At 39.8% G+C, this 144,179-nt stretch overlaps 1 protein-coding gene and 2 pseudogenes across 1 annotated transcript; 2 read left to right on the forward strand and 1 right to left on the reverse strand.

Annotated features, from left to right (window-relative positions):
- Positions 1 to 29,837: 29,837 nt before the first annotated feature.
- Positions 29,838 to 91,916, reverse strand: MSN (moesin). The gene is made up of 13 exons (XM_016126702.2): positions 91,687 to 91,916; positions 53,609 to 53,692; positions 44,514 to 44,609; positions 43,072 to 43,346; positions 41,603 to 41,686; positions 40,799 to 40,945; positions 39,647 to 39,743; positions 37,807 to 37,970; positions 34,906 to 35,036; positions 34,490 to 34,650; positions 33,138 to 33,230; positions 32,565 to 32,789; positions 29,838 to 32,050 (listed from the first exon to the last, which is right to left on the reverse strand). Exons 1-13 carry the CDS (start codon positions 91,696 to 91,698, stop codon positions 31,886 to 31,888), a joined length of 1,734 nt encoding a protein of 577 aa, XP_015982188.1. The 5' UTR covers positions 91,699 to 91,916; the 3' UTR covers positions 29,838 to 31,885.
- On the forward strand, positions 65,099 to 65,227 carry LOC118608107 (annotated as a pseudogene).
- On the forward strand, positions 71,007 to 71,648 carry LOC107500964 (annotated as a pseudogene).
- Positions 91,917 to 144,179: the final 52,263 nt, after the last annotated feature.

A 144,179-nucleotide genomic window follows, 5' to 3' on the forward strand; every position in this document is an offset into this window, starting at 1 on the left:
GACTCTAAGGAACAAAAAGAACAAACTAATCAAAAACAGACTCACAAATATAGTGGACAATGTGGTGACAGACAGAGAGGAAGGCGTTTGCGGGGCTGGGAGAATGGGGCGAAGCGTTAAAGCAGTACAAATTAATAGTTGATAGATGGTCACTGGGGTTAAGAGCATGGCATAGGGAATGCAGTTACATTAATATATTGGGTAAGTGGACAACCAGAAGAAAGAAGGAGCAATTAGGGGGATCATTTTATAAACTATATAAATGTCTAACCAATGTACTATACACTTGAAACTAATTAAGATTTTTAAAAAATGAAGAAAAAAGTAAGACCTAATTATATTCTTTCCACAAGGAGCCCACTTAAAGATTAAGACACAAGTAAGTTGACTTAGTCTGTTGGGGCTGCTATAACAGAACTAGAGCTATGAAACATATAAACCAAAACTTGATGAACCATAAAGGAGAAATAGACACATATATAATTATATTTGTTATCTTCAATGCCTCTCTGTTCATAATTAGTAGTACAAGCAGATAGAATATCCTTAAGGATATAGAAGACTTGAATACCACTATCAACCAGAATTTATTTAATTCACATTTATAGAACACTCCACACAACAACAAACATATATTCTCTTCAAGTGAACAGATAACATTTTCCAAAATGGACCATATTTCAGGCCATAAACAAGTTTAGTAAGTATAAAAATTTTTAATTATCGAAAGTATGCTATCTGACAACAGAATTAATTTTGAAATTGTAAGAGAAAAATATCAGAAAAATCTCCAAATATTTGGAAACATTTTGAAATATTTGGAAACTGTTTACTACTTCAAAATAAGTCTTGAATGAAAGAGAAAATAAAAACATAAATTTGAAGGTATTTTGAACTGAGAGAAAATAAAAACATAACATATCAAAACTTGTGAAATGCAGAAATTGTGCTCAGAGGGGAATTTTTATCACTAACTAACACTATTAGAAAAAAAAAAGAACTCAAATCAATAACATAAGTTTCTAACTTAAAAGGATAAACAAGGGGGAAAAAGCAAGGGTCAACTGTATCTTCAACCCGCTGTTGGTAATCAGTAGTTAGTTATATGAGGATTTTTGTCTGTGCTGGAGTCAGCACTAATAACCCCTGTGTTGTTCAAGGATCAACTGTAAATTCAATTATAAATATAAGGGCAAAATCAATAAAATTAAAAACAAAAAAATAGATAAAATTATTGAAACCAAATACATCAATATCTTTGGTAAACTTGTAGTAAGATTCAAGAAAAAGAAAGAGAAGACACAAATTACCAATATTAGGAATGAAAGAGAGGGCGGCACTACAAATCCCAAAAACATACAATGAAACACTACTCAGACATTAAAAAAAAGATGAAATATTACTTTTTGTCAATATGGATGGAACTTGAGGGTATTACGCTAAATGAAATAAGTGAGATGGAAAAGGACAAAACCTGGATGATTTCATTCATATGCAGAATATAAAACAAAAAATAAACAAATGAACAAACAAAATAAAAACACACTCATTGATACAGGCAATAGATTGGTAGTTACCAGAGGGGAAGGGTGCAGGGAGAGGAGAAAATGGGTAAAGTGTGTATATTATATGGTTATGGATAGAAACAAGACTTTTAGTTGTGAGCACACTACAGTGTACACAGATATTGAATTATAATATTGTACACCTGAAAAAATATGTTAATAACCAATGTTACTTCAATAAAAATAAATTAATTTTTAAAACTAGAAAACAATATTATGAACGACTTTTTGCCCTTAAAAGAAATGGACAAATTTTTTGAGAGACACAAACTACCAAGTTTACTCAGGAAGAAATACATAACATGCATAAGTCTGTATCTATTAAAGAAAATGAATTAGTAGCTAAAACCCTTTTAACAAAGAAAGCTTCTGTCCTAGATTTCTTCACAGGTGAATTCTACTAAAATTTAAGGAAAGGTTAATACTAATTCTACCCTACCACTTCCATATTATAGAAGAGGAAGAAATGCTTCCCAAATCATTTTATGAAGCCAGCATTGCCCTGGTACCAAAACCAGACAAAGGTGTTACAAAAGAAGGAGGACAGGAGGATGAGGAAGAGGAAGAGGAAAAGGAAACAGCAGTAACTACAGACATATTTTGTGAACACGGAAACAAAAATTTCCTGAAGAAATAATAGCAAAATGAATACAGCCATACATTAAAATGATAATATATCTTGACTATGTATGGTTTATCCCCAAAATGCAAGTCTGATTTAAAATTTAAAAACATTAGTGTGCCTGGTAACTTTATGTGTTTACTTGGTCATTCATGTGTGTGTGTGTGTGTGTGTGTCTGTGTGTATGTCTGTGTGTGTTGTGTGTGTGAGAGAGAGATAGAAAGCTTCTCATTGTTCTTAAAATTTGTTTTTGTAATTTTTTTTAGGTTTGATCAAAATGCTATTCTTTCAAAGAATATTTGTATTTGCTACTGTCAGGTGCCAGGGACTCAATTATTCCGTGACCACTATAAAATAAATTCACAGCTTGCACTTTTTTGTCTTTCTTAGGTAATGTAAATTTGGTTTACAAATCTATGTGAAAGTGAGCTTTGGTTACAACTTATTATGAACACCTCTTCTCTCTATACAAAGTCTCTAGTTTCCTAAGAGTGGGGTATAAATTAGATTCATTTCTGGTTCACCCTCAGTATAATAGGAGTATAATATCATTAGAGGGACTCCTGTTAGACCCTTCACCTTTTATAGTTCCCAGGTTATATCTTCCATCCCCGGTTTCTCATACCAGGAGCTGTGAAAGTCAACACTCAAGGTTTGGCATGTACCATCAGGTCAAAAGCAGCTTTAGAGTTGTTTGTGTCCCATCTTGAGTTACATTTTTGGCCTAATAAACTGATACCATCATGTCTGCTTTTCAAGATTTTTAAAGAAACATTTTTGAAAGCATTTTTATGGTTTTAGAAGAGTCAACTATTTTACTGACAACAAAAATCTCCATTTCTTCATTCTTTTATTTGTGCCAACTTTGTAGTCTTAAGTGGCAAAACAGTTGATGAGGCAGAACTACTATTTATTCTTTTTAACACTTATCCAGCTTTGTATTGTTTGAAACATTAATGTCTTACTTCTTTGAGTCACTCAATATTTTGGTTGTAGTTCTTCATTTAGTAATTGGGTATTTGATAACTATGTCAAAACAAACTACTTTCTTTTTTATCTTTGGTCATCTCTTGATGCCTATGACTGCCTTTCCAAAAAAATGTTTGTTTATTTCTTATTCTCTTACTCTCTCTTACCCCCTCCAACTCTCCTTTTTCTTTTCTTTTATGTCTCTACTTCCTCCCTCACATGGTAGAGAATTTCAAGGAAAGATTGGGCTTGAGTTAGCCATGTTCCCAAGCTTAGTAGATTGCTGTGAGAGTTGAAGATGGAGAAAGTTCCTAAGATTAGATAAAGCAGATTCAACTGCATTTCTGCTTCCCAGATACCTAGGAGAAACGAGGCTCTCCTACAGATGTGACAAAACTAAGACCCTTAATTCTTCCACCACTTACCAGGGAAACCCACCTCCCAATCAGTGAATTCTCAAATAGGTGAAGTCGATCTCCACTGAACCTCAGGAAATAAGAGCCAATATTGCAATAATAATAATTACTTACAAAAATAATATTAATGTAAGCATTTACTGCATTTCAGATGCTTTCTGTGCACTAATCTTTATAACAATCCTCTGAAGTAGATATTTTCTCCATTTTACAGTTAGGTTTAAAGAAGAGGAGGAGCACGAGTTCAACAAGATTGCAGGATTAAAGATCAATATACAAAAACCAATTGTATTTTTATGTACCATAGCAATAAATAATAAAAAAATTAAATTAGGAAAACAATTCCATTTATAATAACATAAAAAACTTAGAATAAAACTTTAAGAAAGGCAAACTTGTACGCTAAAAACTACAAAAAATTATTGAAAAATATTAAAGACTACATAAATAGAAAGATATCCATGTTCATAGATCAGAAGATGTAATATCAAGATGACAATACTCCTCAAATTGATCTACGGATTTGATTCAATTCCTATCAAATCCCAGAAGACTTCTTTGCAAAAGTTGACAAGTTTATCAATTCTAAAATTTATAAGGATATGCAAAGGAACCAGAGTAGCCAAAACAATCTTGAAAAAGAAGAATAAAGTTGAAGAAATCGCACATCTAGATTTCAAAACTTATTACAGAACTACAGTAAGATTGTGTGACATTGACATTAAAATAAACATATGTATCAGTTGAATGAGATTGAGTCCAAAAATAAACATTTATAATCAACTGATGTTCAACAATAGTGTTAAGACAATGCAATGTGGGAAAGTGTCTTTTCAACAAAGGGTGCTGGTAAAACTGAACATCTACATGCAAAAGAATGATGTTAGACCCCTATCTCACAACATATACAAAAACTAACTGAAAGCGGACCAAAGACTTAAATGTAAGAGCTAACGCTATAAAATTCTTAGAAGAAAACTTAAAGGTAAATATTGATGACCTTAGCTTAGGCAATATTTTCTCAGATATAACATAAAAAGCACAATTGGCAAAATTAAAAATAGATAACTTGAACTTCATCAAACTTAAAAACGTTTGTGCTTCAAAGGACACCAAAAAATTGAAAAGAAAAAAATGCTTAATGGGAGAAAATATTCGCAAATCAGATATTAGATCTAGGTACTCCTTGTATCTAGAATATACTTAAAAACTCATAACTAGACAATAAAACACAATTATTCAATTTAAAAATGAGCAAAGGATATGAATAGACACCTCCCCAAAAGAGATAGATAAATGGCCAGTAAGCACATGAAAAGATTTGTAAAATTAGCTTGTAAATTATTAATAAAAAGTCTTCTCATAAAAATAACTCAGGGCCAGATGTTTTCACTGGTAAATTCTAACAAACATTTAAAGAAGAATTAATGAATCAAAGCCACAATTAGATATCACTTCACATACATTTGATTGGCTATAATGGGAGGAAAAAATACAGAAAACAACAAGTGATGGTGAAGATGTTGAGAATTTGAAACCCACTTACGTTTTTGATGGGAATATAAAATGGTACATCTATTTTAAAAAACTGTTTAGCAGTTTCTCAATAAGTAAAACATAGAGTATTATATAACCCAGAAATTCTACTCTTAGTCATATACCCAAGATAATTGAAAACATTTGTTTGTACAAGAACTTGTACAAGAGTGTTCATATCAGTATTATTCATAATAGCCTAATGGAAGGGAAGAAAATCCAATGTTCAACTGATTAATGAATAAATAAAATGTGATATATTCATGCAATAAAATATTATTAATTAATAAAAAAATTAAGTACCAATACATACTATAGCATGGATGAAACTTGACAATATTATGCTAAGTGAAAGAAGCCAAACACACAAAAAAGTCACACATTGTATAGTTTTACTTTTATTAAATATCCAAGATAGACAAATCTATAGTGACAGAAAATAGATTGGTGGTTTTCGGAGGCTATGGGGGGAGGGGCGCAGGATTGGGAGTAATGTCTATGGGTTTCTTTCTGAAGTGATGAAAATGTTCTCAAATTAGACAGTGGTGATGGTACCACAATTCTGTTACCATACTAAAAACCACTGAACTATATGCTTTGGAAAATAAATCTGATTAAAAAAATAAATTTTAAAAATTCTTAACATTTATGTAAAAGTTGGAAATTTGAACACTGGAACATTGATTTCATAAAAAATTTGTTTTCATTTTTCAGGGTGATAATAGCATTATGGTTGTTTTTGAAAAGATTCCTTATATTTTAGAGATACACACTGAAATATTTTAAACAATTTAAGTATTTACAGATTAAAAGAAAACTGAAATTTATTTCAAAAAATATTGAAAGAGAAATGAGTGGAAGTGGTGGGGCTGGATCGAATGTGGGTTGGTGATAGTTGAGTCTTGGTTATAGGTATATAAGGGGGGTTTTAAAACTTATTTTCTATTCTGTCTACTCTTGTATGTCTTCTGGATCTCTTTCTACAATAATCTTATGACAAAATAAAAACTCATTTTCTTAAATTACTACACTATACAGTGTGAGAGGGAGATGAAAATTAGAATGTCAGTGCTTCCTAACAGAAATCAGAAATATAGGCACTCAAGCCAGCAGGTCCTCTTAAATCTATAAATTGCTACAGGGAACTCCAAAGTCTAAGAGGAAAGGAAGAAAATCTGTAGCTCCAATAGTTAGATGACAACAGTTTTCTTACTCTTTTGGCCTTTGGGAAATCTGGAGAATACACCTCTAAGGGGAATTTGCTGTGTCTCTTGGTCTCACTTAGGTCTTTCCTGGCTGCCATCTTCAGATCTTCTAATTCATGCCCTCAAGCTCTCTCTCTCTCTCTCCTCCTTCCTCCCCATCCCCCTCAACTCATTTATTGAGGTCCACTATATCATGAAGTTTTCTGCAACTTTCATTTTTCCGCCTAATAATATGTCTTATGCATCCTGGACATCATTTTCTTTGTACATTAACTCTTTGCCATATATTAAGGAAACCTCTTTTCTGGTTAAGGAGCCTGAGCTGGAAGGAGAGGATGACCAAATCCTAAGTGTTTCAAATGACCTCTTCATGGGATTCAGCAAGCACTTCAAGGTAGAGCAGTATGTTCTGGGATAGGAGCCACATCACCAGAAAGATGCACACCCCTTCACCTTCAAATTTCATCTGCCTCTTCGCATCACTAGAACAAAACACAAAATCTAAGTCAAACTGGTATTATGCTAAGTTAGATAAGTCAGATATAGAAGTGCAAATATTGTGCAATACCACTAATATGTGAAATCTGAAAAGCTAAACCAGTAAAAGCAGAGAGTAAAATAAAATGATGATTCCCAGGAGGAGTGAGGAGAATAGGAAAGATATTGTTGAAAAAGGATAAACTTACAATAAATAATAAATAAGTCTCAGAGATCTAATGTACAATATAGTGTCTACAAACCACAATATTGTATTATTATTATCAAACTTGCCAAGAGACTAAATCTTAGTTGTTCTAACCACCACAAAGAAATGGTAATTATGTGACATGATAGAAGTGCTAACTAATGCTACAATGGAATTATGTTACAATATATAAATATATCAAATTAGCATGTTGTAGAGCTTACATTTATACAATGTTATATGTCAAATATATTTCAATTAGAATTTTAATAATTAATTTAAAATTTTAAAAAGCTGAAAGCCAGTGTACTTGCTTATGCAAATGTAGCCTCACGATAAGTCCTCAGCCCATGACCCTTCTGACTAGATCGCTGCTTTTTAGTCTCTTTTATAATGGAAATTCTAAAGCCACCAATAAAATAGGTTAGGTGTGCTGAAGAATTATGATCACAATTATCTAGGAGTCACACTAACCTAATCTCCAACACCTATGACCATATTACACCATTTTCCAACAGCCATACCTTACACAAATTGTCAATTGGTGACCTTACAGCTTATTATTTATTAACTGATTTCCAATTAATATATCAACAAGTTTCTCACTAATACAGTTAAATTATCCTCACATATTTCCTGAGTATAAAATTATTCTCAACTATTGTGTTTTTCTGCTTTAACAAGGAAGTTATTTTCAAGAAAATTACTATGGCTCTTAATTAGTCATGGAATTAGATTTTGTTCATACATTAGTGATTTTAATACAAAGCCTTTCTCAGAACACCAGCGTGATTTTATTAATATCCATGTATTTAGTTTCCATAGATGCAAAATATATGCTCAATAAATGTTATTATGACCTTCAACTAGTAATAGAATCATTATTTTTGTTTGTTTTGCAAAGCCATAGTAATAAAATTTACTCACAACAATTCTAGAGTCTCAGTATGTTCTTTAAGCATGTTGTACATAATAAACATAATCACAGAATGCCTGTAAGCAAATCCACATTACTCTCAGGAAAAGTCTGTCCATATAGGAACCAGGCTTTTTGACAAAATGATTGGCAAAATCAAGCTGAGAATCATGGATTAAAACTGAGAGGTGGTTTAACCTGGCCTGGAAAAAGCAAGACCAACTTCAAGTCTACTGTCTTTGTCTTTGTCAAGAGATCCCACAAAGATATGGGATCTTAGAACTTCACCCTAAAGTCAGATGGAATCTATTGGGTTAGAGCAGAAACAAATGACTCTAACGCTGCACCATCTCTCCAAATTAATGCCCAATCCCAGCTCAGGATGAGAGGATAGTTAATCTAACTATCTAATTTAAAGTTAATCTAACCAAGTCATACCCAAGTCTTCCATATCACAACAAAACACATGCATATGAAGGTTCACATGATGATATGGCTCTAGGTGGATATGCATTCATTGGTGCACATATAAGAATAGATCACTGTTAAAGATGGAAAATAGTAAAGGTCTATATTTATGGATGTATGAGATAGAGTATGAGATAGTTAACAGGATATGAACTCTGGAATCAAACTGTCTGTGATCAAATCCTAGCTCTTTTACTTACTAATTGAGTGACTATGGACAAGTAAATTAACTTTATGTGCCTTGTTTTCATAAAATAAGGCTAATAAAACTACCTACTTTTTGGGTTTCTGTAACACGTGGATGAATTAATAGATGTAATAGAAAGCATTTCAAATGATCTTGCATGTAATAAGCACTGAAAACTATTATGTATTACTATCACTACTATTTCTATTACTATTTGGATGAATGTAAAAGTTCAAATGTTCACAGAATCTCAGAGCAGGAAGGAACCATGAAGACCATTTAATCCAAAACCCAACCCAATATCTGCATTCCCTCTGCAACACAACTACAAAGAGATGTTGGAAGGAAATGATAGGCCCTAATGAATATGATAACCTAGTGAATACAAACACAGGTTCTGGAGTCAAAAGCCTGAGTTTGAAACCTAGTTCTCATTCAATCTCATGACCTAAAATGTAATAGTATACTGGCTTCATCTGGTCACTTAAGTCCCAACTCAAAAGTCATGTCCTTAGAGAGGTCTTCCATGGATCACCATACCAAGGAGGTCCCAACTCTTCCCTCAAGATACTCTCAATCACATTCCTTATAGTATTTATGACTATTAAATAGTTACTTGTTTATTGTCTGTCTCTTTCACTAAAATATAAATTCTATAAGGTCGGAGTCCTCGTGGCAGTTTTAAAACACGGCTCCTTCTATTGAGAGATGGGATCTATGTCCCTTCTCCTTGAATCTGGGCTTTGTGACTGCGTATCAGAATAGCAAAACTGAAACTGTTCCGGTTTGAGGGCTCAGACACCAAGAAGTAAGCAGTTTCCACTTCCTTTACCTTGTGATAAAAAGAGGGGAAAAATCCAATTGTCCATTGATAAAAAAAAAAGGATAAACAAAATGTGGTATATTTATATAATGAAATGTTACTCATTCATAAAAAGTAGTGAAGTACTGATACATGCTATAACATGAATAAACTTTGAAAACATTATGCTAAGTGAAAGAAGCAAGCCTGATACAAAAGGTCACATAGTATGCGATTTTATCTATATGAAATATACAGAGTAGGTGACTCAGTAGAGATAGAAAAAGATTGATGGTTTCAAGAGGCTGAGGGGAAGAAGCAAAAGGAAGTGGCTGCTTAATGGGTACCTAATAATTTTAATGATTATAAAAATAAAATTAAACATAATGAAGAGGATCAAAAAAGCCAAAAGTTGGTTCTTTGAATCCACTGATAAAATACACAGACTTCTAGCAAGACTGACCAAGATAAATGAGAAACCACAAATAAATATTATTATAAAGTAAAAGAGGGATAACCGCAGATAAAGTAGAGATTCAAAAATCAGATTTGAATGAGCAATTTATGCCAATAAATTTGAAGCACCTTTTCCTAGAAAAAAAATAATAAAAAAACTCAATAATAAATAGGAAACATAAATGTAACTATAGCCATCAAAGAAATTGAATCGATTGTTAAAAGTTTAGCTTGCACACATAAATAGTTTTGCAAATGAATTCTACTAAACTGTCAAAGAACATATTCTGTCATATACATACTTTTCAAGAAAAGTGAGATCATATGAATGAATCCTAATTTATCTCATGATGCTGATAGTATAATTCTGGAAAAACCAGGCAAAGACATAATGAGAAAGAAAATTTACAGGTCATTTTAAGCTATGAACTAGATATTAGACTCCAAAACCAAATATTAACAAATAAAATCCTTTAATATTTTTCTTAATAGTTTGTTAATAAATAGTAACAAATTTAGAATGTTTCCCATAAATGTATGATGATTTAAGTTGTTAACTTATAAAGTAATTCACATCAGTAGATTAAAGGTGTGTTGTATGTTGTGTGTGTGTGCATCCGTTTAAATTGATAAAAGCATTCTATCAAATTTTACACCCATTCATGATCAAAATTCTTAGTAAACTGGGGACAGGAGAAAACTTTCTTAATCATATAAATTATACCTACTAAAATTCTACAGCAGACTTCATATGTAATGATGAAATAGTAGAGGCATTTCCTATAAAATCATAATTTAGGATGATAGCACCACTAGTCATGATTATACTAGAGAAAAAGAAATTATAACATAGCAGTGAAAGAAAGCACATCGAAGGACATATACATTGTGATAAAATGTAACATTTAAATTTTATGCACAATAAAGTAAAAATAAAAGCAATGGAATTATAAACTCAAATTCAGCTGTAAGGGATTCATTTTCAAAGACCGTGATATTGCCTCAAGGGGGCAAAGAATTATTTGAGGGGAGGTGAAAATATTTTAATCTGGTAGGTAACTTTAAATATTTTTCACCCTATTTTGTTGGTAACTTGACCCTGTGATACAGCTCTAACCAATGAGCTCTAAATAGATATCATCTAGAAGAGAGAGGTATCCTATGAAGCTTTTTCTGTGCTAATTAAAGGATATAGACTTAGCTGGCCTCACTCTTGACCTTTTGCTTCTTTTCTGGAACTAAAAACATGATGGCCTCTTATGATCATGAGGCAACAGTGCAACATGTGAAGGATGGAGTAGCAGAAATATAGAAAAGACCTGGATCCCTAATGGTATCATTGAGCAGCAACCATCTCCCTTTAGATTCCTTAAGTGGAAAAAAAATCAGTCTTCTACTTTAAGCTGCTGTTTGTAAGGCATTCTGTAATTTTCAGGAAAATGCACTATTTGTCACTGGTTATTTGGGGAAATTCATAACTATAAGAAACTTGAAAATACAAAATACAAAGAACTTTCATATAACCTTCACCCAGTTTCCCAAAAGATTAATACTTTACCATATTTGCATTCTCATTCTCATTCTCTCTCTCCCTTCCTCACTCCATCTCTCTCTCCCCATCATATGAAAGTATATCCATATACAAATATATTTTTATGTAATTTATGTTTTTTCTAGAACAAAGAACATTCTCATATAACCACAGTATAATCAAGAAATTTACATGATAGAATACTATTATCTAATGTCTGTGGGCAAAATGCCTGTTTTTGTAAGTAAAGTTTTATTGAAAAACAGCCCAGACCATTTATTTATGTCTTATCTATGGCTGCTTTTGCACTATAATTACAGAATTGGGTAGTTCTAACAGAAATTGTATGGCCCTCAAAACCTAAAATATTTAGTATCTGGCACTTGAATAAAATGTTTGATGACTCCACCCAATAATCTTATTTAAACCTTATTTAAATCTTATCAACTATCCCAAATATTTTTTACAACAAAGGAAAAAAAAAGATTTTTTTTTTTCAGGTGCAAGATACAATCCATTGACATACATTAAATTTAATTGTCCTGTCTCTTTAGTGTCTTGTGATCCGGAATAGTTCCTTTATCTTTATCTTTTGTTACCTTAATATTTTGAAATGTATAGGCCAATAATTCTGTAGATTATAACTCAATCTATGTTTGCCTTTTGTTTCCTTCTAATTAGATTGATTGCATTTTGGCAGGAATATTAAAGATATGATGCTGTGTTCTTCTCAGTATATCATATAAGGAGGTAAAACATTTTTCATTAATCATGATATTAAATTTCAATACTTGTCTATTGCCATGCTACCCTGAACAACCTTGATTCCATCTGATCTCGGAAGCTAAGCAGGGTCTGGCCTGGTTAGTACTTGGATGAGAGACTGGCCTTCTAGGAAGACCAGGTGCTGTAGGTGTAAAAAGCAAATAAATAAATAAATAAATAAATAAATAAATAAATAAATAAATAGAATGTGTTGTGAGCTGATAAAGTCCTTGCAATCTGTGAGGTCAACCAAAGGTTGTCTCATCTAAAAAAAAAAAGATTTCAACACTTGGTTAAGTTGATGTCTGCCAGATTTTTCCACTGTTATGTTAGTGTGTTTTCTATTATAATTTATAAGTATCTTATGGGAAGATAACTTGAGACTATGTAAATTTCCATTTTCTCATCACATATTCACCCACTGCTTTTATTATTCATTAATGCTTTCTTGAAGTAATTATTACTAAAATAATAATTATTATAAAGATGACCAAGTTTTAATTTTTCCAAATAAATCTTTCCTTTTACATTTAATAGCTGCAATTCTTTGGGGTTTTTTAAGACCATTTTATTGTTATACGATTGACAGGTAAAACTTTGTACATATTTAATGTATACAACTCAGTAAGTTTGAGAATAAGTACAAACCCATGTAACCATGACCAGCATCAAGGTCATAGACATATCCATCACCTCCCAAAGTTTCCTCCTGCTTCCTTTATTATTATTTTTGTGTGCATCATAAAAACATAATAGCTACAATTCTATTGCAAAGCTCTTTCACTTCTCCACTATTTATTTACTTAATTGTTTATCAAAGTATAGACTCATGGATTTCTATTTTATTCTGTGGCTTACAATCTATTACTACAATTATTTTTATGCTCAAAATATCCCATATATTGCCAGTAAGAGCCCTTCCTTTCACCTTAGCTCCTTTGTCTTCTTGGCATATACTTATCATTTTTTGAAAATCCCTTGTTTTTTTTTTGCTAGAACAAAAAGATGTTCTAGGTTCATCTTGTATTTTCCCTGTTTCAGCATTGGAATCAATCCTTTCCCTAGGAGCCCTGATTTCATGTAGTAGAGAACAGCACATAAAAGCCATGATCAGGGTTCTAGACCATTCTATTCCACTGAGATATCAATGCTTCTAGATACTCTCAATGGGCAGACCTATCTCTCTCTCTCTCTCTCTCTCTCTCTCTCACACACACACACACACACACACACACACACACACACCATATCTGTGTTTGTGTGTGCGTGCATGCGTATTTCATAAACCAGTAGGAGTTGAGCAGAGAGGAAAAAATAGATGCATGTGTTCAATATTCCATCTTTACCTGAAAGCTGCTTCCTATTTCAGTCTCATTTTCTGACTTTTCATACTTTAATCTTTAAATGGAGTTATTTGGAGCTGGGTGCTGGCATTTTTTCTAGGTTATCTCATCCATTTCTGTGGCTTTATATATCATTTATGTATTCATAACACCCAAAATTCTATTTCTAACATAAACCTCCAACAAAGAAGCTCATATAATATATTGATAGGTAATGTTATATTGTGTTAACAATGTCAGGGCTCATACACATGTTAATAGGGATCCCTTGGAGGTAATACCTCAATTTAAAAGGAAAACAATGGTAGTAAAATAGAGGAGACTGATAAGTTATAGTAGTTCAAGATATTATAATACAACACAAGCGCTGAGTAGGCTTTTAATTTTTGTCGAATAAGTGAAAGAGTATGGGCTATAGGTGAGTGCAATAGTATAGAAAAGGCTATGTTGCATAACCGGGAAGTCATACATTGTACTTCCACACACACTGTATTGGTTATAACAAGCTACATAAACCCAACCTAATTACAAGGGAGGCTGAGAAACATATATTTGGCAATTTTTGCTTTGTTGGGGAAAGTGAACTAAGTACTATGAGAGTACAGAAGAGGCAAAAACTCGCTTTGGCTGAGCAATCTTGTCAGGAAAGGATCCAAGTTGGACTTTAGCAGGTAGTCCAGATTTGGATAGATAGTGGTCAGAATTAAAGTGCTCTAAGTAGTAGAAAAAGCGTATCAAGCATAGATGAGGATGTTCATTGCATGTTCATTCTGTGTAAAATGTCGGGAAGGGACTGTAGAGTTAACTTAGAACATAGCCCCTCCACATGCTCGGAAGACTGATAGCTGCCTGACTAGCAGCACATAAAGAGCACATAAAGAGCTTTCCGGCAATGCCTACTCCCAAGGACATTTCCTGCTGTTTCCATGGACTTTATCTGCTCCTGTAACCAAGAAGCACATCTTGCTCCCGTCTGTTTGAAAAGGCGGCAGCTCCCCTAATGGGATAACTCCTCCCTCTGCTTGTGTGCATAAAAAAAATTCTGCTTATTCTTGGTCAGCAGCAGCTTTTCTTCCTGCAACTCCAACTAGCCACTGCTGAAGCTTACCTATCTTGTGAGTAATAAATGGCATTTCTCCCCTTTCTGGTCCTGAGGGTGGTTTTGACAGAACATCCAAACTCAGGTGCAAGTTCCAGCCTGGGGCTCCTGTGTTACAATTGGTGTGGCCAGCAGGTTATTCCTGAAAGTACCTGAAGGAGCTGCAGGCCATAGCAGCAGCAGTGGGCTGGCCCCTTTTTCATGTGCTGCATGAGGCAACTGCTAAGCAATTCAGGCTGAGGAAAGAGTGAAGAAAATAGAAGAGGAAATAAGGCTAGAAAGAAACCAGCGAGTCACACAGGCTAATAGCAAAAATATTTTGAGATGACTGTTAGAACAGATTAGTGAACAGCTGCAGGACCTATCCTGCTGCTTTGCAAAAGTTTGGAGGTGAAAGCTAATGAGAGCTCTCCTACGCACAGTAATTGCACAGTCCAAATGGAACCCAAGTAAGTGGGATCCCACAGCAGAAAATGCGTCTGAGTCAGATGAAGGAATAGAGATGTCACTCCCAGAGGAAGCCACATATGTGTCTCAGGCCTGCCTGGTAGTTGTTCAGAAACTAAAGACTCAACAATAATGCCTTGAGGGGCAAAATCCAAGGAACCTGCCTCCTCCCCTTAAATATCTACACACCTCCTCATAGCCATATACATCGGTGGAGTCGGTAAAGCTGGCCCCAAGTTGTGCCAGAAAGGATCAGAGTCCATTGCAGGGTAGCTAATTTGCCTCTGGTACATCTGTGCAGATGGCATAATACTGACTGGGAATGAATTGACCCAGATAGCCTCCATCACCACCCACCCTTCCTTGCATCAACATATACATGGGATAATCCAATATGCAGAAAACACATCACTGCTGAATTATCTCATGGTAGGTTGCTCCATGACTTGGCCAAATGAAGGTGATTCGCCGATGGTCCAGCAATGGGGTGTCTCCATAGCACCACTATTTGCCATGATTTTGTGGCTAAGGATTGGACTGGCTGGGCTAAACCCTCCACCATTCAATTGTACCGTTATATTGATGATGCCATGCTAACTTCTGATTCTCTTTCAGATTTACAGCAAGCCATACCCTGCCCCTGCCTTTTCCCAGCCTCTGTAGAACTGCCAGGGGCAAATGAAATTCTTCCAGAGATTACAAAATATATTCATTAATTTGCCAGTCTAAAGGATGTTAATTGCTTACTTTCTGTCATTAGAAATTGAGGTCTCTGAGAGTTAAGAATTCCTATTACAATTGAAAGAGAAATATATGTGTTTAGTAACAGAAGGTATAAGATATAGAGGTTTATTTTAAAGGAGATTATAGGAAAGTAATTTGTCCTAAAGTTACTTAGTTCTAAGTGAGCAAGAAGAGGCAAACTAATGGGATGAAGAAAGTTGCAGAAGGTCTGTGAAGAGAAATCTTGAAAAAGGAAAGTTAATATATGGTGAAGCTAAATAAGATGGGAAATAAATTTAAATGTTAAAAGCAAGCTACTACTATAATATCAAAGTTGTATTTTCTCTCTCTGCTAAATAAGAGAGAGTTTCTGGGGCTAATGAACTGTTACTAATATTATGGAAAAGGTTTCTGCCTGAAAAAAAAAAACAACAAAGATTCTGTGTTTTATCAGAATAATTTTTCATGTTTTATATTGTCTTAATTGGGCCATAGGCTACTTAAGGAAGCTGAATTTCCATAATATTAAGAACTAAGTTTTGGTAATAATTATGAAGAGTTGGAGTGTTTCTTTTCCTCCTTACTTACCTCTCTGAAATCCAAACACTTTTTATGAGTAAGTATTCTTACTTTCATGGCAATGTGATTATTTGTATAAGTTCAATAAGAATCTGTTCTCTGTATAATAGGACATGATTGGAAACTAATTTTTTATTACCAAGCCTCTGCCTGAAATGTCTTATTTGAGAGAAATACAGAGACTCGGATATGAGCAAAAAAAATAATAATAAGGAATTAAGATTGACTTATGAAAGCCAATAAAAGCCTTTGAAAAATTGGCCTGGTACCTTGCTCTCATGTGTCCCAGCAGCCTTCCCACATGAGTAGAGTGTAACTTCTTGGCAGGAACCTCTAGATATTTTGGAGATCTCAAGAAGAGAGGAACTCACCGGAAACATATAGGTATTGCAGACATCCACTGAAGGCAAGTCCTTACTTTGGCTTTTTTGCCTTGTGTGTCCTTTTAAGTTCAATCTGAAGATTCCATGTAAAATTCCAGTAAACTAGAATTAAAAGTGTTTATCTAATTAATATTATTGCGGAGCTTATGCAAATGATCAGGCCAATTTATTGAAATGACTTATTTCTCAAATGAATGAGTTTTAATTTGGCTATCTTTAGTAAAAATAGGGTAATTGGAGAAGAAAGAAAAAAACGTGTTTCAGGGATGAGAAAAAATGTTGTAGACGACAGAGGTTTTGACTTTATTTCCCCAACTACCTCCCCTCTTCTTCCTCTCCCCTACCCTTTGGTAACCACTAGTCTCTCATCATATCCATGAGTCTGTTTGTTTGTCCTGTTCATTTGTTGCTTTTAAATTTATATCCCACATATAAATGACATCATGTGATTTTTAACTTTGTCTGACTTATTTTGCTTATCATGATTATCTCGAGGTTCATCCATGTTGTCATAAATAACAGTATTTCATCTCTTCTTATGACTGAATAATATTCCATTGTATATATGTACCACCACTTCTTCAGCCAATCATCTATCATAGGACACTTCGATTGCTTCCATGTCCTGACCACCATGAATAAGGCCGCAATGAACATCGGTGTGCAAATGTCTTTTCTGGTACATGTTTTCAAGTCTTCGGAGTAAATACCCAGTAGAAGGACTGAGGGATCATATGGAAGATCAATTCTTAGATTTTTGAGGAACCTCCATACAGTTTTCCATAGTGGCTGCACAAATTTGCAGTCTCACTAGCAGTGTATGAGGGTCCATTTTTCTCTATGTCCTCTCCAATATTTGTTATTACTTGTCCTGTTTACTATAGCTATTCTAACAAGTGTGAGATGGTGTCTCGTGGTTTTGATTTCCATTTCCCTAATAGCTAGTGATGTTGAGCATCTTTTCATATATTTGCTGACCACTTGTATTTCCTCTAGGGAGAAGTGTCTGTTCAGGTCCTCTTCTCATCTTTTGATTGGATTGTTTTTTTTTATTGTTGTTGTTTTTGTTGTTGCTGTTGTTGAGTTGTAGGAGTTTTGTATATTTTGGATGTTAGGCCCTTATCAGAGGTGTTGCTTGAAAACATAGTTTCCTATTCAGATGGTTGTCTCTTTACCTTGTTGACAGTTTCTTTTGCTGAGCAGAAGCTTTTTAGTTTGATGTAGTCTCATCATATATTTTATCTTTTACTTCCCTTGTCTTTGAGGTCAAATTCATAAAACCCTCTTTAAGTCCAAGGTCCTTGAGTTTAGTTCCTATGTTTTATATGCATTTTATTGTTTCAAGTCTTATATTAAAGTCCTTAATCCATTTTGACTTAATTTTGGTCAGTGGTGATAGACAACAATCTAGTTTCATTCCTTAGCAGCTGGTTTTCCAGTTTTCCCAGCACCATTTATTGAAGAGGCTCTTCTTTCCCCACTGTATGTTTTAGGCATTTTTGTCAAAAATTATTTGCCCATATAAACATGGGTTTCCATCTAGACTCTCGATTCTGTTCCACTGGTCCATGAGTCTGTTTTGCTGCCAATACCATGCTATTTTGATTACTGTCACTTTTTTTGAAGTATAATTTGAAGTCGGGCAGAGTGATGCCTCCAGGCTCGTGGGGTTTTTTTGGTCTTTTTTTTGGGGGGGGTCCCCCCCCCCAGAATGGCTTTGTCAATTCGGCGTCTTTTGTGCTTCCATACAAATCTGATGATTTTTTTGTTCTATTTCTTTAAAAAATGCCAATGGGATTTTGATGGGGATTGCATTAAATCTGTGTAATGCTTTAGATAATAAGGTGATTTTAACTATGTTGATTCTTCCAATCTAAGAACACAGAATATCCTTCCATTTTTTTGTATCTTCGATATCTTTAACAATGTCTTGTAGTTTTCATTATATAGGTCCTTCGCATGTTTTGTTGGATTTATTCCTAGGTATTCTTTTTGTTGAAATTGCAAAAGAAATTTTTTTCCACTTCTTTTTCTGACACTTCATTATTAAAGAAATACTATGGATTTTTGAACATTGATTTTGTATTCAGAAACTTTATTGTATCTGCTTATTGTTTCTAGTAATGTTCTTGTGGAGTTGTTAGGATTTTCTATATAGAAAATGATGTCATCTGCAAATAGTGACAGTTTGACTTCTTTGTTTCCTATTTGGATGCCTTTTATATCTTTCTCTTGCTTGATTGCACTTGCTAGGACCTACAATGCTATATTGAATAACGGTGGTGACAGTGGACAGCCTTGCCTTGTTCCTGATCTTAGAGGCTTTTAATTTTTCACCATTAAGTATAATGGTGGCTGAGTGCTTGTCATATATGGCCCATATCATATAAAGGTATGGATTTTGTTAATTGTTTTGATCAAAAATGGGTGCTGTATCTTGTCGAAGGCTTTTTCTGCATCTATTGATGTGATCATACGTCTTATTTTTTAATTTTAATTTTTTAATTTTTAATTATTTTTAATTAATTACTAATTATTTGGTTAGCTAATTATTTAATTATTTTTTAATTAATCGATTTGCATATGTTGAACCATCCTTGTGCTTCTGGGATAAAGCTCACTTAATCGTGGTGTATAATCTTTTCAATATATTGTTGTATTTGGTTTGGTAGTATCATATTTAGAATTTTTACATCTGTATTCATGAGAGATATTGGTCTGTAGTTTTCTTTTTTTGTATTATCTTTACCAGGTTTTGGGATCAGGGTGATATTGCCCTCATAAAATGAATTGGGAAATGTTGCCTCCTTTTTGATTTTTTGAAAGAGGTTGAGAATAGGTATTAAATCTTCTTTGAATGTTTGGTAGAATTCACTGATGAAGCCATCTGGTCCTGGAGTTTTACTTTTTGGTACGTTTTTAATGATCGTTTCAATTTCCATACTGCTGATCAGACCATTTAGATTTTCTAGTTCCTCTTGATTCAGTCTAGGAAGGTTGTATTTTTCAAAGTACTGGTCCAATTTCCTAGATTGTTAAATTTGGTGTTATATATTTTTTCATGGTATTCTTGTATGAACTTTAGTATTTCTGCAGTGTCTGTCGCAATTTTCTCTCATTAGTCTTTTCTCTTTTTTCTTTATTGAGTCTAGCCAGGGGTTTGTCAATTTTATTAACATTCTCAAAGAACCAGCACTTTGTTGCATTTATTTTTTCTATTTTATTGTTTTTACTTTCATTTATTTCTGCTCTAATTTTGATTAGTTCTTTTCTTCTGCTGACTTTAGGCTTCATTTGTTCTTCCTTTTCTAGTTCTTTTAAAAGATGAAGTGTTAGGTTGTTTATTTGGTCTCATTCTTGTTTTTGGAGGTAGGCCTGTAATAATATGAACTTTCTTATGACCACTTTTGCTGTGTCCCAAAAGTTTTGATATGTTGTACTATCATTATCATTCATTTCTATGTATTTCTTGATCTCACTTTTTATTTCTTCTTTGACCCAGTTATTCTTCAGTATTATGTTGTTTAATCTCCATGTATTTGTGGTTCTTTCTGCTTTCTTTTTTACACTGATCTCTAGTTTCAAAGTATTATGATCAGAGAATATGGTTGATATGATTTCAAACCTCTTATATTTGTTGAGGCTATCTCTGTGTCCTAGTATGTGATCAGTCCTTGAGAATGTTCCATGTGCACTAGAGAAGAATATATAAGCAGCTGTTTTGGGATGAAAGGCTCTGTCAATTTCAAATTATGTCCTGTTGGTGTAATGTGTCATTTAAGGATGTTATTTCCTTATTGATTTTCTGTTTGGATGATGAGTCCACATCTGACAGTGGGATATTTAGGTCCCCTACTATGATAGTGTTTTGCTCTGTTTCTCCCTTTAGTTCTGTTAGCAATTGCTTTATATATTTTGGAGAACCCTAATTGGGAGTATAGATATTAATAAGTCTTATATCTTCTTTGTGCATGATTTCATTTATCGTTATGAAGTGTCCCTCAGTATCTTTCTTTACCTTTTTCATTTTAACTCTATTTTGTCTGATATTAGTACTGCTGCTCTCACTTTTCTCTGGGTTTTGTTTTTTGATCCAATCCACAACTCTGTGTGTTTTTGCTGGTGAGTTCAGTCCATTTACATTTAGTATGATTATTGAAATATGAGGTCTTCTTATAGCCATTTTATCATTTGCTTTCTGTTAGCTCGGTGTTTCCACTGCTTTCTTGTTTTTGTGTTTATGTTTTCTTTATTTGGTTGGCTTTTGTGGGTTTTTTATCTGGTTCCTCTCTATTTTTTTGTTATATACCTCAGTTCTGAATCTTTGTTGTGTGGTTACCATTATGAATATGAATGGAGATATATATATATATATGTATATCTTCTGCCCATACTTTATCTCCATTCTCCTTTGCGAAGTTGGATCTTTGAATCCTCCCTGTTTCAGTTATTGTTGCCTCAATTTATCACTATGTATTCTAAACATTCATTACTATCTTGCTATAGCAAATCTCTTCTTATTTTTAAGCTTAAATGCCCTGTTTCTAGTAAGAGTGGCATTCCTCTGCTTCTATCGGCCTGCTAGTCACCTCACTCCTAATTATGTATTTTTTCTTTCATTTTGTTTTAGGTGAGTTTACCCCTTTCAGTACTTCCTGTAGTGCAGGCCTTGTAATGGAGAATTCCCTCAATTTTTGTATGTCTGGAAAGGTCTTTATTTCTCTTTCATATCTAAAGAAGAACTTATCAGAATATATTATTCTTGACTGGTAGTTCCTTTCATTTAATAGTTTTAATATTTGATTCCACTCCTTTCTGGCTTGTAAGGTTAGTGCTGAGAAGTCTGACGATAATCAAATGGTTCTTCCTTTACATGTTACCATCTTTTTTCCCTGGTTGCCCTGAGAATGCTCTTTGTCATTGATTTTTGATATTTTAGTACAATGTGTCTTGATGAAGGCCTTTTTGGTTGAAATAATTGGGTGTTCTATTGACTTCTTTAATTTTAACTCCAGCTCATTTCTTTGATTTGGGAAATTCTCGTCAACTCTTTGTCTGAAAATGCTTTCTAATCCCTGCTCCTTTTCCTTCCCCTCAAGAATTCTCAGTATTCTTATGTTCCCTCTTCTGATATCATCAGGTAGTTCTTGTACTCCTCTTTCATTATTTTTTGTTGTTAGCCTTCTCTCTTCTTCCTTCTGATTTATTTCTAGATTTCTGTCTTCAATATCACTGATCCTTTCCTCCATTTGGTCAACTCTATTTCCCAAGTTTGCTATTTCATTTTTCAAGTTTTGCAGTATGTTTTTTATCTCCAAAATTTCTATCTGGTTCTTTTTGAGGGTTTCAGTCTCATTTCTAAAGAATTCATTCTGCTCATTCAGTTTTTTTTTTCAGTTCCTAAAATTGTTGAGATGATTCATTTTGTATCTCATTGAGTTTATTCAGAAGTACCATCTTGAATTCTCTGGCATTTAAGTCACATATTTCCATGTCTGTAATTTTATTTTTTGGAGATTTTTCTCTTGTTTTCTGAGATGCCTTGTCACCTTCATTGTTCATGGTGTTTAATGAACTATTTCTCTGCCTGGGTATTAATGGAAGTGTATTCTTATTTTTTTTTCCAGAAATATTTATTATATAATGGTCCATAGCTTGTTGCAAAGGTATTTTTCTTTTGTTTTCTAGTAGGCGGTGTCTAAGCTTCTTGGATCTCTGCTTTATATAAAGTCTTAATAATGTCTTTTTTTTTCTTCTAGATATTTAATCATGCTCACTACCTTCCATCTCAGTTCTTATCAGTGTTAGCAACAGTTTCAGTAGTGTTTGCTAAGAATCCCCTGGGGCTTCACCTGCATTCCATCTTGGAGAATATGAGGGGAGGAGCCCTCTGGGTTGGGGGTTGAGGGCTGCAGCTCAGCCTTTGTTTTGCAACCCCAGCTGGTAATAGTCGACTGTTGTTTCTCTGCCTTCTGCCCTGATGACTGGGTACTGCCACCAGCCACATGGAGTTCACAGCACTCCCAGGCAGGGCTGTTCAGGGAACTTGCCACACCTTCTCCCCCCATCCACCTCCTCCTACAGGCAGCTCTGGCAGCTGTGAGAGGCAGTTTCTTTATTTCTGCCAGCTCAATGCCCAACACCCAGTTTTCTTACCTATGGTAGCTCTTATGCATAGATCCCATGCTCAGATGTGCTGGTGTGCTGTTTGGGTATTTTTTTTGAGTTTTAAATGTTCAGCTTATTGTCATTTCAAGGGGAGAGATCTGGGGATGTCTCTCATTCCGCCATGTTTCTGACATCACTTCAAGTTATACAAATTTCTAATCACTATGCTGTACAACTGAAATTAATATATTGTTGTATGCCAACTACAATTGAAAAAACACTCATTGAATCATACAATGTAAATATAAGCAACTAATTGTCTATCATACTTCAATGAAGCTGGGAAAAATGAATGAAGAATGACGATAACTAAATATTTATCGACAATTATGTCAAATGAAAAAGAATTAAATGCCCCAAACAAAAAACAGTGGGCTGAATGTATGAGAAAACAGGACCCTTACATATGCTGCCTATGAGAGACACAGTTTAGATTAAAACACACACATAGGCTGACATTAAATAGATGGAAAAAGATATTTTATGATCAACATAGAGGGTATTGTGTTGAGTGGAGTATATGTCAACTACATGCCAACTATAAAAATAAAAAATATATATTATTTCAAAAAAGAAATATTAAGAAATTTCTCCATGCTAAAAGAAAATTACTCTAGACAGTCATTGGAATCCACACATAGAAACGAAAAGCACTTGTAAAGTTAATTATGTACTAGAAGATAGTGCAAAACCATATTTCTTCTACTTTACCCTCTTAACTGATTTCAAAGGCAACCATGTAAATCAATATATAATTTTATTGTTGGTTATATAATATATAGCTATGTAATATATTTGGCATTGTATTTTCAACCAAAAGGATGTTGAATAGGAGTTAAACTGTATTAAAATAAAGAACAGATGATAATTTGAATGCATATGAACAAATCAAGACTTTAGGGAGCTATCTAAATTTTAGATAATTTATCACAGGCCTATTTCTATATGGGAAAGATTAAATTCTGCCACTGATAACAAGTCCCCTACCTTCTCTCCTCCTCAGGAATACAGACTTGTGGTGAACATTTTTTTTATTTGCCTAAAAGTGGCAAGTTAAGTGGCAGTTCAACTGTTCTTCTGCCAAGTTTTTCTATTTACATAGACCTAAAACCCATCAAAGATATCCCAGGAACAAAGCGGGCAAGGTAGAAACTTCAGATAATGGAGAGAGACAAGGCTAGGTGCTCAGGTTAAGCTACAAGTTTCCCTGGAGATGTCAAGGAATATAGGAAAAGAGTAGATGAAAGTGACACTTCTTAAATGCCTCTGGCAATATCCAAACCAAAGGATGAAGAAATATTATGTTATCTTTAGATTAGGAGACTTTCTGCTATGGACGGGAGTACTGGCCGGGAAACAGAAAATAAAAGGTAAGAATAATAATGTCTTTTGACAGTAAATGCTACCAGAGCATTTACATTTACGGAGCACGAATCTCTAATTTTTCATGCTTCGAAGAGCCAAGTAATATATTTAATAAAATTGAGTTGCTAATTCATACAGCAAGTATTTATGTAACACCTATGTACTGAGCTTAGTCTGGCAGTGGGAGATTCCAAAATAGGAAAGGCATGGACCCTATCTGGAGGAATTGTACAATCAGGTTGGAAAGACACAAAACAGATACACATATGAACAAGGGACACTAAGAGTCAGTGAAGAAGTAGCCAGTATGGAACATGGGTGAGGAGGGGAGGGCAGGCAGGAGGCTTCCGAGGGAAAGTGAGACTGAAGCTGGTTCTTGAAGATTAGGTGTTGGAATTGCAGAGGTTCAGGACATGCTACGCCAAAATATGACACCTTGGCATATTAGATATCTTAAACTGAAGGAACTTTTTTAAGTGGCAGATGCAGAAAGATCACTCTGACTTCCTCTTCTCCCCATCTTCCTTGAAAGAAATCATAAAACTGCCAAGTAAAAGGTACCTTCCTTGTACCAGGAGGAAAGAAGATATCCTTAAAACTAGAGATGGGGAATTTGGGGCCCAGAAATCTGTATAAACAAACATTGTTAAACTACCCCTCACCTTCCTTATTACTTCTTCGCAATTTACTACCCCTAGCCTTTGTCTTGTCAATTCTTCACAGATTTACTGTTTCTTTGTATAAAAGATATAAAAGTTTCTTTTTCTGGTCACTTCTTTGAGTCCTCACTCTCTTGAAAAGGCTCCCATGTACATATAAAAATTAATAAATTGGTATGACTTTCTCCTGTTATTATGTCTGTCAGTTTAATTTTTAGAACCATCCAGGAACCTAACAGGGTTGGGTAAAAGTTTTTCTGCCCTTCTAGGATTCAGAAGAAAAAAGGAGATCATCCCAAGTAGGGAAAACCACACATTCTCAGGGAGGAGCTTTATAGTTATTCGACATACATTGAAACTCTAATTGAAAAATAAAAGCTAAAAAAGAATAAACAAATAAAAGAGAAAACAAACATCGAGTACTTATTATGCGCCAGGAAATGTCAGGATACAGCTGTGAATAAAAGTCTCTGCCTTTGTGAAGCTCATATTCTAGTTGGACAAGACAGGTAACAAACTAATCATTAAGAAATAGATGAGATCATTTCAGTTAGCAAAAAATGCTGTAAAAAGATAAAACAAGATAAATAAAATAGAGAATGGGTTCAAATCATAGCTTAGCTTATTAGATGTACAACTTAAAAGTTGCTTAATTTCTCTGTGCCTTAGTTTCCTTCCTCATGTATAATATGGGATAGTAGCAGTATTTACCTCCTAGAGGTATAGAGGATGATTTAATATATAAAATGCTAACAGTATCTGGCACATAAAAAGCCGTAAGTGTTAGTTATTATAGGCAGGGACTACTTTAGATAGGGTGATAAGGAAAAGCCTCTGTGAGTTGGAACCTGAATGATGAGGAGCCAGCCATTGGAAGTTCTCCAGGAAGACCATTCCAGACAGTGGGATAGTTAAGGATTCTGATAGTAGAATGAAGACAGAAATAAGAACAGAAATAAGGACCAGGACCAACCTGGTAGGAAAAGCTGAGCAAATAAAATGAAAAGGGGGTAAGGGTTTCTAGCAGGTGACTGGCAGCAGAGGGTAGACTGACCAGCAATCTAGTAAGGAGGACATATTAATGGTCTCGGCAGCAGAAGAGGAATAAGTATATGTGGCATTAAGAAGCTATTTAGGGAGCATAACAGAAGGCAGGATGATTAGGAACAAGGACAGGTCGAGGAGAGGAAATCGCCAAGGAAAAATATCAAGGTTCTTACTTTGGGAAAATGAGTGCCACAATGTGAGAGGGAGACATAGGAGGATGGGCAGAATGGAGTGAGAAAATAAAGAATATATTTGCTTTTTAGACTTTCCAAGTCTGAGGTGCTAAGAAACATTCAAATCTAACTTCTGTCACCATAAGCTGTGTGACCTCGGGCAAGTTATTTATCTCTTCTGTTCCTTGGTTTCCTCATCTGTAATTGCTTTTGCCTCAGAGATGTTGTAAAGATAACATGAGGTAATAACTGTAAAGCATACTGCACAGTGTTAATTATAAGTAGGTATGAGCAAGTCTGAGATGTTGAGGGGTTGGTGAGGGTCTACTATGCTTGGAACGTAAAGTGCTGGGGGAAGATAGAAGGTGATGAATAGTGAAAGATAAGTCAAATCGTGAGGAGCCATGAATGTTCTTTAGGTTAAAGAAGAAAATGAATGCTCTCAGAGAGAAACAGGCTTGGAGCCCTTTGTTTTATATCTAAAAAAGAATCTAGAAGTAATGTGGTCTGTTTCCTTAGAATTTTAATTAAAAGCTTCAAGAACTACCACCTGTGCACAGATATGTAAATGGTGAGAGTAGAGTTTTCTTTAGGAAGAGTATTGGAAGCAATCTAGTTGAGACACTAAGGATGTCCCATGGTATACTATGTACAGGTCTGTGGCAGAGGCAGGAAATAGTTCAAGGCCCAGTCCTGTCACTGTGACTATAGACAAGCACCTTTGATTCTTGGGTCTGTTTCTCACTCTATGAAACTGGGAGAAAGGATTGGATCCAGGAATCTCTCTGGTCCCTTCTTGCCCAGGCCTCATAATTAATATAAGAAAGGAGGCAATGAAGCACTGCTCTTGAATGGCAGAAAAGGCCTGACCAAGGCCTTGAGGGTCCATGGAAGAACCAGGAAGGAAGTTCTAGGTCCATATGCCCAACTGCTTATATGACTTTAGACAAACACAAGTCCCTCCTCTCTCTAAGACTCCATCTGTACCAGGAAAGTATTGGTCTAGTTTAGACTCTAGAGCAGTGGCTTTCCAAGTGTGGTCTCTGGAACAGCAATATAACCACCCCCACCCACTGGGAATTTGTTAGAAATACAAATTCTCAGGCTCCACTTCAGGCCTACTGAATCAGAGACTATGAAAATGGAGCCCAGTAATCTGTTTAAGAAGACTGTAGTGATTCAGATATACACTAAAATATGAGAACCATTGTTCTAGGTATTTTCAAACTTTTGCAGTGAGGAAGTCACCCTTTTTTCCCCTTTTTAATTGAGTCGTAATTTACATATAACTTGACAAATTTCCATGTTTATACCCTATAACTATCCCTTAAACCAAGAATATTTCTATAACCCCAGGTTTTCTTGTGCCCCTTTTCCAGTCAATTCCTCCCATCCCAGCTCCAGACAACCATGCCTGCTTTAGAACTTTATATATCTGGAATTATACAATATATTCTGTTTTGTATCTGCCCTTTTTTTGTACAACATAATGCCTATGAGATTCATCTGTATTGTTGTAGTATGCATCAGTAGTTAATTTCTATTGCTGAGCAATATACCATTCTATGAATATACTGTAGTTTTATCCATTTTCTAGTTGATGGATATTTCAGTGGTTTCCAGATAAGAGCTATTGCCAATAGTATTGCTATATCTTTGATATGCGTCCAGGAGAATACCCCTTTTCTTATTTTTTAAATATTGAGATCACTGTAGATGCACATGAACTTACAAAGAGATCACATGTACCCTTTACTCAGTTTCCCCCAATAGTAACATCTTGTGAACTATAGTACAATATCACAACCAAGATATTGACTTTGATGTAGTCAAGATAGAGAACCAACGCAAGGATCCCACATGTTTCTCCCTTATAACCGCACTACTCACACATCACCCCTTTCCTTAACTGCTGGTAACCTGATATGTTCTCCATATCTGCAACATTGTCATTCCAAAAATGGGAAATTTTGAGAAGTTGATAACAATGTTAATTGTGGCTTAAAATAACACAGATATATTACCTTACAATTCTAGATGTCAGAGGTACAAAATGGGTTTCGTTTGGTCTTAAACAAAAGTGTTGTAAGTGCTGTGTTCCTTCTGTAGGTTCTGTTTCCTTGCCTTTCCTAGTTTGTAATGGCCACCTGCAATCCTTGGTTTGTGGCCTCTTCCTCCATCTTCAAAGCCACCAGCATAGCACATTCAACTCTGACTCTGATCCTCTTCTATCTTTTAAGGACCCTCATGATTACATGGGATCTGCCTGCATAATGCAGTATATCATCTAGCTTAAAATCCTTAACTTAATCATATCCCCAGGTCCCTTTTAACACATAAAGTAGTACATTCATAGGTTCCATGAATTAGAACATGGACGTCATCAAGGAGCCATTATCTATATCCATGTTCCTGAAAGCAGAAAGTCCACCTATCTTCCCCTTTAAAAAAATTAATTACACATACACAGCCTAATATACAAAGCATACAAAAGAAGACATCCTCTGGTTGAGGTTGGAGGCAACCTAGACCTCCTTCATTCCCCTAGGCAACAAAAGTTGAAATTATCATTGGCAGAAATTTCTAATCCCCTTTCCTACATTAATGTCCTAGGGCCCTAGAATTCTATTTTCTACCTTAGAATTGAAGCTGGGTAAGCATATCCTCTTCCCAGTACCTGCTTGTCCTCCCCATCCCCTGGTGGGAATAGTATGGAGAAAGTTAAGAGCAAAGGCTCATGAACTAGATTGTCTGTATTCATGTCCTGGTTCTACTACTTCTAATATCTGTGACCTTGAACAAATTAATTCATCTCATGGACCTCAGTATCTCCATTGTAAAATGAGATAAAATCATATGTCCTCAGAGTAATGGATCCCAAATTTGTCTGCACAGTGTAATCATCAAATACTATACTGATGTCTGTGTCCCACTAATAGAGATTATAATATGATTTGAGGATGTGATCTGGGTTTTGGAATCTTTAAGATTGTAATGTGCAGACAGGTTTGGGAGCCAGTGCCTCAAAGTGTTGTCATAAGAATTTAAAGTTCATAGAATATGTAATCTATTTTCTTTGCAAGTATTTGCTTACCAAGAAAAGAGCTGGTGGGAGAGTGTGCCAGGTTCAAAACAGACTGGAAGGCTTATCTAAATCTCAGTTTCTTCATTTGTAAAATTGAGATAACCATATCTAGGGTACAAAATTGACATGTTTTATTACCATGAATGCTGCCCTGCAGTTTTTGTATGTGTGTACACTCTCCACCCTCTCTTTACAGTTTTTTTCTCTACCACCTTTTGCAACAGTAATTAAGGTAATTTATCTGATCTTCATTAGCACAGCAATAAATGAGTGTAGTGGGAGGTGGGCAAGCCTGGAGGTCTTCCTGAAAAGTAAGCAGAACAGCGCTTGACTACCGCAGGAGTCCAAAGACACAAACCACCACTCACAAGTAGCCCCAAGGCCCCAATGCCATTTGAGCTCAGAAGCATCACATGGTTAATGCAGAGCCCGCCAACAGTAGAAAAGTTGGCTTGGAGCCATGGAAAGGGCATAGGCTATTCAATCGAACATTCCTGTGTCTTAGGCAGTTATTCTACTTTTTTGGGTTCATTCCCTTCTCTATAAAGTGAGGATGAAGTAAGACCAGGAATGGGAGGGTAAAAATTACAGTGAAGTATCTTACAGCCATCCATGCATACCTCAAAGAAAGATCAAGTCACAGTGAAGTCTTCCTAAATTTTATTGGCACTGAAATAGAACATGGGTTGAGCATAATCCCCTCCAAAACAAAACAAAACAAAACAAAAAACAAATTTTAAAAACCCAAAAAAACACACACAAAGAAACCTGAATACAAAATCTAACTTTTCTCCCCAGCCTCCTGGGGGTGGGTTACTTCTCTTAAGGCAGCTAGATTGCCCACAATTCCAGGTTTGAATTTAGCCAATATAGGGAATATCACCAAGAATATCAATGTAATTCACAGCAATGCACATAAAACTCCCCAAGGTCAGGAGTGGGGTAAAGGAGAAGAGGGAGGGATAGATGCCATGGTCTCTGGGCTATGGGTACTGCAGGGACAGTATAGCCCCCTGGAGACTGAACTCTGGGGAGAAGGCAATAAAGAAATAAAACCAAATACCAAGTACTTTAAGAATGGATTGTATGACCTATAGTGACAGGTGACATCACTAACACTGAAAGCTTCTTACATCAATGTTCTGGCAAAATTTTCTCTTATCATCTAGTATATACTTCCTAGGTGTAGGGGTGGTAAGGGAATGAGGTCAAAATGATTCTGCTCCAAGACTAATATGTTCTAAGGGTGCATTAGCAGGAAATGTGGAAATCAATATTGAGTTAGATGCCACTAAAATATATAATACTGGTAAAAGAAAAAAAAAGAGCACACATGCAACAGAGGAGGAAGAGGCTGTTCCTGGGTTGAGAGCAGGGGTGGGGCTGTAGAAGGGACCAGGCCAGAGCCTCCAACAGTTCTCTGATTTACAGCTCAAAGGGACAGTACAGCTGGTGACAAGACCTGGGTTAGAGGTTTGTCAAATAGAGGCAGGGCCCAGTCACCACCTTGGATGGGGGTAATGGGAAGGGATTATTAGGTACATGAGGGAGTCAAGTAAACTGTGCGATCCAGGCCATGGGCTTCTCTCACAACACTCAGCTTCTATCCATTCACTAAATCAGCCAATTGGCATCAAGCTCCAGGGCTCACCATACCAAAGCATGGATGACCCTGAAGCTGGAGCTGTGGCTCAAGTGGCTCTGATGAGAGAAGTGGCCTAGGACCCTTGGCAGGGGAAATACTGAAGCCAGATGTGAACATTTCCTCCCTTTGGCAAGAGTCCTGGATAGGGCTGGCTGAGTTTCTGGGTAACAATCTCTACTGTTACAACAGGAGGGGATTTGGGGATTGTAATGGGGAGGGATAAATCCCAAGAAGGGAGGAGGAACCCAGAATAATAAGAGAGACTTCTGCCCATAGAGCTCACTTGAAACAGGCCTAAGTTCCCATAAAGCATTGAGGGAAGGATCTTATACCCAGTATAGCCTGCATAGAAGGGTGAATAAACTTTTAGGATGTTAGTGAAGCCTCTTGAAGGCACAGTCTCCCCCATCTCAACTTGGGGAGAAACTAAGTCCCTAAAGTCAGGGACAAAGCTTATTGGGACTGAGTTTATAACAGGCCCAATCTGGGAGGTAGAGAGAATAATTGAACATCTTTTCAGCCTCCAATCATTATAAAGCCTAAATACCTCTAGAAGGAATGGGCACTGGGAGGCCTAATCCTAGGTCAGTTGACATCTTAGAGCATATAGCCAGGGCCCTTCCTTAATCCCTGTGATGCTCCAGTTCTTCAAATCACAGGACCCTGAGACTAAGGCAGTGGTGGGGGCTGGTTTTCAACCTACTCTACACTTGACTTCTGCAGAACAACAACAGTAAATGTGGGGATGTTTCTCTAATCAAGTGGGAAGTACATCTGAGCTGGGGAAGCGGTCTCTTTTAGCAAACTAGATTGAATGGGACAGAGAGGGAAGAGGGTCCCATTGGCACCAAAGTGAGCTATTTCTCTGCCCAGGGAAGTGAGTGAGAGCTGAGGGGTCAGATTTGGTCCCATGGCTACACTGAACACTTGGCATGACTCCAGGGATGCTCTAGTTAGTAGCTCTAGCACAGTGTAAGTTAGGCAAGAATACAGGAGTACAGGGGCAAGGAAGAAGGGAAGAGGGGTTCCTAGAGGCTGGGTGCACATTACATTGACTCAAACTCATCGATGCGCTGCTTGGTATTGCCCTGCCGGATCTGGCGCAGGGTCTTGTATTTGTCTCGGCCCAGTCGCATGTTCTCAGCATGGATCATGTCATTGGCAGTCTTCTTGGACTCATCACGGGCATTGGCCAGTTCGGAAGTGAGGGCCTGTGAAGGTGCAAGGAGATGAGGGATTAATGGCTTCCTTGCATTTTACCTCCCCTTATTTAACCAGGTTTTTTCCTTCTCTCTCCCCTCTCCCCCTTTCTATACAAATACACACACAGATTTGTGAGAGCTTTTTCCAGTCCTGTTAGAACTGCAGGGGGGTAAGAACAAAACAAAAAACACAGACTTAGGGGATCAACTGATGACAAGTATTCTCTGAGAGTAGAACAATGTACCAAACATTCAGGTAGGAATTGTCAGCTAAGTACTTCCTAAACATAAAAGGTAAAATGAGTATGGGTGGAGGATGGGAGAAAAAAAAGGAAGAGGTGGCTCAGGGTCTGATTAATAAGTAAGGAATACCTATTGTTAAAGTGATCACTTGAGAAAGGCTCAGGCTCCCATATGGCACTGAGACAGGATCCTCCACTTATCCTCTCATGATGATAGAGAAGACCATGGGCTACTAAGTCAATCCCATGGTCTCCTTGAATCTTTGGCCCTGCCTAGATACCTTCAGGTGCTTCTGCACACGCTCATTCTTCTCTGCTTCAGTGGTGCGTTCCTCCTCGCTTCGGTCCTTGGCCATGGCGTCAGCCTGCAGGTCAGCACTGGCCTCTGCCCCATTCTCATCCTGCTCATCCTGTTCATTTTCGGCAGGTTCTGCCACATGAGAAGTACTCATGGCAGTCTTCAGCTCAGCACGAGTTTTCTCCAAGTCTTCTTGTACCATCTGAGCCTGTACAGTAACAGAGGGAGAGAAAGACCAACAGTCAGACCAGGCTAACTTGCAACATCCTACATGTGCCTAGAACAGCCCTGCAAGAGGCAAGCACCAGGTAGGCCAAGTTACTTCGTCTGCCCAATCCTTAGTTTCCTCAGCTGTATAACAGGAACAATTGTACCAATTTCCCTAGAATGTTAGAGAATTCTGGGAAGTTATTCGAGAAAGCCTTGAGTTCCTTCTCCCATGATGCCCACTGTCAAGGAAGGGGGAAGGAACCCAAACTTAAGGAATCTAAGGAACTGGAACTTATCCAGGTGGTACCCCTTCCCATGACATTTTGCTCTGGGCACTGTGTCTTACCTTCTGCTGCCATTCTACAGCCTCACTCTCTTTCTTCTGTCGAGCCATCTCTAACTGGGAGATCCGAGCTGTCAACTCCGCCATTTCCAATGCCTATGGATAAATTAGAAGCTTGTGAAAGCTGGGCCTTCTGGTCTTCGGGACCCAAGTGTCTTCAACTCCAGTTCCCCCGGAGAACCAATAGGAACCTGCTGATCCAATTTCTTGCAGTCTTGGAGCTCTTTATACCATATCTCCTCCAGGAAGCCGAAAGGACACTCATATTCTCAGATCTACTATAGTACCCTATTAACTCCAAACCATTTCTTTATAAGTCAGAGCTCCCTACCTAGACTATAGACCTCCTGAAGACAAACAGCACACCATCTCTGTCTCTTCCTCACCTCTCACATTCTTCCCCTCCATCCTCAGTACTGCCCACTGAACAGTGCATAGTTAGGGCTTTAGAAATCACTGTATCACTGCCTGAAGTGGCAGACTCTTCCCTGTTATCCTAGAATGCTCAGGGCTCCACTAAGACTCTTCCCAAAACAAGTATAAGAAAGACACTCAACTGTCACAGGTGATCTGAAAAAAGGAAAAAAGCTTATGCACACCCTCACACCTTGGACAAATCGCCCAGAGGAAGCTTTCCCCTGAGTAGTAGATCTTAGTACCCTGCACTCCCACTTCAAATAATATAGGAAAGAACATATTTAAAAAGGGATTTGGGCCATAGATTCTTAATTTCTGAGTCACAGAACCCTTGCAAATTATAATTAAAGTGTGGATGCTCACGCCTCCACACACATACCGAAAAATGTATACGCACATAGTTTTATATATAATTTTAGGGAGAAAACCCATCAAAGGCAGAAATGGGTTCTCATCTTTACTCAGCCACAACTGTGTGACCTTTGGCAAATCTCTTAAACCTTTCCAAGACCTAACTTCCTTATCTGGGCATTTTACCCATATGAGTTAATCCCATAAGGTTATATGGAAGAGGAATAAGAAAGTAAGGGAAAGGGAAAAGTTGCTAGCATAGCTTATAGTACACAGTAGGTAGTTAATCGAGTGTGAATCCCTTCACTTCTTTCTTCCCTCCCTTTCCTTTGTCAGGTTATCAGCTCAGATTCCCAAAGGCTAATAAAACAGAATTAAAGTAAGGGTTAGGTAAAACTGTTTGCGAAGGTTTCTGGGCCACACCAGTGACTTCTCAGTTTGCTTCTGAATGAACTATCTGCAGGAGGTCTGTAGAGTAGTACCCTGCTGGAAAGAGCCAGCCCTGCAGGCATAAATAGCTGTGAATAGGTAGGCAGAAAGGGGAGAAAACTCAGATACCACAATTCCATCCCATTTTGTAGCCTTACCAGTTGTTCCTGGGTCTTCTTCTGGTCCCGGGAGGCTTGCAGCAGAGCCTTCTTGGCCTCTTCAGCTTCTTGACGCTCTTTGGCCAGTTTTTCAGCCTCACTTTGGGCCCGCTTCCGCTCCTGTTCAAGTTCCAGAGCCCTACGGGTCTGTTCTTCCAGTTCTGGGATGATAAGGTGGAGAAAAGGTGAATAACTCAGAGATGAAAAAGAGATACCTAGCTTCCTTCCTGGAAAAGTTTCACCCCAGGGCACAATTGACAGAAAGCTCTGGGTACTCTTCCTCTTGCCCCATCCTTCATCTATCCTGTAGCCACATCTGGGTTATGGAGGTGGAGTCTAAAGATCAGGCAGAAGGGTCTCCAGCTCATAGAGTCAGTCAGGCTATATTCAGTCTCCGAAGTGACTCTAAGGCTCACCTTGCTGAGCCTTCTTAGTCTGTTCCTCAATTTGCTTCAGCTTCTCCATCAGTTCCTCCTTCTCTCGTTCAATCTTCTCCTTCTCCTTTTCTGCCAACTCACGCTTCTTCTTCTCATTTTCCAGCAAAGCACTAGGAAAAGAGGAAAAAAGGAATGAAACAAGATAACAAAGGCCTGACCCTGGACTCTCAGCCTCCATCCATCTAATACACCCAGGGTTCGTGTGTTGGGACCACTGTTCCTTATCCCCACATCCTTGCCCTCATGTTATAGTCTCACATATGCTGGCACATTCAAGGCCCTGCCAGTTTGTCCTGGAGTCAAGAGATCCAACCTGGATTTCCAGCTCTGCCACTAAACAGTGGCTAATCAGTAGATGACCTTATCTATGTTACTTCTTTGCACCTATTCTCAGTAGCCCCATCTCTAAAATGATCTGACAAGTCTTGCCTTCACAATCTATTGGAGTTATAAGGAAACAAGTTTTGGCTCTGTGCTGGGATACTGTGCTTCAAGTCTGATGACCTCTATGACTAGGGCATCAGTCCTTAGGCTTAACTCTGCCAAGCCTCTGAAGCCCAATTCTAGGTTCTTTTTCCCTTGAATTTGTTGCAAATCTAGAATAAGTATTTTATTTTCATTTTCTTGCCCCAGCACCAATTCCAGGAGAACTTCTTTTCTCCCTTAGCTATATGTCTTTTCTCTCTCTGAGCCCTCAGAACACTTTGGCCATCCTTTCCCCCATCCTTCCTCCCTGTTATCTTTCTCCGAAGAACTTCTTGCTGTGAAAATTAATAAACAGAAACCTCATTCAAAATGGAGTCAAGAGGCCAGAAGAGAGAACTCTCACATACATATCACTCAACGCACACTACTGACCCCAACAGAAAGAGACATACCTAGCATCTCCAACAGGAAGTGATACTACTTTACTACCTCAACAAGAAGATTCCTCTTTGCCCAGTAACAGCTCAGTCAATGGGAGACTGCCATAACTCAGCCAATGAAAACTCATTATATTTCAAACTTTCAGTTTCCCCCAATAGACTCTGTTTACAACAGCACCTCTTAAGTCCATAAAAGAGTGTTCCTCCTCTTTGTTTCTCTGGACTTGCTTGTGCTTTACCATTAGATTGCATGTCTTGAATTGCAATTCTTTGCTGTTCCCAAATAAACCCATTTTTCTGGAGAAATATCTGGTTGTCTGTTTAAGGTCACCATTGTCATGTCACATACGTATAATTATTCTTTTGTCTGTCTCTTCCTACAAAATGACAGCTTCATGAGAACATTCTGCTTTTCTCACTGCTCAATAAATATTTATTGAGTGAATGAATGACACCACATTGTACCTTGAACAGTTAGGTATATACTGCTTTTCCTTTTTCTCCTACTAGACTGTGAGGTCTTTGAGAGAAGATTCCTATCAGACTCAGCTCTGTAAACTGGCCTCAATCTTATAAAATTTTTTCCTGAATAAATGTGAACATTGGTGTCTAACCTCTCATATATGATGTCATTTTCCGTTTAGAAGCCCCTTGAAGTTCCAAGCTCTTTATGACATGCATAGGAATCACTTAGGATTTTGTTTTTTAAATAACTTATTGAGATGAAATTCACATAATATGAAAATTAACCATTTTAAAGCAAACGATTCAGTGGCATTTAGGACATTCACAATGCTGTGTAACTACCATCTCTATCTAGTTCCAAAACATTTTCATTATTCCAAAGTAAAACCCCATATTCATTAAGTAGTTTCTCCCCATCTCCCCTCTCCAAGCCCCTAGAACCACCAATTGCATTCTGTCACTATAGATTTAACTATTCTGAATATTTCATATAAATGGAATCATATATTAAGTGATCTTTTCTGTTTGGTTTCTTTCACTTAGCATGTTTTAGAGGTTCATCCACATTGTATCAGTACTTCATATCTTTTTATGGCTGAATAATACTCCATTGCACGGATACACTATTTATCCATTCAACCGTGGTGGACATTTGGGCTGTTTCCACATTGCTATGAACACAAGTGCACATGTACTTGTTTGAACACCTGTTTTCTATGCTTAACTTATTGAAGAACCACCAATCTTTCACAGCAACTGAACCATTTTACATTTCCACTAGCAACGTACATGAGTTCCAATTTCTCCACATTCTGCCAACAGCTATTATTTTCTGTTTTTATTTATTATATCCATATTAATGAGTATTGAATTGGTACCTCATTATGGTTTTGATTTGCATTTCCTTAATGACTAGAGCTTTGTATTTCCCTAATGACTAAAGATGTTTTCATGTGCCTGTTGGCCATTTGCATATCTTCTTTGGAGAAGTGATTACCTAGAACCTAAATATGCAGATTCTGAATCAATAGGTCTGGAATAGGGTCTTGGATCCTGCCTTTATAACAAGTCCCAAGTTGATGCTAATGCTGCTGAGCTCTGTTGCACTTTGAGTAACAAGGGCCTCCAGTGTATAGGGGCTTTGTAGTGAAAATTCTGGTGGCTCTGCTCAATTTCACTAAAAAAAAAAAACCCAAAATATAGAGTCCAAGTTTAAAAGTGCATGGAGCCTTCTGCTACTATCACTATACTGGTCAGATAGCCTGGAGCAACTCAGAGTTTGCCTAGAAGAACAATGGCATGAGGGTCATAGACAATGGTGAACTATAAAGTTCCCTCCCTTTTAAGAGCATCTGAAATCCTAGGCTTCTGATGCCTGTTTCCTGGAGTGGGAGTTATTGCTGTGCAGCTCTCTCTCTCTCCCATCCCCACCCCTCTCCCCACCTCTTAGACCCAAAATGGCTTCATGTCCCACTTTCAGCTAGCTTGCTACCTTTGAAAAGTTTCCTAGCCCTGGCCCTGGTCCCCACTGCAGCTCCACAGCACCTACCGCTCCATTTGCTTCTGGTGCTTTTCCTCCCGGGCCTGTGCCTTCATCTGCTGCACTTCAATGGTATCAGGCTTGCGACGGCGCATGTATAGCTCATGGTTTCCCATGCACAGGGCCAAGATCCGCTTGTTAATCCGCAGCCGTGGAGCATAGAAGACAAAGTCCTAGTGGGAAACCAGAAATCCGAAAAAGTTTGGAGGGACTACCGCATTATGAAAAGCTAAGTCCAAAAAAAAAAAACACTAGAAAGATTATTTAGCTTAGTTTTCTATTACCGATAAAAAGATTAATTATCCAAGTGGTGAAGTGAATTGGCCAGGGTCAAACAGCAGGTTAGCGGCAAATCCAGGACAAGAACCCATGCTTCTTACTCTGAAACCAGTGCTCTTTCCACCAAACCATAATTTCTTTCAATCTTAGCATCCTGAAATATCCTTAATCTAGTACAAAGATTGGGACTTCATTTTATCTGGTACCTAGGGATCCTTCTGGGTCTTAGGGGCCTCTTTTTGAGGCCCAAAAATCCCTAAGTAATACCCTGGTGCAATATGGGTGGATAGACTGTTTCTATAATCTTCTAAAAGCATATCCTATACCCAGCCCCTTAAATCCTTTTGGAATAAGGCAGGTTGTAAATATATACATGAATATATAAATCTCCTGAACATCAAATGTCTTAATGGTTATTGATTTTTAAATAAGCCTTTGATCTTAGCTGGCTTTGTTACTTACCTTTTTCTGGTTATAGTTGAACACAGCAGCAGTAAAAACACATGCACACACACATACACATGAAAATCCAGTGAATTTGAGTTTATTATTATAAATACCACTGGACCAAGGTCACTGGCTAATGGGCTAACCACTAGGTCTTCTGCCACTGAACCCAAATTGCTACCATCTCATATAGCTTGGGGTACAGTGGGAGGAGAACAAGCTCTAGGTCAAGTGACCTACATATAAATCTCAGCTCTACTATTTTTAGCTATGTGATCTTGGGCCAATCATTACATCTCTCTGAATTCATTTCATCCATTATAAAATGGGTATGCTACTACCTACCTGACAATGTTGTTGAGGTTTTAAGGAGACGACATATATAAAGTGCTTAGTAGGGGAAGTTCAGAGACCTCCGGGAAAGAATGGATAAGAATGGTTGAGGGAGGCCTCATGAGAAGGGTCTGGCTCAATATGGCCACTGGCCCTTGTTAAACATGGGATACACCAGGAAAGGAGACCTTCATTTCAATTTCCTATACTACTCCCACTTACCAGCTGTCCAGTCTTGTCAGCCACAGGCAACTGAGTGGGTGAAGTGTGACAAGTACTTGCCAAGCATGTTAGAGTAATGACTGGACCTAAAGTATATTATTCTTCTTGGGTTGCTCTTGAGAGGACAGCAGAGAAATTATACCAAAACACAAAATTTGGAGGATCATCTTTGGACCTGGATTTTTCCTGGCTATGTCCTCTTTCCGTAATTAAATATAAATCAAGTATATGAACAGTTTCAACTTTCTGGAGCCTAGAGGCTTTAAAAGATAAGATGCACTCTCTGTTTCTACCCCAGAGCAGAAGACAGTCACTAAGAGGCAGCACTTAGACTGTCTATGACTCTCATCCATGCTTCTCCTGGGACATAGGTAGCAGGATGACATCAGGCACAGGATGCCTCCTAGCCATTTCTTGGCATCGACATCCCTTTCCATCACCAATCTCCTTTTGTGCCTCCTGTACACAAACACACACATGCACATGCATCAGGAAAAGAAGAGAAAAACACAATGACATGATTACTCCTAGCATTATTCAGGCCTTGCCAGTGGGAGGAATCACTTACCGGGGCTTTTTTGTCAATAGGCTTGATGACAAATTTCTTGTCATTGAAAGAGATGTTCCTGATTTCACTCCAAGGGAAGCCTATCTTGGGAGTCAGTCTATAGAAATGGAGACCAAGAACATTAGGACAAGAGCAAAACAAGAAGTAGATAGAGGGTTGGTGACTTGCCCAACCCCTGCTAACCAACTTCTCCACCAAGGAGGTAGATTCTTTGTCAGCTCAGTTTGTGTCATCATGTGCCATCAGGTCAGCTGCCAGCAGTGAGGATACAAAAAAGACCTCCTTATACCACAACCAACACGTTACTCCTTGTCCAAATCTCTGAGGTATGTTTTATTATATTTTTTTTGTTGCAGCGCAGACCTTATAACAATCTCTCACAGAGCCCTATTTACCAGGGACTCTTCCACACCAGCCTTATTTAACTGGGACTCTTCCAACCAAGATTTTAAAATGGGGGAGATGGTAAATAATGAGCTCCAAAATTCAGAAGTTATACAAAACAATAACCTATTGATCTTCATCTTCGCCAAGAACAGAACAAGGGGCAGGGGGAGGGGGAATAAGCAAGAGACATAGTAAAAAGGATTATAGGCCAAAAGGCATTTAATCATCATACAGGAGTGGAATTACAAATTCCGAAAAAGTAGGTTCTAGGCCAGTGCTGTCCATTAGAAATATGAGAGTCACACATGTAATTTTAAATTTTCTAGTAGCCATATGAAAATAAATAAAAAGAAATAGGTGGAATGCACTGTTATAACACTTCATTTAACCCCATATATCCAAAGTACTATCATTTATACAAATTATTTCAAAAAATATTAACAAGACATTTTACATTCTGTTTTTTTTTATATTAAATCTTCAAAGTCTGGTGTGTACTTTTATACTTGTAGCACATCTCAATTCAGAGTAGCCACATTTCAAGTGATCAATAGCCACATGTGGCCAGTGCTACCATAGTGAATAGTGCAAGTCTAGTCAATGCACGATTTAGAGACCTGAGGTAAGTTGTGCAATTATTTGGGATGATCTAAACTAGGTAGAAAAAGAAATACCCTGGTGGAACCCAGGAGGTACATTCCTACTCTGTGGTGAGTCTTAAATGTCAGAGTGGTCCAAATAAACTAAAAGAGCTCTGAGCTATACCTGTCATTCTGCTCATAGATGTTGAGACCCAGGGCATCCACTCCCAGCCATAGCTCTGAGCCTTTCTTGTTCTTGATGCTGAAGTAGTTTACACCATACATCTCCAGGTCCTGGGCAATCTTCAGATACTCCAGGACAGCATCCTCCCTAAACGACAGAGTTGGGGGTGGTTATAGAGGGGATCCTGTGAATCAGACCTAGGGAGATAGAAAGCATATCTGCAGTGTTCTTCTGGCAAGTATCTTGACTTTAGGGGTGGGAAAGGGGAAGGAGGATAAGTGGATGATGGTGAACAGAGTACAACATGGAGCCTGAGGTCTGAAATTCTCAAGGGGAATAAGGGCAGGCTGACTCTTGTTGGCCTTTAGCATGTTAGCTGCCTTAGAAGCCTCTTATATAGGCACATTCTTAGCAGATTCCGGATGAGGTGATGATAGAAAAATAAGCTTTGTTCCTCAACTAGATAGCTCCCAAATAGTCTACCATGTTTAGAAAGCTCATTTCCATTTCTTTCTTGGAGAGGAGCCTCTGGTAGTCCAGAAGCTCCCTAGGGATCCCTAGGACCCCTAAATTTCTTATTGTAAAAACTTTTTGGGCTATCAGTTACCATCATTTACAAAAATACAGCTTTATAATGGTTCTGATTAGCCTTCTATCTCTACATGGCCCTGTACACCGCATTCCTGTCTCTTTCTCTCTAATATCCTCCAATGTTCCCGGTCCTCTGCCTCTTATACCCCCAGAACCAACTCTCATTCTCCCTGGAAGGGCAGTGGAAGCCCATAGTTACTGGGGCAGGCTTACCTGAGCATGCCCCGGTGTTCCTCATGCCACACCTGGATCCGCTCCTCCCACTGGTCTTTGTTGAGTTTGTGCTGCTCCAGGACCCTGGAAAGACAATGGATAGTGAGTATTTTAAAGCACAAAGCCCAATTGGCAGGGGTTAAGGAAAATTCACTTAGCTCTCTAAGGGATTGATACAAAGAAGTTGTGGAATCAGCCCACTGAGGTCACACTGGAAGCAGACTGAAATTGCAGCAGGAGATATTAATTAGACATAGGGAACTGCCTGAGAGGTAAGAGAAATACAAGAATGAGTGACCAATAAAAACAATGGAAACACTTTTCTTTGTATCTTTAACCAGAAAATCCAACAATGTGCTGTAGTCCCCAAACAGAATAATAATATATTAAGAATCCGTACTGATTTGTGCTACTGAGTAGGGATGGACCTCACAGAGACATACATACTCTCTACTAGACCCTTGTGTGACCAACAGTTTGTGTGTATGAGAATATTGCTCACAGATGAGATTATAGCCTATAGCTACAGAACAAAGAACTGAGCCCAAAATGCTTTGGGAGAAACTAACGGGCTCAACCTCTTAGATCTACTAGATCATAAATAAGACTTGCTTCAAATATACCATCTCTGACATCATGGCAGCAACTCAGGTGGATTCCCAGGGCACAACCACTATCCCTAATAACTTTGGGTGAGTTGTACATATGCTACAGCTCCATGGAACTGAGTCTCGTCTCCCAGAATGAAGTAGTGTTTTCCTTCCACTCCAAAAGCCTATAAAAATTGCCATTGGATACAGTGGGAAAAAAACTCCATGTTAAAAAATTAAGAGACAAGGGTTCCAGGTCTGGCTGTGCCTCAAATGACTTGCGGAATATAGGAGAAAGTCAGAGTGAACACTTCTGCCCCTCTATTTCCTTAGTCAGGAAATAAGGATAGCGTCTGCCTTATTTATTTATGCATTGTTGTGATGCTAAAACAAAAATAACTAGTGTTTAAGAGCATTCAACTTTGAAGTTTACAAAAGCAAAAAATTTCTATATACTGGTTATCAATATTAAAAGACTATTTGAGCTCCCCATATCTCTGGCTTACACATTTCTCTCCTCTGTGAATTTGTGATATAAAAGGTCTAAATCAGTGAAAAGAATTGAGAAAATTGGAACCAGGGAGGAGGGAAAATCAATTCCTCTCTTGTTCTCTATATAAGAACCTCTTTCCAGAGTAATGAAGTTCTATAGTCAGGCAAACAGAAGGGGATAAAAGCTTTTATATTTTGAGAAGCCGAGAAACAACAATGGAGTATGGTGTTATATGCAAATGTGTTTCTCTGACTTGCATAATATCATGGTCTTCAGACAGACCCTAGTGGGGAGGAACAGATATGGCAACCCCTGTATAATAGAAATTGGTCAACCTTGGGCCACAGCCACCTCTGGCCAGAGCAGAGAGCCAGGCACCACCTCACCTCTGTGGAAGCAACTTGTCCCCAGCCAAGTAGCCAGACTTGTGGACTTCCTTATTGAAGTCGCCATACTTGGACTGGACGGCATAGGAGGCCAGCAGCACGGCAGTCTCAGGCGGGCAATAAATATCATCATTGAGAATGCCCTCCTTCACTTGAAGGAAGAACAGGCGTTGTGTGATGTCCTGGATCAATTCCTCGGATACATCCTCAGGGTAGAACTTGGCCCGGAACTTGAAAAGCAGAGGGCTTTCCTTCCGCACATCTTGGGCAGTCACCTGGGAGCAGCAAGGAGTTATGAGCTCTCAAAAAACAGACTTTGAGGTGAGGGAGTAGGGTGGGGAGAAGACACTGAAAGGTCATCAATTTGGTTAATCCCCCCAAAATAGGTGGCAACTCTCCTGGTAATTCAGAAAATAGACATTACTTTCATTGGGGACCCAATCCCATGTCTACAATTGCTTTCTGTTAGGGATTTCTTCCTGAAATAAAGATGATCATAAGCCCCCAAGCTACCATCATCTAATAATATATACAACTGCCCACAAATTCTAAGAGGAAATTAAAGAAAGCTCCTCTTTCAAGGCTCCTCCAACTCCACAAATTAGCCAAGTAAAAACCAGGATATATAACTGAAGCCTGGAAATTGGGTAGGTAAGAGAACTAGATTGTCTTTGAAAGCCTAAAATTGGTTCCTAACAGTTCCATATTTGTTCAGCAAAAGTCTCTACTTTTTGGGAAAACAAAACTCTGCCATCAGAAGGTGAGGTACCCATGCTCTAGATGCAATCAAGAAAACAAGTCTCAGGACAGAATAGAGACCTCTAGGGACAAAGTCAGCCAGTTTGAGGATATTGAGATTAAGGATTTCCATGTTCCTGCAGAGATGCTGCTTGGAGGTGGAGAGCTTGAATGGACCTATACCCAGTTTATCCCATTTGGAGATCAACTGAGATAGAAAATCAGGAAAGAAGATCTGTATGTGATTCAGGCATCAGTTGACAGGTTGAGGAAGAGACAAAATAAGGTTATGAGACCTCTGAGATTCCAATTCAAAAGTTCGCGACTCTCTTTTTTTTTAACAAATTTCCCAAACCCCTTGAGTTTGGGAGGGAAAAAAAAAAGATACCCATTTCCTCCTGAAGAACTGCTAATGGCTGCAGTCTAAAACAATTCAAAGTTCAAGAAAATGCTCCTAGTGGGAAGGAAAAGATCCTCCTTGGATCTTGGCCATTCTTACTATGAGAAGTCAAAGTAGAGCCAGAGTAAGAGCTTTGCCTTGGCTGAGTCCTCTGCCCTTATTCTGATCCAGTGATCAACAGGCTACCCAGTGAAAAACACAGCCATAGATACACTGGATTTGCCAGCTAGCACATATTACCCTGCCCTGAGCAAGACATGATGGAAGAACAATTTCCAAACCCAAGAGTAGGGTAAGCAGTTACCTTCTTATTGAGTTTCAGCCAAGTGGAGAAACCCTTAGTGTCCTGGTATTGCAGACCAAAGAACCAAACTTCCCTCAGGCCAATAGTTTTCACCACCTGGAAGAGAAAACACAAAACAACCACTAATTGAATGCCTACCCTATGCCAGACACAGAGGACACAAAAATGGAGGCAACTTGGCATTTGACCTTAAAGGACAAAAGGTATCCAAGACCTGGCAAAAAAAACACTTGGGCAGCGGTCAAGAAGTAATGTCAGCATCTCTCTGCACAAAGTGCTTCTGCTGAGGTAGGGAATGGATCTATTACTTATGAGCACTACTACACCCCAAAACTTGATATCCATTATCTCCTTTAATTTTCACTATACCCATATGATATAAACACAATTAGGTCCATTTTTCAAATAGTGAAATTAAGGTTTAGAGAAGTGAAAGTTTAGTTAGTGAGTAGCAGAGTCAGCTCTGTTTGACTCCAAACTTATTCAAATCCAGTGCTTTCTGTCACTTCCCTCCCTCTATTATGCCATGCAGCTTCCCATTCCCAGGATGGATTAAAGGTTGGAGGTAGAGGTGATTGGTTTAACTCCTGCATCTTGTCCTCCTGGGTTGCTCTTCTATCTTTATCAACTAGAAATAATGCCCATATCCTTCAGCAGACTGAATCCCATTTACAGTGCCCCAAGAAACAATGTTTGAGGAGACAGAGCAAGGATGGTATTATCTATACACTCAAAAGCTGTGCTGTGCCTGAGGGCTGAGATGCTTCCTTCCACCCCCGATTTGAGTCCAGTCATGATTTCTGTTACTACTCATATAAGCTAAGAGTGGAAATGAGGGTGGAAACAGGGTGAGTACCTCAGTAGTAGCTGAGGGGTCCCCTGATGTTCTGGGCCTCTTGGCTGAGCAGTGGGAAGAAAAAGGAGTCCAGTCAGGGAAACAGACAGAATCTGTTTTCCAGTCCCTGTCAATAGCATGTTAATGGTTCTGGCTGGCAGCTCAACCCCAGCATGCCTACCCTACCATGGGGGATGGAGGCAATGAAGCTGAGACACATCCTAATGAAGTCATGCTGGCACCAGGCAGTCTTTTTTATCTTTTCTTTTTTTTAGGGGGAGGGTGTGGAGATGGGAGGGTGAAGTGAAGGAATTTACCTGGAGATAGAAACAAGGAACAAGGACACAATGTTGCTGGCATCCTTTCCTGTGAATAAATCACTATCTCCCCTCAAAACACATACACACCCTTCAAAACACACACACACACACATGCACACACTACATACACCTCCACTGTATCCACAAATTTTCTACTATGCATCTAAGCCAAGCCCCGTGTCACTATCAGAGTTTATAATTTAGAGCTTCAGAGGCCCCAAGAAAAAGTAGTTCATATGTATTAAGTACTGAACATTGAATGACCCTGAAACAGCTCTTATTTCCATTTTATAAATGAGGAAACTGAGGCTTAGAGAGGCAATCTTTCTAAAACCACAGAGCCTAGACTAGAATCTTTATGTGTATGACTCCACACATCTTTCTTCTCTAGCATGCTATCTCCTAATGCCAAAGGCTGTTAAGAGCTTAGGAGCCCTAGGGAGCTCAAGTGACTAACTGCTTTGTCTCTCTTTTAGCCCATATATCCCAGCCAAATAATGAACTTTGACCACCTTTGCATCTAGATATAGTTTTTGGCTTTCCCACTAGGCTCAGTCAAAAACCACTTTGGAGAGAAGCCATAATCCTAAGTTGAAACCTTCACTGTTCACTGGCGCATGCATGGTAGTCACCCTTCCCTTTTGTATCTTAAATTGGGCATCGAGAAACCTGAAAGTCTCACTTCTGTCTCCAACTTGCTATGTGATCTCAAGGCAGCACTTTTCCCTCTCTGGGCCTCAGCTTCCCCATCTACTATAAGTGGTGTGGCTTAAATGGTCTCCTTCTCTCAAGTTCTAACATTATATTAAATGACTAAGAGATCCCATTTCCCACCTCCTTCTTGCTGACTTGAGTAACTAGGAATGTGTTTAGAAAAGATAGTTTGGAGTCAGTATGGAAAGTTCAAAAGACTTCCAGGAATCAATGGCAAGGTGAGTCCCTGATTTAAGTCAATAGGCAATAAGAATTGCCAGCAAGTTTTAAATGGAGAATACAAAATGCTTGTGTTGAGATGTGATATTTTCTTTTTTTCTTTTTTCTTTTTTTTGCAAAGGACAGAGAGGGAAAGTATGAACAGGAAAGATTGTTAAAGGGAAGATAGTTAATAATATTACAATAACTATGTATAGTGCCAGGTGAGTATTACACTAATTAGGTGGATCACTTCATAAATTATATAAATGTCTAACCATTCTGCTGTACATCTGAAACTAATATAAAATACTGAATATCAACTCTAATTAAAAAGTAAAAAGTAAAAAAAAGGGAAAGAAAAAAGTACCTCTTATCTTATCCTAGATGTCAGATAGGGCCCAATTAACAGTTCCAATGGTTTTCCAGAGGGTTGAAGAAGAATAGTGTCCAGATGCAATTGGTGGGAAAAAGTAAGTTCCAAGAAACAATTCAGCCCCAGGAGAGAAAGAGAGCTACTGAAGATGCTGAAAATGGACAATTGGGACTAGGATGCTAGGTCAAGGTGGGACAGACTGAAAACAGAACTGGTAGAGCAGCAACTGGCCTTTGCCTATACCAATAGCCCAGTTGTAGAGGCTCAGAGACCCAAGACCTAAAAGAGAGTGAGACAGGCACAGACTATACAACCAGTCCCAGAGGTCCAAGGAGCGAGCTCTTTAGCCTCTTTTTGCACCAGTTTGCCTGGTTCACTAGTGGGTTGGGCAGAAATGTGATGACAAGAGGCTCATAGGAGCCAAAATAGTTCTAGAATTGAGTATCTCTGAGGAAAAGATGGACAAAGTAATAACAAAGTACTATGAAAAAAATTCAGTATCATTAGGGAATTTTAATCTCTCTGAGTATTGTCTCTTCCATTATGAACATAGAGAAATCAGGTGCATATAAATTTTCTACTTCCTTAGGCTCCAGTGCCTGGAAATGAACAATGTATCTCAGCTTAAACTGAAGTCCCAAAGTGAGGAAGTGAGGGTGTGTGGGGAAGGAAATATGCTATGAAATCAGATTGAGACTGAAAAAAGAACAAAAGATAAAACAGATGACTCCTGGGCCCCAAGCTACAAGGAAATATCAAGACTTGGAAATGAGGCCAAGCTTTATTTATTTCTGGCTTTGCTTTTAGGTGGGACCTCCACTTGAGAGGAAAGAGAAACCTCATTTTCTAGGAGAGAATATCCAGGAACAACATTTGTGGATCCAATGACTATGATCCTACTCTTCTACTCTGAAATGGCTCCATCCCTGAGGAAAAAAACAATCTTTCTTGACTTCCTTTTACCCCAGAAAGCCAGCTCATCTGGCCTGAGCTAGTATTTCTGAAAGCTGCCATGGTAAAAATCCTTAAGCAGCAGAAAATAATGAATGCATATACCCAGGGGCCACAAGGAGAGAGCAAGGGTGGGGCGATATACAAGTAGAGGGCTGCAAACCAGAATTTCTTTGAAGCCTCAGGTTTAGTCTTAATCATTTGTGCAAATTTTACATTCTATTTCTTAAATCTGTATGTTTTAATAATGAAATAGATAACATCTAAAAGTAAAATTGATGCTCCAAGATACTAAACATTCATCCCACAACTCTGTGTACCTCCTAGAACCTGCCACATATACCTAGAAGGACTAGGTCTTCAGTTTGTAAGACACTGACTGTGGATTCTATTTAGCCATAAAATACAAACCCCCAAAACAGACAATAGAGATCTATAGGGTTCAAGAAGCATAAACTAGAAAACTGAAGTCCAGTGAGAGGAAGAGATTTGCCTCTGAGAAAATCCTCCCTAATTACCAGGAGCATCTGGATATAAGAAAGAACCCCCTTTGCCTATTTTTTTGCAGGCAATGGCTGCCTATGCCTGAGGTCTGTGGAGGGGAGGGAAGATAAGGTATATCCCAAAGTTCAGAGCACCCTCTCCCCATATACCCACCATGCATCTATCTTTATGATGTAATCAACAACTTCAGCAACCCAGAACAGGATTAGGAAGCAATCCTAGAGCCTCAAGAGGCAAACTGTGTAAGAAATTATATGCAAAACTGAGTCAATGCCCATACACCTGAGGTCCACTGAGATTCCATTACAGGCTTGGCAGCAGCTACATCAACCACCCACTTAACAGCAAATCAATGCACAGCTGTAAATTTCAAGGAGAGGCTGCCACCATTGTTGCTTCTGCAACTCCACACTGCCTGTGCTCAAATGGCCACCTGCTCTATAGCACAGAACACACTCAGCTAGAGTTCTAAGTTTAGGGACCAAACTTTCCTCCATTCAAAATGGGAACAGGCAAAGAAAGGGGACACAGCTGAGAGAAGGCATAAAGAAAACTAAAATGCTATATGGTTTGGGTCAAGGCACTATACCACTTCCTAGCTATCTAACTTTAAATAGGTCTCTTCCCCCTTTCTAAGTCTCAGTTCCTCATCTATAACATGGAGACACTACTATTATAATAATAGATACTAGTTACTGTATAAAATAAAAATGGGGGAGAAAAAAGAAAGGGCTGCTGCCTTTGATATAGAGTCCACAAATCTTAAGGACTTTACTGCGCCAGAAAAGCTTCCTAATTTTATGGCTCCCTTATCTGAACATCCAGGGTAATTTCTACCTACTTATTAAGCCCTTGATAAGAACCACCAACATGAGAATGCCTGCAATGTACCAGGTACCTTACTTATTTGAGGGTTAAATAAAACCATAACATCTCTGAGATTAGTGTGATTATGATTTTACTGAAAAAAGTAAAGTCCTAAGAGGTTAAATGAGCCATCCAAGGTCACACAGCTAAATAGCAGGGATATAATTTGAACCCAAGGCCAACACCAAATCTCATGCTCTATATAACACCTTTATACACAAACTGAGCCTGAAAGGTGTTTCTTTCATTCTATGTGGAAGGAGAGCTGCATGTACTTTTCTATGCTTCCATAGGTAAGAAACTCCAAGTTCTTTAAGGGTAGAGATGGTGTTTGATGGGTCTAGAGAGATTCTCCCTGAGACACAATAGACCTTCACTCAATGAATAGATGAATGAATGGATACCCTTAGATTTCACCTCTCTTCTAAAGCTCAAAACCTTAAAGGGAGAGGGGAAGGTAAAATTAGGCTATAGCTAGAGCCCCTGGTTGGGGAGGAGCCAAGAAGATGGCTCTCAAAGAGGAATTCATGGTGGTGGCGTTGCTCACTAGTGTCACATAGGTAATCAAGAGCCTTCTGAATAATCTCAGGCTCTAAAAGCTGAGGTGACAGAATCGCTCTTGCAACATGTTCTCTCCCCTCCCTAGCTGTAAATACACTCACAAGAAAAAAAAAGGTAAACTGGAGGAACTATGGGCTTCAATTCCCTTTTCCATCACGCCTTGGGCATCCTCAAACTATGGCTTCCCACCGTCACCTGAAATTGCTGGTACTAGGGAGGGTACTTCCTTTGCAGTTGGCGTCTTCTCTGGTTACCAGTCAGACAACTGCTGGGTTCCAGGATGGTCCCAGTATTTGTCAATTCCTCCCTAAGAGTCCGGCTTCTTATTCCTAGGCCCCAGGTCCAACAGGAGGGCCTACTTGAATGATAGGTCTCAAAGCTCAGACAGAATGAACTTCCTCCATTATGCCTTGTCAGGTTATTGAGAAGACATCATATCCCCACAATGGCTTGTGAACATGTACCTCTGCATATTCCTGTCCAGACCTGCCTTGGTCCCAAGAGTGCCAGAAGCTTAATTCTTTATCTGAGTTCAAATCTTTTTCCCTGTAGTTTTCACCTATGGGGTCCCAGCTCTGTCCCTTCTGACCTCACAGAACATGATTGTCTCCTCTTTCCCATGACAGCCTCTCAGAGATCTCAAGACAGAGAACACACCTATTCGAGTCTTCTCCAAGACAAAACAGCCTCATTCACCCTAAGCAGAGCAGTGTAGTGGGGGAAAGCACAGTTTTACAGTCAAAGATGTATTTGGAGCTCCATATCACAACTTACTATCTAACCTAGAGTGTGTTCTTTCACTTCTCATAGGCAGGATCATTGCAAGGATTAAAGCGCCAGGGTTAGTCCATAGTAGATGCTCAATATATGATATTTCTCAAAACAAAACTCATCTTCCAGATGGGAAGTCATGAATTTCCTGGTTTTCATCCTTTCCTCTCCTCAACCAGTATGAAAGATTCAAGTCTCTCAAGGGCTTTGTTTGGGAAATAGTAGCTTTCAGAACCAGCACACCAATCTGGTCAGGGCTCTCTACCATTGGGCTTCCCTCAGAACCACACCCACAGTACATACACCAAACAAATACTAACAAAGAATTACCAGGCCTTGTGGCTTTTCTGTTAATAAACCTCTTTGTTCAAGGATTTTTCTGCCCTAGGCTCTAAATTATGCCTTCCGTGCCCTCCACAGCTATCCCCTTCCAATGCAAATGAACAAAGTCTCCAGTGTTGAGGGCAGGGGATGGCGCCATTTGGCTTGAGAGGGGTGGGGTGTAAAATCAAGACTCTAGGAAAGAGTCTGGGCACAATCCAGAGGGAGCCTCTGGCTCCCAGCTGCACCATAAAATCCACATTGGCTGATATTCTCCCCTCTATAACTGCTGCCCAGAATGACATTGCTTTCTGAATCAAAGAGCCAAACAACTTTTATAATATATGGACATCATCTTTATTTTGTCACAGAGACATTAAGAAGCCTGTTTAAGAGATGTCCCCATGCCAGGTAGCTTGCACCCTCCCCACATATACCAACTGTTAATTATGCTCAAGTGAGGCATTCCCTTCTTTTTTATAGAAAGAGGTCATGTGAAATCCAAACATTACGGCTAAAAATGGGAAAGAGATATGGAATGCAGAAACAAATGCTGAAGCTAAATTTTTGAAAGATAACCAGATTAGAGAGATCAGTTAGCCATTGTACAGATGGGTACAATGAGGCCCAAAGAGGGGAAAGTTTTGTGTAAGTTGTCAGGAAAGTTAACAGTAGAACCAGCCCTAAGGCCCAAGATTTCTAACTTTCTATCCAGTGCCCTTTCAACTTCACAAGGCTGTTCCTTTAAAAGCTCTCCGATATAAAACCTGCATGCAAAAGGAGAATGCAAAACCTTAATATAATCAAAATTCATTCAGTCATCCAAGGCTAGCATTGTAATCACTTGTAAGCTACATGAATGTCAGCACATTACTTTACTTATAGTAAATGTGTGTTTAAATGTTTCTCTGGCTAGTTTGTACCTTCACAAATTAAATATCAATGGTTACCCTTCGCTATTCAAAACAAAAGAAACTCTAAAGAAGCAAGTTCCAGCTAAATTCAAAGTTAGATATTCTGAGGATCTTCAAGTCCATCTCCCAACTCCAGTTGATTAACAAGACAAGTATAGCATTTAGGAGCTATCATTTGTTATATCTTTATTACATGCTGGATGTTTCACATAGCACTTGCTGCTCTTATATTTTCTTATTGTCTTTCTTGCCTATTTCTAACTTATCCATTTGAATTTTATATATCCTTATAAATCACCATAACAAGTTTTTTTGGGTAATAAGCATGATATAAATAATATAATATTTCATAACCTCATAAAAAGCCTGTGAGGTAGGTATTAGTACCTTCCATCACCATCCTTTTTTGGATGAAAATAACAACCCAGAGAGGTTTGATAATTTTCACAAGTCCTAGATAGGAAAATGAAGATTCTGTTTCCTCCTTTGTAAAATGGGGCCAACACTAATTCCTGCACTGTGATAGTCAATTATATGGTACACAAAATGCCTGTCACAGTACCTGGCATACAATAAGCTTTAGATAAATGTTAACTCTCATTGTTATAAGCCATAAACAACAAATTTCTCACTCTACCATGTGACGTCAGGGACTCAGATTTCTAGCTATCTCTTCCTTCCTTTTACAAGGAGATCTAAGTGGAAAATAGCCCCTTACCATCCCTATCTCCTATTTCTCCTTACCTTTCCTCTCACCAGTCAAGGGTATTCACAGGAATAGAATTATCTCATTTGAATACAACCTCTTTCCTCTTTCTTCCTTCCTCTTCCCAACTCTAGGGAAGTTCTCAGACAGTAGAGGGACTCAGAGGGCAAATGAGAAAGAGAAACAAGAAGGCCTGGAAAATCCATCAAGGTGACATGTGGTCCTAATATCCTGGACAATGTCAGACCCCCCCACCTCACCGAAAGGCTGGCAGGGAAATGAGATAATGGCCCAACTGGAAGGATCTCAGCAAATAGAAATGGAAGCTACATTTTCACTCCTGAAAGTCTGGTCACAGATGGCACATTCCCTTGCCCTGTGAAAGATTGCTGAAAGGTTCTGTGGCCCCTACCTGGTTATTATATTACATAGCACATACTTTCTGATAATTGTGATTTAAAGTGAAGGGATACTCCTTAGGATGGAGACAAGAATAATCACTTCAGTATCATCTCCATGGTATGACTGTAGGAGATGAAGTACTCTCCTATTGCATTCATCACCCCCAGGGGTATCCTAAGTTCCAATATTCCTCTGAAGGAAAGGTACATAGAGTACTCTACCTCAGGGAGAATAAGTTGGTTTCCATCTACTAGAAAATAACAACAAAATGTAACAGAGGTCATGTGGTGCAGTTACAAGAATATGGGGTTCAGCTGGATGCAGTTATTTAATTTCTAAGCCTCATCATTAAAATGGAGAAGAAATCATTTATATCTTTCAGAATTGAGAGGAAGACTCCATGTACTGACATTTTTAAAGCATCTAGCACAGAATCATAAACCATTCACTTTTCTTTTCTGCCACGCTCAGGACCAAGGGTAGGATTAACCAGCGCCATTCAAGGTACAAGTTGTCAAAGTTAAACTTTGTTTAACTTTGTTTTGACCTATCTTGAAGGAGTGGGTAGGAAAATAGACTACCAAGAAGCAAGTATTGTGGTGGGAGTTATTGGGAGAAGTGAAAGACGCTAAGGAGAAACAAGTCCCTATATTACCTGGTCAAACAGCTGCTTGCCAGTAGTGTTGGGCTGGATGGCAAACTCCAGCTCTGCATCCATGGTGGTCACACGCACATTGATCTAGGATGAGATCAAGGGAAACAAGTTAGTTGTCTGTCTCTGTGTTCAGCAGATCCTGAGACAAGTGTCTCTGTTTAACCGCAGAAGAGGGAATTAGGATGCTAAAAACCTGAGCAACTTAGATATTTATGGCAAAAAGGGAGAATATTGGAATAAACAAACAATAACTCAGCCCCTGCTCCCAACTAGCTTACTACTAAAGACAAAAAACATAACAGAGCAATGCTTACCAAGGGGCAAGCAAATTAATGCAAATCAGCTTACTATCAAGAAGAAGTAAGAGCTGACTGTGCTTCTTTCAGGAAGTCTTCCCTACCTAAGAGCAGCTCCAAGCCCACAGCATTCTCTCCTTACCTCTGATCTACAGCCTAGATTACCTACAACACTGGTCTTTGCAGCACTAAGTTAAGGGCAGCATGAAGAACACTGGGATCCAAGCCTAGCACTGTAACTGGCTCAAACTACAACCTTGGATGAGTTTTATTCCCTTCCTGGGCCTTAGTTCCCCTCATCTGTACAAAGGCAGGAATGGGGAAGGGAGTCAGTCAACTACACTAGGTGACATCCAAGGACCATCTCAGGACTGATGTATGGTTCTATATACCAACTTGTATTGTTAATGCTTATTGGTCTCCTTAGGCACAAGAGAGAAAAGGGGCCTCAATAGAGGTAGGTGTGGTCATAGTAGTAATAGCAACAACAAGCAGCAGCTTTCATGTATAGAGACTTACTACTCACTAGGCACTTCATATGTACTACCTCATTTAATATCAATGATCACCCTGTGAAGTAGAGAGTACCATCTCCAATGCTGAAGATAAAGTAGATATTAATCTAAAGTCATATCACTAGTAAGTGGGGAGACGGGGCTTGAATTCAGATCTATGTCCAGACCTCACAATTTAAACCAATATGCTACACATCTTACATCAAAGTGTATAATATCCCCCATTAAAAGAAATCAGTTTTTTTTAAATCATTGGATATTTTGCTTAAGTAATCTATATGGTACATCCATAAGATGACTTGTTATATGGTCACATAAAATATTTATGAAGACTATTTCATGCCCAGAAAAAGATATCTCAGTAATATGAAGAAGAGTAAGTGATAGGACTGCATAAGCTCAATTTTGTAAAAACTATGCATAGAGATGTGATTAGAATCATACCCAAATATTAGTCAGGGTTGTTTTGGGGGTGGTGATATTATGAATGTGCTCTCCTACATTATCTAAGATGCTCACGTACTACTTATACTTTTGGGGTGAAAGACTAAAGATAGAATTGTCGAAGATGCACAACCCCATGGAATGGGTAAAGCATTAAGCCTTATCAGTCTTTGACACCTCTGGGCCTTTCCTGAACACAAAGGTCAGTTAGAGGGGTAAAGGAGGCCAGACAGCCATTTTGTGAGCTAAACAATTCTGATGAGGACCAGGCCTGGGGAACAACTTTGTAAATAAATCTCACCAGGGAGCCAGGGAGGAAATCTATTTCAGGATTGACAATGAGACAGGAAAGGCCCTGAAGGCAGGAACAAGTAAGGCAAGTAATCCAGTGGGAGGCGACAAGCAAGGCTAGCCACCCTAGGCTTCCTGCCAATCCAGTGGCCTCCATAGAACAGGCCCTCATATGGTAGGGAGAATGATGCCCAATGGGATGAAATTTAGCCACAACATGTAGCCTCAAATTGCTCTTGATCTGAGTCAGAGGGGTCCTCAAAACACCAATGACTAAAGGGATAGGAAAGAGCAGAAAAAGGACAGTGAGTCTTTAGTACACTGAACTTCATTCTCAGTTCAAGGGTTCTGTCTTACCTCGCTAGTATCCAAGACTCAATGGGTACACAAAAGATGTTGGCTAACTGAATAGTACTAAGCAAGGAGATATCAGAGACAGACAAATATGGTGTAGCATACAGATTCAGAAGTGGAAACATTTTACATCTTGACCTTTTTGTGCCATGGGCCCATCTGGGAAGTCTGGTGAAGTCTATGGGCCCCTTCTCAGAATATTTGTAAATGCATGAAATAAAGTAGATAAAAAGAAACCGATTATATTGAAATAGATATCAAAATGTAATATGTGCTTCTTTATTAACACATTAAGTAATTACTTAACACTGGATCTTATTAGTTATCACTGCTGTAATTTCAACTTTGTGTTGAGCATAAATATATTGAGAATCTATAATAACTAAATTGTGACATAAAAATATCTTAGATTTCCATTGGTGACAAAGTCACAGATACTGCCATTACTACTTCCTTTATTTTCTTTTGCTTACATTCATAATTGAAAGAGAAGCTAAATTTCAGTGAGAGGCTAGTAAAAATAAATATTTAATACTCCTCCATCTAAGTGGATACTTCACACTTCAAATTACATCTATGTACCCCATGGAGGCCCAAGAACTCCAGGTTAAAAGCTCAGGTTTTCTGCCATTTATTTTATTAATACAATATTAATGTAACACTTTATTAAAAAACTATGGTTAGAGTAGAGTTGTAGGACCAGTCCCTGACTCCAAGGCGCTTACTGAATAACAGGAAACTGTGATATACAAAAAAGACACCCTGAGAAGTGCTGTAGCAGAATAGAAAAAACTTTTGTGCAAATAAATAACCACAGTTCAGTGGTATCTGTACTGGTCTCTAAAGATAAGCTGGATTTTGAAAAAGGGAGACTGCAGTAGTGGGGTGAAGAGCACCTAAAATCCCAGGTAAAGAAATATGCGATGGCCTGTTTCAAAGCAAGCATTCAGGCCTATTCCAGGGAGAACGAGGCCTGCGGAGTGAAGAGTAGGCAAAGAAGCTAGGAAGGTAGGTGAATTGAGGGCCTTGAAATCTATGAGAGAAAACTGAGCCTTAATTCTGTCAGCAGTGGCCAGTCAGCTTGGAGATCCTGAGCAGGGTGGGGCAAAATCTGAAGAAGGCTTTTTGGGAAAAACAAACAAACAAACAAAAAACAAAAACAAAACAACAACAACAACAAAAACATATCCAGGGAGAAACTGAGGGAAAAGAGAGGAACTCTAGGGCAACATTCCACAGCCTGAGTTCTCTTTAATTCAAACTAATGAGAAGCATTTGCAAAGAAAATAAGGCAGTGTCTCTTGTATATCATGTCAATCATAGGTTATGTCAATATAGAATCTATCTTCAGGACATGGCCCATAGGACCAAATATTTAACTTAAATATTTGTTCAAGAAAAGGGATTAAGAAGTACAAAATGGCATCTACAAAACAGTCATGGAGATGTAAAGTACAGCATAGGGCATATAGTTAATAACATTATAATAACAACGTATGGTGCCAAGTGGGTACTAGACTTATCAGGGTGAATTACTTCCTAAATTATATAAATGTCTATCTAACCACTATGTTGTACACTTGAAACTAACATAATATTAAAAGTCAATTGTAACTGAAAAAAATTTAAATAATTAAAAAAAGAAATGCTTCTTAAATAAATCAATTGGTAGAAAAAGATGCATCCTAGGTTAGGAATAAGCATGTCAGATAGGCTAGTGTTGACCATGTGTCCTCCCTCTTAGATAAAGCATTGACCCAGAACCAGGCTTCTCTTAAAGTTCTTGGCAAAGAACTAAATCTGAAGATGTCCTACTAAAACCAAACTGGAACCTATTTCTCCAGAATCCCTGCTTAGGTTTTCTGCCATTCCACTGTGGCTGCTTCTCTAAGGACAGCAGCCTGAGGTTTCTTGAACTTTACCGTGGTGAGAATCTTAGATGAAAAGAGGAGAGGTGAGAAGGGAGGGGAGGGGAGAGCATGGGAGGAGAGGGGAGAAAGAAAAAGAGAGAGAGAGAAAAAAGAAAGGGAAGGGAAGGGACACAGAAAGAAAGAAACAGAAAGAAACACAGAAAGAAACACAAAAGGACTTCTATTCTTGCCACCACTTAACTCAGAAGAAAATGTGAGTCACGAGAATAGGGTCATGTGTCTGCACTCTCTAGCTTTCTGTGTTGGAGGTAGTAGGGAGTAAGGGGAGTAACATAACTGAGGCCTGAAGGTGATAGATAGGTCAGAAATCTTGATCGAAGATCTCTTGTTCTCCCTTATACTAATCTGGGATCCAAATGTGTAAGATGAGCTAGAGGCCCAGACTCACTACCACACAGGGCCTACTGGATGCTTACCCTAGTAGGCACCCACTGCCCTCTTTTGGGGCTTGGACTCTGCAGTCTTAATGAGAAGATGTGGTCCCTAGCAGAGAACTAAATCCCTTACTAAGCATGTCCCTGATAATTTAGGTACAGCCTGAGGTTTAAAACTGTCCCAGGAGAACATTAAGGGTTTGAGGGAAAAAAATATATCTGGGTGTGGTGATGAAGGGTATCACCCTCTCAAACACACTAGCCTCTCCACCCCCAGCCCAAGAACAATAAATCCACTGTTATTTATTGAACAATTGAACACAGACACTTCCCATACCAAGTCCTTCATTGGACACTAACAAGTGGATCTCAGTGATCTGCCATTCAAAGTCCTCAACAAACTGGAATATCTCCTATGTCCTCAGTTGGCTGGCCTGAGAAATAAAAATAACCAGGCCAGATGCTACCTCTGCCTTAGCTGAAGCGGCTGGAGTACTTTTGGCCTGGACAGCTTCAAATAATGGACTTTCTCTTTCCTTAAAGCTGGGAGCACCCAGGTGAGTAGTAGTAGCCAGGCCATAGTGTCAACATCTCTTCTCACTTGTCCCATGTCACTGAACTACAAGATGGCTCTTTCTCAGAGAGGAGTTTGGGGGAAAAAGAAGAGAAGCAGAGGGGGGGAGGGGAGAGAGAGAGGTAGAGAGGGGGAGGGGAGGAGGGGGGAAAGAGAGAGAGAGAGAAAGAAAAAGAGAGAGAGTCGAATAATCACAAGTAACGTGCCTGATGCATAGATCTATAAGCCAGAGGGAATTGGAGATACAGGCGCTACTTCATGGATGAGGAAACTGAAACACACAGAGGTAGATGACAGGATGGAAATGAACACTTATTGAATACCAACTATGTGCCAAACCCCATTACCCACAGTCTCACTTAACGTCACTGAAGCTATATTTACTCAGTCAATGAGTAGTGAAGACAGGTCTTCTGGACATTCCTGGAGCTCCTTCCATGACTCCACTCATCTCTTTGGTCATGCTGATTTCACTGCTGTCTTCAGACACTGCCTTGGCAACTATTTTGAACAAGGCCCAAACACTCTGACATAGGAAGCCTGGGCACATCTGAGAAGCACTGCTTGGGAAGGCCCCCTTGTCACGGCAGAGCTTATGAGTCAGCTCAGTTGAGTCTGAGCTCAATGACCTCACCCCCACCTGCCACCTCCCTGTTCTCCCTGAGGGCCCACCAGCTATGGGCTTTCAGTGGAGCTGCTGGTTTGGAAAAGGCAAAAGTAAGTAGAAGAGAGGAGCCAAAGGTTGGATGGGCCCTACCAGGGCAACTCCAAAACTTCAGTCTCTTTCCTGAACAAAGAACAGTCACCACAGTGTCACCCAAATTGCCACTCCCAAATATTTGGGCTCCAGCAACAACCATTTCCTGTTACCAAAAATGGGGCAAGGGCAGGGCAGGGCCTGGTCTGTATTGTCTCTTGGGGTGTCAGTACCGCCTCAAACAGCTGTTTTCCATAAGGGGGCAAACAAGGGTTGCTTTGAATCTCTAGCCTAGGAGGCATCTCCCCCCTCTCTTCCTCCACTGAATCATTCACTTCCCAGCAACTCAGCCTCTTCCTTTTTGATTTGGAAGTGGTACCTGGTACAACAGTCATCTATTCTGACCTCTTCCTCCCCATTTCTAAATGCTTATAGCTAGAAAGACCTGTCTGGGGGAAACCTTTCCTATGCCTGTGTCTCTCCCCAGTAGTTTCTAGAAAAGAGAATCACACCCAACCCAACACATACATATACCTTAATGGGTCAGCAGTTAAGTCTTGGACATTCAAACTGCTGCAAAGGGCATGGGAGATAAGGATCCCCTTTCACTTGCTTTGACCCAGTCCTTCCCTCCAAAAGCTCTCCAAGAAACATTTCAACAGGGAGAAAAGAACATTTTGAAGACAGAGTATTACTCCTCCAGTTCCCATACATTTGGGAAACTAATTCCAAACATAACTAATCCTTCCTAACAATAAGAACATAGCTGTGGGAGGAGAGGTCAGGGCAGAGGCCAAATGAGAAACAAGTCAGATACAGTGAGGTTACCTTAGTAAGCTTCAGCTTCCCCAGTAACCCAGCCTTAATTTGCATGCTTTCTGCTCAATCTCAGGCCAAGGTAGAGTCCAACTCTTCCTCTCAACATATAAAGGTCAGGAAGGAAACTTAGCTCCTCACCATTTGTATCTAATTCTAGAACTTACTTTCAAAATCAGCTCAGCCAAACCATACCCCAGGAGCAAATAATACCCAATCCTTTCCCCCAACCCCAGCTCATCTCTCTCCTTCCTAAGCACAGGAGCTGCCCCCACCACCTCCTTAAAATGGCCATTCCTTCTTTCTACACTTCAAGATTTCAATCCACTCATCCTAGGAATTGCATCTGGCTCCTTCTGAACTTCTCATCTTTATTCTCCAAGAGAATAAACAGTCCAGAATCCCAAACCTTCAGACCTTGAAAGGGGCCTTAGAGATCATTTGGTTCAAACTCTACAATATACTCCTGGAGAAACTGAGGTCCAGAGAAGGAGAAGCACTAGTCCAAGGTCATATAGCTGCTAAACAATGTGAAAGCAGGGATTAAACACCTGGCTATGGATCAACTGGGATATTTAATAAACCATAGAACCACCCTGGCTATTAGAAAGCAATAGATACTTCAGGCTAACTACTCTTGATCTGAAAGATTTATGTGGAGAAAGCTGGATTACCCTGCTTCCGTGAAAAACTCCAGGCTGACACTGCTTCAAAGTCTAGCTTTCAACAAAGAGCAGGCTAACTTTCAGGCTCTGAGACATTCACCACTATCCATTCTAGGGAGATTAAACCTTTTATAACAACATGGTAGGAGACTCAAAGATTCCTTTTTTGTGGGGCAGCTTCTTCTGCCAAAACTTGGATAGCAACCGAAAGGAAGGTCTCCGGCAGCAAGCACAGCTAAGACCCAAGCTGGAGGTTGGGGTGAGGGTGGGGAACACAGCAAGGGAAGATGCAGGGAATTTGAGGAACATATTTACATCCCGGTAGCCAAAAAATGGATTCTTCAATTCCCATAAAAAACTGAAGCTGCTGAAATAAAAGGGAAGAGGGCCCATCTTAACAAAGTAAGTCTCTCAAATGGGGGAAATCTATTGGGGGCCACACCCAGTTGGGCTTCAGTCTTTTGCATCAGTTTCCTGCTTGACCCAGTTTCCTGCCTGTAAGTTTCACAGGAAGTATTTGTAGACTGGAAACAGACCATTCATAGTTGCCTGAAGATGCCAGTTCTTCCCAGAGCACCATAGAGGTCTCTATTCTCTCTGTTCAATAACATACCCTAGCAACCTCCAGCATCACAGCTCTGAGGTACACTAGAGAAGATCCAAGCATCAGCTTGGGTTCCATCCACTGCTCATGAGATTTCTTCCCTGTCCTTTTCTCCTGGGCATTAAAATCACTGAAGCCATTATCACTCAAATACGAGGGACAGGGGGAGGTTTCCAGACCAAGTCAAAAGGCTCTGTTTTCAAACCCAGAGATAGGCTGAGGGCTGTTTCCTGCCAACTTTGCTGGTAAGCCAACAGCTAAACCCAGTAACTGAAAAACTCAAAATTGGAGCCCTCGTCCCAGAAATAATGGTCTCATCTCTTTGAGGAGCAAAGCATGGTATAGCAGAAAGAGGCTTTGGAGTCTGACCTTCCTCTTTCTGAAACTCAGTTTCCTAATCTACAAAATAGGTCTAATAATATAAACCTCACAACAGGAATACTCGGAGATTTAAGTTCAAATAATAGACATGAAAGTGCTTGGCACATCGTAAGTAGAATGTGATGATGACTACCCCTCCTGTTTTGGCCACATTATTACAAATATCCTACCTCTTGGGAATGATTTAAAACAAAAACTTGTTTAACTGCAGAGGGCTAAAGGCTGCCCAAGAAGACCTCCAGAACCCTCCTAGTATAAAGAACTCTTTCACTTTGAGAGCAAAGTCTAAAATGTGATTGGAATTCTAGGCCATGCGCATCAAGTAGACACACACATACCCTTGCATTATTTTAAATGCTTTCTCTCTAGCACAGGATGAGAATTTCTCCCAAGAAGCAGAGCCCTGAGGGGAGGCAGAACACAACAGAGCACCTATATATACTACCTTGTCCTTTTTAAAGGATGCCTGATCTTCTTATTCTGGGCTCTGCATTGTTGTTTTCTCCAATCATGTCAACTATATACACAATATACATCCCCTCAACACAACCCACCAGGACCTTCAAACTCCTTTCAGCTGGTATCCTGAAAATATAACTGCATCTACAGACTGGCTCACCAGAATCAACTGGGGAAGTTTTTTAAATGTAGATTCCCTGGCCTCACCCACAGAGATTCTGATTTATTATATAAAAAGCAGGGCCCAAGCATCAGAAGAACTTCAGATAATTCTAAGACCCAGCCAGACTTGGGAACCTCTGGCATGGAATACAGCTCACTGAACCAACCAGCCTCTCATGAGCTGTTACTCATATGGCTAAAGGGATGCTTGATGAAAGGGAAACACAGAAAGTAGAGAGTAACTGAGAAGGCATCTGGGCCGCTGGGCCTGAAAAAATGGCTCTCCAAAGTTGAACACAAATTCCACAAAAGATCAGAGATGCAATCAGTTCTGCTATTTGTCCCAAACCCCCCTGCAAACTGGTTTCTCCATCATTAAAGTAGGGCAGGGGTTATCCTTGTTCCTCCTTATCTAGTATCATCACTCCCACCATCACAGACACTACTGTACACCAAAGCAATGTTTCCATTGCAAGAGAAACATAGCTTTGTATTCTGAAAACCTGAGTGAAAGATCCAGCTTCACAGATAATGAGCCACAAGTTCTCTATCTTCCCACCAGTAAGATAAATATCATGATGCCAACCTACCAGATTATTGTGCAGTGCTAACATAGCATTTCCCAGACTTAACTGATAATCAGAATCATGTGGGGTACTAGTTTAAAAACCCAGATTCCTGAATCATACTCCAAACCTACTGAATAAAACAGGTTTTCCAGAGGAGGAACTTGGGAATTCGCAGTTTTGCCCCAGGGGATTCTTATCCTTTGGGAAGTTTAAAGAAACTTCACCTGGTACAGATGCTCTTGACATGATGAGAGATAGAACCAGAGGTCTGGTCCTTCAAAATGCTTTCTAGTCCTGGGATCCTTGTTACAGGGACCTTGTAATGAGGTTCTGCAAGCAAGAGAGGGAGAAGACTTTGGAATTCCAATCAGAAAGCTAAGTTCTTTTAAGAATGGCCAAACTCTCAGGCCATTGTCCGAAGCCTTCCACCATTCTCCTATTTAGTTAAGAATTAGAAAGCGGTATGAAACAGCTGGTGCAGACACCTCAGCAGCCAAAACACATAGAACAAAAAGTTCTCATTAGGGCCCCAATCAAAGCCTTCTTGAGTTCTCTACCCCTTAAACAGTCCACATTCACTCTTTCCCAGTAGAGCTTTCAGGCAAGGAGCAGATTTTAAGTGATCCTTTCCTGGATGCTCTGGGAACCTGGGGAAGAGGGGAGACATGGTGAGAGGGTCCTGAATTTGCATACAGATGTGAGCAGGTTGGGGGTGCATAAGGGTAAAAGTCTAAGATAGATGTGATTAATAATGGTACACTGGAACCAGCTTGCACTGGAGCTGATTACACATATCTCTTCACAACTCTTCCTTCAAGGATGTGTTGGTAGCTTGAAATTGACCATGATGAGAGTATTTACAACCACAGGGATTGGTAAACTACAAATTATGGCTTCAGTAGGGAGTCTGTTGTTAAACATTAAAAAGAGTTCATTGAGACACATGTGAGGTAAAGTATCCTTGGACCCATTTTACAAATGAGAAAACTGAGTGTCAGTAAAGGGAAGCAACTGCCATCTTCTAGCAGTATGACATTGAACAAGAGTCAGATCTGACTTGCTCTTCCTACCAGCTCTCCAGGGGAGTAGGAAGCCCCTATTGTCAAGGAAATGGTGGCTGCGGAAGGACAAAGGACTCTATTGGCTTAGGTCCAAAAGGGCACCTAATTGTGCCTAGTGTACCACTAAGGAAATCTAGGGGTTAAGAGCTTTAAACTGAGACATAAAGGCAATAAGACATGAAGGCAACATCCCTACAAGAGAAGAGAGGCTGGAGTGGGGCAAGGAATGGTTTGGAAACCCCCAGTGGAAACCACAGCACATTTTTAAGGACTCTTAACATATATAACAGAGAGCACGGGCTCTGGAGGGAGATGCTTGGCCATTCCAACTTCTAGACCTCTTGAAGCCTCAGTTTCTTTACAAGTAAAATGGGAGTAATCATGCCTACCTCACAGGATTGTTGTGAGGACATTAACTCCTTTACTTATACAAAAGGACTTGACTTAGCTCTGAGAATTTATTAGATGTTTGATAAATTTTTGTTTCTTTCTCCTGCAATCTCATTATCCAACCCAGATGCTTCCAGGGCCTATGGATCACTCTCATACAATAATAATGTATTCATGTGCACTGCTCTTTATGGTTTAAAAGACACTTGTCCACATGCATTCTCTCATTGAATTTGACTCTGTATGAAATGCAAAGCAAAGACAAGCACTATTTTATAGAAGGGAGAAATGGAGGCTCGGTGAGGTAAACAGCAATTTTTTCAAGTGTGAAGGAGACAAAACTAGAAGCCAGGTCTTCCCAAATATCAGTACAATGTTCTTTGCCCTTCCGAATTTCTCTTATTAAGGTTACAAGAGTGTCTTACCTATTACTTATTTCATTCAAGAAATCTAGTAGACTCTGGCCTCTAGCTCTGTCTAAGGCTACTACAAGAGGGACTAGCTCTCCTCGGGATGTAAAATCAAGGCAGCATAGGAATAGTCATTCTTGCGGTAGAAGCCACACAAATTGCTGGGAGCAACCAGCCAGGAAACAGTGGGCCAGAAATTTGTTCTGGGTCTGGTCCCAGTAACCTAGGTCTGAGTGTCCCCTAACTGTACTAAATCTCTCTCAGTGTTTTTAAATTTTATTACTTTTTTAGTAGCACCCTGTCTCTTTATTCTCCCAAACAGAAAATCACATGGAACTTCAAAATATGAAGTACATAAAAGTAGAACTGTTCTGGTTGAAGGGGGGCTGCAGCCCCCCCAGGTAGCTTGGCCAAATACAGTTTGAAAACAACTGGACTAGCAGTTTGGGGGAAGGGAGAAAGCTCCAGGTCTAACTTTCCAGAATTCTACTTATGTCATCGCTTCTCGGCCTTTTGGCTAAGATGAGGTGTAGTATCTGTTCTTATCAGAATTCTACTCATCTTAACACTGCTACCGATTCCTTATGGGACTGAAAGAACTCTACGGCCTCAGTTTCCAAATCTTTAATCTGAGGTGGTTGGATCAGTCAGCCTCTAAAGGCCCTTTTAGCATTGTGATTCCAGGAAAAGGGAATCTGGCAATCCCCATGGTGGAGAACTGTGAAGAGAAACCAATAAAAGCAAAGCTCCATCTCTATGCCTCAGAGAGCTCCTCTGTGTCTGATTACTGAAGTCAACTCTTCAGGCAGTTCTTCAAGTACTGGGTAAATGGCGTCTGGGTGGTGGACAGACAGGCAGGAAGGCGGGAGCCCCACCCTCCCTTGCACAGGAAGCTAGCTACATCCTCTTTTCCCCACCCTACACAGCACATCTCCAAAGGTCCCCAGCAAAAGTAGTGGGGGCAGGGAGAAGAAGAGGACGGAGCCTGAAAGGAAATTGAACATGCAAATTGCCTCAGTATGTTAGGAAGCCATCTGGGGGGAGGAGAATTACTAGGGCCCTGGAAAAGGGAACCAAAGCGCCCCATTCTCTACTGGGCCCCAGCTCTCCCAGCCAAAATGGCCTATGTCTGTAGGAGTCACAAGGCATAAGCTGGTACAGGTGGCAACCTCAGCCCACCCACTCCTTGGAGTGAGTTTCTCCAACCTGAAGAGCTGGGCCTCATTTACAGATATTTACAGTTCTTTCTTAGGGTAAGAACACAGACATGATGTGGGTAGGTAGGTGTATGCAAGCAAACACTACAAAATAAAGGGGTTCTTCATGTTTCTCAAAGCCAAGGAGGCAGGCACGAACCCGCACAGCCACATCACCAACTCACTTTCCTGTGCCCACCCCTATAACCTGTGACTGGGGCCCAACCCTCCCCACATCCTGTTCTCAGAGAACATGTGGCTGCCTGGGGAAAGATATTGTCATTTACCACACTTCCCCTCCCTGGAGGAGGCTTTGGTTGACTGGGGAGGGAGCTAGACTTATCTGCCTAATCAGGCTGTAAATCTTCCAGTTTCACAGCCAGGGACAGGAAAGGTGATCAATTAACACTGAGAGTAACTTCCGCGATTGGAGGATCCATGCCTAGAGACAGATAGTGACAGTCCAAAGCACTTCCAGAAAAATGAATTTTCTGGAAAAAACACAAACTGACAAATTCTACTACATTTAGAAACTAGACAACATGCCAATGTTCTTCCTTGATTAATAAACAAGGAGATGCAAAAACACTCATTTTAAAAAGGCTCCAAACATCATTCAGGTCTCACTACACATGGGTTTTAGATGCCTATATATCAGCATTTCTGCTAAAGTAGCATGATTTGTAGAGTTTAATGGGCCTACAGTGCCTTTGGCCACTCAGAAAAAGAAAAGAATTTCAAACCCATAGGAACAGGTCCCCAAACAAACTCAGAGGAAGTGATGTTGATGGGTTATCACAGCCTGAACCCACTCACTGTTCAATTTCCCTTCACATCCCTCTGACCAGCTGACTCCCTGGCTTGGCCTTGCCTACCCTACACAAACTATAAGTAGCAAAGAATGTAGCTGAACATTCCATCTGAATATTTGAGGAAGACCTCGGTCATCCAGGGTGAGAAGTCCGAATGCAGATGCCATTCCACAGCACTGCTTTACAAAGAGCAAGACCTTCAGTGCAACATGATCCTTGGCTAGACTTGTAAGGAAAACCTTGCCCAACCACTCCAAAACAGGATGTCCTCAATCCCATCCAGCCTGCTGCTCCCCTACAACTAATCTTGCAGCCCAATCTAACTCTTGCCCCCATCAAAGAAAAATGTTTTTCAAATAAACCTTAAGAAAATACTGACTCTTAGAGCCTACCTCCAGTAGATGTGGTGAAGGCTGAAGAGTGGCCTTATACTTGCCTTAGGTATCTCTGTTTATAGCCACTAGCTCACAGTCTTCATATATGTCATGGCCACCTACCTGGAAACAGAGGTATAGAGAGCCCAAATAATGCCCTTGAACTCTGTGTATCTATGTTTTGGGAAAGTCCTGGAGTGAGGCGGTAAGAGAACAGGGACATGACACACCCAACTTATTAGTTTTGCTCCTTATGTAGATCACTATAACTTCTCTAAGAGATAGCTTAGTATTTTCTTGAGTTGATAAGGCCACATCTTTCCCTCCAAGCCACAAGCTCAGTTAGCTACCAACTTACTGAGACCAAAAAAAATTGGTTGACCTATCCAGCCAATGATACCAGGATTTTCAGCACCCCTACCACCACAAACATACAATCTTCATGCCCCCTAATGCTGAGGTGAGCATTTATGAAACCACTCACCCCACTGCCCGATACATACGCACATATATCAGAGTTCTTTGGGTAGAGTAAGAAGCAGATCCCTACACTGCCCTAACTTTGGTATAGTTTCTTCAGACAGCATCTGGAAAGAGGCCCACCAGAATCTCTACAGAAATTAGCCAGCAGCCTCCTTAACGGCCCAGGAAACAGACATTTTTCCATAATCCAAAACAATCCTTTGAAATTTACCTATATATATATAGTTCTAGTAAGATCTAGAAAAACAAATAAAGCCACCCCTTACCAACCTCAGCTGTTTTAGAAAGGCCCTAGATCCCTAACACAGTCACAAATAAATATACACACATGCTGGTTCATATACCACCAAGTTATCAGACACCCAATATGGATCAGGCCTTGAGATGATTCTATTGATTACACATCTGTGTGTATAAAAGCAAGTGAGCATATATTGAGAGTATTTTTTTAAAGAGAGTATTTTTTATTGGAAGACAGAGACAAGAAAATATTTGCAGAATTACCATTCCATACAGCAAGGGCCATGATAGAGGTAATCAGAGGGAAATGAAGAAACATAAAGGGGTACCCAAGCCATAATGGAGAAGATGGGAAGTTAGAAGGATTCGAGAGGAAGAGCTGACCTGCCCTGAAGGATAAATGACCCTGTCACAGGAAAAAGATATCAAAGGAAAAGGGAATCTTGTGTTGTTTGGGGAAGAGAAACAGCATGTACAAGGACAGAGACAAGAAATATAATGTATGCCCTCCAAATGGCATAGAGAAATATTCAATATGCCAAAAACTCTCTCAAAGGCAGAGAGTTAAGAATCAAGGTCTCCTTTCCCAGCTCCCTGACACTCTTCCTAGAATCTATTAAAAGAGAATTAAATTAGATACTTTTCTGCTACCGCAGTACTAGGCACTAGCTCATGAGATTTGGGGGAAAGGTATGTCACAGACATAGACAGAAATCTCTGAAGACAAATCAGACAAGGTGGTCTAATATGCAAGATATTGGTAGGAAGCTGGCTGTTTTACAGAGACCCACCGAGGAAACGGCTTAGCTTAATGAGCACTCCCTACTCTAGCTCCCACAAACCTTGGGGGATTCACTCTCCAGAAGTTGAAAGAGTCTACCACAACCTACTTTCTGTCCATGTGGAAAACATGTCCACCTACAGATAGACCTGGAAGGGAGACCAGACTAAGAGCCCCCACCCTGCACCCATACCCTACTTCTCTTCCCCTCTCCCCCTTTACTCCATCTCTCTCTCACACAGAGGAAATGAAAGCTACCAGAACAGCAAAGGCTTGGGGTGGGGCTTGGGGTGGGCCTCAGCCACACTGCCAGCCTTCTGAAAAGGGGCGGGGACCCACTGATTTCACAAATCATTTTTCCCTCTTGAGTAAGGTTCCTCTAATTATTTTCTCCTCTGTGTATCCTCTATTCTTTGCACCCCATAACCATCCTGTCTAACCTGGGTCTCATATACCTTTTCTCTTTTTCCCCATTCCCTCATCCTGGGACTATTAAGCTCCCCAGGGCTGGAGCTTCTCTTCAGGAAGCAACAGACACACCCATACAGATTCTCAGACTGTTTATCCCAGCAGACTGCAGTGGAAGGCACTGTGGGGCTGGCCACAAACTAGGCCAGTCATTGACATCACTGTTTCAAATACTGGTTTTCTCATCTATTAAAAAAATCATACAAAGATAGTACAGTATAGGGAGCACACTTACAGATTAGAGGCAAAGCCTAACTAGGGTCCTAAAATTCTCTGATCTCAAATACTTAAAGAGAGACCAATATGGCAAAAGAAATAAATGGGATATTTATCAAGCACATTCAATATCATAGGTACCCTTCATGGTGTACTTTTACAATCATGAGCTCTTCTCTCTCTCATAAATCCCAAGGAAGTGGGTATCATTAGTATCCCCATTTTAAAGATGGAAAACTAAGGTTCAGAAAGGTTAAATGCCTTACTTAAGGTCATGTAGCTATAAAAGAGTGGTAGAAAATGATTCTACATAAATGGCCTACTTTATATATTTTATGGCTACTACCCTCCTTTCTCTCAAGTCCACTTGAACAACATTGACCAGTCCCATACCCAAAAAAATCATGGGGAAACCTGAGGCAACTCTATTTGGAATGCTCACCATTAATTGTCACCTTAAAACCATTTAAGCTAACCTCAGTCGCTATCCACAAATATGGTTGAGTCCTTAAAGGTCAGAAACATTTGTGCATATTCTCCAAGTCTTCCACATTATTGGGGACAGAGACATAGGTCTTGAGTACATTGGGAAAGGGAAAAGAAGGAAGAGCCCTGTTGAGTACTATTTACCACCTTGTGCCCTGGTAACCCCTGGTCAGGAATCTCAGTGGTTAGTAGCCTGAAGTTGGGTGGCCATTTACAATACTAGGTGTGTCTGGGGAAGGGTAGACATAGCAGAAGAAAGAAGAGAAGGCACTCTGGAGCAGATCCAATGCAACTCCTCTTATAACTCTGACTTTTCCAGGAGAGTGACTCAGCCTTGGCACCATACTCTCTCCATTCAAGGATTCTCAAAGACTTGGCATGAATGGACATGGGTGCCTGAAAAGGCATGTACCCACATAAACACACAATAGCTAAAATAGTACAAACCTTCTATCCCCACCAGAACACTAGATATAAGGGCTACAGAAAGAGCTGGGAATGCCTCCTTGCAGTGGTAGGCCTATTGCTAGAGCTACACTGTAGTAACATCCCCACAACTCCAAACAGTCTCAGTGTCTTACTACAAAAATACCCAGAATTCCTCTTCTAAGGCATGGTCTCACAAGAACATAAAGGAATCACCTTCTCAAAAGCCAGGTTTGATTTTCGGATGCTCAGCAAAGCCAGGGATGAATGTGGAAGAAGGAACAGGAAGAGCTAGCCCCAGCTCTGGAATATGCTGTTTAGTACAGCTTTGGACTATTGTGTTTGTTTTCAAATCTCCCTAATTACTATCAATAGCAGCTGTGTCCTTATCAGATTTTGGGCCATCTGGGATGAAAAGCTGTCTTACATAGGAAGAATGAGCTAGAGGAAAGCATCATCTATCAGGTTCTTTCCACTCCAAGAGGGATACAATTTTAATTCTAATCCCCATGACTATGACTCCAAGTGTACATGAGAAGGAAACAGAATGGGTTGTTTAGTAACCAACATGGAAGGGGCTGCCTACAAGCAGCCCAATCATAAATTATGGTTCAAAGGCCTAACATGTACATGCCTGGTTCAGGAAGGAGGTGAATATAAAGGAGTCATGAGTTTATAAGAAATTGGTATATAATAAATTTGGAATATAAAGCATAGACTACCAGGGATTGAACCATTTCTGTGGGCCACATATGATCTTTGTTGCATATTCCTTTTTTTTTCTTTTTAAATAATGCTTTTTAAAATGTGACTTCACTGAGAAAATGCCAAATGGCAGATGACACTGGTACTGTGAGAGGGCCTGAAGGCACAGAGTTCACAGAGGCAAAGACAAGGAGCAGATCCCTGTCACCAAGCTGGGCCACCTGGTCAATGACATGAATATCAAGCTCCTGGCAGAGATCTATCTATTCTCCCCACCCATCAGGGAATTTGAGATCACTGACTTTTTCCTAGGAGCATCCCTCAAAGAGGAAGTTTTGAAGATTATACCAGTGCAAAAGCAGACCTACATTGGCCAGAGGACCTGGTTCAAGGCATTTGTTGCTATCAGGGACTACAATGGCCATGTCAATCAGGGTATTAAGTGTTCCAAGGAGGTAGCCACCGCCATTGTGGGGCTATCATCCTGGCCAAGATCTCCATCATCCCTGTGTGGAATAAGACCAGCAAGCCCGACACCATCCCTTGCAAGGTGACTGGCTACTCTTGCTCTGTGCTGGTGTGCCTCATACCAGGCCCCTGTGTCCTAGAAGATGATGATGATAGCCAGTAAGTTGAATATTATGCCTCATCCAAGGACTGTATTGCCAACCTGCACAACTATGCCAAGGCTACCTTTGATACTATCTCCAAGACCTATAGTTAGTTATCTCACCCCCAACCTCTGGAAAAGAACTGTGTTCACCAAGTCTCCCTATTAGTAGATCACTGATTATCTTATAAAGACCCACACCAGAATTTCTGTGCAGAGGACCGAGGCTCCAGCTGTGGCCACCAAATAGTTTTATACAAGAAAAATAAAGTGAATTCAGCACATTAAAAACATGTGAAACCTATTCTTACAATACATACAAAAACAGGCCTAGCAGGCAAGATTGACAACTGCTAGACTAGAGCAAATATTAGCAGGCTAGTAACTCCACATTTTATCTGCAAGGCCTAAAACTGGGAATAACTGCTTTCTTCACATTCTACTTTCCTTAGAAGATGAGCAGCAAGGGTATTATCTGAAGGTTAGCCAAAGATAAGTGACCTACACAATCATACACAGCAGTCTACTCCCTTCGTAAGTAAAGACATTGGGGAAAAAATAGGTGATAAATTTAGACAATTAACCATCTTCCCCAAAGGCTCTTTGCATGCCAGAAAGGCCCTGGGCCAAGCTGATCTCTCAGTAGGAGACCCAAGGCCAAGGGCTGGACCAAGAAATGCCTATCCACTATGCCACTGGCTCCAACTTCAGGCCTTGAAGAGCAAAAGGCATGCATGAAGAAGAAAAAAAGCAAAAAGAAGACCACCCCACGTGGCCTGTTAAGGATGCAAAAAATAAAGGAACATATGTAGCTTGTTTACTTCCTTATCCCTCTAGAAAAGGTTTGGAGAATAAAATGAAATTAAGTTGGAGATGCAAAACTCAGTGGGAGGGAGAGCTACAAATGAAACTAATGCAAATCACAAAGTTCCAAGGTTAAAGGCCTCCATTAATAGCCCATACAGCATGCAAGCCTTTTTCACCTCTGGACTAGATCTAGGATCCTCAGGGTCCAGTTAGCATTTCTCTTACAAGGAAATGGTAAGAAGAAAAACATTCAGGAGTGCCCACCTTCTAACCTTCCACACCATGTCCCTGCTCCTCACACTTGCCCCTATTGTAGAAAAAAAATAAAAAAAGAAAAACATGTATGTAGAAAGCATGTGTACCCTAAAAGTCAACTACTACTAAAAACCGTGCGCTTCTGGATACAAGGAGTGCCATAGATGGCCAATGCTCAGACACAGCCTGTTTCTCATTAGCTTCTAGATTCTTCCCCCAGGAGACAGAGGGTTTCTATGGGATCTATTCTGACTCAAGGGAGGGAACAGGAGAAGAAATGCCTTCAAACCAATTCAGTAGCTACTGAATATCTGTGAACTGTGGGGCAGGGTCCTGGACACTGAGAATATAGAGATTACAACAAGCCCTTATGCCAAGGGGCTCTTCATCTAGTAGTGAAAAGATGTAATTACTGGATCCCACAGAATGCAGTGTGTGCTATATCCACCCTAAAACTCCCAGTCAACTTTCTTCCCATAAAAAGTTCCTTTGGAGGCTAGTGGGGGGAAAAAAAGAAACCAAGATGTCCTCCTGGTGCTGCCTGGTTCTCCATAGTAAGCATCTTCTTGTGCCTCTGGGAGAACCTGGAACACAGTTCCCTTTCCTACCATAGGAGTTTATTCTCTCATTGGGGTGCCACATATAAAACAGTGGAAAATAATCAAAGATCACACTGTGATATGGTTCCAGCTCTTGTTATAGAGCTTGGTGCACTCTTAATGTATAGGAACAGCAAGAGCTGAGGACTAGTCAGGTGTAAAGACCATCCAGTAGAAGCAGGAATCAGAGAACAAGCAAGTCTTCAGTTCCTAAGCACATTGCCTTGGACACAGGACAGGGTTCCAGCCCAGCATTTCATATAGAGTGGAGGAATGAAGTCACCAGGTCCATAGGCTCTTATCGACTCCCTGTATGTAATGTTCCCACCAACTGAATGCCTGGGTGTCCACAGCATTATTCACTTCCCATCCTGTTCTATCCCCTACCGCCACCGCTATCATTGGTCTGCTCATGCCCAGACAGTGAATTTGTACTCTGAAAAGAGTTGCTTACCTCTCTTGGGTCCACTTAGTTACTTTGAACTCCACTCTTTCCTCCAGCACTTGGAGGAGACGGGCCCATATCTCATCCAGGCCTAACGATAAAATTTAAAGAATGCCCAATTAAGCTATTAGAGCCACTTTTACCTTCAGCTACAAAGGTGAAATAAAAAGCCCTGGACAGAGATTCAGCTCAACTCAGTGATAACCATTCTGTGTTGCCATGGGATAGGCCTCCCCTTTCTCAGACTGTTTTCTTGGATGTAACATAGACTTCAATTAGGAATGTAGTGATCAACCCTGGCCCAACATTAGAATATTGTAGGGTAGCTCTTAAAAAATACTTATGTCCAAAGCTCTAAGCCATAATAATTAATCAGAGTCTACATGTGCTTCCACAAGCTGACCAAAATCAACAGCATAGGCAAGCCCAACTTCCCCAGTGGATGAGAAAGCAAGGAGTCTAGCTGGACCCACGGAAAACTCAGCCCCCTACTATAAGAAGGGCAACTCTAACACTTAAACTCAACCTTTATTCTGGCCCCTAGGACCACTAAAGTCATAAGTTCAAATTTCTCCCTATTCTCAACCGTGTTTCCACAAGGAAAAAAAAATTAAAATATATCAGCACTAGTAAAGTTCAATTTCATATGCTTTGACATCAAGCAAGCATTATGAATTTTCCTTCTTCAGAAGGACCAGGCTTATCTGCCATTAGGATCTGTATTTATCCATTTGCCATATCTCATTTCTACGGCCCAACTTTAAGGGTCTCGCATCCTACACAGAGAAGATGGTGACAACGGAGAACTGTTCCTTCTACTTACACAGCCTTTGAATATTCTAGTGACACATTTCCCTGTGACTGTGTCACATTCCTAAGGGCTTACCAACTACTTATGACCAGAGATTATATGGCCAAGAACTACATTAAACTGTCTATCTCATAATATCATCTTATTGCCTGTTTCTGGTGGGTTCCCTAAGAACTGCCTTTCCAGAGCACCGCTTCCTTCCCCACTCAGATCAAGCCTGGACTGACTCCTGACACCCTCACCTGCCTACCCCTCTACCCAGTTATGTTCCTGAACATTCCAAAGGCCCCTCTATGTAGGTCTCCCCTCCAAAAGCCAGACATAACTGACAACCTCCAACCTCTCAGAGCTCATAGAGTTGTCATTTGGCCCAGTTCCCCACAGAATGAGAACATTTATTTTTGAGATGTGTACCACCATTACCTACCCAAGATGGAGCAGACCAGCCTCTGAAGTAACATTTCTGAATAAATAGTAGACTTTCAGAGCAGAAATGGCCCTCAGAGATCAGCCAAACCACTCCTTGTAAAACAGTCCATGGCCACAAAAAGGGGCAAGGGCTTGGCCAAAACTTCCCTGAGAAGCTAGCAGCAGTGCTCAGACTAAACTCCAGTTCTTTAACTCCAGAATAGTGCTCTTTCCACAATTCCCTAATACCTCCTCCACTAAACAAGTTGGACCAATGCTCAGGCTCCCACCAAGGTAGAAATAAGACCCTATATTAGCTGGGTCTAAGTAGTCCCCAAACAATTCTCACTTCCTGGAACAGGAGAAGGGTCTAATGTTTTAAACTGAAATTTCCTTTCCAGTCTCAGAACCTGGCCTAACCATAACTAGAGCTTAAGTCCAGGCCTTTATGAAACAACGCATGGGTCCCCTTTCCACATCCCACCTCATACAGAGTCTAAAACCAAACTTTTCTGTTTCCCACTCATGTTTTGTCTCCCTTATTCACTAGCTAAGTAATTTTTGCAGAGTCACTTAACCTCTTTGAGCTTCAGTTTCCCTTTATGAAAAAGTAGGGATAATAATTACTAACCTGCCAACTGAAGTTAATAAATATCAAATGACACAATAGTGGTAAAAAGGGCTTTGACAACTACGATGCATACTGTAAACATAGAGAACTATCATCTGTATTTGTGTGTTGGGGGGGGGGGGCTTTTTTTGGTCCAGACATGGGGTGAGAAAAGCTAGGAACACTGGCAAATATTTGCAGGGCAATGCCAGCCAACCTGCGAAGGGATTACTTCAACTCATATCTGACAGGTTTGTTTTAAACAAGGAACTACTTGGAAAGCAGGAAGCCATCCCCTAAATTTATACCTCCCTCCCAGAGGAACTTGCCAAGAGAGTTCTCTACCTCTTTCAAGGTTTCTTCAGTCTTGGCTTTTCCTAACAAAGGTTGAATCCCAGTGGAGTTATGAGAAGAGAAAACTATTCAAACCCTCCCTGGAATAATAGTCCGTGTAGGGACTGTTGGTCTTTTCCACCTGCACTTTGAAAGGTTGTCTCCCTCTCAATCCCACTCTCATGAATTTGTCACCCCTACCTGAGTTCACAGCCTGGAGGGATTATCAGTGAAGGTATAAATAACCTGGGAAGTAGAATCCCATCACTTTCCTTGCCCCAAAGGCCAACAATAACCATTTTCTTTGTGGTAAGGTCAATCATCCGTATCACCTATGTATAACTCAGCTGTAGCAATCCAACCACTTTACTTTGGAATTTTTTTGGAAATATTTATCTAACTAATTACGTCTTGTTTGGACTATCAGAAAAGCCAAGGGAGTTTGCATTCCCTGGGCTTACATGGCTTAGAACAAACAGGCCATCCACAGGTAGCTGGGAGAAGAAAGTTTTGTCATGGATAGTTGAGAGCTGACTATATGGCAATGCATCATTGATTCCAAATGGTCTATAAATGAGCTGTTCCACAGAAGTGAACTTTCCTGATAACTAAGTCTTATTTACCCTTTTAAGAATCATAATCATTCTTAATGGTGAGGCAAAAGTCTTTCATCCACTGACACACTCTACTGTCTTTGTCAACAGAGGCCGTTAAAACATAATTTAAGCTTCTCTAGGCACCTGAATCCTGTATGCTTGATTTTCTACAGAACTAACATTTGAAGTCTTTCCAATGTTTTCTTATCCACATTTCCCACCAATACTGAGGCTAGCATGATCATCCTCACTTTACCAATAAAAAAAATAGGAGAATAAGGGAGATTAAGGGACTTATTCAAGATCACAACTGCAATCAGCAATGAAACACAGATCTTCCTATAACCCTGGCCTACAATAAATGTCTAGAGATACTTTGGATCTAAGCCTTCTGAAGTAACCCAAAAAATTCTTTAAAATGTCATTCCCTTTCCCTTTTTGGAGTCTGATCTCAGAACCTTGCTTTCTCTGCCCCACAAGGATTCCAAAAGCTTCAATAACTCAGAATCCGTTTATCTAAAGCTTCCCGTTTGTCTAAAGGGGAAGGCAATGCCTGCAGTGGCCCCTAGGCCTAGCCCACTCAAGGTCAACTTCTGGTGGCAGAGGCCCCAGGATTACAGGCTGGGCAAGCAGAAGCTCTGCTCCACCCACTGTTAAAATCTGGGAACTAAGAAGACAAGAGAAAGGCGGGGCGGTGGGGGGGATGCCATGAGTGAGCAGAAGACAACCTGCATTTCTGGTAATTCTGCTTCTCGTTACCTGGCCTGGCTCCTTCAACAGGATCAATATTCTCAAACTAGCAAGATTTTAAGACCAGGAGCAGCCACTGGGCTGGAATTTTTCTTCAAAATATATTGTATGTTTATTTGTATTTGTATTTCACAAGTCTCTATCCTCCTCAACTTTTCAACTGGATGGCTCAACTACAGCTGACTGTTTTGTAATACTCTACTTTCCTGCCACCTGGACAAAATCCCTGGTAAGTATGGGGGTGGGGGTGGAACCTAATCCAGCTTCACTGCTATTTTCTGGGGAAGACTGGAAAGGCATGTGTCCCTTCACCAACACACACACACACACACACACACACACGCACACGCACGCACGTATGCACTTATGTCTAACCTCAGACAGCTACGACAGTCAGAGATCTTCTGAGAAACAGGGTTCTCATAGTCAGGTAATGTCTGGAATCGAACTACCCCAAACTGGCAAAACCACAGAAGGGGGAGCTATGTAAAGTACAGGAAAGTGGTATACCTGTACTACTAATTACTCTATTACACACTACTGCCAAACACTTCACTGAGATCATTTAGGCACAGTTGAAATCAGAGCAATCTCTAGATGTGGGGTCTACTGAGCTTAGAAAGGAGAGCAGCTTTCATCATCCTATCCTTCATCCCAACAGAAGGGCCATGACTCCCACCTTCTCTAGAAAGCCTTCTCTTTCAGGCAGGCAAGCCCCTACACTGTCCCTTTTATTTTCCACTTGACAAAGAATATGGGCCCATTTCATTTGTATAGATTTTAAAATGTTCCACTCATTTGATAACTTGCTTATTAATGAGCTCATATGGGCATGAAAATCTGATTTGACATGAAAATATGGCTGCCACATAGTAATAAAAAAAATGTTGCAGAACAGTATGGATTTGTGTTATGTGTGTGTTTAAAGTTATATGTATACAAATGTATTTAAAAAGGAGTCTCAGTTCATAAAACTGGTTAACTGGTGATTCTCTCTGGGAAACTGAGTCAGGGGCAGAAGACAGAGGATTTTATATTTTCCAGTGCTGTTTCATTTATTACAGCAAATATGTATTAGTTCCATAATAAAACACACACACACACACACACACACACACGCACACAGTCAAAAATTACAAAATAAAGTCTATCTGTATTTAAGTCTTCCCTACCAAGCAGTACAGACTGTCTATTGTATGGTGTCTAGCTCAGCACTGTAAGAAATGAAAAAAAATTCCTTTAAAGACAAGATGATTATCACAGGAATATAAAGTGCAGCACAGGGAATATAGTGAATAATATCATAATAACTATGTGTGGTGTCGAGTGGGTACTAGATTTATCAGGGGGTTCACTTTGTATCTTATATAAATATCTAACCAACTATGCTGTACACCTGAAGTTAATATAATATTGAACATCAACTGTAATTAATTTTTTTAATTTTAAAAATTAGTTAAATAAACAAAAAATAAATAAAATTTTTAGAGGCTCTCACTATTTTAGGAAACCCAACCCTATCTAGTCGGCTTAAACCTATACCTCCCAAATGCTGGCCACACCCCTCTCTTAGCAGTGGATGGGAGGAAGAGTACCTCCTATTGCTTCCAAAATTAGCCAACTTTGACTAAAACATGTCCAAAACTGTAAAGATATGCAGCTCTGTGCCTTAAGGCAGCCTAGGTGATAGTGGTGGCAACAGCAGGAACTGCAGAACATAGCTGCTAAGTGCTCAAACCTGATGATCTATAAGACTTCCCTGCTGTCCTCCCCTGATTTGTGCCTGACCTGCCCATCTCTGAGTACAGTAGCCAACTCAATCTCTAAACCTTGAGTGCACAAACCTCTCTGGATTAGGTTACACAATTCAGACCTTCCTGCTGGCCATGTCACAATGAGCAGCATACATACAAAAATATTGAATTGGGTAATGCTTCAAATATGTATTCCAGGGCCAAATTCTACGTTGCTTCACAAAGACAGACAGAAACGCTTGCATGGCTGCCTGTTAGAATACACTAAAATGTTTGATTGAAATATTCCCCCTTGGCATGAACACTACTGTATTGTGTGAAGACATGGGAAAAGGGAGTGGAAATTGGATGTGAACAAGCTGGCCACTCACAGGTAAAAAGGCTCTCCAAGGTACATAGGAGGGACATCTCCTCACCATTTGCATTACTCAGCTCCATTTGCATTACTCAGCCAGGGCCCAGATGTGTCTACCTTATTTTCAATGGGCCACAAGGATTATTGTTTGGCTTTCTAGTAGACCTAGCCAAAAGAGTCTGTGGAAGACAATTCCAATTTGACCATAGTATCTATTAATGTACCTATTCAACAAATATTTGTTGAGCACCTCTTCTATGCCAGGCACTATGCTAGGTACTGTGGCTACAATGGGTAGTGGGAAACCATCCCTGTTCTCATGAAGTTTACATTCGTAGTGGCTTAGGCTGATACAATGGAAAGAATACACATCTGAGAGTGTTGGCTTCAAGACCTGCTTCTGCCCTTGACTCACTAAGTGACCTTGAACGAGGCCCTCCCTCTTGTTTGTCTTATAGTTGACTGACAGATCTTCCATAGATTCAAGTAATTTGCTTCCTTTACAAAACATAAAATCCCAAGTGGATTGTGTGTTTTCAAATGGCCAGGACAGCAGCAAGAAGCCATGGGTAGTATGTGGAGAAAACAAAAAGCACCCTAGATAGAGGAGAATTTCCATCCAAAGATCTTAAATTTGGCTTGATGTTTCCCCATGGGCTGTTTTCTCAAGACAGGTGGGATAGGCAGGCCTTTGAACAGCACAGAGACATGTCCTTCCAACAGCGCATGTCAAGCTTGGGGACAAAGGCCTGAAAGGTGCCTAGTTCCACTGCAGCTTTTATAAATACTTCCACCAACAGGAATATTAGAAAACCCTCTACTCTAGTACCACTCATTTGATGTTAAAGAGCTGAAGAGAAGATGGCATCTCCCTCCCTAGCCACTTGTGGCCATTCTTGAGTAGGGCTGTGCTGGGGCCAGTTGGAACCATGCTGCTCAGGTGAGTGGGGAGATGGGACTTCTCTGCATACCTCCTACTAAAAGTACCAACCTGTGGAGCACCTGCAGGAATGCTTGCTCAGGGGAACCATAGCATCTGGTATTCTGGGCTCAGAAGCTTGATGGAAAACACATATAAAACAGAACTTTGAGAGGCCAACTGGAACAAAAATTCTGGGGTATCCTGGGCCTACTCCCCCTCCCCTGTGCTCTGCACCTCACACGGCACTTTCAGAAACATTAGTGCCTAAATCTTCACCATATCCCTAATAAGTAGGGTGCTCTTTCAATTTCACAGATAGGAAACTAATATTGGGAATGGTTTAGGAAATTCGTACTGGTATATCTAGGCCAGCAAGACTCTCTCAGGCCTCTCCCTCCTCTAGGTGCTAATGCATCCTTCCCTTCTTCAAGCTATATTTTCTCTATGACTAGTGACTAGTATGTCCTACCAGGTGCTTATCCAACACTGTTGGGTCCCTTGCATACATTATTGCTGCTTCTCCCTTTCCATGTTTGTCACTTATTATGTATTATTCAAAGGCATGCCCATCCTTAACCAACTCCACCTGGACAGCAACCCTTTTTTGAGGCAGAAGCGTTAGGAACTTTCAAATTCACAAGTTCACTGAAGGAGAAATCCTGAGAGCCTAGATGACTGCAATACTACATGGTAAATAAAATAATAAATTCTTACAAAGTACAGTGGGCATACAGAAGATGGTACAACTAATACTACCTGGAAGTATCAAAGAAAGCTTCCAGTGGAAGTGACATAGAATGGGGGAGGTGAAGAGACACCTGACATTTCAAGCTGAAAGAAAAAGCAATGTGCTAGATATAAAAAATATATAAGAGATATGGTTTACTTGGGGAAACTTGATCCTACAAAGCTACAGCATGGAGTACACATAGGGAGAAGTGAAAGCTGAGTCTGGAGAGGGAGCTAGACTGGAGCCAGGTAGCAAAGGGTTCTCCCTATATACCATACCAAGAGTTTCAGATTTTTTTCTTGGTCACATTCACTTCAGTGTTATAAATACTGGCAAATGCTGGGAGCAATATAAATAAATGCTCCCTTAAAGGGGAATAGTTAAATTATGACATAACCATTTAATGGAATTTTATAAAGCCATTCAAATGTTCATTTTTAAAACAAAATATCATTTACTTAAGTTTTTAGTAATATGTTAAGTAGGATTTTATATATACTATGATTGCATCATGGAAAACAAAGGTACATATATGAACTGTGACAAGGAATACACATAAATAATCATTATGTTAAAATGGTTGGCTTATAAAAGAGCTCTCCCTCTATGTGCTAAACTTTCTCATATACCATGTCAGGTTTTATAAAAAGGGGAAATATAAAAATGAATAAAGAACCACTTTTCTTTCATTTGAATGCTCTTTCATTCTCCCCTTCTCCCCTCTCCACCTGCTTGCCTACTTTCCCTCATCAAAAGCCATTATAATTTACCACCTGCAACTGAAATCCTTAACAACCCATGTAAGGCCCCTAGGAAGGAAAAACTACCAGCAAGGTGACTGATCCTAGCAGCAACCTCCTGCATAGCCAAGAGGCTGTTCCAGATCAATGCTGGGGAAGAATCTTCCACACAAAAGCATTATTCAGCTCTGCTCAACTAATCCTTCTCTGAAAACTGTCCTAGGAACTTTTCCTTAAGGAAGACAGACACGAAGAAGACTTCTATCTTGCTCTCTCTCCAGGAGGCTCAGGTGAGGTAAAGATCAAGCTCATGGCCAACTCCTAAGTGGTTGATCTATAGCCTGGGATCCCTGATTCACAAGCAAGTTCTGTTCAAAGTGTTACTAAGAGGAAGAAGGATGAAAAGAGATCTAGGCAAGGGTACACTTGCTTATACTCTGTCATCCCATCGGGCCCTCATGGAAAATTCAGAAATCCCTTTCCTGTGATCTCCAGCTCTAACACCAAAAAAAGTCATATTCACAAAATGTAGGATCAGTTGAAGGCTTAAAGCCACGGGTGTGGCAATCTCCCTCATTAGAAATCCCTCCCCTTTACACTACCCAAGCCCTTATAACCCAGCTCTCCCCATTCATGGGCAACATAGATATTGGTGATTCAAACAGAGGAAGGGGAAGGGGGAGTTTAGCAATTTAAGACTTAGCCAAAAGCAAATTTCATAGCCCTAAAGAGAGGTATATTTTGGGGGAAGGGATAAGAGGAAGTCAAATCTCCTTTGCATTCAATTTTGATTTGTTTCTTGGTCTTCCCCTTTCCTGCTGGTACGACGACCAATTCAAGAGTCTTCTATTCTTCCTGGAGTCACCAATGACCCAAAGTAGCCATCAACTGTTTGCAGGCTGGACTCCAAGGCCCCACCCAAAACACTCAGTCAACTATTGTCTCTCCAGTCAGGATGCCCACAAGTAAGCTCTGTGGAAGGTGGATAATATACCTCTAATCAGAGCTCACTGAAATAGAGAGAACTACTTACACTACTTACATTTTGATAGCGGGGTTAGGGGTGGGGAGAGAGCAATGCCATTCTAAAGAGGAGTGAGTAACTTCTTTCCTTTATGTTACACTCTTTCCAAGAACCCCTTATTATCTTCTTAAAGACTGAGCACAAATAATCAGAAAGTCAGGAAAAGCCAGTTTTCATTTTATAGATAAAAAAAACTAAGCCCCATAGAAGTGACTTGCCCAATGTCACAGAGGCAGAGACTAAAAACCAGATATCCTTATTTTGGTACATTATTCTTTCCATTGTGCCATGTCTACTAAAAAACATTAAAAAAAAAACCAGACAAGTGCCTCAAGCTAAGTGTCAAAAGCTCGCCTCTTCTATGCTAGGTCTAGACAGTTCAGGACTGAGGATGAGAGGCAGAGGGACATTGGACCCAACCAACTCAGAAAAGCAAAGTGAAAAACCTAGGCATACAAAAGGCACATAAAAAGAACATACCAACTGGAAGGTTTTACCTACTCCAAAGAAATAGTTTCAGATGTCTAGAGCCCCTGCCCCACCCATCCCACCCACCCCCGCACTCTAAGCTTTTTCAGGCCATGCAAGACTACTCCTAGGCTATCAGAGGTCTAGGTAAGAAGCTAGATGGGGTGACAGGGCAGGGTCAAGAGGGCAAGGAGAGATAAGAAAGCAGGGTGGAGAAATCACAGTCATTCCAGAACTCTCCCATCTTCCTCTCTCTTCCCCAACCCATATCAAAGAATCTCACCTCTTAAACTGGCCCTAAACAAGATGAAAAGTCTGCAGTTGCTACCATATAAACTTAAGGAAAACTAAAGGAGAAAATGGGCTAGTTGAGATGGTGAAGAACATTTGAAGAGGGAAAAATATCCAAATAAGGCATACTTGACTAGTACAGAATCATCAGGAAAGATTCCAGAAGCTGATGTCGCACAGAGGAAGCTTTTAGTCATTGGTTTCCTCTGGCAACTGGCCTAAGGCCAGGAGACAAACTCCTAACCTTAGGAAAATAAATGCCCAGGCAGAAAGAAAGGTAACCAAGCTAGATTTTCCCCAGGCCCACCTCAGGCCCTGCTGGAACAGCTTTCTAAGGACCATCAGAGAGGTGTAGTATAACCCTGAAGCAAAACAGCACATGCTCTCACCAAGCACATGTTAGATCCACCATGGCCTAGGTGCTAAGAGGAGTAAGGAATCTGGGGAAGGGGGATTTGCTCTATTGCGGGTACATATTTCTGATACTGTTGATATTTTTTATGTTAGAGAAAAGGAAACATTCAAAAGCAAAGAAATTAACTGACTTTCTTCTCAGCAAGGAAACTGCTATGGGTTAGTCAATCTCTCAGGAAGATTTGAAAGGAGATTTGGAAAGGAATTTAGCTCACTTAAAACTCTTGAAGATAGCAAAGATTTGTACAACTTAACTACTGACACCTACATTGGGTGTTACCTTGACCCCCACCCTCCAACTCCATACCACAGATTAGTCAACTCCAGTTAAAGATTACAACAGGTAAGAGCCTCTGGTTGTACTTCACCTAACCTTCAGGCTGAGATTTCTGAAAAAGGATGGGGAGCATGCAGATTAGTTTAAGACAGTAAGGTCACTGGAGACAAGCAAGCCTTGATCTTTCCCAGGTATGTAAGGGAGGCCAAAACTAAAGATAGAAGGAAATGCTGACCAAGTCTGATAGACATGCCTTATTCCCCTCCTAGGTCCTGGCTCCTGTGACCTCCCAAATATATACCCAGGAAAAGACTGCTCAGAATTATACTTTTTTTATATGACCAAATACCCACATCTCAACTTTTCTTTCATCAGGTCCTGATTGATACCCTAGCCACACAAAGTATTTATCAAATTCCACAAAGTAGAATGGTTACCAGGGACAGACAGAAACTTCAGTCTTCAAAGTCACCAATCATAGGAGCTACCTGGCAAAACATTACTATAAAGCAAGCACAGTTGTAGGTCACCATATCACTGGCCTAGGAGCTATGTCAACACTTACTTTAAGCCACAAGAAACACACTAAAAAAGAACATCAAATCTGGTTCTGTCATCAGGTACAGCCAAAGAACTGTGCTTTGAAAGTCACCCAAAGGACCTATTCTTCATGTACTCTGTATGTACATACATACGCATGTATGCTCACATGTACTCTGTGGCTTCCCTTGAAATAATCAGCACCTCAGTCCTTTCATTTCAGACAAACTCACTTTCAAGAGAGCACTGGCTTGGGCCACAGGGTTTATGCCCACATACCAAAACCACATCACTCTCCCATCCAGAATGGCCACTTCCCCCAAGTATACATACACATCTTTCAAGGCCCTGGTTCACATCCCAGTAAACTCCCTTCTTCTCAAAATTTCTAGAAAATGCAATGTAAAGTACATATTTTTTCACCGTTTTCAAGTGAGTTAGCCCTAAATCTCCAATTAAATAGGAGATGGACAAAGGCAGCAAGTGTTTCCTCCATCTATTTATTTATATCACTTATAGTAAACAGTACCTAGTAATCACTGAAATGATAAGAATGCAGCTGCCTGCCTTCTTTCTTACCCATCCTACCTAGCAAAGGGTTGGGCATACAGTAGTTCTGTACATAATATTATATTATAGTTCCATAAATAAAATTATAATAGCTAACATTTGCATAGACCTATTAGATGCCTACACACAATTCTAAGTACTTTACATGAACTGCCTCATTTAATCAGACTTGTCTATTTCAGGGATGACTCTTTTCACTCAGGAGACACAATTCTAGAGAATCGGCTCTGCAACAAAATGGCTGCAATGGAGTTCCCCTAAATAGCTCACAGCAACCCTATGAGATAGATACTATAATTATTTTCACTTTACGGTCGAGGAAAATGAGGCACAGAAGTTAGGTACCTTGCCCATGACTACTTATCTAGTTAGTCACAGAGCTGGGATCAGAGCACAAGCAGTCTGGTTCCATAGTCTTGTGTTTTTCACTACTTTATGCTCCCTTTCTATGAAAACTTGAAAAGAATTTTTTAGCAGCTACCTGCCCCAGGTTTGGCCTACAACATCTGGAGGTGAGTAGTGAGGGTTAGGTCCAGGAGACTGCAGTCCATATTCATAGAGTTGCTACTGCAGCAAATATTATCACCAAGGAAAGTATCATAATATTCTCCTAACTAAAGGTACAAGTCAAATTGGAGCACAGATGAGAATATAGAGGTCAGAGCTAATATCTTAAATGGCAAAGAGAAAGTAGGGAATTTGGGTAAGGGGCAGGAAGGAAGAAAAAAGTCATTCTGAGGTCCCAGAAGAAATGAGTCACCCACTGACTGAAATCTGCTACCGCAGAAGCTATTTAGGGGAACTCCATTGCAGCCATTTTGTTTCAGAGCTGATTCTCTAGTATTGTGTCTCCTGAGTGAAAAGAGTCATCCCTGAAAAAGACAGACAAGTCCAGTGAAAGACCACTAAAATGAAATCAGGAAAGCCAAGTTCTACCAAAACTATTACCAACTTTATGCGATCCTGAATAAGCTGGCTGCCCCTATAGCTATATATTCAGAAAATAAATAACTCTAATCCATAAAGACTCTTAGGACAGTGAAGCCTAGTCTCAAGCAGGAAAATGTGGCTAGTCTCCTCTCCTTACCCCCCTCTTCAGTATACATATCTGCCTTCAACTACCTTTTGCAGTCAAAAGCAGAGCAGTTAGCTTTCTGGGAAGTGCTACAAAGAGTCCCAAAGGCCAAGTAGGAGGTTAAACCATCTCCATAAAGTAACCTTTGAGGTCAGCTCTACACACTCAGAAGGACTTGCTCTTCTCATGACCATAATAGCACTATGGTCAAGTCACCCTTAGCATAGAGAGAGAAAACACTGAGTACCCTACAGTGAGTACCATTTAGTAGGCAGACATCCAAAGTACCTCCCCTATACTGGGGAGCAGGCAAGTTGGATTTTAGTCCCAGCCCTATTACCAGTTCACTCAAATCACTCCCCTTTTCTGGGGTACTAAAGGTTGAACCAAAAAATGTGTAAGGCCAGCTTAGTTGCTCTGTGGTTCAAAACACTCCTATGAGAAACCTAGACAATCCAGAACAATCAGCTAAAAGGAAGCTTAAGGCTGAGGAAGTTCTGGGTCATCCTAAGCACACAAGCATTTGAGATGCTGCACCCCACAACAGTTAACTCTCAGCTCACAGGTGGTAGATACTTTAGGAGGTTGGCTTATGCCCACCAGCTTCTCAATTTCTACCAATATATCTAACAATCACACTCATGGGGTAAAAAGGAAATTGGAAACATAACCTAATAGCTTCTTGGCTTTTCAGTAGAACTACAAGGAGTCTATGCTACCCAGCAGACAGTGAGAAGGAAGGGATGGAAACCCATGAAGTTTTCTGTTTCACATGAAGCTCTTCAGTCAACCCACAGTCCTCATAATATAGCCTTATTTGGTTTCTTTCTTATTTATTTGTAAGGAAAGACATAGTCCTTTCCCCTCCATAAACTCAAGAAGAAATGGGGAGAATAACCATGCCAATGTTCTTGTCAGAGCTACTAATGAAATAAACCAACTCCCAAGCTAGAAACTCTCCATCCTGAACTCAGTACCCAGGAAGAAACAGCACCCCAGAGGTTTAAGAAGGCAAGAATATACATTTTATCAAGTACTGTTCAACTTTCTATGGTACATAGAAGGCACTCAATTTTTGAGGAAAGATGTCTCAAGAACATTAGTACTGGAACAGTCCCTAGAGTATACCTATTACTAGTACACTTTCCCTCATGACAAGCTAGACAGACTGAGGGCTTGAAGAAGAGATTTGCCTTAACGGCCTACTTCATTTGGATTAGTTTACTGAGAACAGAGAAGATGTGTTTTTTTACATGGAAAAAGAAGAAAAATTCTCAAATCAGTGTTACTTGCCACTTCCCAACACCCACCTTCCAAATCAATGGCGTCCTGAGCTAATCCTCTAAGTGCTCATTCCTGTACCACAAATCAGAACCTGGAATTGAAAAGTTTTTCAGCTCTGCCAAGCATGAAATAAGAGGGGAGAGATGAACAGTAAAGCCAGCCAATCATGTCATAAGCACTGCCTTCACTTGACCAATAGACTGTCCCAAAGGAGACCACCTTTGTACTCTTTTTTCCCTATGGGGACAGAGGAGTGGGGTGGAAAAGCAGGCAGAAAAGATTGTGAGTTAGGAAAGATGTACATGATAAACTCAGCTCTATCTTTGAAAGATCAGAAACAAACTGTTCCCACCCAGTAATGATGGCAATTTTCAGTAACTTTAGCCATGAAAGGTCTAACGCTAATAGTGTTGGTAGCCAGATCTTCTTCCCTCTGGGGATCTTGAGGCCAGAAATTCCAGCGAGGGGGACTCCCAGAAAGATACAAAGGAACCTAGACACGCTGTTGCCAAGCAACACTACTGCAACAAGGTTTAGAATATATGTAGCTGTCATCTCATCCAAAAAGAACTAGATTTGGAGTCAGGGAGATAGACCAAATGATCTCTAAATGTCCCTTCCAGCTTCACCATTCAGTAAAGCAGTCTCCTGAGAGGAAGAAGAGAAGAATACCCTTAACACAAGCTATTGTTACAGGCAGCTAGAGAATAATGGAGAATTAGCAGTCTAATGGTCAATACTATCTCTGTCACCCAATCACAGAGTAACTGTCCCCTCTCCAAGCCTAACATGAGTAAGTATAGATTAGTTCGTGCCTTCAAGGATCCCTGGTGAACTAGAGAACCAAAGAAGTAGAGAGATGCAGGATCCAAAGAGTCACACTTCTCTCACATAACCTCCATTCCTGATCAGTTTCCCCACCCTGAAACCAGCATGCAGGGCTAGTTCAAGGGTTAAAAGACTGAAATTCTGCCTGCTATTCACCAAGTACCACTTTAGTGCCACTCGAGTGGCTCAAGCAATGCTAGGAATGGCAAGAGAATAAACAATCCACACAATCCCTGTTAAAGTTTAGCTGAATACAAATCTAGAAGCCTTCAAATATTTCAAGGAGCTGGGCTCTACGTCTGCTAATATGTATGGTCCCATCAATGACTACTTGATCACCTTTCTCCTGATCTGTTGAGCTAGGGCTAAAAACCCAGCAAACTTAAGAGGTTTTTTGTTTGTTTGTTTTTTTATCAAGACTGACCCTCTAACTAAGACCTAGATTCAAGTCCCAGCTTTGCTTTTGATGTGCTGCATTATTCTTGGTCAGTCCCTCCCTATCTATCGGTCTCAGTTTCCCCATTTGTACAATGATAAGGGTTGGAATTGACAGTTGTTAAGAAACCTTTCAATCCTAACAAACAAAAAACTCAAAAACACTTTGAAAATACAAAACAATCTATTTTTAGGGAATCCAAGTGTCCCAAAGACTTTGCGATCTAAAAACAGTTACAGAGGTAAGAAGGAAATACTTTTTTTTGCAACTGTCTTATCATCATCAGAAAGTATAGATGGCAGTTAATAAGTTTTAATTCTGGCCACCAAAGCAGATATAAGAATCTAGCAACTAGAAGTAGAATCCTAGAAGTGGCAGGGTGAGGGTGCAGAGGGGGCAGGTTTTAACAGAGTTAGGCTAAATGAGGGAGACAATTGGTTATAAAAGTGAAACCAACCTTGGACAGACTGTAGACATAGTTCATATGAATGAACGGATTTGACTTTTTTACTACCCTTCCCTATCTGTCATACTCCAGAAATAGCCTAAAGCGCACTAGTGAAGAAGGATCAGAAAACAGGGAATTTTCTCTCTTCATTAAAGCTACTAGCTGGTATGCAGTGAACTAGGGTGTGCCCCTGGACACCTCATCATTGAGGAGGAATGAGAAGACAGGAGGCACCCTGTGACACCTCCAGCTCTCATTAAGAGACCCCGCAAATGCCAATGTTGGTTACCTTGCCCAGATTATTCATTCCATTTTATCTAAGGACCAGGAAGGCCTGATAACAGGGGGAAATTTGCTTTGGGCAGGAGAGGGGACCCAACTTCAAGAACCTAATCATTGAGTCAGAAAAGAGGGTCAATGTGAGGAACATCAAAAAGCCTGGACCTCAATCTTGGTTGTTACCACGTGCCCTTAGGTAGATCCTTTCGTGTAGGCCTAAATATCCTCAGTAGCTGGGAAGATGGGAAGGAGGGAGAGAGGTTTACTAGATCAATAAGACTTGGAGGTCCCTTTCAAGTTAAGATTCTGTGGTCTTACCAGGCAAGGTATATTTGTTCCTCCTAGAAGTTGACCATACCTTGAGCAAAAAAGCATGGGAAATTCTCCAAATATTACAGTCTATCAAAATTCAGTCCTCCTTCCAACTAGATTTAAGTTTCAGTCGATCTACACAAAAATATCTTCAGTATTCAGGTACATTCAGTATCCTACACTTGACCTCAAACAACTCATACTCTAGTCTCTCTTCGTACCTAGGAAAGAATCACCATGCTATCTTCTTTGCCACTTTTGACTGCAATGGAATGGCTAAGGTCACTTTGAGTCAATTTCCAGACCCATCAAGTTGTATTTAAATGTGAGATATCTCAGATTTGAAAATGAGAAATGCCACTAAAGAAGAAAGGTCATGGGATAGCCTATTCCCAGATATCCACCCACCTATTTAGGTAAAACCACACCTTATGAGGAATCAAGGAGTCAACTACAGAGAGATAAACCCAAGGAGAGGCTCCTGGAAGGATTTTATGTTGGCAAGGGCAGTGAGGTATTTTTCTCTCTCTTTTCAAAACTATTTTTTTCCTCACTTTATGTGTAATGTGGGGGGAGGGAAAGTGTGGAAAAGTCTCATGTCATAAAACCATTAACAATTTACAAGAGAGATGGTAGAAGCAAATATTTGTTGAAAATTTGGTGTTTCTGAAGGGCATGGTTTTGGAAAGGCAAGATAGACTTGGCAATAAGGCTAGAACAGTATGAAACCACTGTATTCTCAACTACTGTATTCACAAAGCCTAGCACACACCCAAAGAACTGGATCCCTGTTCCTCTCATCCAGAGGCCCGTGGCTATTCTCAAGACTACTAGTCACTATTCAGCTCTACAGGGCTCAGGCAGTCCCAGGGAGAGGGTTCCCAGAGAACTGCATAGCCTAGGCCAGCCCAAGAAGCTGTTTGGCCTAAGTGACTCAAACCAGGGTGGTCACCAGGCCTTCCTGGGCAAGGGAAGGGCTCCAGCAGCCATTTGGAATGACTTGCACAAAAGCAAGCAGGGCTCATTACTCAGGCACACCCCTTCAAGCCCCTCCCTCCTGGGCATCCGGCCCCCCTAAGCTGCACTCCCAGGAGGCTTCAGACAGTAGGGTGGAGACGAGATCCTGAAAGCTACCACCACTCTAAAAAGGTGTGGCCCCACAGGAGAGAACCCACACCTCACAAAATAATCTAGAGGGAATAGAAGGAGATAGAGAGCCATTAAGTAATGGGAAGAGATTTAACGAATGGAAGGGAGGAAAAAACTAGTCTTCTCCCCTAGAAGGTAGAGCATACCTCCCCTCAGACTCATACCTAGTTAAGTTTTAGCACTCTTAGGTAAAAGCAAGAAGCCTCGAAGTGTTACCTCTTCAACTCTTTCGTCCCCTCCTAGTGGGAAACAGCTGGAGTCCCCTGGGGAGGCCGTGGAAAAGATGAGCGGGGGCGCGGGATCCACCCTTAGCATCTTCCTCCCTTCTCCTTGCTTCTCGATTCCAATGGTCCCTCCTAGACAGTGCCAGCCTCGCCCCAGAAAGGCGCCAATTCCTGGACTGGGGTACATGTTCTGGACCAAAGTCTTCTCCCCCCTCCCCCTGCCCATGGCCTGTCAGGGACAAGAGAAGAACTTGGATCCCCAAGGAAGCCTTCTCTACTGTCACATCCCAGACACAGGGAACTGGAAACTAAAAATCAGGCCGGCCATGCCAAGTCCACAAGTCTAGCACAGGACCACATCACTTTCCCCACCACCACCCTAACCGAGGGCGCGCCATATCAGGACTCCACTCCCACTCCTTCCCACCCCAGGCCTTGCCGGAGGCGCGGCGTCCTGAGCCGGCGGGTGGTTGACCAAGCTCCCAGCCATCGTCGGGGGGCTACAAGGATCAGCTAGAACCCCTGGGACGGGCAGCGCCCACCCCAGCACTCACCGTCTTGGGCATGGTGGCGGCAAATGCGGCGAAGTTGGCGAAGTTTGGCAGGGAGCTGTCGGGCAGCTCTGAGCACGCAGCACGCAGCACGCTCGGCTCGGACTCAAGGGGCTGGGGGCTCGGATTGACACCTCGATAGCGTCGGGGCGACTGCTCAGCTTCCTGCTAACGGGCCAGGACTTCACAAACCCCACCCAGGAAAGAGCCACCCCAGTCGCGCCGCCCGCTCCTTTATGTGGCTGAGCTTCCGCGCCGCTCCCGCCCTGGAGCCCGCCTCCCAACCGGCCGCCTGCCTAGCTCCGCCCAGCCAAGCCCTGCCCTGGCCGGCCACACCAACCACGTGGGGGTCAGACTGGGCTTGGACGCCCCAAAAGGGGCTTCCACCCCTTACCCAGGCCCACCTTGTCTCTCTCCCACCTCCTTCACAGCCCCTAGCCCTCTGCATCCGGTCCATCCGGGCCATGCGGCCCCACCCCCAAGCAGAGCCAGACCCTGGGCTGCACCCTGGCTACAACTTTCTTAAGCGGCCCCAGACTACAACTTTCCACTGATGGGGAGCTCGCTACCTATCAAAAGGGCCCATTCACTTTGGAGATAGCTCCAACTCTTAGAAAGTTCTTCCTGTGTACATCTGAACTCCTTTTCTCTGTGGTGTCTGCCTGTGGATCTCACACCTGCTTCCTGAGGCCACAAATATCCCCTGCTGTCTGTCCCTCGCAACTCCTCAGAGGTCTGAAGATCTGAAGATCCCATGGCTCCCTAAAACTTTTCTTCTCTTGGCTAAGCTGCCTCAGCTCCTCCAACACTTCATCCGTTGTCTTTTGTAGGACTCTATATCCCTTTTCCCATCATATTTCCTCCCCCTCCTTGCTCAGTCTTCATTTTTTTTTTCAGAATTGGGCTCTTTTTCCACATATCTGTCCTCTACTACTTTTCTTTCTTCAAATTCCAGTCTCCCCTTTATTCAAATCAATATCTTGATCTTTAGCTCCTCTCCAACACAGTCACTGATATATTCACTTTCTAATAAGGCCACGATTCCTCCAGGTTAGAGGCACCCCTAATCTACTCCCTTGGGATGTGTGTGCCATCATCCTTTCTACTTTTTGTCAAGGTCACAGAATCCCAGGACGGCAGTGTTCTAGACTGTAGCAGTTATCTGGTTAAGTCTTGAGTTTTAGTTTGAGAATGGCTGTGCACAGTCTTTTTTTCTTCTATCCACTGGCAGTTAGTTGTTCTGAACATTTTTTGTGAGGTAGAGCACCACATATTTCAGTGATGATGAGCCACCTTGGAGCAGTGAAAAGGACATTTGAGAGGGGTGGTCAGGATACCTGGCTTCTAGTTGTAGCTTTGCCTTTAACTCATTGTGTGGCCTTGAGTAAGTCGCTCCCCCTCTCTGGGCTTGAGTTTTCCCTTCTGTAACGAGAAAGGGCTGGACTTCTGGGCTTCCAAGGTCCTTTCCCACTCTGACATAATAAAAGGATGAAAAAGGAAGTAGACTCCTTAGGACAATAGATGAGTCTAGCAGGTTACATAAAGACTGGCCTTGCATTTGCACTCAGGAATCAGTAGTCCTATTTCCTATTCCTCTGCTTTCCCAGTTCAAGAGTGTCCATGACTCAATATTCCTCAGTTTCTCTCATGGCTGCCAAGATCCATTGTTGTTTGCTAAGGTAAACAAAGTTCCCTACCCAAACCATTTCTTTGAGCTGAGCATTTGACCTGAGGAAGAGCAGCACTCCTCAGAAAGCCTCAGCAGCAGCGGTAGCTATGGCAGCCAATCACATTATTTGATAGTGCCATGGCTCTTTTTTTCCCAGAAGTTTGAAGAACTCACTGATTCCCTCATTCATATTCTCCTAGATCCCACAGGGGTCTGGAATTAGGCTTTCTAAAGGGAAAGGGAAAGTTGATTGGAGATTCCAGCTTTCATTATACATTCTGGAAAGTGGAAATCCCCTGTGTGTCATTCCCCACATCATCTCATGTCAAAACCTCCCCCCGCCTCAATACAGAGAGAGAGAGAGAGAGAGAGAGAGAGAGAGAGAGAGAGAGAGAGAGAGAGAGAGAGAGAGGGCGAGCGCCAGAGAGAGAGCGCCAGAGCACTGGTTAGGGAATGTCAAGCAGCTGAACACACTATTAAAAGGGAAAAGGGTCACAGGAGTCCAAGTAGGGGAAGGGGTGTCAGAGAGTGGGGAAGCTGAGGAAATTGATGGAAAGAGGGGTTGGCCTCCTGGGAAAGAGAAGGGTGGGAAATGGGAGGAAAGCATAAACTATTAGAAACTGTTTAGTTCAGCCTCTATTAAGTTCAAGGGAACTGAGGATCAGAAAGAGGAAAGGACTTATCCAAAATCAGGCTGCCAGTGTGGAGAATGAATTCAGGGGGTAAAAGAGAAGATAACGAGTTCAGTTAAGCTGTTGCAATAATACAAACAAGAAATTCTGAAGGTTAGAACCATGGAAGTAGTGTCTCCCCTCCGACTTCACCAGAAAGAAGATGGTTATGGGGATTATGGTCAAGCAGCTGGATATTGGTTGAAAGTTAGACTTGAAACTCACTGGCTAGGAGGGACCCATCTCAGTTAGCCCCCTTATCTCCAGAGCAGAGCAGATGCATCTGAGGTGCTTGCTTTCTTGATCTTTAAGATGTCAGGGGAATACACCTTTGTTTCCTATCTTTTTGTAAAACACTTTATGCCTATAAAGTAGGAACTTCTGATTTCTCTTCCCCCCACATACACACACACACACTCCTTACTATGATCCCATGTGAAATGAGAGTTAACTTAATCTCTTTAGGACCAGAGTAATCCCCACAATTAGGTTTAAATATGATGAGGTTTATGTTAGAGAGAAAACATGGGAATAAGGGCTAAACCTACCCTTGGTAAGGGAAGTAAGAGGTATGAAGACACCTGGGGTTTCAGAAGAGCTGAATTCAGAAAGTTCAAGGAACAACAGGCAAAATGTTTTTCAAGCAGTAAAGCCAGATGAGGACCAGTATGAGGAGAGGGTTGTGCAGGGACATTCTGGAGTTTGATTCCAACAAAGCTGGGGGCATCTAAATCAGAGGGCAATACAAAATGAGAAGATTTGACCCCAGCTTTAAGGCCAGGTATGAGGTATAGGTTGAAAAGGCCTAGGAATCCTAGGTAGCTGAGACTGTTCTGGAACTGCAGCAAGTTTGAGTGCGAAAGTCAAGGAACAGCAAACAGGACCTGCATAAGGCTGATTTATGTGAAAACCTATGCCAACCTCAACAGGAAATGAGATTGGACTTGCAATCACCTCCTAACCAAGATCTAAGCTCACTGCAATAAAGAACCTTCTGCTTTTTAAATGGCATTCCTCCTTCAGAGGACACAGTAGTTTAGGAGTGTCAATACCTGAAAGATACTGGGTATTGAGCAGTTCTGAATCCCAGGAATACTTTAAATAAGGAAACACCTGCCCGCAATCCATTGGATGGTAGTAGAAAATTCTTCATCACTCAGAACTTTCCGAGGGCTGCTTTTCATTTTCATCACTGTTGAAAAGTTCTTCTTTAACATCTAAATTAGATCTCTTCTGCTTCACTCAGTACAATTGCTCTTGGCTGATGTTTGGGGAAGAAATTAACTAAACCTCCAGGGTTACTCTTCTCCTCCATTCTTAGAGGAGAAATGTGGCAGAGAGGTGAAGATAAACATTAGCTTGAGTTCACACACTCTGAGGCATCTTCTCTCTCTTCTTTCACACGGGTCAGTAGCCCAAGCACTAGGCTAGGTGTGTCCTTTACACGAACAAGAGAATAGGCAGAATATACTGCTGTCTTAGCCAGGGGAAGAGGTTTTCTTGGTAAAATGTGGCTGAAAGTACAAACTGCAGCAGTAGGGAAATCTTTAAACTATCTTCTGTCTTCTGTCCACTTCTTGGAAACAAAAGCCAGGGCTCGGGTGAAAAGGCAGAAGATAATGTAAATGAGACACCTATCATGTGCTGAGCAGTGGGAAGGCCAATTTAATATTTAACAAGAAACTTCAAAGGTAGAAATGAGGAAATTGAGACTCTGAGGAGTGAAATGACTTATCCAAAAGTCACATCACTTGTTGGTGAAGGGGCAGGGATTTAGGCCCAGGTCTAGTTAGTCCAAAGTTCACCTTCTTTCCACCAACCTGACTGTGCCTGGCGAACCTGAGGAAGAAGATGCATTTTAAGATTCATATCACCCCTGTACGTCAGTGGTCAGACTAGACAGTTCAAGATAGCAAGTGGATAGTAACAAACAGTGGTGATATGGCATCTTGCCAATGTCAAGTGCCTGGGAATATTTATTACTAATCATACTAATGGACCACAATGAGAGGGAAAAGAGTTTCTCTCTGACTTTTCCTGTAATAAGGCTGGAAGCTTTTAAGGAGCTTCCCTGAGCCAACCAATATCAATTCAATTTGACCCAGTATCCTCTTGAATTTTGAAATTAGCCCTGCAGAGAGGGTCTCCCAGTGGAGTCACTAGCTCCCAGTCCTGTGCTCAGCAACCAGAAACCAGTGACTAAGGGCAAGTCTGCCTGTGGGGCCAAGAGAACAGCCCCATGAGAACATATGGACCCTCCATGAATGGCCCACAGATCAAACTCGATACACCTGGAAGACACTATACATCTCTCCACCCTACCTATGCCTCCATCAGTGACCAGGAGCTGGCTAGGTACCCAGTTCTGTGTGAGGGTCTGTAAGGGGTGCTCACCCTCTTCTTCCCCAGAAGCTCTTTTTCCCAGCGGGTCTGTATCTTTTGGTGGGTTTGCTGTTAGCACGATCCCTTGTGTGTACCATGTCATCATCTTTAACTCTCCTCTGCCTGACTCCTGCCATCCAGTTTTCAAGCCCTGCTCTCTGTCTGTCTGTCTGTCTATCTGTGCTTCACAGCTTCTCTCCCTCCCATCTCCACTGCCAGTGCCCTAGGTCGGCCCTCACCAGCTCTCCCTGGTCTCCCTGCCTCCAGGCTGCCACATCCAGGCCATCCTCCATGTGGCCATTCTCCACATAGACACCATGGTGATCTTTAGAAATGCAGCCTTCACCTGTGCCCAGTCATCAGGTGATCCCCTTTGCTCAACACACACACTTAACCTTTGCATCCTGCTCTCCCTCCCACAGTCCTTCAGCACAGCCCTTCCCCTTGAGCCAGGCTCTGTCACCACATGTACACAGCACAGTGTGCTTGTTCTTGTCTGCACAAAGCCCTCCCTTGATCTCTCCTGCTGTTCTCATGCTCCTGCCTCCCCATAGACCCCAATTGTCCAAGCTCCACTGTGCTCATCTGTCCTCCCTCCTACATCCTGCTTTGTCTTGTCAACTGCTGCTTTTTTTTCTTTTTCTCCATTCCAGGCTGGGCTCTAGTTGTTCCCAGAAAGAGATCACACTTTTGTTACACACAAAAGGAGCCCAGCACATTTCCAGGCATATCTTGGGAGCTCAGGACAGATTGCTCAGCTAGACCAGAGGAAGAGAGGGACCCACCATTCTCCTGTCTAGCCCTGAAGGCCTATCAGCTTGCATTATGTCCATATTCTCTAATGGCCCAAGTCCCTCCTTATACTACCTCAAGTTCTCCTGTTAGGAGACAAAATCAACATAACTTCTTCTTTCCCCAGGGTCTTCCTGGGCCAAGATGTACCTCTCTTTGGCTATATATGTGGTTTTATATGCTCCCATACTTGCCTGTTTATGTGACCATTTGCATGTACATGTGTTTGTGGGCCTAATGTATATTCTCAAGTTGCTAATGTGTACATTCTTCTTCCTGAAACACTTTTTCTTATTCCTTAACCCCTAGTCTCAGACAATAAAATATTTGAACAACTTTTATCTAAAAAATGTAGGTCTCAAATATTTCTAATTCTATTTTGAGAACCCTTCCTCTCCTTCTCACCCTCTAAGTCACTTTGATTATGTTCAGCCCAGCTATGTGTGAACTTACAGATGAGAATCCATATGCAAATGTGTCTCAATGTGGAAAATGCAGGGCCCTGCACCAGGTTATGTGCCCCTCAGTACCAGACACATCATGTGTTCCTGGACTTCCCCAGTGGCTCCAGAGAATGCGCTGCTGGCAGGTGTAATGTCTTGGGGGAAGAAGAGGAACTGTTCTTTACCTTCTCTTACACACCTATTCCTCCCAAACTCCCCAGCCTCTGTTTCTCCAAGGTTTGGGGATTAGTGGCTGAGAGGGCTGGCTCTACTTTCCTCAGATTAACAAAGCCTCAAATGTGCTGCTGCCAGATGACTGGGTCTAAAGACATTCTACCAATTATTTTGAGTGTCAGAATGTTTGGGAGAAGAGAGAGAGGCTTGTGTTTAACTCAAACACCAAATCTTAGAGCTAGCCTGGAACTTCATTGTTGCCTAACCCCACCTTTCCTATATCTTGTAAAAGGATGAAAACAGAAATCAAAATCCTAGAATATCACAACTTTAATATAATCTTGGCTACATGTCCTCATTTTATATGTAAAGAAATTAAGTCCAAGAGAAGCAGATGGACTTGCTTAGGGAAAAACCTAGTTCTCCTGATTCCCAGGCCAATGTTGTTTTGGCTGGGTTTCTAGACTCAAGAGCAATAAGGATCAAGTAAATTAGTAAAAAAAAAAAAAAAAAAAAAAAAAAAGAATCGTACTATAGTTCTGTTGCTTTGGGGATATCTTGTGAAAATAGAAGCTGAGTGGTTTTAAGGAGGAGAATAAAGTTACAGAGGCTGGCTCGTGGGTCTCTCTGCTGAGAGCAAACCTAAATAGAGTACTTAACGTTGCTCAGGGAACAATTTTTCTGAGACCCAGGAAAAATGCTGCCTTCTCCTGTCCTGCAGCTGATCTGGAAACTGAGAAGGTCTTGTTCCTCTTTTTACATGAGTTCTAGATCTCCAGCAAAAGTTCCTAAAGTTAAGGGCTGTGGCTTGCATTCTCTCCTCATCTCCCAGAAACTTGCCTAGCTCCAGGACTCCTGATTAATGATGCTTGCCATAAAGATGAGATCATCCTGGCTTCCTGGGCAAAGGCCTCTGTCTGGATCCACCCACTGGCTGGCTGTGTCCCTGAGTTACAAGTACACCAGCCCTCTGGTGCTTCACATTCTGGTTGTTTCCAACTTCTAGGGAGTAGGATCAGCAAAGTACACTCCAGAGGTCATGGGATTGCCTGCTTGTCAGGGGGTGGGATGAGGTATGGTGGCTGCTTCTCATCCCTGAGGTTTTGACTTCATAGACTACATGGAGAATGGAGGTGAAGATAATGAAACCCCTTCACCTCATCACATTTACTCATTTATTATCTCATTTGTTTCTTCAAAGTGTTCTGCTCCTACCTGAGCTCCCTCACTCCCTAGGCAAGGCTGGACTTGGTCTTCTTGCACTTCCTGTTCAGTGCCATGTTTTCACACTTTAGGGTCTTTGTAGATGCTGTTTCTTCTACCTGGTATACTCTTCCTGGAACGATTTTTCCTGGCTATTTGTATAGCTGGCTCCTTCCCTTCCTTTAGGTCTCAGCTTAAATATATCTCCTTTCCTTGCCCCTTCTCTCTCAAATATAATGCCCTCCACCATCCCCTTTAAAAAAACACACTTTGTTCCCAATGTCAGAGATGTATTTCCTCTACAGCACTTACTACAGTTTCCAATAATATATTTTATCTATGTACTTACTTGTTTAATGTCTACCTCCCTGCGGTAGGCAGAATAATAGAAAAATCCACCCCCCCAGAGATATCTATATCATAATCCCAGGACCTGTGAATATACTACATCACAAAGAGGAATTAAGGTTAAGGATGGAATTAAGGTTGCTAATAAACTGACCTTGAAATGGGTGGTTATCCTGGGTTATCCAGGTGGGCCCAATGTCATGACAAGGGTCCTCACAAGTGGAATAAGGAGGCATGAGAGGAGGTCAGAGTGATATGATGATGATCCAACCTGCCATTGCTGGCTTTGAATGTGGAGGGAGAGACTACAAGCCAATGAATGACGTTAGTCTCAAGAAACTGTAAAAGGCAAGGAAAGGGATTCTCTCTTAGAGTTTCCAGAAGCAATGCAGCCTTGCTGATCCATTTTAGACTTCTGATCTCTAGAACTCTAGAGAATAAATAAGTGTTGCTTTAAGCCACTAAGTTTGTAGTAATTTGTTACAGCAGCCATAGAAAACTGTTACACTCCCCCATTAGACCATCATTTTTATGAGGGCAGGAACTATGTTCTGCTCACCATCACAGCCCCATCATGTAGTATAGTGCCTGGCACAGAATAGGATCTCAATTAATATTTGCTGGTTTAGATCAATAAATGAAACATGGGCATTGACTTACATATCATTCATTGTGGAGTGGTCTTCTATCCAAGAGGCTTAGCCCAAAGGAGACCAATATCATCCCAGTCAATTTTTGGCAGTAGAGAGAAGCTGGAAGACTGGGAAACCTACATGTTTCATTTCTCAAAAAAGGAGACCTATTGACTCTATATCAGCCACCTGTCTGTCATCCACACAGGAATGGGCAGATATTCTTTTCATACTTCCATATATACAGATGTTGATTTTCACCCAAGAACCTTTTCTGGAGCAGCTTCTATGTGCCATGCGCAATGGTACAAGCTTGCTCATATATTATTTGTGAAAGGTGGTGGTGTCGGTCTGTTTTCCCACATGTTATGTTTTCTTATCTCATTTACTTCTTGCTTTGGCAAGGTAAAGAGTCCTATCCCTACTATGAAAAGGCTCAGAGAAGGTATGAGCCCTTCCCAAGGCCACATAGCAGTGATTATAAGAGCCAGACCTAGAATCCAGCTCTCTAGACACCAAACCCAGTAATACTCTTTTTAAACTACCACTTACCCCTGCTACACTACCCAATCTCTGCTACACTAGACCTCTCTCTTTTTTTTCTAATTACAATTGACTTACAATGTTATATTAGTTTCAGGTGTACAACATAGTGACAGTGGACCTATCTTATCTCTTCCCATAGACCACATCCTGAGCATTTTACTTTTTCCCTAATGAACTGATACACCCTGCCTTTCAGCAACCATTTTTCCCTGCATTTTCCTCCTAGTGAAAAGAAGCAGTAAGTTGAGTAAAGAGGTCACAGGATTTGGCATCTCAGCCAGGGTTTGAGTGCTCACTTAACAACTTTTGGACAATATGGTCTTTGGCACTCTCTCACTCCACGGCCAGTCTCTACCTTCCATTTCTAGCCTCAACTCCCCATTTAAATGCAACTGGATTTCTCTAGTCAGGCTGGTGTCTTCATTGCCCATGTCCACTACCCCCGCACCACACACATACACATACACATACACACATACAAGCTTTCAACAACAACTACAGTCAATGTTTATTGAGTGCTTATTATGTGTCAGGAAGCTTGCTAAGTACTTGAGGTGCATTAATATCTCACTTAATCCTCACAACAACCTCAAATCATAGGTAGTATTGTCTCCACTTTTGAGATGAGGAAGCTGAAACTGGGAGAGAGTAAATAACTTGCTGAAAGTCATTGGCACCTGAAGATGACAGGAGATAAGCCCAGATGGCGCACTTTTAAATATTACACTCACTCAAGTTATTCTATATTTACACACACACACACACACACACACACACACACACACACAGAAAATTCACACCTTAGAGACTTTCCCCTCATTACGCCTTGCTCCTGGAAAGTGAGGATGTGTGCATGTGGGCGGCGGGGGGGGGGGGGCGGTAATGAAAGTGATGCATCAGACAGAAGAAGCAGGATCTACAAAGTCAAGGAAGAGAGAGATTACAGAAATTTAGAGATCTGAGATGAAGCTAGAGCACTAGGTCACATGGCAAAGAGGCTCCATGTCAGAGAAGCCTCCAGTTCAACACTTTTAAAATCCCTTCTCATTTTCTCTCCCAAACCTGTCCTCACATCTCCTTTCTCAACTCTCTCCCCATTTCAGTCTATTACCAAGTTCTATCAATGGGCCTCCTAAATAGCTCCCAAATCTGCCCATTTATCTCCATCTCCACTGTCACTACGTTGGTCTCAGCTGAGTTGAATGGACAACTGCAACAAGTTTCTAACTGATCTCCCCACATCTTTTCTGACTCTCCTCTAATTTATTCTCCACAAAGCAGCCAGAGGAATCTTTTCAGCATGCAAATCTGATCATGTCACTCCTCACATTAGAAGTCTTCAAAAGCTTCTTCCCTTTGCTTTTGTGATAAAGAATAGAATCTTTGTCAGAGTCCTAAAAAGCCTTTTATGATATGGCTCCTTCCTACCTCTCCAGCCTCTCAATCAACTTCCCCTGTTGCTTTTCTTCCCTACCACACTGGCTTTCTTTCCGTTTCTAAAATGTACCATGCTTCCTGCAATCCATCCTCTACAAAGATCTTTGTATACTATTTGTTCTGCAGGGGGCACATGTGTCCACCACCCCTCTCCCCACCACACACACAACTTACCTGGTTAACACCAACTCAATCCTTCCTTTAGATCAAATTTTAACTCTTGTGGAATTTTCTAAAACTTAGTCAGGCTCCCTGACATATGTCCTCAGAGAACTAACCACTCTTCTTCCAGAGAACTCACCACAGTTTGTAAGTATATATTTATTTGAGTCTTGAGTTGATTAATGTCTGTCTCCCCAACCAGACCAAAGGTTTCATGAGGGCAGGAACAGTGTCTATTGATCACTATTGAATGCCAGTGCCAAGGATAGTTTTTGGCATACATTATAGTTGGTACTCAACAACTATGAATAGTGAGAGGCAGTAAGTTCACAAATGGCTTTCCACCTTGCACTAGAGGTCTATAATGTTATCATCAGGGCAATAAGGAACTGCTGATGGTTTTAAAGCAGGGGAGTGACTTGATCGAGTTGGCTTTTAGAAAGAACAATGTTGCAGGCCAGATGAATACAGATTGGAAAGAATAAGATAGGGTGTGGGGTATAGAACCCAGTTTGGAAGCCATTGTAATAGTTCAGGCAAAAGTAATGAGGATCTGAACTATTTTGTCTCCTGTGGGCCAACTATCTCTCAATCCATCCATCTCTCAACTTATTCCACAAATGATCTGAGGTAATTCACCATGAAATGTAATAACATAACATAAATAAATAAAAATTTTAAATTCATAATGATAGATGTTAGAATCAGAAAGTCAAAATTGAGGAACCCTGTTGATGATGGTGAAAGAGAGATCGATATGAATAGATCAATATTGAAGCCACTAGAGCTTACACAGCTGAGCTGTGAACTTGGTTTTAATCACCCTGAAGTCCATATAAAAAAGGAGACATGATCTGTCACATAGTTTTTATTGTAGAAAAGGAAAAGGCATATTTATTCTTTAGTTCTTAACTAGGATGGTAGTATTAAGAACGGAAAGAAGAGGATAAATCAAAGAGAGTTTAAAGAGGTAGAATTTCTACAACTTAGTAATTAGAAGCCCTAGAAGAGGACCAGTTTATGGGACAAGGAGTAGATGATGAAGTTTTTGGATATGATGAGTCTGAGATACCTGTGAACCATCCAGGTGGAGAGGCTCAGGAGGCAGTTGAGAAGTCTCAACTCAACATTCCCTCCCACATTTTATGCCCTCCCTTACCCCACCATGCATTTCCTCTATGTTGGAACCACACCTAATCACCCCCAGATAAGTCCAAAGCTCTGTTCCTTTGAGCCTACTGTTCCTTCAGTTTTGTAATCCTTATCTACCTGACTAACTCCTATTCATCCTTCACAACTCAAGCCAAATGTCATTTTCTCTGGGAAGCTTCCCTATCCCCCACATAAACTTCCTTCCTTTTCTGTTCTCCAACTGTGTTTTGGACACTCAACTCTCCCACTGTCCTATAATTACTTTTGTCTGCCCTCTCCATTAGACTGTCAGCTAATGAACATGCTTCAGAAAAACTCCATGGGGGAAAAAGAAAAAGAACCTTGTGCTATGTGAACTTGAGATTAGGAGGGGTCATTACATGAAACCCAGAAGACAGATGGAGAAAACTCCCCCTATGCAGATGGGAACAAGAGCCAAACATGAGATCTTGGGGGATGTAATACCAAGGAACAGTACCTCCTAGGGTTAGGGGAGTCCTTGGTTCCCTGGCCCCAGAGCAACCTGGGAGGCATACTCTGGAAGGGATGGCCTGAAGGCCTGCCAGCCTGAGCCCAGAGTCTACCTGTCTAAGCCTAGACTCAGGCAAGACAGGGGAGGGTGGAAATGAACTACACAAGCACAGGGCGTCCCAGTGATGAGTCAGGGTTAAGCATCAGCTCTATTACTTGGCAGCTTGGGCCAGGAAAATGAGTGTTAGTTTTGTTCTGAGGTTGAGGATAACTAATTTTTGTACTGTTTTTTGTTAATCCCTCTCTGTTTGACCTGGAGTTAGAGAGTTAAATATCTGACCCAAGTTTAAAACTTTTCAGTGGTGTTCTGACACCTACAGGCTAAAGTTCAAGTTCCTTAGCAAGGCAGATATGACAAGCATCATCTGTCTAGTTATTCATCACTCTACTATCCAGTCATCCCAACAACTGGACTAAACTGAAAAGCCATGTTTTCTGACTCCTCTGGGTCATTGGGCATGCTGTTCCCACACCTGAAAATGCTTTTGCCTGGTTGGCTTCCTCTTCTGTTTCCCTGAAGAACTACTACTTTTCTTCTAGTATCAGCTTACCTCATCCAAGAGGTCCTCCTGGACCATCACCAGTTTCCCAGACTGAATTTGGTTCTCTTGCCCAGAGCTCCCACAGTCCCATGAGCTTCCTTTTTTCTTCATACTCAGTTTTTGTGGGAGAAATAAAATAAAATGTTTCTCGTCGTGTGAAAATGGGGAAGGAATTAAAATGTATATATTGCCAATTATAAAAACAGTCATGGAGATGTAAAGTACAGCATAGGGAATATAGTCAATAATATTGTAATAACTATGTATGGTGCCAGGTGGGTACTAGACTTATTGGGATGATCACTTCATAAGTTATATAAATGTTTAATTACTATGTTGTACACTTGAAACGAATATAATATTGTATGTCAATTTTAATTGAAAAATAGAAAAAAATAAAAATATAAAATCCCCTAAAAGACATATAGGCTTATTGAGAATCAGGAAGGTGGCTGGGCAATGTTATGTAACTCTAGAATGAAGAGGCTAGACATCAAAGTGTGCCAAATTTAGTCACAGCTCTGCCACTAATGAGCCATATGACAGTGGATCAATTATTTTACCTCTCTATAACTCCATCTTTCCATCTGTTTCATGGTGGGATAGGACTGAAAGGTGTCAGTGATCTCTTTCAACTCTGATATCTGAGGATTTTTTAAATGTTGGAGAAAGGGGTAAAAGAACCCATGGGAGAGAAGAAAAGGATAAATGAGAGCCAGCCCGCCACCACAATAAACATTACAGATTTAACTGGCAAGAATCCTGTGACCTTTTCAGCCTGGCAGGTACTGCTTATTATTTATAACATTCCATCCAGTAGTGTGTGCAGTGCTTTACAGATCACTGAGCCCTTTCATTAACATTATTCCATTTTATAACAACAAGTGAGAGAGACAGAACAAACATTTAAAGGCTATCCCTGTTTTACAGAAGAGAAAACTGAGAGAGAGAGAGAGAAAAAAAAGTGGTTGTCCCAATAAGTGCTCAAATGACTTAAGGTTTAAATACTTGCAGTCACCCTGTGTAGGAGGACCAACCTTTCCAGTTTGCTGGGAATGTGGAACTTTCAGTTTTAAAATAAGGAAAGTTCCAGGCTCACCAGAAAGTTTGATCATCTACACAGTAATTATCCCTCTTTCCCCTAAATACCCTTGAGGTAAGAGGCCATAGCTGGGGAGCAGTGGGGTAGTATCATCATCTCCTCATCACCCTGTCCATTTCCTCCCTGACTAGGAGGCTGATCTAACTAATTCTCCCCCAAGCAGGATTTCATCTGGTTGGGGCTCTCTTGGCTTAACTGTTCACAGCCCTAAGCTGTGCATTAGAATCACTTGGGAAGATTTGCAAAAATCACTATGTCTGGACCCCACCCTAGACCAATTAAATTAGAATCCTCTGGCTTGAATGAAGTCTGGGCATCAGTATTTTTTAAAGCTCTCTGAGTATTCTAATGTGCAGCCAGGCCTAGGAACTACAGAATCTAGCTGTTCTAAGCTTTAACCACAGAGTAGGTTGGGCCCCTAGATAGAAAAATTCCTCCCCCAAAGTCTACTGCCTTCTTTTGCCTTGCTCAGCCCCCCAGCATACAAAACTTACTCTAGACATTCAGAAGAGGCCCTCTGCAGAATTCAGATGCCATTCTCTACCCCTCCCCTTTTCCTGGCAACTTAAGGTGATTCTCTTCCCAGAATTATTGGCATTTTTGCAAAGGAATTTTGGAAAGCATTCAAGATTCAAAGGACAAAGCATTAATAGTGGAAAAAATCAGATATTGAGAGGTCTCTTAAAATGGGAAGATGGGTTGGTCTAGTGCCCTTTTAATCACACCACCTAGGTTACCCTCTACCTATTCAGCCTAATAATGGAGCCAATTTAAACTCCCTGATCCAAAAAGAGGAAAGAGTTGAGTGAGCTCCAATCTCCTTGCTGGAAGCCCTACAGTTCCCACAAGTCAGATGCTGTGGGAGAAGAGAAGGACTTTGGGGGCAGAGAGGCCAGGCAAGAGAAGGGAAGACCTGTGTGAGGGGATGGGAATAGGAAGCCAGGTTGACTGTGGTCTTTAACTCACTACCGATCCTGCTGGGCTTTATTCCCAAGGGCCCTTGCCTTTGCCTTTCATATCAGCCCCAGGCAAGCATTGCAGATCCATAGCATTTGTCAAGTCTGAGACTCTCAAAAACTAGAAGGGATCTGACTTGAAAACCATGTAACTGACTTCCCGATCCTCTACTTACACACTTCCAGTGGTGAGAAGCTTAATCCCCATACCTAGCTAGACAGCCTACTCAATCACAAGAGAGCAACAGTATTTGAAGAGCTCCTTCTATTGAAGCCCAAATCAGTTTCCCTATAATTTTTATCCTCTCTGGCTCCAGCTTCTTCAACTATTTTCCTGAGTTGGGTCCACTCCCTCCTAGCCTACTTGCTTCCCTATGGACAGACTTCAATTTGTCATTTGTTTGTGTGCCTGTTAACATGCCATGATAAAGCTGGACCCTGGAGAACTCTCCCCAATATAGAGATGAACTTCTAGAAATAATATTTATATTATTATTTGTATTATATTAATATAGGCCGAAATATCACACATACATACCAAACATAATATACACTCTCTATAATCTGCTTTATTCACTGAAAAATATTTCATTGGCATCTTTGTATTTCAACTAATAAAAGTCTATTTCACCATTTTAAGTGATTGCATAGTGTTTTAACGCATGGATGTACCATAGTTTATTTAGCATATTTGGGTTGTTTTCAATTTTGTACCATCAAACAGTACTGTAATGAATAACCTTATGCATATATCTCTACACACTGGTCCACATTTGTTCTTCAGTGGGTCATTGATAAGCAAATCTCAAATTTTTATGCATATTGCCAAACAGTCTTCAGAAACATTGCTCTTTTAAAAATGTTTTTTTAATTATAATTGGCATACAATATTATATTAGTTTCAGGTATATAACACAGTGATTAGACATTTATATAACATACAAAGTGATCACCCCAATATATTCAGTACTTATTCTCATACCATACATGGTTACTACAATACTACTGACTATATTCCCCATGCTATACTCTACATCCTCATGACTATTTTGTAACTACCAATTTGTACCTCGCCCTCCTTCATGCATCTTCCCCACACCCCAATCCAGCAACCATCAAAATGTTCTCAGTATCTATAAGCTTGTTTCCATTGTTTGTTTATCTTATTCTCCAGATTCCACATATAAGTGAAATTGTATGACATTTGTTTTTCTTTGTCTGACTTACTCCACTCAGCACAATATCCTCTAGGTTCGTTCACGTTGTTGCAAATGACAAGATTTCATTCTTTTTATGGCTGATTAATATTCCATTGTATATATGTACCACCTCTTCTTTATCTATTCATCCACTGATGGACACCCGGGTTGCTTCCATAACTTGATTATTGTAAATAATGCTGCAATGAACATAGGGATGCACATGTCCCTTTGAATTAGTATTTTAGTTTGCTTTGGATAAATACTCAGAAGTGGGATTACTGAGTCATTCTTTGTCTCTTTTTATACTCTTTGTTTTAAAGTCTATTTTGTCTGCCTTTAGTATTGCTACCCAAGCTTTCTTATTTTTCCGTTTCCATTTTTATAAAATATCTTTTATCATCCTTTTACTTTCAGTTTGTTTATGTCTTTGGTTCTGAAGTGACTCTCTTGTAGGCAACACATATAACATACAGTCCCTAGGAGGTCCAGGGACTGTTTTCTTATCCATTCAGCCACCCTATGTCTTTTGATTGGCACATTTAATCCATTTACATTTAAAGTAATTGTTGATAAATATGTAGTTATTGCCATTTTATTTATTTATTTATTTATTTATTTATTTATTTATTTATTTTTATTTTATTTTTTTTAGGTTAGGCAACCTTTGGTTGACCTCACAGATTACAAGGACCTTGTCAGCTTATTTTTTACGCCTACTGCACCTGGTCTTCGTAGGTGGTCTCCCATCCAAGTACTAACCAGGCCCAAACCTGCTTGCTTAGCTACTTATCGCCATTTTACTATTCATAATATATATATACTATAAATATATATATTTATAGTATATATAGTATATATATAATATATATAGTATATATAGTATATATAGTATATATATATTATATATAGTATATATATATACTATTCATAATATATACTATATATATATATTTTTTTTTTTTAAAGAAGTCCCTCTTACATTTCTTGTAATATTGGTTTGATGGCGATGAACTCCTTTAACTTTTTCTTGCCTGGGAAACTCTTTATCAGTCCTTTGATTCAAAATGAAAGCTTTGCTGAGTAGAGTAATCATGGTTGTAGGTCCTTGCTTTTCGTCACTTTGCATATTTCCTGCCAATTCCTTCTGGCGCACATGGTTTCTATTAATAAATCAGCTGACAGTCTTATGGGAGCTCCATTGTAGGTAACTAATTGCTTTTCTTTCGCTACTTTTAAATTCGCTCTTTGTCTTTAATCTTCAGCATTTTAATGATGATGTGTCTTGGTGTGGGCCTCTTCGAATTCATCTTGTTTGGGATACTCTGCACTTCCTGGTCTTGTATGTCTATTTCCTTCATCAGGTTAGAGAACTTTTCTGTCATTATTTTCTCAAATAGCTTTTAAAATTATCTCCCTTCTCCTTCTGGCATCCCTATGATGTATGATTGATGTTGTTCCAGAGGTCTCTTAAACCAGTGGTCTCCAACTCCTGGGCTGCAGACCAGTACCAGTCGATGGCATATTAGGAACCAGCAGGAGGTGAGCAGTGGGTAAGTGAGAGAAGCTTCATCTGTATTTGCAGCCACTTCCCAGCACTAGCATCACCACTTCAGCTCCACCTCAGATCATCAGGCATTAGATTCTCATAGGATCACCGGTCCCTGGTGCCAAAAATGTTGAGGACTACTGCCTTAAACTATTCTCTTTCTTCTTATTTTTTTTTTCTTGTGGCTGTTCTGATTGGCTGTTTTCTGTTACCAAACCACTGATTTGATCCTCTACTTTATCTAATTATTGTTGGTTCCCTTTAATGTATTCTTTATTTCAGTTATTGCATTCCTCATTTCTTACTGGTTATTTTTTATGTTTTCTATCTCCACTTTTATGTTTTCTATCTCTTTGATAAAGTTCTCACTGAGTTCATCTACTCTTCCCCTAAGTTCATTGAGCATCCTCTTAACAAGGGTTTTGAACTCTGCATCTGATAGATTACTCATCTCCATTTTGTTTAGTTCCTTTTCTGGAGCTTTGTTTTGTTCTTTCATTTCAGACATGTTTCTTTGTCTCCACATTTTTGCTGCCTTCCTGTGTTTGTTTCTCTATATTAGGTAGGGCTCCTAAGTCTCCAAGTCTTAGCAGAGTGGCCTTATATAATAAGTGTCCCCTAGGGTTCTAGTGGCACATTCTCCCTGGCCACTTGAGCTGGGTGCTCCAAGTGTGTCCCTTGTATGTGCTGTGTGTGCCCTCCTGTTGTAGTTGAGCCATGGTTACTCTTTGCATATCAATTGGAGGGACTGACCCTCAGGATAATTGATTGTAAGGTCTGGCCGTGACTACAACAGAGGAGCTATTATGCAGGAGCTGATACCATAGAGCAGGATTCTCTTTAACAGGGCTTTGATGCCTGCCCACTCTGCTCTTTGGGTGTGTCTTTTGTGGGAGTAGTGGGGTGGTGCTCTGGCTCAGTCCAAAGTGGCCACCCAGCTTTCCAGTCCCTGGACCTCCTAGGAGGGGCCTCACCTCAGGTCAAGTTCACCCACCACCTGTGACCTGCCCAAGGCCATCTGGCATGAGCCACAAAGTGATCTGCAGATGTCTTTCACTCATGCTGGGCTTGGAGGTGCCTGGGAGAGCTAAGTTGCAAACCTAGGCCAGCTGTCACTAGTGCCAGGCTTTGGGCTGCTCAGTAAGATATCAGATGCTATTTGTTTGGGGTTTGTGAACCTTTGAGAAGCTTCGTGAAAGTCTGAAGCACAAGCCAAGACAGGCTGTTTGAATGGAAAAGCCACTTTAAGTGGCCTGCATGAACCCACAAGTTGGGTCAGGCGATATCTCAGGGAATCACCAGAATAGTGTGACCAGTGCTAGCCAGTTTGATGGAGACTCCGATATGGTGGTTGCCTGAATCTGCACACTGGGATGGGGGAAGGCTCAACAGTGAAACAATGGATTCTGCCAGCACTTCTGTTGGGGAGAAAAGCTGCCCCTCCAGCCCTCACCCAGAAGCCAGACATTTTAGTTCTTCCTTGTATGCCCCTTGTATGTCCCCAGCACTGGATCTCAGAGTGAGTGAGTCTGTTAGCAAGCAAGTCCATGGTCAAGCTCTTTAAGAACTCCCACAGCCTCCATATCTCACTCAGCCACAAACTCCACTGTTTTTTACAGCCAGAAGTTGTAGGGATTTCTCTTCCCGGCACTGGTGCTCTGGGCTGGGGAGCCAAGCATAGGGCTGGGACCCCTGGCTCCTCTGGGGGTATCTCTAAAGCCGAGATGTTTCTCCCAACTCTCAATAGCTACACATGGGTGTAGAGCCAGCCCATGTTTCTCATCACCATCCCTCTTGCCAGTATCAATGTGGCTTCTTCTTTATATCCTTAGTTACAGGACATTTGTTCAGCTAGACTTCAAGTGATTCTCATTGATAGTTGTTCTGTAGGTTAGTTGTAATTTTGATGTAGTTGTGAGAGGGAAGCAGTGTTTATCTACTCCACCCTCTGTACCTGAAGACTGGAGATATGGTTCTAATTTCTATTTCCATGATCACCGCATGCAAGTACTTTTATTTCACCAATACTGAGTATCAGTTATTTTAATCTTTGCCAATTTTGTAGACCAAAAAAAAAATCTACTTCATTTTTATTTTCATTTATTTAATTACTATTAAAATTAAGCATCTTTTCATTTTGTCATTTTTATTTTAAATTAAATTATATTAACTTAATCATGTATATTTTTTTCTTTTTAAAATATTGATTCATATCCTTTGTTCAATTTTTCCTGAGGTGTTATCTTTTTATTATTGATATAACATTTCTTTATGTTTAAAGATATCAGGCCATGTATGTCAAATACCTTACAAATATGTCCTCTGTCCTTTGTCTTTTGACTTTAATTTTTATAATACAAACTAAATTTTTTATCTTTGTTGTCGACCTTACCAATATTCATTTCAATTTTTTTGTGTTATCCTGCCAAGATTATACAAGTATTAATCCATATTTACTTCTATACATTTAGGCCCTCGTTCCAGCTACTATATCTTTAGTCCTTCCTCTTCTGGCCTCCATCATAGTTAACCATCTGGTGCCCACTCTCTTCTGCTCCCTGCTAGGTAACTGCTAAATTAGAGCTCATAAATGAGATATGCTAATAACTCAGGCTCTCAGGTATGCTGTCATGACATGTTGATAGGGAATTCTTCGAAGCACGTGTTACCCTACAGGAGTACTTCTCATGGTGTCGTTTCGAGCGCTAAGATAGGTAGGTGAAGGAAATGATTTGGAGGCAGCAGGTTTAGAGAGGTAGATGGTATTGTGAAAAGAGTACCAGGTTTAAGGTTAGACAAACCTGCATTTTGGATCTCAGCACTAGCTGTTTGTTGTGGTCAATTTATGTCCCCTCTCTGAGTCCGAGTTTTCCCATCCATAAAATGAGAAAACTACCACGTGTTCTTTATGGTTATCACCTGTTTTCCATCTGTGTCCTCCACCTCTAGTCTCATTCACCTCTGCACTCTCAGCATCTAGCACAATACCTGACAAACAGAAGGTGATCAGTAAATGTTTATTACCCGAATGAATAGACATGTGAGAAAGTGGCTGGCAAACAGTAGGCATTATGTACAGAGGTTCCTGTGCTCTCCTTCCTTCTCAGAATCCCCCCAGAGCAGGCCCAGCCTTCAACTGCCCCTTGTGGAAAAAAGTTCCTCCAATTTCAAATAGTAGGGGACTATCTCCTGCTCCCTGATTAAGAAGCTGAGATAGCTAAAAACTTCTGGCCTAAGGAGGAGCTGGGGACAAAAGAGGACTGCTCTCCACTTCCTTCAGTGGGGTAGGGCGTGCTGCCAAAGAGGTATCAGTCTTCTCTGAGGGCAGTATACCATACTCACATGTTAGTTTAGGAGCCAGGAGCCTTGGAGTTCATAATATTCCTACTTCTCAGAGAGTGATCTTCTAATCTGGGAGATTTAGTTGGGAACCTGTAACCTTGGAATATTCACTTTCACTTCTCTGGGTCTCTGAAAAATGGAGCTCAAAATACTTGCCCTAATTCCCTCATGAGGAACAAGTGAGGTAACTAGATTCCCACATATTTGTTACAGCACTTTATGCTTGCAGTTATTTAATTTCATCCTTACCACAACTCCTTGTGGTGAGTATCATGACGCCTGTGTTAGAGGATATGAAACTAAGATACAGAAGGATCACACAGCTAGGAATTGGTAAAGTTGGATTCAAATTTAGATCTGATTACAGCTGCAACTACTGAATGCTAGGCATTATACCAGGCACTATAAATGCCATCATCATGAAGCCCTGGTTCCTCGGGGTACTTACAGTTTAGTAGGGGAGGCAGATGTGCAAATAGATGATCAAGGCACAAGGCGATAAAATACAATAGTAGAGAGACTATTGTGGAATGGAAGAGGAGTATCTAATCCAGCCTTGCAAAAGCAGGAAAAATTTCACAAAAAGATGGAGCTTGAGATGAAACTTGAAAATTGAGCAGTTCTCCACATAGACCAGGCAGAGGGAATAGCATGGACAGAAGCCAGAAATGTAGGTGCATACTACACACACACACACACACACACACACACACACACACACTTTAGTAAAGCAGTTTGGTACCAATAAAAGAACAAATTAGTCAGCAAGAATAGAGTCTAGACACTGTCTCAAATACATGAGAATATATGATTATCACCTGTTAAATTACATTCAATGAATATTTTATTGAAAACCTGTGATGTGACAGGTGCTTTTTTAGGTTCTGGAGTTGTAGTTGTGGTAAAAAAAAAATCACTGATGGAACTTATATTCTAGTGAGAGAGACAGATAATAAACAAGTAAATCAGTCTAATATGTAGTGAATTAGATGATGTTAAGTGCTAAATGATAAAGTAGGGAAGTAAATAGGAGATGTTGGGGCAGCTGACAATTTAGATAAAGAGGGTCAAGGAAGGCTTCAATGAGAAGACAACAATTAAGTAGCAACATGAAGAAACTGAGCGAACATGCAAGATATCTGGGGAAAGAGCATTCCAGGCAGAGGGATTAGCAAGAGCAAAGATCCTGAGGTGGGAGCTCATAGGTTCTAAGAACAACAAGGAGGCGTTTATAGCTGGATCACGGTTAGAGAGAGAGAATAACAGGAGATTAGGTCAAAGAGGTAGGAGGTGGTTACCTTTGGATGGGAATAGCGTGTACAAAGCTTGAGGGGTTCTACCTTTCATTTTACTATGCTATTGAAATTTCTGCTTGTAAACACATACTAACTTTTTTGAGAGGGGAAAGAGGAGGGAAGAGAGAGGGAGAAGGAGAGAGAGGGAAAGGGAGAGAGGAAGAGAGGGTGAGGGAGAGAGAGGGAGAAAGAGAGAGAAGTATGGAGGAACAGAGAAAGAGAGAATGTCAGATTAGGAGGATGCAGAGAATGGCAAAAAGTTTTGAAGGTTCCAAAGGGAAACACTATAAGAGAAGAATTTGGAAAGGTAAGAGGGGGATAAATCACAAACAGGCTTAAGCTTATGTGTCAGGCTAATGGATTTTGAATTTTATCTAATAGGTACTGGGGAGCTAGTTAAGGCTTTAAGCAGAATGACACAGAGCTGGCTCTCCACTCCCATACTCACCTCAAAATATGATAGGTTTCTCTGGCCAGTATAGAGGCTAGGTTGCCCAGAGAGAGTCTGGAAGCAGAATAACCAAGCTATTGCAACAATCTATGCCAGAGATAGTAAATTAGGGCAGAGGTGAAGGGAATTAATCTAAGAGATTCTTTTCTCTTGCTTTTTTTTAGAGACATTAATAGTACCCTCTCTAGTCTTCCCCACATATGCATATTGAGGGAGCAAAACCAGCTGACCTCTAGGATCCCTTCTAGCCGGATCACTTTGAAAGCTTGGTATTTGAGGCTCTTATTCACCTTCCTGCTCTCTGGCTGGCTCATCACCTGCTGCCACTACTATACTCTCCCTCCATGATGCCCCATTCCGGGGAAGTGTTACTACTGTTATTTCAGGGCTGGTGTAAAAATAAAGGAAGAATAGAAAGCGGACCTCAGTTCTATCTTCAATGAATCCTCTGGTATCCCAAGCTGAATGGAGTGAGTAGGAGCCTTCTGGGATATTTTGAAAACTTCCAAAAATAGCCTCGAGACCTCGGTCAGAGAGCACAGGGCCAAGACACTGACTGAATGTTGGAAGTCACAGTCTTTGCCAAGTTCCCACCCCAGGCTCCATCCTCTTACTGAATAAGCCAGTTTTCCCTCTTTCCTTAACTGTCTTCTTGGAGAGCCCCACCCAAGTCTGAAAGGTTTAAATTTAGCCATAAGCCTTCATCCCTAACTCCTCTGAAGAAAGAGATCAGGATATAGCAGTTTATCCTTTCTAAAAGTCCTCGTGGGCTCTGAGATGAGAAAGAAAGTAAGACAAAGACAGGGACATATTGAGACCAAGGCAAATGTCCACAGAGGTCAAGAAGCAAAGTAAGTGACACTGCAATATGAGGACGACAGAGGGAAGAACAGAAGGACAAAGAGAAACAGAAAGGATGAGATTAAAGGAGAAATAGTCTGAGAGACTGGAGCAAAGGAGAAAGACTCAGAGATAGAAATGAATAGAGAGGGAAAGAAAAAGGCAAAGTGAAAGAGTTAAAAAGATATGTAGAGTCAGAGACTGAGAAAAAGAGCAGGAACCAGAGAAAAAGGAGGAGCCCCACTTTCTTTTCCTGTCCCCTGCATCAAACCAACAGCCTGGAGGCCTGAATCGAGCCCTAGAGGTAGTCCTTATGGAACCCAATTCCTCAAAGTGGAAGCTGACAGACCCCTCCAACCCCTGGAGGCCATGACAGACAAAGGGACCAAGGTAAGCATGGCAGTAAGAACAAGCAGCCCTCAGATTCGCATGATGCTGTTATCAGGCATTCACATTCACCATATACTGTAAATAAATAATCACTTCAAAACATTGCACAAACAATTTCTCCCCAGATGAGAACATTTTCTTATTTGATATTTAAAAACACTTCAAATTAGTCATTATAAAATATATCAGAATATTAATGAATTTTATACTGATTTCAATGGCTTATTATTGTTTTTATTTTGAGTTATATATGGACAGGGGAACCACAATCTATTCAGCATTTAGGGCCTTTAAAGGTCTTCAGCTTACCTGCCACCATGAGTCTGAATGTTAGTGTAGAGTAAAAGGAAGGACATGCTCCCCTCCTCGGCCTGTTTAGATGTTTCTCTGACTGCCCTGTCTCAATCATCTTTACCAGGGTTTCTGGTGAAGAATTAGAAGCTTTTTAGAAAAAACCTGTCCTTTGGGGGTTGTAAGGACCAGTGAGATAGAAAGTGAAAAGTTTTGGCCAAGAAGGTGAACAAGGGGTGTCTGGTCTGGTGGTAACCACATAGGTTTAAGGCCCAACACTGCACCTGAAATGTGTGACCTTGGGTACATGACTTCACCCTTCTGAAACTCAGCCTCCTTCTTAATAAAATGAAACTAATACTCATCAAGTTGGAAGTCTCACAAGACAAAAAGGATAATAAGCTATTAGCAACTACAAGTGTGAGAATAGTTCCTATTATTGCAAATAACTTTAGAAAATGTCAAACCATTAAGGAAAACACACCTCCTGAAACAGATGAGGCTTTGAATTTTACTAGAGCAGGAACAGGAGAAAGCAAGGAAGTCTGAGAAAAGCCTGAGGAAAAACAGGGGAAACTGGAGCAATGTGTTAAAGAATGGAAATCTGAGTTTTTGTCTTACTAAAAACCGAGATGTGATTAATTGTTTATGGCCATGTTTGAGCTTTGTTTGGTGATGGGTTAGGAATTGTAAATATGTCTAATAGGAAAAAAGCTTTTTATAACTGAAACCCTTGAAAAAGGAGCGTTAGCCAACCCACCAGGGACCCAGGAAGTAGCCACCTTCTTGCCAGCAGGAGTCTAAGTAGGAAGCCCTAGGAAATGAGAGGCACCATTGAAGTCTCCTATTTGGCCAAATGTTACTCTTAGGGATTCTGTGCCTCCCCAGTGCTTATGAGGTTAAATTTAAACTCCTTTTTTCTTAGAATGTGAGTCCTGGCTTGATTTCACATCACCAGCCTCATATCTGGCTTTTCTCCATCCCTATCTCCCTGACCTATAGCCATATTAAACTTTTAGCCACTACATCTTACATGTACTCTTTGTTTAAAATGTATTTGTGTCACCCTTTCCTTTGCTTAGCTAAGGTAATTTATTCTTGTAGGCTTAGTTAATGATCACCTTTCCTGGAAAATCTTCCCTGGCCATCCCCAATCCAGTCTGGGATTACATAATTTTTGGTTTGTGCCTCCCTCAATTTAGCAATCTGAATTAACATTATTCGTTTCCATGTCTTTGTCCTCCATAAGATAATGACTATTATGAGAGTGAAGACTATATCATCTCCAACTTTGTAATAATAATCATAGCTAACATTTACCTAGCTATGCCAAACACATTACACACATGAACTCTCACATGAACCCCATTGAGATAGATACTATGAAATAGCTCAGATCATACAAGACACTACTATAAACCCATCGGAATTTCTAAAATAAAACACTGTAATGATGTAAGACTGGGTGAATCCCCCCCGAGTGGAGACTAAAGCCCTATGTTCACCAAGATAGGGTCCTTGGCTCCATGTAGGAAAGAATTCAAGAGTGAGCCAGGGTTAAGGACAAAGGAAAATTTATTAGAGAAAGAATAATGCTCCATAGACAGAGACATGGTCTCCTTTCAAAGTCAGAGGATGAGACCCTGAATGTTTAAAGAGCTGGGTTTGTATATGTTTATTTATTTATTTTAGTTTCTATGAAAAATTACTGATTACAGGGAATAAACAGTAGAATAAATTATTGGATTTACCTTTAACTTGTGCAGGGTACAGCTTAAATTCTTTGTGTTCTTGTTTTCCTCTCATAGTATATGTAAGCATTTAAGGTATGGGTAAGCAATTGCTAGTAATCTTAGTAGGAATCTTCCTTTGTTCTATAGATTTCCTGTGTTATGGCCATATGGCTAATCAACAAGGTTCTGAGTCTAACAGCATGTAGCAGGCTCTGATTCCACTTGGTTTAATATTTAGTTAGTCTGTGTAGTTCTCATGCCACTTTCCTATATTCCCCCCCAACCCTCAGAGATTTTATTACCTTATTTTTAAGGGGGTGTTAAGGGATAAAGGTTTGTCTGCTGTAACTTCTTCAAAGCTGAGATGGAGCTGTATTACCTGCCAGTCAGGAATAAGAATCCATGGAAACTTGTTCAAAAGGCCCTATAGGCACAGAATGTGGGGCTTGTTTCAGTATTTGGAAATGTTTGGAAGCCTTGCATGGCCATTACCTTTACGTGGAATTACTGTAGCCTAGAAGACATAAATTTAACAAAAAGTCAGAAAAGACAAGGGTCAAAAATTAATAGTAAAACTATAGCTATTAGAGGTCCTAAAAAGTGTAATAGTTGCGTAAAGCCAGGGAACCAGCCTTTAAAGATATCTTGGAGTGCTTTGTTTCCCTCATTATATTGGTGTAACCATTCTGCCTGTTCATATATTTTTTTATGTTGGTTTCAATGATTCCAGAATTATTTACATAAGTACAACAGGTTCTATTAATAGCAGTGCAAACACCTCTGTGTTCACCTCATAACATAATCTAATGCTAATTTATTATCAAATACTACATTTGCCAATAAATTTAAAGAAGCTTGTCGTGCACCTAGGGTGTGTGCTGCACTTTTAAATGGCTGCCTCTACTCACATGATTATCTTTGTTAGGATGATTTTGTGATAGGTGAATTCTCCCCATGGGGCTACAGCATCAATGGCACTAACTGCTCCAGCAAGTACTAAGCCAAAAGCTCTCTTGGTCCTTGGGTGTGTTTTAGTTATGTTGAGAATAGTGATACCCCCTGGAGCAATGGTTCATGGGGTAAAATCTGCAATGTGTTGAGAGTTGTCTGAATGGAAGTAAGCACATGCCCCTGGGGGTTTCTCTGGTCCCCTGAGGAGACTATTAGAGGTGCCACAAAGCCAATACAACTCTAATGGGACTGAGAAGGAAGTTCAGCTTGCTTGGTTAAAGTGATGTGAAAATGTATCGGGTGGAGTTACACATTTGTGCAGAGGCATGAGAGGGAGCTGGATGTGAGACTCCCTCACTGCAGGGTGTTTATCAAAAGTGGGTAGTATTCCCTGAAGGGTGTAACCCAATTTCCAAGAGGTGCAGCCTGTTCCATTAGACTTTGGTGCACAAGTTAAATCAGTACATGTATGGGTACTGTTGGGAATACAGTCCTTTCTGAATTTAAATTAGGTTGGACTATAATGTGGGAACAATTAAGTCATTTAAATTTGGATTCTTCTGAAGGGAGAATTATGCCCTGACTTAATTTGACTAGAGCTTTAAAGGGGTCTATATTGCTAGTATGGGTATAATTGTAACAAGACATGTACCCTATATTAACTTTTCAGTTTAGAAAAGTAGTATTATAGTTAAAATATTGGGTAATAAAGTTGGTCCTATGAAAACAAAGACAGGGATATGAAACCCACTGTACTTTGAAACTGTTTTTTTGGCTTTGTAATGTTTATGACTGTATTTCAGATTTGGAGTATTGTATTATTGCTTAAAGGGTAAGACCTTAAATTAATTTTTGTTTGTTCGTTTGTTTGTTTTTTTCTAGGTTTTCAAGTCTAAGGTGGCAAACCCAGAAATTGGATATATTTTTTCTCCTGGTGAGAAAGTTTGAGAGGAATTGACAATGAGGGTATTTTTCCATGTAGTTCTTGGCAGTTTGTTAATTTAGGGTAAAGATATAGAATGTCTACGAATATTTTCACAACGAAAATGAGATTGAATTATTCTGAAAAGAAAGCAGTGGTATAGACATGGGGTTAAAAGAATAATTATTCGGAAAAGTCCCCTGATCCCCTGGGACATATGGACTTATTTATTTTCTGGAATAGGAGCTTAAGAGCTTCCACACATTCACGGTAATAGGTCACACTTCTCATTTGATTTTCTGGAAGAACATACGGGTACTCATAAGAAACAGGTTTAATTCGACACAGATATATCCAACTATTGGTTCCTTATAATTTGATAGCAGGTGGGGAGCTTAACAAAACTTGGTAGGACCCTTTCCATTTGAGTTGAAGTTGGTTCTCTGGGGACCCTTCCTTCCATATTTTCAACAAGACATGATCTCCCAGTTGTATTGGAGGGTCTAATTGAGTTTTAGAAGGAGTATGTAAAATGTTATCACTGTATTCTTGAAGAGCTTTTTGAACTTAACCCAGATTAATGATATGAGATAACACCTGTTGAATTTATTCATTTAAATATTGGTCTGAAGTTAAGAAGGGCTTTCCATAAACTATTTCAAAAGGACTTATCTTCAAGGTCCTTGAGAGCTATCCACACTCTTAGCAGTGCAATAAGTAAAAGAGTTACCTACATCTCGTAGTTCTTTTGACAAAGTTTGGCTGGTGTTTCTTTAAGGACATGGTTAGCTTTTTCTACTTTTCCCAAGGATTGGGGCCTCCAGAAAGAATGAAGATGATAATCCCTAAAGCAGAAGGTTTCTGCTGGGTTATTTTATCAGTGAAAGAAGGCCAATTGTCATTTTGTGGGCTCCTGGATAGCTCAAATCTAGGGATGATTTCTTTAAGAATTAAAACGCTTCTAAAGCTTTTTTTTTTTTAGTTTGAGTAGGGAAAGCCTCTATCCATCTAGTAAAAGTATAAATAAATAAATACTAGTAAGTATTTGAACCCTATACAAGTTGGGATTTGGGTGAAATCCATTTATCAATCCTCCCCAGAGAATGATCCCCTGTGCTGTACTGGCTTTAACAAAGGAAGAGGGATGGCATGGTTCCATGAGTCATTGCAAGCACAAAGTTCACAAGCTCTGGTTATCTCTTTAGTTGTTTGAGATAAACCCTTGGAGACAGGAGATATTAGCTTATATAAGGAATCTCAGCTTAACCTTCCATTGTTCAGTGTTTGGGAGGGATAATTGCTCCTTGTCTATGAACCACCCTGATGAGTCGAGAATAAGATTTCACTATTTTGCTCATATGGCTTCTTCCAAGGTGTAATTAGGTATGTAATTGGGGTTTAGGGCCTCTGGTATGAGGGCTCCTTGGATAGAGGGATTAGTATTTGCTGTCATTTTGGCTGTTCAATCTGCTAGATTGTTTTCCTTGATTACATATGAATTTTTGGCACCCCCTACAGTGCCAAAAACCTTTCTCAAGGTTCACTCACTACTTCTAAGAGCTGTAAAATTTTAGCTTTGCATGGAATTGGGGAGCACTTTGGAGTAAAGAGGCCTCTTTCTTTCCATATGGCGGCATGTGCATGGAATACTATAAATCCATATTTTGAGTCAGCATAAATATTTAATCTGAGTCCCTTTCCCAACTTTAATGCCCCAATAAGAGCAATAAGTTCTACTCTTTGATCAGACGTGTGAGCTGATAAAGCACCAGCCTCAGTTACACCTGATACATAACTGCATATCTAGTCCTCCTGATCCCTTTACCTATAAAAGTACTTCCATCTGTGAACCATTCAGCATCTAGATTAAGTGTTAGTTTTTTAAAACAATTTTGCTTGAATAAATTTGTTCTATAGTCTCAACACAATGATGGAGAGGGGTCACTAAATCAGGTATAGGCATCAAAGTGTTAGGGTTTAGTGTTTTACAAACCTTGAGAATGATATTAGGAATATCTAATAAGAGTGCCTGAAATCAATAGATGTCCTCCTATTAACAATTGATGTCCCTTGGTCTCTAATACACTTTGTACTTGATGGGGGTTTAACATCTCAAGGCATTGTCCTAAAGTAAGTTTGGTAACTTCTACTAACAGGATGGTGGCCACTACAACTTATAAGCAGCTGGGCCAACCTAAAGTTACCAACCTAAAGTTACCTAATTGTTTTTGAAAAATAGGCAGTTGTCTTGGAATGTACCCTAACTTTTGAGTTAACAGTCCCAAAGCTGTCCCTTGTTTTTTGGCTATATAAAGGGTAAATGGCCTTTCTAAATTTAGAAGGCCTAATGTAGGAGATGTTCCTAACTTTTCTTTTAGGGTATTGAAAGCAGCTTCACATGATCTGTTCCAAAATAGGGGTTCAGTATTGTTATGGGTGGACTATTTTCCAGTAAGCCAGTATTAAATATTTACTTCTGATTCTGTTAACCAGGGTTTGGCAATCTGATCAAGGATTCTGTTAACCAGGGTATGGTAATCTGATCAAGGAGATGCTAACGGCCAACTGTTAACCAGGGTGTGCTGATCTGCTCAGGGATGTGCTGGTGGCTATATAAACTGCCTCTTCTGGGAGCTCGGGGCTGATTCTCTAGTCATTCACCGGCTGGCTAATAAAGGCTCACAATTCATCTCAATTGGCTCCGTGGGTCTTGGATTTGATCGCGCCACAACAAGTATTAGGATCTTTTATGGTTTCAAATAAAGGTTCAGCTATTACCCCAAAATTGGGTATCCATATTCCACAAAACCTAGCCATACCTAAATAGGTTCTTAACCATTCCTTTATCTGGGGAGATTTTATCATAATACAGCTTCATTTAATTTGGGAGCTTAAAGCTCAGGAACATGGTGTTAAAACATACCCCAGATATTTAACTTTTTGGAGGGAATTTATATCTTTTGTGGAGACCCCCAATATTCTTGTTTTCCTTAAAAAAATAAAACTTGGATAGTCTTAGAATCACAAATTACCTACATATTGACTAAGAGAACCATCTGTCAATTTTAAATTTCTGAGTTCCTTGGCCAGAGCATTCCCAAACAAATGTAGGCTATACTGGATACCTTGGGGTAGAACCTTCTAAGTGTATTGAGAAGTTTCATGTGTGTTGGGATCAGTACACTCACATGCAAATAAATATTGGCTATCGGGATGTAAAAGGATGTAGAAAAAACAGCATCTTTGAGATCTAAAACTGTAAACCAATGGACCTTCCCCAGAATCTGAGTCGGAAGGGGATAGGGATTGAGGACAATTGGATGAATTGGGACTACTGCCTTATTTACTGCCCTTAAATCTTGAACAAGCTTTTATTTCCCATTAGGCTTTTTGTTTGGTAGCATAAGGATATTATAAGATGACTGGAAAGGCTTTAGTAGTACATATTTTAAGAATTTTTTTCATAAGTGGTTGTATACCTTAGTACGTCTTGGTCTTGAGTGGATATTGTTATTTATGTGGATAATTAGTATTTAGGTTTTAGTTGTATTTTAATAAGAATGACATTAATGGTTTTTACAGAGTCTTCTATGGCCCAAACTTTAGGATTGACCCGTGACCTAATATTGAGGGGTATCAAATATAAAGGATCTTGTAAGTAGAATAAGGATCCTGAATTGTGGGCTAATAAATTTTATTGTGAAGTGTCTAAATGGATAGTGGCATGCATTAGTAGTAGTAAATCTCATTCTAATAGAGGGATTGGGCATTTTGGCATAAGTAAAATTGATGGGTAAACATTTGGTCTCTTAGTATGCAGTTTATAGGGTTGCAAACTTTTTAAATTGGGGGCAGAATCAACTCCAGTAATCAAACATTTTTGTGAGAAAAATGGCCCAGAAAATGTGGTTAGAAGAGAATAAATGGCTCCTATATCAAGTAAGAACTCAATATTCCTACCTGTCACATCAAGGGTTACTTGAGGCTTTTTGGTCGAGATAGACAGTTTTTAGGTAGGAGCCAGTGAGGGCCCTGAGTCCTATCGGTCACTTCCCTTTTCTGCCATTATTGGCTTGAGAGTTCCCATCTTCCTTCAGAGTTGAGGACAGTTCTGTCAGCAATGCCCCTCCTGTTTGCACAGGGAAACAAGGCTCAGAGGGTTTTCTTTGATGTCATAGCTGTGGGCAGTCTTTTCTGCAGTGTCCTTCTAGCCCGCACTTGTTGCAACAGTTATTCCTGAAAACGTTATGAGTGAGGGAAACTGATTGTCCCTTCATGTTACAATTGAATGTTTTATATCCAAAATGAGGGTTTCCCTGAGGCAGCAGGGGAATTATAGCTCTTTTATCTATTTTGTTGGCTCTTTTCTGCTTCTTCCGTTCTGCTCTAAATATTATAGACAGTAAAGGTTATGTCCAAAAGTTGGTTCGTAGGGGTCTGAAGTCCTAGAGCAGACTTTTGTAATAGTCTCCTTATATCAGGGGATGACTAAGAGATAAAATGGGCCCACAGTAATATTTGTTTCTGGTACTGTGGGATCTGCATTGGTATGTTTTCTAAAGACTTCCATTAAACAGCCTTAAAATAAAACAGGATTTTCATTTTTCATTTGGGTCACCTCTCAGATTTTGTCATAATTAACAGGCTTACTAATACATTTTTTCAATCCCTCTATGATGCATGTTATAATATGGTTTCTGCATTCCAGATCCCAAGCCCCCCTCTGGTAATTCCACTGACATTACTGGTCTGGGATCACATTCTCTCTTGTTTGGTAGACATCATGGCCCTCATTGTTGATAATAATGCTGTATGTCCTCTAGCCGATCCAATAATTCTTTGTTTTTCTTCTACAGTATAACATGTGGGTAATAAAATTTGTAAATCTTGCCAGGTTAAGTCATAAGTCATAGTATATTTTTCAAATTTATCATTAAATTCTCTAGGATTTTCAGAAAATTTGCAATTTTTTATTTGCATAAAGCTAAGTCTGGCATAGAAAATGAAACATGTACTCTTATTTTTCTTTCACCAGAATTTAAAACTTCCCTGAGGGGGCCTATCTTATCATAGGGAGTTTGGTATGAAGCCCCACTTTGGATGGTGTTAGCAGGGCTAATTTTCTCAGGGACTGGTGGAACTTCCTCAGAGAGTGGTGGATCTAAAGGAGAGTTTGTGTTAGTAGGATAGGGAGGAGGGCTTTCAGGAGTTGAAGGTGGAACAGATGGGGTCTCCAAAGAACCCAGTTCCCCCTCAGAATGCAAGAGTGAGAGGAGAGGGGATAATTGTAGGGGCATCCAAGGTGGAGAGATAGAAGCAAAGAAGCCTAGCCCTTTGGGGAAAAGATACTTTGATAGTTCTGCTTGCTGAGGATGAAAGCCAAGAAAAATCAACACAGTCAGGGGTGGGCCAAGCCAAAATCCAAATGATTAAGTCTTTCTCTGGAGATTGTTCTGGCATCCTAGAACCAATCAAGAAATGAATACTAGAATAAATGAGAGACGAGGTTGATGAGTTATCCCAGATGAGCTTCCGCAGCTCACTACTCTTATTATAGATCCCTGCTAGAAAGGAGAGGGGACAAGGAAAAAGCAAAGGGGCAAGATTGGGAAGTTAGCCTGGGTGAGCTTTCATAGTCCACTGCTATCCTGGATGAAGCCCCAGTGAAAAATGAAAGCAAGAGACTGAAAGGAAGAGACAGAAGAATTTCTGGGACTCACCCACCCTTTTGAGGCTAAAAGGTGTTAATCAGTATTTGGAGTCTTGGTAAGGAAGAATCTCAGTGGATCTTCGCAATTCAGATGAGAGTTTCAGGGAAGTTAAAAGAAGAGAATTAGTAAAGTCAGAAAGGACCAATGGATTCCCGTTTGGTCAGAAGGCTAGTCTCTACCAGATTCCAAGAACAGTGTTAGCTGCTGCCTAAGAAATTGCTTGGATCTGCCAACCTCTAAAGAGGGGAGCCGCAGCCCACTTAGGCAGATCAAGATTGTGGCCTTTGGTTCCTTAGTAGTCTCAAGGAAAAATGTTGCATGACGGGCAAATCTCCCTGAGTGGGGACTCAAGCCCTATGTCCACTGAGAGAGGATCCTTTGCTCTGCATAGGAAAGAATTGAAGAGTGATCCAGAATTAAATCAAAGAAAAGTTTATTAGAGAAGGAATAATACTCCACAGATAGAGATGTGGTGTCCTCTCAAAGTCAGAGGATGAGACAGTGAGCCTCAAAAGAGTGGGTATGTGTGTGTGTGTGTGTATAATTATATTTATTTATATATAAATTATATTTATATATAATTATATTTACATAAAATTCTTGAAATGATAAAAATATATTTAGTTTCTATGAAAAATTACTGATCATAGGGAATAAAGAATGGAATGAATAATTTATCTTTAACTTGTGCAGGTTACAGCTTAAAGTCTCTGTTTTCCTGTTTTCCTTTCATGGTATGGACAAGCATTAAAGATATGGGTAAGCAATTATTAGTAATCTCAATAGAATCTTCCTTTGTTCTGTAGGTAACCATGTTTTGACTGTATAGCTGATCAACCAGATTTCAAGTCTAATGGCATCTAGCAGGCTCTAAATTCCACTTGGTTTAATATTTAGTCAGCCTGTATAGTTCTCATACCTCTTTGCTATATTAGTAACAATACCAAGTACTGGCATCAATGTGAAGAAAACTGAATCACTTATATATTGCTGGTGGAAATGTGAAATGGCATAACTCTGAGAAAGTTTGGCAATTTTTTGTAAAACTGAAAATACAACTATCATATGACCCAGTAATTGCACTCTTGGGCACTTAACACAGACAAATGAAAATTTATGCCCACACAGAAACCTGTATATCTGTATACTTAAAACTAATTAAAATAAAATATTTTAAAAACCCTGTATATGATCTTAATAACAGCTTTATTTATAAGAGCCAAAATCTGAAAGCTACTCAAATGCCTTTCAATGCATGAACAGTTAAACAAATTGTGGTGCATCATAACAGAACACTGCTCAGCAATAAAAAGTGAATATACAATTAATACACAGAACAATTTGAGTATATCTCAAAAGAATTATGCTGAGTGAAAAAAGTCAATCTCAAAAGTTACATGTTGTAAAATTACATTTACATAAAATTCTTGAAATGATAAAATTATATGTGTAAAAAATAGATTGGTGATTACTAGGGGTTAAGAAGAGAGTGGGGATGGAAGAGATGTGAGGGTGGCTTTAGTAGAACAACAGGAGGTAACCTCACAGCGATGGAATGTAGGTAACTGGGAAAATTACAGAGGATCTCCCTATATGATTTACCACAACTGCATGTTAATCTACCATTATCTCAAAACTTAGTTTTTTAAAAAAGTAATGAAGTCCTGATACATGATATAGCATGGATGAACCAAACAAAAATTACACTAAGTGAAAGAAGTAACAAAAAACCACAAAATGTATCATTTCATTTACACAAAATATTCAGAAAAGACAAATATATAGAGACAGAAAGTAGACTACTAAATGTCTAGGGCTGAAGGAGGAGGTCATATCGGGATGGGCAGTGACTGATAAAGTATATAAGATTTCTTTTTATGGGTATGAAAATGTTCTAAATTTAGATCATGGTGATGGTTGTACAATTCTGTAAATATATCAAAATACATTGAATTGTCTATTCAAGTCCTCTGCCCATTTTTATTTTTTATTTTTTTGGTGTTGAGGTTTATGAGTTCTTTATAAATTTGGGATATTAACCCCTTATTTTATGCATCATTGGTAAATATCTTCTATTCAGTAGGTTGTCTTTTCATTCTATTGATGGTTTCCTTAGCTGCACAAAAAAAACTTTTTAGTTTGATATAGTTCCATTTGTTTATTTTTGTATGTTTATTTCCCTTGCCTGAAGAGATATCTCAGAAAAAATATGTATACTAAGAGCAATGTTAGAGACTTTACTGCTTACATTTTCTTCTAGAAGTTTTATGGTTTCAGGTCTTAAGCTTAAGTATTTAATCCATTTTGAGTTTCTTCTTGTATATATGTCTGTTTTTTTATGCCAATACCATTTCTCCAAAGGATACACAGATGGCCAATCGACATATGAAAAGGTGCTCACTCAATGCCACTAATCTTCAGAGAAGTCACTTAAAAAAACAATGAGCTATCACCTCACACCTGTCAGAATGGCTATCATCAATAAATAAACAAAAACGAATGTTGGTGAAAATATGAAGACAGGGAACCCTTGTGCACTATTGGTGGGATTGCAAATAGGTACAGCCACTATGGAAAGTGGTATGCATGTTCTTCAAAAAATTAAAAATAGAACTATCATATGATCCAGCAATTCCACTTCTTGATTTACCCCAAAATAATGAAAACATTAATTTGAAAAGACATATGCACCCCTATGTTCATTGCAGTATTATTTACAATAGCCAAGATATGGAAGCACTCGAAGTACCCATCGATAAATGATTGCATAAAGAAATTGTGGTGTCTATATACAATGGAATATTACGCATCCATAAAACAGAATGAAACAACATGGATAGATCTAAAGTGTATTATGTTAAGTGATAGAAGTCAGACAGAGAAAGGCAAATACCATACGATCTTGCTTATATGTGAAATCTAAAGAGCAAAATAAGTGGACATGCAGAACGTAAATAGAATCAGAGAACAAGCTGATGGTTACAAGCTGGGTGGGAATTTGGTGGACTGTGTGACGATGTGAAGGAATTAAGAAGTAAAAATTGGTAGTTATGAATTAGTCATGGGGTATTAAGTACCTCATAGGGAATATAGTCAATAATATTGTAATGACTATGTATCGCGCCAAGTAGGTACTAATTTGTGAAGAGATCCTCCCAACTGGGAGGATCACTTCATAAATTATGTAAATGTCTAACCACTATGCTGTACACCTAAACTTAATATAAAATAATATTGAATGTCAACTATAATTTAAAAAATAAAAACATTGAATTTTATATTTTAAAAGGGTGAATTTTATGGTATGTGAATTATATTTTAATAAAGCTCTTATTTTAAAGAATTATATAATTTAGCAAAATGGCAGAGTAGACAATTCCAAGCTCTCATCCCTCCACAGACACATTAACAAAAAAAACAAACAAACAGAAACAGTCAGAACCAACTTTGTCAGAATTTTGAAAAATAGTCAAATATTTACAGCGATCAAGTGAACAGTAACTGAAGAACAAGAGGCAGCTGAAAATGGTAGGAGAGCTTTGTAGTGCACTTACTTGCCCTTGTCCCACCCCTTGCTGGGAATGATAGTCTAAACATGTTGACATCCCATGGCCCCAGTTTGCAACCCTGATTCCTGGTTTTAGGAGGGCACAGAGAAGACCCTATTTACAAAATATTGTGTATTTCTGTCCTAAATTCTCTGGGGGGCCACCTGAAGGACTAATGCAAAGATTTTGTCTCTATTTTGTCTAACTCAAAACTCAGACTACTCTAAACTTTTACCTTAGTGTCAATGCAAGCCTGGCTAAGTATTGGATTGCTCCAGCACAGAGCCAATCTGCAAAGATTAGGAGAGGCTTTTAGGGTTTTCTTATTTTTTTGTTTTTGGAGGGAGGGCGACTTTCTTTTATTGTTATTGTTTGTTTTGTTTTTGTTTTTGTTTCTGCTCCTGAAAGTTAAGAAAATCTCTGTCAAAACAGTAGCCAAACGTGAGCTAAAGGAATAGAGATTTCAGAGACTATGCACAACAAGAAATGCAGTCTTTGAAAAAATAGTTCGGAATACTCACTAAACATACAAACTACTACAATCTTCAACATTCAACAAAACAGCAAACCATAGGGAAAGAAGAGAGTTTGATTTCCATAGTTACTACATTATAATATTCAAATGTCAACAACAACACACAAAAATCGCAAGATATACCAAGAAATGGAAAGTATGTCTCATTCAAAGAAATAAAATAAATGGACTGATAAAGTCAACATGTGAGACATAATACACAAAGACTTAAAAACAACTATATTAAATATACTCAAAGTATCAAAGTACCAAAGTACTATGGAGAAATAACTAAAGAAAATGAGTAATAGGGTATATGAAATTTTTTGAATATAAATAAAGAGAATAAAAATATTATTAAAAAGAGCCAGATGGAAATTCTGGAGCTACAAAGTATAACCAAAAAGAAAAAAAAATGAACAGAGGGATTCAACAACATATTTAACCAGGGATAAATAAGAAGCAGTGAATCCAAAGATAGGCCAATTGAAATTATCAAGTGTGAGAAGCAGAAAAGAATAATAAAAAGTGAATGGCATTTAAGGGACCTATGATATATCATCTAGTGGACCAACATGGAGATTATGGGCATCTCAGAGAGAGAAAGAGAAATGAAGGAGAAAAAAGACTATTTGAAGAAATAATGTCTCCAAACTCCTCAAATCTAACAAAAGACGTGAATCTACAATTTCAAGAATTTCAATAAATTCCAACTAGAGTAAATTCAAAGAGATTGACACAGAGACACACGATCAAACTTTCAAAAGGTAAAGAGGAAATCTTGAAAGCAGTAAAGGAGAAAGTGATTCATCACATACAAGGGATCCTAAATAACATTAACAGCCTATTTGTCATAAAAAAAACACTGATTCCAAAAGACAGGATAATATATTTAAAATGCTGAAAGAAAAAAGCTGTTTATCTGGAAAATTTCAAAAATAAGGGAGAGATTGAGGCATTCCCAGATAAACAATAGCTGAGAGAATTTTTTTAGCACTAGACCTACCCTGAAAGAAATGTTAAAGAGAGTCTTTTAGGTTGAAATGAAAAGACGCTGAACTGTAACTAGATTCCTTATGAAGAAGTGGATTGTTATAAGTTTAAGATGTTAAATATAATATCCAAGGTAATCTTAAGAAAAATTTCTAATGAATATACACCGAAGAAAAAGAGAAGGAATTCAACATAATTCATCTCAAAACAAACAAACAAACAAACAAAAGTAAGCAGTAATGGAGAAGATGAGAGAGAAAAAAAGAATACAAAATACAAATAACAGAAGGATAAAGTGCTTCCTTATTAGTAATTTTAGATGTAAATAAATTAAACTATCCAATCAAAAGGCAGAGATTGACAGAATGGTTAAAAACATGGCCCAACTATATGCTGTCTGTAAAAAGGCTTTTTTATGTCCAAAGACACACATAGATTGAAAGTAAAAAGATGCAAAAGAATTTTCCATGCAAATAGTAACTGAAAAAATAGCTGGGCCGATATTTGAATATCGGATAAGGTATATTTTAGGTCAAAACCTATTATAGGAGACAAGGAATAAAGTTATATATTGGTAAAGAGTCAATTCATCAAGAATACATACATATATATAATATGTATATATACATATAATATATAAATACACATTATATGTATATATAATATGCACCAAATATATATATATGTGTGTATATATATAATATGCACAAAACAATTGAGCTCACAAAATATGAAGCAAACATAACAAAATTAAAGGGAGAAATGTACACTTGTACAATAATCGTAGAAAACTCAAGACTACACTTTCAATAATAGACCACCTAAAAAAAGACAAATAAGAAAATAGAGAACTTACACAGTACTGTAAACCATCTACACCTAACAGACATATATTGAACACTCCAACCAACAACAGCAGAACCCACGTTATTCTTGAATGTACATACAGCATTCTACAGGATAAACCATATGTTAGGTGACCAAACAAGTCCCAATAACATTTTAAAGATTAAAATTAGAAAAAGCATCTTCTCAACCACAATGAAATAAAGCTAGGAATCAGTGAGAAAAGAAAAAGTGAAAATTTTGCAAATATGTAGGAATTAAACAGCATACTCTTTAACAATCAATAGATCAAAGAATAAATCAAAGGGCAAATTAGAACAAACTTAAAAATAAATTAAAATAAAAAAACAAAATCTCCAAATTATTGGGATATAGTGAAGACAGTGATCAGGGTGAAATTTATAGCTGTCAATACCTACATTAAAAAAGAGGAAATATCTCAAATTAATACCCTAACTTTATACCTTGAAGAACTATAAAAAGAAAAGCACACTAAACCCAAAACTAACAGAAGGAAGGAATAATACAGATTAGATTGAAAGTAAGGATAATAGAGAACAGAAAAATAATAGAATCGATGAAACCAAAAATGATTTCTTTGATAAGATCAACAAAATTAACAAACTTTACGTTAGAATGACAAAGAAAAAGAGAAAGAAGACACATGTAACTAAAATAAAAAATGGAGAAGATACATTGCTAATCAGTCCTGGAGAAATAAAAAGGATTATAAGAAAATATATGAAAATTACATACCAACAAATTAAATAACTTAGATGAAATGTACAGATTCCTAAAATATATATAAATTGCCTCACTCAAGAATAGGAAAACTTAACAGACCTATAACAAGTAAAAAGATTAAATCTGTAGTCAAAACCTTCCAACAAAGGAAAATGCAAGACCAAGCAGCTTCACAGATGACTTCTATCAAACTTTAAAAAAGTGATTACTATGAATTATTTTCAAACTCTTTCAAAAAAAATAGAAAAAAGAGGAAATACTCTCTAATTCATTTTATGAGGATAGATTATCCTGATACTAAAGCCAGATAAAGACATTCAAATAAAAGAAAATTACATACTAATAACCCTTATGAATACAGATGTATACATTCTCAACTGAACACTATCAGACTAGATTCAGTAGTCTATCAAGAGAACTGTACATCATGATAAAGTGAAGTTTACCCCAGGAATTCAAGGGTCATTAAACACAAGAAAATCAACCTAATACGTCACCTTAATATAACAAAGAAAAAAAAATCATTTCAATTGAAACAGAAAAGGCATTTGACGAAATACACCACCTTTATGGTAAAAAAAAAAAAGCCACCCAGAAAACTAAGAAAAGAACTTTCTCAACATGGTAAAAGACATTTATGAAAAACTCACAGTTAACATCATACTCAATTGTGAAAGACTGAAAGCTTTTCCCTTAAGATCAGAAACAAGACAAAGATGTCTGCTTTCATCATTGCTATTCAACATTACACTAGAAGTCCTAGGTAGAGCAGTAAGACTAAAATAAATAAATAATTGGAAAGAAAAAAGGTAAAAGTATCTTTATTTACAGATGGCATGATCTTATATATAGAAGATCCCAAAGAATCCACAAAGAAGCTTTGAGTTAATGCACAAATTCAGCCATGCCATAAGGTACAATATCAGTGCATGAAATCATTTGTATTTCTATTTTTCGGTAATGAACAAGTCAAAAAAAAAAAAAGGAAATTAAGAAAACAATTACACTTAAAGGAGCATTAAAAGAATGAAATACTGAGGGATAAATTTAACCCTAAATTTAATAATGAGGTAAAATACTTATACGCTGAAACTACTAAATATTGTTGAAAGGCAAGTTCTAAAGTAATGGGAAACATCCCATGTTGATATGATGATTTAATATTGTTAAAATGTTAATCTCACTATCCCAATTAACTACAAAGTCAAAGCAATCCCTATCAAATTCCTACAGTCTTTTTTGAAAATTGGAAGAGTCAATCCTCAAATTCATATAGAATTGCCATGGACCCCAAATAGCCAAAACAATATTGAAAAAGAAGAAAACTGGAGGAATTTTTTCCCAATTTCAAAACTTATTACAAAGATAATCAAAAGAGTGTGATAATGGTGTAAATATAGACGTATAAACCAATGGAATAAATTAAAAGTCCATAAATAAGACTGATTGATTTTTGACAAGTGTACCAAGACCATTTAATGGGGGAAAAAATAGTCTTTTTAAATGATGATGCTGGGAAAACTAGACTTCCGCATAAAAAAGAATGAACTTGGACCATGACCACATATAATACACAAAAATCAAGTCAAAATATATCAACAACCTGAATATAAAAGGTAAAACTATAAAACCCTTAGAAGAAAACGTAAGGGTAAAATTTTCATGATCTTGGATTTGGCATACTTAGATAGGACATCAAAAGCAATGAAATAAAAAAAATAGATAAATTGAACTTCTTCAAAATTAAAAACTTTTGTGCATCAAAGGACTTTATCAAGAAATTGAAAAGACAATCTACATAATGAGAGAAAATATTTGTAAATTATATATGTGATAAGGGCTTAATATTTTGAATATATAAAGAACTTTTAGAACTCAACAACAAAAAGACAAAACGTTTCTAAAAACAGGTGAAAGAGTTGAATAAACATGTCAACCAAATAAGATATAACATCAAAAAGACACATGGAAATATGCTTAATATTAGTAGTAATCAGGAAATATGAGTCAAATCCACAGTGAGATATTATTTAACACCCATTAGGGTGTCTATAATACTAAGAATGAAGTGTTGGTGAAAATGTGTTTGAAACCATTGTGCCCTGTTGGTGGAAATGTAAAATGGAATAGCTGCCATGGGAAACAGCATGATAGTTATTCAAAAAATTAAAAATAAAATTACCATATGATCCCACAATTCAATTTCTGGGTATATATCCAAAATAATTAAAGGATGTATTTCAAAGACATATTTGTACACCACTATCATCGCAGTATTGTTCACAATAGCCAAAAGTGGAAGTGACTCAGATGTTCATCATCAGATAAATGTATGATAAAATGTGGTATATGCACACAATGAAATATTACTTAGTTAAAAAAAATAAGAAAATTTTGAAGGAGGAAAAAATGGCATAGATGATCGAAGCTCTGTTTATCCCTCTGGAAACCAAAGTTGTGACAGAAGAAGCAAGCAACAAAGAAAAATCACCTGGGATCTAGATGAACAAGCCATACAACTAGAGAGAAACCTAAGAAATCACCCTGCAACAGCAGAAGGTAGGATGAGACGATGATACGAGGCTGCCCTGTCTCAAACGGCTGAGTTAGACAAAGGCCACGGCAGCACCAGATGCCTCTTAAAGGAATTGCATCTGCAAGTGAAATTTCACAGTGATGGAACTGCTCGCTCTCAGCACCAGTGCCAGTTTTGCTGGGCATCAGGGGCACCAAGGACTTATAGGGAGACATCGTCGGAGTGAGGGCCAAGACAAGACTTACTCTGTACAGAAGTATGGGCAGTATCCATTGTTCCACTGTTGAGCCCTCTCTGCCTCCCAGTGTGCAGACACAGAGCCACCAGAGCTGAGTCATCATCAAACTGGATAACAGAGGTCACTCTACCCAGAAAATTCTCTAAAACCCTGCCTCCTCCAACTCAGGTGCTCACCCAAGCCACATCCAGGTATATCCTCAGTGAGTCAGGTGCTCCTTGATGAGCAGTGCCTAGACTCACATTGAATCTAGCTGGCCTCGGTTTCTGGTGGCCTTTTGAGGCAACTATATGCACAGCATCTATGGGTTGCTTGCTGAATCTTAACAGGTGGCCCCAGAGGGGCACAGGCTCAGGCTAAATTTGGCCTGCAGCTGAACTCCTCTCAAGACTGTGCCACTGGACACCTACTTAAAAAATACACACTAAGAAGACCAAGAGACTTAGGAGCTTTGCTTAGCACATAGAAAGAGACAGAAAGGTAGCCAAAATGGGAAGACAAAGAAGTAGAAACCATATGACAGAACAGAGATCCAGATATAATGGAGTCAAATAATCTAACAGATGCAGAGTTCAAAACACTGCTTATAAAGATGCTCAATGAACTTTTGGGAAGTGTAAATTCAGTGAGAACTTCAAAAAAGAGATAAAAAACATAAAAAATGGAAATAGAAATTATAAAAGGGAACCAGTCTGAGATGAAGACACATTATCTGAGATGAGAAGTATATTAAATGGAATAAACGAAATGAATAAACATTGTGAATAAAGAAAAGAATCAAATGACATATCTAGAGGACAAGAGGCCAAGGATACTCAATCAGAATGGCAAGGAAAAGATGCCAAGACGATAAAGGTAATTTAAAGAGCACACGGGATACTATTAAGGGTAAAAATAGCAATCTGATTGGTGTATCTGAAGGAAAATATGTTGAAGAGCTGTTTGAATAAAGAATGGTGAAAGAAATGGACATAAAACTGCAGGAAGCTCAGAGTATCCCAAACACCAGGGATCCAAAGAGGCCCACACCGAGACACATCATAATCAAAATGACAAAGGTTAAATATAAAGAGAGAATCTTAAAAGCAGCAAGAGAAAAGCAATTGGTTACCTACAAGGGAATGCCCATAAGACTGGCAGCTGATTTCTCAAAGGAAATTATGCAGGACAGAAGGGCTTGGCACAAAATATTTGACTTGATGAAGACCCAGGATCTACAACCAAGAATACTTTATCCAGCAAAACTATTGTTTAGAGTCTAAGGACAGATAAAGAGCTTTCCAGGCAAAAATAAGCTAAAGGAATTTATCACCATCGAGCCAGTATTACAGGAAATGTTGGAGGGACTTCTTTAAGAAGAAAAAACATGTATCAAAAACAGGAATAAAGATGGTAACAACTACGTTCCTATCAGTAAGTACCTCAAATGGAAAAGAACTAAGCGCTCCAACTAAGAGATAGAGTGGATGAATGGATAGGGAAACAAAACCCCTACATGTTGCCTATAAGAGACTCACATCAAATTAAATGACACACATAGACTTAAAGAAAAGGGATGGAAAAAGATATGGCTTTGATGGCCCTAGAAGGTATTTAAGTCAGACAAAGAAAGATAAACACTACATGATTTCGTTTATATGTAGAATCTAAGAAATTAAAAGAACAAACTAATCAAAAACAGACTCACAATATAGTGGACAATTTGGTGATGGACAGAGGGGAAGGGGTTTGGGTGGGCTGGGAGAATGGGGTGAAGAGCTAAAGAAGAAGAAATTAGTAGCTGATGGATGGTCACAGGGATGGGGAGCACAGCATAGGGAATGCAGTTAGCATGAATATGTTGGCTAGGTGGAGGATCGGGGGAGGGAGGGAGCAACTGAGGGTATCGTTTTATGAACTACATAGACATCTGACCAATGTACTGTATACTTGAAAATAATTTAAATAAATTAATTTAAAAAATAAGAAAATTTTGATACATGCTACAACATGGATGAAGCTTGAGAATTCCATCCTAAGTGAAACAAGCCATTCACGAAATGACAGATCCTACATGATCATATGCTTATGCGGTATCAAGAACGGTAAATTAATAGAGATAGAAAGTAGAATGGTGGTTTCCAGGGTCTGGGGGAAGAGGAAAATAGGAAATTATTGTTTAATGGGTATCAAGTTTTAGTTTTGCAAGATGAAAAGAGTTCTAGGAGAGATTGGGCAAAATGGCATAAATGATAGCTTTGTTCGATCTGCTTTTAAGACTACATCAAAGTTGTGACAGAAGCACAGAGCAAACCGCAGGCAGTCACCTAGAGTCTAGATGAACAGAAGCACTACAACTAGAGAGAAATAAGAAATTACCCTGCAATGAGGGGAGATAGGAGGGGACAAAGACGCAAGATTGTCCAGTCTCCAGTGGCTGAGTGGGACAGAGTCTGCAGCAGCTGCACCCAGCAGCTACAGATGTTCCTCTTAAAGGGGCCATGTCCACAGTGGAACTTTCACGATGACAGACTCACTCACTCTGAACACCAGTGCCAGGTTGGCTGCTCAGTGGGCACCTGGAACTTACAAGGGGATGCTGAGTTTTTGGAGCAAGGGAAGGAGGCCAGGCTTTCTCCTGGGCAGAAGTGCTGGTGGTATCAATTCGTCCACTGTTGATCCCTCCCCTCTGCCAGTGTATGGATGCAGTGCCGCCTTAACTGAGACATCATCAAACTGGATAACAGAGGTCACTTGGCCCAGAGGATTCCCTGAAAGTCCATCTCCCCCAACTCGTGGCTCTACCCAAGCCACATCCAATTGTGTCCTTGTCAAGTCCTGTGCCCCTTGCTGAGCAGCTCCAAGACCCACTCTGGTGGCAGCTGACCTCGGTGTCTGGTGTGGCTTCTTGTGGCAGCTATAAGCACAACATTTGTGGATTGGTTGCTGAATCTTAACAGGTTGTCCCAGAGGATTTAGTCCCAGTCTGGGGCTAAATTTGGCCTGCTGCTGAACCTTTCTCAGGACTATGCCACTGGATATCTACTACACAAAACCATACTAATAAGACCGGAAGACTTAGGAGCTTTGCTTAGTACATGAAAACAGACACAGAAGGGCAGCCGAAATGGGAATACAAAGAAGCAGAAACCATATGAGAGAACAGAACATAGATCCAGATATAACAGAGTCAAGCAATCTAACAGATGCAGATTTCAAAATGATGGTTATAAAGATGCTCAATGAACCTAGGGTAAGTGTAGATGAACTCAGCATGAACTTTGTTAACAAAGAGATAAAAAACATAAAAATGGAAATTATAAAAGGAAACCAGTCAGAAATGAAGACCACATTATCTGAGATGAAGATATATATTAGAGGCAATCCACAGAGTGGATAAAGAAGAGTATCGAACCACTGATATAGGGAATTGGGAAGCCAAGGATACCCAATCAGAATGGCAAGAAGAAAAAAGAAGCTAAGACTATAATAATAATTTAAGGAGCCGATGAGACAAAATTAAATATAAAAACGTCCATATCATATAGGTATCTGAAGAAGAAAAGAGAGACCAAGAAGTTGAACACCTATTTGAAGAAATAATAATGAAAAACTTCCCTAACCTGCTGAAGGAAATAGACATAAACCCCAGGAAGCTCAGAGTATCCCAAAACCCAGGAACCCAAAAAGGACCACAACAAGATACATCATAATTAAAATACCAAAGGTTAAAAGCGAAGAGAGAATCTTTAAAGCAGCAAGAGAAAAACAGTTAGTTACCTACAAGGGAACACCTCTAAGTCTGATAGCTGATTTCTCAAAAGAAATTATACAGGACAGAAGGGCTTGGTACAAAATATTCAGCATGATGAAAACCCAAGATCTACAACCAAGAATATTTTATCCAGCAAAGAAATCATTTAGAGTCGAAGGACAGATAAAGAGCTTCCCAGACAAAATAAGCTAAAGGAATTCATCATTGCCAAACTAGAGGAAATGTTGGAAGGACTTCTCTAAGAAGAAAAAAAATATGTATCAAAAACATGAATGGTTATAATTACATATCTATTAACAAGTACCTCAAATGGAAAAGAATTAAATGCTCCAACCAAAAGATAGGGTGGCTGGATGGATAAGAAAACAAGACTCCTACATTTGCTCTACATTTGCTGCCTACAAGAGACTCACTTCAGGGTTAAAAATACACACACACTAAAAGGAAAGGATGGAAAAAGATATTGTCTTGATAGACCTAGAGGGTATTGCACTGAATGAAATAAGTCAGATAGAGAAAGATAAATATCACGTACATGTGGAATCAAAAGAACAAATTAAACAACACCAACAAAAAAAATGGAAACAAACTCATAGATACAGAGAATATTTTGAGAGCTGCTGGATGTGTGTGGAGTTGGAGAGACAGTGAAAAAGGGCAAAGGGATTAAGAGGTTCAAATGGATAGTTAGAAAATAGTCATGGGGAGTTAAGGTGTAGCATGGGGAAAATGGTCAACAATGTAATAAATATGCAAGAAAGAAGAGGGGTACTAGATTTAGTGGAGTGATCACTTTGTGAGTTACATATATCTCTAATTGCTACATTGTACGACTAAAACTAGTGCATTATTGTATGCCAAGTATACTTGGAAAAAACTCATTGAGTTGTACAATGTAAATATGAGTAACTAATGTCTCTTATATTTCAATAAAACTGGAAAGAACAAACAAAAAAAGAAAGATTCTGAAGATTGTTTGCACAACAATGTAGATGTACTGAGCACTACTGAACTATACACTTAAAACTTGTTAAGATAATACATTTTATGTTATGATTATTTGACCATAATTAAAAACAAAATATCAGAAGCTTTAAAAATGGAAAGCAAATGTTGACAAAGTTGTGGAGAAATTCAAATACTCATACATTGCTGGTTGGAATGTTAAATGGCACAGCCACTATGAAAAACAATTTGGCAATTTCTCAAAAAAAAAAAACCATAAAATTACATATGACCTAGCAATTCCATTCCTATCTAAATACCCTCCTCCCAAAACTGAAAACAGGGACTCAAACAGATATTTGTATGCCAAGGTTCAAAGCAGCATTATCTACAACAGCCAGAACATGGAAACAACCCAAGTGTCTGTAAATGAATAGAACAAAACAGGCATATACATACAATGAGATATTATTCAGCCAGTAAAAAGAATGAAGTTCTGACACATGGCACAAAATGGATGAACCTTGAAAATATTATGCTAAATTAAATAAGCCACAAACTAAAGAATACATGTTATATGATTCCAGTTACATGAAGTATCCAGAATAGGTAAATTCATAGAGACAGAAAGTAAATTAGGGATCTCCAGGGGCTGAGAGGATGGAGAGAGTGGAGAGCTATTGCTTAATGGTTAGAGTTTCTGTTTGGAGTGGTGGAAAAGTTTCAGAAATAGATAAGTGGTGATGGTTGCACTTACTTGGGGTAATAAATGCCACTCGATGGTTAAACTGGCAAATTCTATGTCATATACGTTTTATCACAATGAAAACTACTAAAAAAGAGAAAACCTTAATAACAGCTACACATACTACCCTTACTTCTGTGATCTAGTATAACTATTTCTTATGTACCCACTCCATGCAAGGTACTATTTTAGGGACAGGGGAAATAGTCATAAAGAGCATTTTAGTAAGAGAAGACAGACATTATACAAACAAATAAGGAATCAAGAATCCTAATTTATAGCCTTAACACTGTTGTGGCTCTGGTACTAAGTGACTTCTTTTTCTCCATGATCACTTGATGAACCTCCGTTTTGAGCCAGTTCCTGGAGACCTAAGTTATAGAACTATGCTGTACCTATGTTAAAGTCTATGGCAACGCAAGCTCCTCTGTAAGCAGTTTTTGCCTCTTCCTTCCCTCTGATTCTAGGTAGCTAATTTTGCCTTATCCTAGATCGGCGTGAGCCTCAAACTCAAGAGTACCTTTGCATAACAGCCCAGGACAGGCATGGAGAATTTAGATGTTTCTTATCCTTCACCATATTCTCTTGGATCCTGGCAACTCACTGCCTTTACCTCTCCTTAACTTAGTTCCTTTAGTGCCTGGAGAGCTCCTGGAACTGTCCTTCCCCTACTTTTAGCTTGGGCCTTGCTGATTTTGGCTTTCCAACCATCTCCTTCCTTCCCTACCTCACCACCATGGACTTTGAAAGTCCAGGATTCTAGTTCTAGGGTTATCAACATAGATAAAATAATGGGACAATTCAAGCCCCAGTTTAGTTATCAACTGAGTATTTGACATTAAATAGGCAAAATCAAATGAAACAAGTAATTTATTACTCAACTTGGCAAATATTTAATGACCCTCGCTCTGACCCAAGTGTTGGCAACTTCACTTTGCAGTCAGGATAATGGTAATAACCATATTTTGAGCACCTATGGTGTGCAGGACACTTCCCATGGATTAATTTGCTGAATTTTCATTCAATCATGGCTAGGTGTGGGCTTTATCACCACTTTGCAGCAGAGAAGTTGAGGTTCAGAAAGACATGACTAAGATCACTGAGGGGCACAAAGTGCCTAGACCATTCCATGGCTCACGTATATGCCACACAGCCAGTACACCATGCATTCTGCCAGCACTTCAGGGTAACCCCCACAATCCATAATACATACTGCACACTTCACCCCATGTCCCTCTTGCATACCTTACATATAACATCTCCCTCAGACATACTGTCTACATCTAGTGTTCCTTGAAAACCACAACGAAAGTGGCATGCACATCCAGACGGGCAGACTTTTTTAAAGATGCTAACACAACTCCTCCTTCCCTGACACTTCACACACACACACACACACACACACACACACATACAATGCATATAATAAGCTATGCCTCCTACTCACCCAAGTATGAACATGCCTTTCAAAAATACATAGCCACACTGTGTTTTGGCAACAAAACTAAACAAAGAAATTCTTCACTCATTCTGACACATCCCCTTCCATATCTGCTACCTTCTCGGACCTGCCCTGTCTCCATACAATGCTGTCTTCATTTCATCAACAAACAGACCCCATACAGAATCTCATACTCACTTACAGGCTCAGCCCAGGCCATACCCAGGAACTACCAACTCACTCCCCTCCTACCTTTGTCTGTATCCCCCATCCTGTGGCATTTTGAGTTACTTAGCAGAAGAGAGCTCTGCAGAAAGAACTCCACCCTTTACCTCAGGGAAGACCAGTCTGGTAAAGCTATGCCCACTTCTCTCTGTCCTTGCACCTTACCCCCATTTTGGTGTTGAAGTCTTTTCTCTATATCTGTCTTTATGGTAGGAGATGGTAAACCACAGGACCATCTCCTCTGCTTCCTGCCTTCCAGATATTTGGCTTAGGGTAGAAAGAAATGGGAGATGAGAATTCATACAAAGGCATGGAGGCAGGGTCCTTTCCAGGAGTACAGGCTTTATAGTAACAATTAAGCTTTTGTTCTATAGCTACCACTGCCTTCCTCCTTCTTATGGTTAACCCCCAGTGCCCTATTGTATGGCCCTTTGAGTACCAGGGTGTCAGAGATGGAGAAAAGATACATATTCTAGAAAAGAGTCAACAGACCTTGATAATAGATTGGACATGAGAGGTGAAGGAGATGGAAAAGTCAAAGAAGATCCTCAGATTTGGGGTTTGTTTAGCCGTGTTGATGGCAGAGCCATAGTCTGAGCTAGAGACCACTGCGGAAGAGCAGGTTTTGGGGAAAGATGTTTCCCATGGGGAAAAGCAAGAAAGGTTCCCCCAAAGGGGAAAAGGTTAATTCCTTGCTCCTTTTACTTCTCGCTGATTTGTAGCACTCTTCAGAAGGAGCCCTTACAAACTTCAAAAGGAGCCTGTACTAAATTCCACTGTCTGAAAATCTCTCCTTCATGTTGATGCATAGCGTTTTCTGACCTCTGGTAACACATATATCCCCTGAGAGATCACATCTACTTCTGTAAATTCAATTAACATTATTATTCTAATGACATCCAACATACTATCTCTAACCCTGCACTCTTCTTTGAGTTCCAAACCCACATGGCCAACTGTCTACTGGATATCTTCCCCTGGGAGTCCCACATGCACCACAACCCTACTATGAACCAAACCAAAGTTTTCATATTGCTTCCTGTACATCTGTTCCTCTGATCCAGTGTCCCATAGTTGCATAAATGTCCTACTGTACAGCCAGAGTTCCCTGATCAAAGAACACTTATTTCATTTTTGATTGCTCTTAGTCCCCACAGCTAACCCAACATTGAGTCTCACAGATGTTCCCTTCTGCACAGTATAGAGTACTTTTTAAGAGATTGGGTTTTAAAGCCAGCTTTCCCTTGTTCACATCCTGGCTCTACAACTTACTAGTCGCTTACTTTCTGTGCCTCAGCACTCTCACCTACACAAATAGGAATGATGACAGTAGTACCTATACCTACTTCATAAGGTTGATATGAGGATCAGATGAATTCATCCAGATAGAACGCTTAGAATAGTTACCTAGCACATCATAAATAAACACCTGGTAGCAATCTATGATAATGGTGATGATGATAATAATGATTTCTCAAATATGTCCCCTTCTTCCTTTCCTGACAGTGACTGTCATAGGTAGACTCCCATCTTGCATAAATCACAAAAGCTTTCTAACTTAGCTGAATTTGAACATAATAAATGTTCTGTGCACTGTGCACGTCAATGCCATGACACAAAAGTTTATTAGATATGATTTCTATCTTTCCAGGGTCTGGAGAAGCATTACAGCCTACAGCTTCTCTGTACAACATGGTAGCCACTAGCTTTAAGTGGTATTAAACTTTAACTTTAGAATTGTTAAAATTAAATATTAAAAATTAAGTTATGTGATCACAATAACCACATTTAAAATGCTCATCAGCTTGGAGTCAGGCTACTTTGTGCTCTTATCCTGGACCTGTCACTTTCAGCTATATAACCTTGGGTAAATTACATAGCTTATCTTTTCATCTATTAAATGGGCCTAATAATAGTACTCACCTTAAAGAGTTGTTGTAAGGATGAAATTAATTAATACTTGTGTTTAGATCACTGTTTGGCATATAATAATGCTTAATAAATTTTATTGTAGTTTGACAGGAGTAATACTAGGAGTATCTCACAGAGAGAAGTATGCATGCTTTCTCTCTCTCTCTCTCTCTCTCTCTCTCTTTCTCTCTCATAAAATAACATTACCAGTGATAAGTCTTAAGGGTTTGGTCCAATAGTTGGTGCTGTGTGAGTTCAGCATGGTGCAATGGAACCATCCTCGCTGGTCTAGAATTCTGGAGAATAATTGTTCTAGTTCTAGTAATGATTCTAGCCATGGCTCTGCAATTTATTTTTTGTGTAACCTTAGGCACATTGTTTCCCCCTCACTGACCTCAGTGGGGTGATCACGCTGCTCTAGATTGTGTTTCTACCCTACCAGTTACAGTACTCTTTAAGGAAAAGGCTTCTGTTTCAGATGGCATAAAGTAGTTAAGATAGAAGAGAACATGGCACATCTGAGTGATAGTATTAGAGTTGCAATTTATCAAGTTCTAACTCTGCACTGGTCTAACTCTGCACCATACATACACTTTTTCATTTAATAGTCACAACAACCTTGTGAGGTATCCATCCTCAT

The sequence above is a fragment of the Rousettus aegyptiacus genome, unplaced genomic scaffold (genome assembly GCF_014176215.1).
Source record: "Rousettus aegyptiacus isolate mRouAeg1 unplaced genomic scaffold, mRouAeg1.p scaffold_m13_p_9, whole genome shotgun sequence".
NCBI lineage: Eukaryota > Metazoa > Chordata > Mammalia > Chiroptera > Pteropodidae > Rousettus > Rousettus aegyptiacus.

Coding starts and splice junctions, on each gene's coding strand:
- MSN (XM_016126702.2), bottom strand. Junction 40,946..41,602: donor GAACACCGGGGCATGCTCAG/GTAAGCCTGCCC, acceptor TCTGTCGTTTAG/GGAGGATGCTGTCCTGGAGT. Junction 39,744..40,798: donor ATCTATGAGCAGAATGACAG/GTATAGCTCAGA, acceptor CCATTTCTATAG/ACTGACTCCCAAGATAGGCT.